Source organism: Amphiprion ocellaris, chromosome 17 (genome assembly GCF_022539595.1).
Source record: "Amphiprion ocellaris isolate individual 3 ecotype Okinawa chromosome 17, ASM2253959v1, whole genome shotgun sequence".
In the NCBI taxonomy this organism is placed as follows: Eukaryota; Metazoa; Chordata; class Actinopteri; family Pomacentridae; genus Amphiprion; species Amphiprion ocellaris.
In genome coordinates, this window is record NC_072782.1 from 14,114,009 (window position 1) to 14,258,187 (window position 144,179).

Here is a 144,179-nt window from a genome sequence, read left to right on the forward strand (position 1 = left end):
ACGGTACACGATATCACCCTCCTCTACGTGGATTCTGAACTTCTTCACCTTCTCAAACAGGGCTTTGGCCTGCTCCCCCTCCTTTTTATCTAAAACCCCGGTTTCAGAGCGATCCACAATTCCTTGTTCAATTCTGGACTTTGTTCGCTGAAGCATGGGCACACTGGCCTCAACGTCCTCGCTTACACTTGAGGTCTTCTTGTCCATCGAACCGTTCATCTTTCCCAGAGGTTTGGGGTCGCTCTCCTCCACCACGGTCTCAGACAAAGCCCTGGTTGTCCACGGTGAGTCAAAGCACTTGAGGAGGATGGAAACAAAGTGCTCCAGTTTTGAGCTTGTGCGGGGGAATTTGAACCAGAAGTTGCTGCAGGCCAAGAAGATGAGAGTGTGGAGTAGCACCAGATAGGGGAAATATTTAGCAAACCAGTGGAGTTTGTTCTCGTAGCAGACAGCATCCACGTAGTTGTACTGGTGTCGGTCGAGGTCGTACTGAATGCCTTTGGGTTCTGGCACAAAGGAGGTGGTCATGTTTGGGAGGGGCATGGTCTTGCACGACATGTTGACGACCCACTTGCAAGGCAGGCAGATCATCTTGTCTTGTGTGACCTGCAGCGTCCCGCCAAACACCGCAATCATCAGCATGACGATTGAGATGTAATCGGTGAAAACATCCCACCATGGCTTCAGGATACGGTACGCTGGCTGGGTGTCAGCAAAGTACCGGAGCTCTGTGATGGGAATCATGATGGTTTATCTAAAAAGGAAGAGACAACAACGAAGAATTAGCTGTAAACTTTGCATAGAAAAATATTATTTGACACTGACCAAACCTACAATATGTTGCCAACTGAGCCAGACCACAGACAATGAGCCAATTATTTGATTTAAACTATTTTGACCACTGAAGAGCTGTTCAAGTAATTTGTAAGCAGAAAAATGTTTCTCTTTGTATGTCTTCTGAATTGTGAATATTCAGTTTTTTTCTTGCCTTTTGTAAAAGTAAATAGAAAATGTTTTTGTTTTGGGTTTTATTTTGAAGATTTTTAAAAGCTATTTTATCCACACAATTTAAAAAACAATTATTTTATTCTTTTCTTGGTTCATTGTTTTTATCTATTAAATGTCAGAAAATAGTCAAAATTGGCCCTCCAGTTTTACTCAACATGCCACCTTCAAATTAGAGCACAATACCATCATCATATTCAGTTTACAAGTACAGAAATTATAGAAAATCAACATTACTACACTTGAGAACCTGGAACCAGCAACAGCCTAAGCCTACGTTTCCCATAGAACCTAAACAACTGATCACTATGTCCATTATTAGAGATTGTATTGTAGTTAAAAAGTTTACTGTGTATAGTTACCTCTAATATCATGACTAGCTTATAAATGGCTACCATACTGATATTACCATATTAATATCACAATTTCATACTAGAGTATAAGTGTTGTTCATTCTGTTCATTTTATCTCTCTTGTTGTAGAAGTACAACAAGACCTGTTGTTGAAGTACAACAAGACCTGTTGTTTCAATCTTACTGAGTAAGGTTGTCCCTGCAAGGAATATTGGCACTCCCCAAAGAGGTATTATGTGCCCCCCAAAGGAAAGTTCCCAGTGAGAAAATGATGATAATTGAGAATTAAAAAAAAAACAAGATTAAACCAATTTTGTACATTTGGGTTTAATTTAGTCAAACATATTTGTTTATCAAATGGTCAGAAATAACAACAAAATGCCCAGATTTCTTTTTCAAACAAAGTATATAAATAAAGGATTTACTGCCTTTACTGTATGCAGACCAGTCATAGTTACTGTCATGCGCAGTCATCCACCAAAGGCTCATTCTGAGCCAGGGAAAACCCTCTATGCACCTCTTTCTAAGCTCAGAAGCAAGGAAAGGAATATAATGCTACACACAAGTAGATACTGGACAACTGAACTCCAAATTAAGTAATCATCTTCACACATGCAGCTAAATCAGCATATACAGTACAGGCCAAGAGTGGAGGTTACTGGATTGGAAACACACCAATCGTGGTGGTCATTATATTTGCTGTGCATCAGAGATATCCTGGTCAGCCTGTATGTGCCATCAGCACACTGCTGTTAGGAGACTGCAGAGCAAGCCAGAAGCAAAAAAGGACTACAGACCTTAACACAGCATGTCCTGTTCGCTTGTGCCCTTGTGTTTTCACCTGTCCTGATGTGCAGCAGTTTCTCAGAATGAATATGTTTTAACAGTGTCTCAGAAGTTACGTAAAATCCCACACAAGCACCTAAGCACAAGACATAAAGTCTAATTTCCTGACGACCTCTGTTAACTAGATTGTCGTCAGTGAAAAAGTAAATGATCAGAATGAGCAGGAATAATTAAACCAGATCAAGATAAACAACTTTAATGACGACTTGACAACTCATAAAGAAAATGGAAGCGAAACCAATCAGTGCCATAAGGCTGGGAATAAACACTTTTAAAAAATAAGCCCCAAAACCAGACAAGTCCAGAATACACCAATTTATGCTTGACTGACCACAACTAGGCTACTTCCTCACACAGCAAACACATGAGTAATGCAGGAAATGCAGCAGTGTAAGCAGTTTACTTTATTCCAGTTGTTTTAAAGGTTAATGTTAACACTTAGGTAAGCTGTGGCTTGGAATAAAATTTGTCTGGACAAACTGAATCTTGAAGTGTAAGACAAAATAAAAATATCATGATCTTATTGCTTCAGGTCCAGAAAGATGACCAGAAATGAACTGCAAAGACTGGATCTCCCTGTTTGCTTCACCTAACTCTCTAAAGGAAAAGGATGAAAAAGGATAGCCGGTGAAGTGGTCACAAAAAAGCATTGTTTTATCCAGTTCAAACCAGAATGGCAGTGCAGTCGCTGTGGGCCTCCTCTGTTAGGCCTCTGCTTTACTTCTACCCACAAATGACAGCACACAGAGATACCAACAGCTGCCAAAACACTCCTAATAATAATAATTCACATGGAATTAAAAACAATAGGCAATCTTTGACACCAGTGTGACATTCCTTCCACTGTACAGCTGTAGATTAATTACACATCACAAACCAGACAGTGCATTAAATAGGTTTAGGCTGAGAACGTGATATACTGAAATTATGGCTTTCAGTATCCTGTTGCAAAACACAGACAGCACAGAGCCTTGAAGTAACTGGTGTGCCCCTTAATTCTAACTATGGATAATGGCCTGTCATGTGAAAGCACTGATGAGATCAAGTGAGCTGTAACAATAAAAATCTAAGTAACACAAAAAACAACAGTGACAAGTTCTTTGAAGAGCTTTGTGCTGGAATACAGAATAACAAAAAATGCAGATCCAGTAACCTCACAACCAGACATAATCACAGTCACTGATATCTTGAGTTTAAAACAACATCCAAGATAAATTTCACATTATCCTGGCACTGGAAAATAAACACCAGTCTGAAAGAAGCTTATCTTGTCTCCGAATCACACTCCCCAGTTTCCCAAACCATCCCTCCACTATTTCAGCCAGGGAACAGAGCCCTCACTCTCTGTCACTTACAGGACCAGAGGAATACAGTGTCCTAAAAGAACTAAAACTGATTCAAAACAGAAAACGTCAAGACTGGATTATATGGTGACTCTGCTCTTGGTTTCTTGTGTGCAGCCTTACCCTGGTAAATGTCTCCTGAATTTGTTTCTCAAACAAAGTCGGCTTTGTGCAGGCGATCTTTGTCGATGAGGCTCTGACACACGGCTGACTGAGGTGCAGGTGAACCTGGCCGCTGCAGGAGCCACTATATTACAGAGCCAAGTGTAACTTCTCTCAAGGACACTGGTGTCTCTTAACTGGAGCCAAATGGAAAAATGAGGGAAAAAATCCTGACTGATAAGCTTCTTTGCAGTGGTAACAGAATCTCCCTCCCCTGAATATAACCGTAAATTAGCCTGGGGTTGACTTGTTTAACTGAATTATTAAAATATGACAGCCAAAATCAACAAACTGAATAAATAATGCAGGAAAAAAATCTTCCACAGGCTGACTTTGCCTCACACAAGAAAAATCCAAGTTTAGATTTTGACAGCTGATGTTTCATTTTAAAAACAACATTGTGTCTTTCGGTATGGATGTGTTTTTCTGAACGTGCTGGACTGGAAACCTGTCCAGATTTACAATGACTCTCATCCAAAACATGCTGAACCCTAAACAGGATAAATGGCCTAGAAAATACACAGATGAAAGATGGATGAATGCCATCACTGCCAGCACTTCTAGTAGGCCTGAACCTTTATTACATTCCATTGAGATTTATATATACACCCCTGTTTTTAGTACATTTGTCAATATTCTCCTTACAACAACTACACTTATTTTCATCTAAGTACCACAAACAGACCCTCACAGTCCTACAAACAGAAATAATTGCAGATCTACTGACTTTTTCTCTTCCTGACAGTGCACACATTATGACAGCAAGGATGGGCATCTGTTAAGGCATCTTTTGGGAATGTCTCAACAGTTCTCAGTTGTTGACACCATCCAGAGCTCAGTGTTGTGTTCGCAGCATGCAGTCTGTGGTTGTTGTTTATCACATACTGGACTGAAATGTAAGAGGTTTCAATCCAGAAATGCTAAGGACTGGATCAGATTCAGACCCTTTAATATTCACAGTCTGTTTGTGGACTACTAGTCGATTAACTCATTGAATGACAATTGCTAAACACGTGTGAACACTGAATATCTTTGGGCTTGGGATGGACATAAAAGACATTTGAAGGTATCACCCCGAGTTGAAATTGTAATCAGCATTTTCCACCATTTTCTGACACTTTGTAGCACAAGTGATTATTGAATTAATCAAGGAGATAATGTGCAAACTAAGCGATAATGAAAATAACTGCTTGCTGCAGTCCTACTTTAGATAAGAAAATGGGAACGTGAGAATCTAACTTTTCCAAAGATACCATGAGCCCATGGTTTGCTGTGGTGCTAAAAACATTTTTAGAATCTCCCAGCAGCCTGTGACAAAATTCCCAATGATATCGTTAATTAATGTGACCCAAAACAAGTTAAGTGACAGAAATGGTTGGATTTATTATTTAGAATGATTATTTCATTAAAATTTGTTTCAGATTAAACACTATTATGAGTTTTCTATCTACTGCTTGCTACAGGTTTCCTGCTTTCCACAATCCACTGTTGCGCAAGTCTTACTTGTAGTTTATAGATGAACATTGGCTGCCAACTACCTACAACTGGATATAAAACCATATCATAACTAAAAACATGGCCAACAGCCAGCAAACAAAAACAATGAAGGATTCTGCAAAAGGATATGTAAGACTTTTTAATACTTTCTCAGGCCTTCTCCGAGGAAACTAAATCAAATGCTTGAAGATTGTTCAAGTCTTGTGTATACCCTGAAAACTCCTAATGGCAAGATTTGAGTCTCTTTTACACACGTTAGCCTTTACACCAATAAATCCTTGTGTGACGTGTTGTAATGTAAGTATAAAGGTATCTGCATTACAATCTTGGCAGCTGATGAGGGGGTCACAAGGACAGAGCTGTTGAAAACACGAGATCCTTCTCGACTGGCCACCGAAATGAAACAGAGTTATCACCGCTTCCAATCTCAGGTCATCTGCCCAACCCTGGCAGTGACCTGAGACATGAAGACATGGAGCAGACCAGGCAGCGCTTCAACCAGGATGAGCTGGTTCTGACTCACAAAAATGTAATTTGCCTTTACATGACAACACTGGTTATGTCATACTCTCCTACAGACACACACATTCACTACAAATATCTCAGATGAAGGGCATTAAAAACTACTTTGCAAAAGCATTATGCTGATTTTATCATTGATCAAAGAGACCAGTGTGAATAATTAGTCGGCCAATATCAGATTTACCCTTTACGAAAGTGAACTACAGTAATGTTGTAAAGATCTTACACAGACATAATCATAATGGCTTTTATTGCCGATTAAGCTGATAACTAACTGCAAATCTCTTGATAATTTTGTTGAGTAATTAATTAGTTATTTAGTCTCTAAAATGTTAGAAAATGGTGAAAAATGTCCAGGATAATGTTCTTAAATGGCTTCTTGTATTCACTTTGCTGTCATAGAAGATAAAAGACACCAAGAATTATTTGAATTTAAGAAACTACAATCAGAGAATTTTGACTTCATCTCTGAAATAATCACTGAAAATGATTAATGGATTATAAAAATAGTTGAATGATATTCATTTAACAGTTGACAACTAATTGATTGTCATAACATTCATTTTTACATTAGAATTTTACCAATGTGACCAATGGTTAGTCATGTCCCTCACTACAGAGAACTACTAAAATATCATAAAAGGTTTGACACTGACATATTCTTTGGAGCTGCAACTAACAATTATTTTCATTGTTGTTTAATCTGTCATTATTTCCATTAAATATCAGAAAACGTGTGTTTCCAAATGCCTACGATGACGTCCTATCATGGCTTTGTTTGTCCACAACGGAAAGAGAAATTCAGCTTGCTGAAGTACAGGATACAAAAAACCACATGCATTCAATTGTAAGCATCAGTAATCAAAGAAATTTGACCTTTTTTCTCCAAAAAATAATTACTAGAATTTATTAATGTACTACATGTCAAACTATCTGGTGATTAATTTAATAGTTGGCAACTAATCATTATTAATGGCTGCAGTTATGAAGCTGATGTTAGAATTTGATCAATGTGACTAATGCTACGCCATTAATTAGTCAGCCAGTATCAATTAAAAATAAAATCCCCCTCACTAGTCTGGGAAACATTAAAAAGATCTTCCACTGACATAACCATACAAACTCTTACACTGCACTGACACAACACCCTCTAATATCACTGCAATGTTCGCGTTACAATAACAACACTATCAGGCGAAATTTATTCACTGTAAACCCGACATTTCCACAGAAACACTAACTCAGGATTAAAATAAAACTGTAAAACAAAGCTCTAGCCATTCCCAGGACCTACAGCATGAGATAAAGACCACGGTTTATATCAAAAGTCTGGATTTGAATCTATTGTTTACAGTCTTAAAATACCACAACACCTTGCTGGCCTTCAGAGCCTCGCTGATATGATCGATAATACTTGATTAGCTAAAATAAATGCTGGATTAAGAGTGTGAGTGCGATGCAGTCAGATGAAATTACATGTAATCGAACCCACACGGCGACCTTTCGTTAGACGGGAAACGATGTCTCATACCGATGCCCAGTTAGCACGCTGCGGCAGTTAGCCGGTTAGCCGCACCGCCAGCGACCGGCGGGACCCACCTGTTTTACCGAAGCTGCTGTCTGTCGCCTCCTCCGCACACGGGTCGCACATTTCTCTGATGGGTCTCAGCGGCGGGAGGCAGGGCAGACACCGGGCCGGAGCCTCCAGCCACAAACGCGGAGCAGAAAACCGGGCGCACCGCGTCGCGAGCACTGACTGACTGTCTGAGCACGAGCCCAGAGAGTGGGGAGGCTCGAGCGAACACAGGCGCTGCGCTCCTGCCTCGGCGCCTTCAAAATAAAAGCACTGAGATAGTATGACTAAGAACTGCAAGATTACATTCCTATTGTAATCCTTCAATTACATTCAACTGATGAGCATTTATCATTTCTAAATTCAGGTTACCAGTTACTCAAAGGAGTATGCAGTAATTTTAGATGCTTTGCCAAGGGATGTGCTGCAGATTCTTATGGGTTCAGTAATGAGCTTTCTGTGATTGATTCATTCAGTAGGAACATGTTCCCTGAAGAACTGGACTGGACCAAAAATGATTTTCGTAAAAAGTACATTAGAAAATACATATGAGATATAGCTAATTTAATTTTCCTATTGTAATCAAGAGTTACTCTACGTGTTGGTTTCAATGTGTACTGCGAGCCTTCGATTGTATATTTTTCATTCTATTTTTTAATACAGAAGTATTTATGCACATATTTTTTGTGGCTGTGTTTTTTTCTACCTACCTCAAGATAAAGTTTGTCTTAAAGAGATTTCCTTTCGTAAGTCCCACATTGGAGAGACTTACAAAGCAAAGCAAACAATCAAATATAGGATAAAAAAAAAAACAAACAAAACTTTATGATCTGTTTAATCAATGCCAAGGACAAAGATTTTATTTTTTGAAATTTTTTTTTTTACATTTGATTCTATTGTTGGAAAAACTCCACATTCACAAGAAGAAAAAAAATAAGTTTTTTTTAATCAAGAACTGCATCAATATGACACCACAACAAAAGACCGAAGAACATAAACAAGGAGGCAATGAAAATAATAATATTTTATCTTATTATGCGTAATTATACAGACAGACAATATACTGAGAAATATGTTTGAAACATTTTCAATGTTTTCTTCCTCTTCTTTTTGATGTTGAAGAGTTTGTTGTACTCTTGAAAAATGTTTAAAGTTGGTACATTATGATTTAATGGTTACAGTGTTACATCCAATGAATGGTCATATTTCACTTCCATATGGTCCCATAGAGTAAATTATACAGTATATAGTACTGTGAGAATGTTGTAGTCACCAAGCAGAAAGTGAGGATGTTCCAAATAGTGTGATATATAGATTTAATTAGAAATTAATTCAATACACAATGCAGCAAACAGACAAAAAAAAATCTGATCATTATTTGGTGTGATCAGGTTTTCCCTTCAACACTCTCAGACACACTTTCATTTTCTTACAAATAGCTTAAAGGCCAATAAAATTATCCAATTCCACAGTGACTGACAATATCAGCTTGCTCCAACTCCATGTCAGTTTTCTGTGACTATCACACTAAGAGAAACTGAGCAAAATTTAAATTCATAAAGACTTACCCACAACATGTAGTTTTTAATTCGTCGGCAGGTTAAGTTGTTGCGAACATTTTAGAAGAACTTGGCACAGTTCTTCTTTGGATTAAAGCCGGTTCAGTTGCACCTGTCTCTTCATGTAATCCCAGATTAAAAAGTTGAGATCAGAGCTCCTTGTGACCAATTTGAGGGAAATGTTTTTACTTCATTTTCATTTTGCAGAAAGGCCTACAATCAAATTTTCAGAAAGAGCTGTTCCTATTGAATGATAAATGTTGGTCTTAAGCACTGTTCCCTCTAAACTGCGCGCGTGCGCAACTGCGCACTGCTGACACGGTCTGCGCACACAGAAAATCTGCGCGAACAAAAAAAATCCAACCTCAATTGTAAATAAAATAAACACGTAACAATTCATTCTGTGCTATTTTAAATGTGAGTCAGTGAGTGACCGGTGACTGGCTGCTGCAGCCAATGATGCGATTCACGTACGTATTTACCATAGACTGTATATAATGGTATTTACGCAGCTAATCAACGTCAGGCGTCCTTATGTGCAGCTACCGTTGTTCTCATAGATATGAATGAGTAGATAGGACACGCCCCTTTGAGTTGCGTGCTACGGAGGCTAAACTAGTGGGGCCAAAGTTTCAGTGCATTCTGTTGATGTAGACAGCATTTAAAACGTAAACAACAAGTATGCCGGCTCACTGTGCTGCATACAATTACACACTGCGTCATACGATTGAGACGATTTCATTATGAAATCTTGTTGAGAGCTTCCAGTCTATGAGAGCTAACTAGTTAGCCACTAGCAAAACACTAAGGCGAGCTAGCAGCTTGACAACCAAATACCAGACAATTAATAGTAGCTGTAGTATAGTCGTACAAGCAGTAGTAGTAATACTAAAAGTATAAGCAGCAATAGTAGTATAAACAGCTGTCAGAGTCGTAGAAGTATTATCAGCATTTGTAATAGTATTACAAGTTGTAGTAGCAGTGCCAGTATCAGCAGCAGTAGTTAGTGTACTACCACTACTACTAGTAGTAGTCACATTGCTATTACTACCACCGATACTACTAATAGTAGTTATAAAGCCTAACTCATGTATATCCAGATTACCATCTATGTTCTTCCTCCAAACCCATTTTATGATTGGGATTACAGGCAGTTCTTTAGGCTCTCAAATAATTGAAATGTTACTAAACAAGGTTATACTTATCAAATTAAATAGCTCTGGTCTCCAGTATATTGGCGAATTCGGTTCTTTGTACTTAATTTATTAGATGATTTCTTTTTAATATGTTGTGTACAGACTTAATTACTTCTGTCTACTTTTCTTACTCCATATAGGTTTCCCAGAGACTATGGGTTGAGGAGGAATTGGAAGTTTGTCGGCTTAGACCTGGTGTCATTCCATCAGTGTTAAACTTCCCGGCTCATCTTGGAAGAGTACGTACCAGAAAGACCACGACCAAGCAGCCTTGAGATCTTAGGCAGCGTCTCCCTGAGGTGGGTGTCAACGGTGTTCACGGTCAGGTCTGTGGTAATCCCGTCAAAAAACAAAACAGAAAAAAATCGAGATTATAAATCAACATGTAACCAAAGCACTCTGGGTATAACGCCACAGTATAGGATGTAGTTCAGAAAATGTCAAAGTATAGTATGCTTTACTCAAGAATAACATAGTATGGCCTGTAGTTCATAGTACAGCATGTTGGCAAGAAAAAAAAACAAAACATAGATTATTATGTGGTTCAAAAAGCGCAAAATGATAGGATGTTGCCTAAAATTGTCATGTATGATATGTGGTTCAAAAAATGTCATAGTGCAGTATATTGTCAAAATAGTATGTAATTCAAGAAAACATCAGAGTATAATATGTCATCTAAAAAATGCCATAGAATAATAATTTCATTGCACAAGTAAAAGTATAGTAACTTTTAAAACTGTTCAAATTCTTATGTTGCTAAAAAAAAAAAAAAAAAAAAAAAAAAGCGTCACAGTAATATGTCAATTAAAAAAGCCTATAGTATAGCGTGTCGTCCAACAAACATCATAGTATAGCATGTCGCTCTAAAACCATCACAGTATAGCCTTTAGTCCACAGCTGTCACTAGGTGAGGAGCAACACAAAAACAGTCCAAACGCTGGTTTCCAGAGGGTTAGATGAGAATTTATTTGAAAGAGTAAGTTTATAACAACACAACATGTGAGGGGGTTAAAAAGAAATGGGTGTTAGTAAAATAAAAATAAATCAACAGAACTAAAAGTGAACTTCATGTTGACATTGATGGGCATTCCAACCAGGAACAAAGTAAAAGATAATCAATACGAAAAAAAACTCTTCCTGTTTACCTCTTAAAACCCAAAATCACACCGCAGTAGCACCCTAAACTAAAACTACCAATGGGTTCCCTGTTTTCCTTTCTGAACAAGTCAAAGGTCCCTCTCTATCTCCCCACACATCCACCAACCACTGGAACACATCTCCAAAGTTCTGCTGGGCCAGCTCAGCTTCCCCTCAGAAGAAGTGCTGCCACCTGCCAGATGAAGGAGCCTTTTGAGAGGCAGCTGGCATCGTGATTGGACTGTACTTTGGTCTGTTCCAATCCAGCTTCAGCTCCAGAGACGGCAGGCGGGATGAGTCAACGGAGGCCGGGTGGACGAAGGCATGCAGCTGAGTACAATCCAGAAAACAACAGAGGAGGAGTGCATCAGCCCAGGGCCAGAACAAGCAGAGTAGCATCGTATGTCTCTTAGAAAACATCATAGTATAGCCTTTGGGATGAAAAAACACCATCATATACATCGTATATTGTACAAATAACAAGTCAAAGGAAAGAGACATACATTGTAGAATTGTAGTAATTGTGGGCTGACTGATTTACTGATTATCAGTATTTTATTTTTTACTGATTTACGGTAATAAATACATTTAAAAATGGTGCTACTTTGGCTCTGAACCTTTATCTACCTGTGGTCGCTCTGTCTTCTGGAGTGATTTGATTGGTTATACGTCACGAATAAAACTCCTTTAACTTAACATCTGTAAACAAAACAAAAACATATCAACAAAGTTTTCTGTGAGAGTTTGTGTTCTTCTAAATTTAACTCAAGATTTTAAATACTTTCATTTACTGCAAATGAATATCTACTCCAAATGTCTCACCAATAATCATTATCAGCCTTAAAAACCCACAAAACACCCCTCTATACTCGACGACACTTAGTACAGTCTGGTTCCCCCTTCTATAAATCTGCTTGGAATCGTCCACTTCCTGTTTGTCAAAGTGGCCTTCTACCTGGACAGGTTTTGTTGGAGCTCATGCAACAAACATTTTGGGTAACTGCACTTTAATATGGATGGATGACACTGAATTAGAGTCTGTTTTAATGACACTGAGTTAAGATGTGTAGCTGTCATTAAATACGGAATTATTTCTCTGAATTCACAGAGGAAAGTCTGAAATGTTTGCTAGGTTAGCGTCCCACATGTTCTTTGGCTCAGCTAAAGCTAACTCTCTCCAACTTCTGGATCTCTTGAGTTGCTTGTTGTTAAAATATCTTGCTAGAGGTGCTGAAGCTCAGAAAATCTGAGATGTTTGTTCAAAATAAGCTCATTCTCAAGTCTGATCTGAACTGTCCTCTTTTCTTTGAACTTTCCCTAATCTTAAGAGTTAATGACAGAGCAGCACATCCAGACTCATTTATGTAGAGATTAAACTTCAGTGTCATTCATTGATGTTAAAGTGCAGTTTTTCAAATGTTTGTTGCACATGCTTCCGACCAAACCAGTCCAGGTGGAAGACGATGTGAAGAGAAAGCTCCAGAGGATGAATATCACACATTTACGTTGGAAATAAATGTCCTTTAATTAGACGTTGTCATACAAAAGTTGGATTTCCCTTTAATGATGTTCAAATCTTTGTTGAGTGTTTTGTTGATGTTGGTTTCTAAATGTTTTTTGACACTCGGCCCCAAAGATTAAAACCTTTTACGGCTCACAAGCTGCAACAATTCACACATTATCAACTATCTTTCTGACTAAATTAAGATATAAAGTGAAAAACTGCCTGATTCCTGCATCATGAATGTAAATCTTTTTGGTTTTTATGACAGTAAACTGAATATATTTGGGTTTGACATTTTATAAACCAGAACAAGAAATGAAATACTGGAGAAAACAATCAACAGATTAATGGTCAAAGAAAATGTGTTTTCCAACATATATGGCTGAATTACTCCAACATTACAAGATACATACAATTTGAATTCAATTTTATTTATATAATGCCAATTACAGGTCAAATTGTCTCAAGACACTTTATTTTTCCATTTTTTGTCATATTTAAAATATGACAAAGTAAGAAATTTTAACCTCTTGACTAATCCAATTTATTATTTGGTTTTTAAGAGACTAATCGGCAACTAAAATAACTTCCTCCACTGAAGCTAATAAACATGAGGTCAAATAGAAGGAGCAGTTTTAAATACTGCAGTCCCACGATGACAAGAATAAAGTTTCTCAGCAAAAACTAAATCTGCTGGTGGATTCCGTTAAAGTCCTAATAAATGATAAAGTGTGATACTAAAGGTTTGTGGTTCTAAAAATGTCAGAGTAAAGATATCAAGTTGAACATGTGGATGGAGCTTGATAAAAGTTGACCTTTCATTTCTCTGGAGCCGACTCCATGGATTTTATGGATGGTGGTTAAAGACCTGCTCTTCTAGTCGTCTTCCTTCTAGTCGCTGTAAAAAGTCACTCCATCCTGGCCGACTTCAACACCTCTTCATGACAGCTTGTTCTGCCTCTGACCTCGTGGAAACTCAAGAAACTCGGGAAAACCTGTCGAGACTCGAAGAACTCGTCGGGCGGGGGAAGGTGTGGTGGGTGGTGGGGGGGAGGTGGGGGAGTAGAGGGGGGAGGCCGCCACCCACCTCCCCGCCTACTCTCCGCCCTGACTCCACCCAGACTCCGCCTTGGCTCCACCCATGTGGTCACTTTATTAACTACGATGCCAAAGGGACGACGAAATTATTTCTTTTCATCTGATCTGTAGCTCAGTGAGTTAAGGGTTTGCCTGTGGAGTTGCAGATTGCTGGTTCAAGACCAGACCCTTTTAAAATTTTTATCAAAATCCTGACAAAGACAAGCAAACCAAGAACATAGAACGAGGAAATGTTTGAAGAAACAACTTGATGTTTTCATTTCAGACTAGAAAACGCTTTAAGGCCTTTATCTGTTTTTGCTCTTTTTGATCGTTTTATTGTCTCTTCTGTTTAATTTGATCTTCTAAAGTCTAACTGGTGTCTTTTCAAATGTTTTGTCTTTAGTTTGATTCTTCTTAAACGTTTAGTTTTGCTCTTTTCTCACCTTTGATTCTTTTCTAATGTCTGATTTGATTTCCAAATGTTTTGTCTTTTTAATGTTTAATTGTTTTTTCAAATGTTTTATTGGCTTGTTTGAGTTTCTTTTTCTTTCCCAATATTTAATTTTTCAATTAAATCTTTAAGGTTTTTCTTTTTAAATGTTTTTCCACCTTTAAATGTTTAATTTTCTTTTTAAATTCTTCATTGTATTTTCTGTTTAATTCCTATTTGAAGTTTTATTGTCTTTAAGATGTAATTTTCTAATTAAACATTTAATTCTTTAATTAAATGTTCTGTCTTTTTTGGCCTTTTTCAGCTTTTTATTGGATAGGCGTAGTGAGAGACAGACAGGAAACGGGGGAAAAGAGTCAGGGGAAGACTTGCAGCAAAGGGCCACAAGCAGGAATCGAACCCGGAACGCTGCGTTGGGGACCAACCCCTGTACTTGGGTCACCCGCTTAACCCATTGAGCTATATGGGCACCCATGTTTTGTCTTTGTAAGGGTTTAATAATGTGATTAAATGTTTTGCATTTTTTAAAATGTTTAACATTCTTCTTGTTTAATGGTATTTTTTTTTAAATGTTTAATCATGGAAAATACTTTATCTGTAATTTCTAATATTTGTATTTTAAAAATTTTGTTGGATTTCATAACGACATGTATTGTACCTTGTTGAATTATCTCATTCAATATTTTGTCTGTTTAATATAATTTAATGTAATTTAATGTTTAACTCTATTAAACAGACAAAATATTGAATGAGATAATTCAACAAGGTACAATACATGTCGTTATGAAATCCAACAAAATTTTTAAAATACAAATATTAGAAATTACAGATAAAGTATTTTCCATGATTAAACATTTAAAAAAAAATACCATTAAACAAGAAGAATGTTAAACATTTTAAAAAATGCAAAACATTTAATCACATTATTAAACCCTTACAAAGACAAAACAATTAAAGAATTAAATGTTTAATTAGAAAATTACATCTTAAAGACAATAAAACTTCAAATGGGAATTAAACAGAAAATACAATAAAGCATTTAAAAAGAAAACTAAACATTAAAAGGTGGTATATGTATATATAATTTAATTGTATTTAATGTTTAACTCTATTAAACAGACAAAATATTGAATTAGATAATTCAACAAGATACAATACGTCATTATGAAATTAAACAAAATTTTTAAAATACAAATATTAAAAATTACAGATTTCCAAAATTAAACATTTAAAAAATAAAATTAAACAAGAAGAATATTAAACATTTTAAACAACGCAAACCATTTAATTAGATTATTAATCCTTTAAAAAGACAAAACATTTAATTAAAAAATTAAATGTTTAATTAGAAAATTACATCTTAAATTTCTTAAATCTTTTAAATAATAAAACTTTTTAAAAGTTTTATTGTATTAATTTTTTTCCTTTGATTTAATTGCTTTTTGTTATGTAGTTTATTTCTTTAATCTTCTTTTTCTGTCAAGATTTTAACCCCAACCTTAAAAATGAAATAAACCTTTAAATCACAATGAAAATACTTCTGTTGTCACAATCATGAGTTAGTCAGTTATTCAGTTTATCAATTCAACTTTATTTGTTTAGCACCTTTTACACAGATGACAAAACTAAACAAGCAAAGAGAAAAAACTATGATTAAAACTCAAAAACATTAAATAAAAAAAAAAAAAAAAAAAAAAAAACATTTAACATGGTAATAAAATATGTTGTGTCCAGGGGATGGAGGGAGTTTATTGAAGTCTTCTTGGGCTCACATGGGAAATCATTTAAAATATAAACTTGATATTCAGTCTAAGGAAACTGCAGAGCGACAGAAGAACCAACAATATCGCCTGTTTTCTCCTTTAATGAGTCGACTCTTCTTGTGCTTTCAGACCAAAGAACTACAGATTCTTCACAACCTGCTCAAACTCTTGGTACAGGACCTCACCACACGGGTCAAGAAGGTTTCCATCTCATTTCTACTCTGAAGCTCACCTTCTCCTGCTCAAACTGCTGACAAATGTTTCTGCTGCTCTAAAGTCTGGTCTCCAGAACTTCCTAAAAACTCTTAAAGTCTCTTCTGCTGCAGGTTGCTTTGTAGAACTGTTCCAGAAAACCTCACTAAACCACATGGACGGGCCTCAAGATAGTCGTCCAAATGAAACCGTACAAAAACCAAACTAGCACAACCCAAACGCTAAAGTCTCCTGCAGCCTACCAGAGAACCTCTGAGAACAGAGAATCAGGACAGGAACTCTTACCTTCTGGACAACCAACGTTGGTTCTCAAACAAGAATACAGAATGTGTCTGACCAAAAACCTCTGAAGACTCACTACAGCCAAGATAAAGACACAACTCAGGTGGACCAAATCCACTAATCACTGCACACATTAGCACCATGTGCTAACTGTGGCTAAAGAACCTCATTTACCAAGACAACTATCCAGTACAAAGCCCTAAAACACACCAAGAAACACATTAAGGATGATTTTACTGCTGGAAGCTGCAAGCCAACACCTAAAGAACAGACTAAAGCAACGGAGCCAAACCCGGTTAAGTGGGGAAGAGAAGCAGAGGAAATGTTTGTCTGCAGCTAAATAAAGCAGGAAGACACTGAGCTGCTCAGGTGTTCCTGATAACACCAAGCTGCTCAGGTGTTCCTGATAACACCAATCAGCCACCTGGACAGCCAATAGGAACACAGCTTACTGGAAGTCCAGAGGGCTGGGTTAGTGAAGGAAATTCAGTTTAAAGTTGAAGCAGAAGGTTAATAAAGAAAGTTGAAAACCACCTTCTGATACCTGAAATCTCTGAGTTTTCACACAAAGAACACCTGAACATGTCAAACTGGCTTCATAGTAGAACCATCATTGTAAAAACGTCATAGTATGGTGTGTTGCTCAAAAAACATTAGGACCCAGCTGTCAGGGGACAAACATGTAAGAAACATGAGAACAGAGAGAACCCAACCAGTAGGTCACAGTTTATCATCCCCCAGTCATCTCCTGAAGTCCATATGGTGAGAGACATCAGTATCTGGTTGTTAATTTACCAGAGGATGCTTATAATCATGCTGATGTGGTCTGTACTCTACAGTATTTTAGTGACTCAATAAATGCCTAAGTTGTTTTTTATTTTTTTTAAAATGCTTTTTACTTTTTAATAAACATTTAAGAGCTTATATGTAATCAATAAATGGCCTTTGCCTATTTTAAGAAAAATTCACTCAGAACTCTGATGTTAACAGTACTAAATAAATCAATAAATACATGCATACACACAAAAATAAGTTAATACATTAACTGTGTTAAGATAAGATTTAGATTTTTAAAAAAGTTGTTTATGTTTTTGCAGAATCCAGTATTGCTCACTGGTTGGTCATTACATTTTATTAGTTTGATTTCACTGTTTAAAATGATGCCACCTCTTTTCAGACAGAACCTGTGATAATAAAACAATACAAAATTTTTAGTTCCGTGTTAATAAAGCACTTAAAGCTTTAAGTATGGCTAAATGCTTTTTTCAAAATTAAATATATCACTCCTTAGGTGGTAGTGGCCCCAAGTTCAGTAAAGTTGGAAAGATATTCACAGATTCGGGCTTCCAGCATCAATAACTCATTAGATATAGGTTGTCAAAACATAAACGGTGCCTCTTTCCCATTGTTGCAAGGCAGATAATGTGCTACAAGCCCAGTTTTATCAAAAGTAGCTGTCTTTCAAGCTACAGGAATAACATTGGTGTCTATGGAGTGAACAGGGTCCGTCTGCAATTTGCAAAACCACTGCAACAGTAAAGAGAGACAAATATTCAATAACTTCACTCTTATACATTGTAGTGTCACTAAAATCACTGCAGCCTTCAACTGGCTCTTGTTGACAAAGTGTTTTAACAGAAATGTAAATGCTGTAATTTGATTCTTTTAATGAACCATGTAACTTGAATGGATGTGATGCTGGTGTGACCACAGTGCACACGTCTGATGTTGCTCACAGTGGTCCAAAGGACGCTCAGGGAGTTTGTGTGTTTGCTCAGACTCATGAAAAATTAGAGGGAACATTGGTCTTAAGTGAGGCTTGATGAATAAGAAATGAATGTTTCCTGTAAAAATTAACTATCAGATAGACTTATTTATTGTGTTAACAAGCAACATGTAGAGATCATGTGTTTTAAGATATGTAACTCTACCTATTATTTCTTCTTTGGTTCTTGCATAAAGGAAATTACACTTGTTTTCTCCAGTTTTTCCCAAGTGATACTCGTAAGCCTTATTCAGCATGTGGTGGTCACGTATCCTTTTTTGTTTGGGTTGTGATCACTGTTTTTCATATGGTAACAGAGGAACACACACTGTGACAGAGGCCTCCCAGTTTCACACTGACTGCAGTTTCCCCAAAATAAACTCCTCCACTTCTTCAAACAGGATTGAGCAGCGCATCCTTCAGTCATCACCAGCTCAAAAAAATGTGTAATTTGTGCTGATCGTCATTCAATTCAGCTATGGCCTTAGTCAGTGCGGACAATGTAAAAACTTCTGTTATACATGTCTAATCTGTTCCAACTTCCCCCTAAAACACTGGCAAAAAATAATGTGATGAAACTGTCTGTGCTCCCCTCTGTTTAATGTGAATATTAATATTATAATGCAGGACTGTGACCTAGATTTGTGTTACCATGTTCATCTCAGAGATGTTTTGAGATCAGAACAAAATCTGAATCTGAGAAGTGATACAAAGGTCTGCATGTCACCCTCTGGTGGTCGTGTTAAAAGAATGTATCCAACTTCTTCACACATCTACTAAATGAAATCAAAATAAATTGAATTAAATTAGATTTAGTCTTTAAACAGCTTATTTCAGAACACTGCAACAACTGGGGTCATTGTTCTGTTAGAGGACTGTCTTCACACATGCTGACAGATGGACAAAAAAGGTTCAAAACACTGTCACTCCTTACAGCACACATCTCATCATAATGCAGAATTCATCCCTATAAATCATGTGTAATGGTAAAATGCCACAAAGATAAATCCTATCAACAAAGGAATTGTCATTTAATCATGCCACCAACAGAAGGTTAGCTGTGGTGTTTCTTATCTCTGCTTTTGATTTCATTCTGGCTACATGTACCTTCTACTGGATACTGGAGAAACGTTATCGCATCTGATATGACGACAACAAAGATTAATTTGATTTGATTTCATGAGCTCATCCTTTTAACAGCATCAGAATAAGTTTGTATTGTGTAACATTTGGCCTAAGGCTTGTGTGAGAAAGTTTTTTCTCCATCTGTGAAAACTTCAAATTAGACACGACAAAGCAAAATATACTTAAATTATTTACAGTAAAAGACTCCCAATGCGGAATGGCACCATTACAAGATTTACGAGATGATTACTGTCGATTAAATAATGTGGAAGTAGTTTCACATCTCTGTAGTGCTATTTCAGCCCTGCAGAATGTGTGAGCAATGATATGTTAGCAGCATTTTAATTTGGTAGATGGCTGAAATGGAGTTAATTTTAACTACACGATATAAAGCTATATCTGGGCAGATGTACGTTTCTATTAAAACTGAATCAGTAAAACATAACACGGTTGTCAGATAACTGCATTAAATACAAAAAAACATATCTTTCTGAAATGTGGTAAAACATAGTACATTAAAAAAAAATCATAAAATGAAATAATACAGTAACTCGAATAAATATTTGCAACAATAATCCGTGTATAAACCGTGTATGGTTCGCTCATTCGTTTTTCCGTTTCAAAATAAAATGAGAAAAAACAAATAATTGCTGTTTTTTTGTTTTTTCGTTTAAAAATTAAATTCGAAAAACAAAAGGTAGAGAAAGAAAAAAACCGCTGGGTTTTTACAAATTTTAAGCTTTCAACAAAAGAAAAAGCTTTTTTCCTATTTGGAAGCTGCCGGCAGAACCGGAAGTCAAAGTCATAATTTTTGGCGACTTGACGTCACTTCTCTGTCTCTAACTCCGTACCACGTACTTTGAAAACAACGAAGACATGTTTGTCTTATTTAGAGGGAGCAGACGCATCACACAGAGCTCATGATCTCAATGTGAACAAAATCGCTTTAATATTCCAATTAAGTATTTTTAAGTATTAAAATGTGAAGAACTCTGGCGATTCCAACTTGTTCCAGTTTAATCAGGTGATCTGTTGATAGTTTCCGTCTCCAGATGTTTCCTCCACAGATTCGTCACGATCAGACCTGACTGTGTGTGAAATAAAGATACTAGTGTAACCAAGTTAGGACTGGTGAGGGTCTTCTGTTTTTTTTTAACACGGAACCGACAACGCCACCTAGGGACTTTCACCCTAAGAATGTTAACAATCCTGCCCCTCAACAGAGGGCTTTCCCTACTAAACACAGGTACGTGCACAAATGAATACAGAGGCGTGTATAGAAAAATATAAATACAATTTTTATTCTGGTACAAAAATACGTTCAGCACACAACACACACTAATGTTACTATAAATGCAGTTATTAAAACTGGAAGTCACACAGGGCCTACGCAGCTATGGAGGGGAGAAACCTGATTACGGAGCCAGAGAACACAGCCACAACAACCTGAGGATAAACACACACGGGGAGAAAACGAAACTAAACTGAACCAAGCAAACTGATACAAAACTAGGCAAAACGACTACAAACTAAAAGAAAGAAACAACAAAATAAACAAGCAAAAAGTCAAGGCAACAGAGGCAAAACTGTAATGAAACAAAGAAATGTTTAACCACAATCAAGCAACAGAACGATAACAATAAGCATAAACAAACATTTTGGTTACCTCAGCTGTCCGACCCTACACACGCATGACGCCGCCAATAAGCAGAGACACAGTCGGCGGACTCTGCACTGCAGCCACAGAACACTGGTCTTAAAAGAAAAAACAATATTAATACAAACTCTAAAGCTTACCAGTATTTCGCGTGCTGCACAGCGCGTACCTGTTCAGGAGTGTTCAGGAGTATACTGGAGCTACGTCCGTCAATCAACTTGAACCCCCTGCTGCAACGGCCAAACCAATCATTAGTTCCCCCACAGCATGATGGCTAATCAGCCGGTCACACTAGATAAAGAAGACCTGCCGAAAAACGTCGGCATCACTACTTAATAAAGTCTATATCCATGTAAATATTACTTGCAGACAGTAAAAAGAAATGTGCTGGTTGCAATAAAAAAAACACGTTTTTTTTTTTTTTTAATAAAAGCTGAGAGGAAACGATGGAATCCAGAGATAAAATTAGAGACCACAGTCTGACGTATCATGCCACCGATCAGTCTGATAAACATCCCGCTTCATCCACATAGATCTTTGTCATCCTGTCAGGTGTTTAACACCTGGTGATTGTTCAGAAAACACGCCCAGGTTAACTGGGGATAGTCACAACTTAACACAAGCTACCTGGTTAATAACGAGACACAAAACTAATTAATGTCTCACCAAGAAAACCCACAACATAGAAGCACATCCACTGCTGTGTGTTAGTCTGAGTTCAGTGGAACAGATCCAGAGCAGAACTTCAGGTTTAACTCGGGTTTGTTCTCAGAAACACTCAGAGCCTCAGCAGCCTCCCATCAGGACAACACGCAGCAGAACATTAGCTGGATCTGATAAAATACATCAGAACATCAGCTGGATCTGATAAAATACATCAGAACATCAGCTGGATCTGATAAAATACATCAGGACATCAGCTGGATCTGATAAAATACATCAGAACAACACACAGCAGAACATCAGCTGGATCTGATAAAATACATCAGAACACGCAGCAGAACATCAGCTGGATCTGATAAAATACATCAGAACAAACTGAGACCACGTTGTTAAAACTAGTCACTCAGAACACAATAAAACACGTTCAGTCCTCCGTCCTAACCGTCATTTCAGAGCACGTTAACCGCTGAAAATATTAAATAAAAATGGAAGTAAAGGGATCCGATCTGGTCAAAACAAACAATATGTGTGTGAGTTGTGTCTTTCCAAAAACTCTGGCTGGTTTAGAAATGGAAAAATCGTTTAAAGTCGTGGCAGAGGAAGACTAGAATACTTCCAGTACTGTACAGTCTGAGTGATTAAACTACGCAGGTAGTTTGTGTTATATTTTTGTAATCCTTTTTATATCCCTGTGAAGATGTTTATCGTACTGATCGGTGGCATGATGAGTTAGACTGTGGTCTCTAATTTTATCTCTGGATTACATCGTTTCCTCTCACCCTTCATAAAAATTTGTTTTGTTTTTTTTTAAATTTCGCCAGCACATTTCTTTTTATTGTCTGTAGGTGATATTTACATGGATATAGACTTTATTAAATAGTGACGCCGACGTTTTTCGGCAGGTCTTCTTTATCTAGTATCTTTATTTGAAGCACAGCCAGGTCTGGTCGGGACGAATCTGAGGACGAAACATCTGGAGACGGAAACTATCACCAGTTAACCTGATCACCAGTTAAACTGGAACAGCGGCACCAGTAGATGACCAGTATCCCGTCATAAACTGTCGTCCACATGTCGGATCTGACTGTAAAACACACAGAAGTGAAACGTAACATTCTACACTTAATAAAGTATGGCACTGAAAATAACATCTGTGGTTAACAGAACAAATTCCAGCTCTCTCCAAATCAGCATCGGACACATGATTGATCTTCTTAAACTGTTCTCCAGCAGAAACTTCTGACTCTCATTATAGAGCAACGTGGAGCTCCATGATTTCTGCGTGGGTTTTCCACTCAAAGAGAATTAAATAGGAAAAGGGCTCGAGGACAGCCATTCTAGATGTGTTCACGGTCCAGACCAACTCGAAACTGTTCTTCCTCGGCGACTTCCGGTGTTACTACAAAATAAAACAACAGCCGTATTTTGTATTTTGGGTTTAAAAAGCTAGAGCAAAAAACCAACGCTGTGTTTTTTTTCATTAGTTAAATAATACATTTCTACATTTAGGTTTTAAAAACGGAAAAACAAAAAAACATCGTGGTTTATTGTTTTTCTTTTAGATTTTATTTTGAAACGGAAAAACGAATGAGCGAACCATACACGGTTTTACACGGATCGAGTATTTATCTGGTAATTGGATTTTCCGTTCTGAAACGGGTATTGAAAAACCAAAAACGAGTGGTTATTTGATTTTCGTTTTAAAATGCAAAAATTAAAATTGAAATACAAGGCATTTTTCCTTTTCATGATCAGAAAGGGATGTACGAAATTTTAATAATGCTTTGATTTTCATTTTATATTTAGAATAACAAAAAAATAAAATCAGTATCAGACAGAAACGAAAAAAGGTCAGTTTTTTTCATTTTCTGAGACCGGAAGTGGTCATCAGCAAGTGTGGAGCCAAACAACAACAAGATTCTCAGAGGGCGGAGCCAGAGAGCAGTGATTGGTCAGACCATAGATAATATAGAAGACAGCGCGCTAGCGTATCTAGTCTATGTGTATCTATGGTCGGCACCCCTGGTAGCATCTCTGGCTGCTGTTGAACTTGTTTTTGGAGTAAAACACGGTAAGAAGATAAATACTTCTAACCAGTAGTGTTGCTTTGTTGTACGTTAAGTCAGCGACTTGTGAAGAGTTGTGTTTTGTCGTGTTTGAGTAGTTGGTCCGGACGCGTTAGCTAGCTAAGCGGCTAAGTTAGCTAGCGGGCTAATCAACACAGGTGGCTAACTTACCGCTGAACACCTGTGTTAGTTGCTGCCGCAGCTGTTTGTCATTATTAGAATGAAATTCTCAACCTGTAATTCTCTGCTGTGTATTTTAGCTTTTAAAGAAGTTATTTTACTTTAAGGTTAACTGAAACCCGGTCAGCTGCACTGAAGTTTAACATTCAGCTGGTTTGAATTAAACCACGCTTAACATTGTAAAACATTACCTCTCTGAATCTTCATAATTTCATTAAATTACTTCTCTCTTTCACTGCTCAAGTTCAATCCAGTATATAAAGTGACATTAATAGTGACTAAACTAACAACCAGCCATTGGATTTATTTATTATTGCATGTATTTGTAGTAAAACATGAGTTGAAACATCCTACTTTTGGATCTAGAACTGCACAAGCTGTTCATTTTCAGTCACCTGACGAGTTAAACTCCCCTTTTTATGTGAGGTTGAAGCAGAAAGTCTGAGTTAACAAAGAAAGTTGTTTATAATTTGCGATACCTGTTATCTCTGACTGAGGCTTTAGTTTTTGTTGAGCTGATTTACACGCAGAAACTTTGTTCAGGAAGATTTCTCAGTAGCTCAGAGGACAGGCTGCTTTTTACACAACCTTGTAAGAGAATGTCTGTCAATGCTTTCAGCAGAATTTAGGAACACAACACTTCCTAAACAGATATTTTGAAGCTGTGAGGTTGAACGTTTGAGAGTATATCAGTGTGTTTCTTTGTGGTCTTTCTGTTTCTAGGTGGAAGCTGAATTAGTGAGGATGACTCCTGCTCCTGTCATCTCTAAGCTCCTCACACATCTTTACCTGCACATGAGGAAAATCACTCCTGTAGAATGCAGGTATGTTTGTCATTATTATAAAAAGATGTTGCCTGGTGACCTGTCAGAAACCCATTATACAGAGTCAGCCAAAATAATGTTTACACACATCAGGAAAAGAAAAACTTGCATAAATATTTCAATACCAAATTTATTCAGACATCATGAGATTAATAAAAGTTATCTTTGGCCTCTACAATTACAAGAGGTGCTCAAAGTGGTGGCCACTGGCTTCCAGACATTTCTGTTGTGTTGTAGACGCCACTTGTTGATGCTCCATTCATGAGGGTAGCGCCATCTGTTGGGAAAACATCCTACAACAGAACAGAGTTATCGTGATTTGATCAAACTTAGAAAGAGGTATCTAGATGTGTAGAAGTACTTATACAAATGAAATATCCATAATAATTTAATAATAATTTTCTTTTCCTGATGTGTGTATACATTATTTTGGCTGATTTTGTGAACTTAATGAGAACAAAACTGTCATGTAATTGTTGCTCTGAAAGCTTCTTTAGTGAAAACCGGCTGGTGTTCTGTTTTGAAACAAACTGCTGTTGAGGTCTGTGTTTTTAGGTTTAACTCCACAGTTTGTGAATGAACTGATTTTTTTTTTTTCCTGGTCAATGTGGACGTTATAATTGATGGTAACGTTTACTGATCATATAATCAGCATGAAAATATAACAGTATAACATTCTGACCACCTGACTAATACTGTGTTGGTCCCTTTATGCTGCTAAAACTCCTCTGACCCAGTGGTTCATCAGAACCTCTCGGGATGTCCTGTGGATTCTGTGGATCCTGTGGGTTGCAGGGTGGGTCCTACCTAGACCAGGCTGATCCTGGACCATCCCACAGATGCTCAATCAGATCTGGATGTGGGGAGTGTGGAACCCAGGTGAACAGCTTAGCTCTGTCGTGTTCCTCGGACCACTCCTGTAGTAGCAGTTTTAGTTTGTCCTGCTGAGGGTGGCAGCTGGCATCAAGGACTGCTGTTGCCATGGAGACTAGGGGGTTGTTTGTCCTGCAGTGTTTAGGTGGTGGTACATGTCAAACATCCACATGAACGTCAAGGTTTCCCAGCAGAATGTTGCATTAGAACAAGATGATGGATGTTGTTCTCTTCAGCTGTCAGTGGTCAGAATGTTGTGGCTGATTGGTGGATCTGTCTGCCTTTACTCTGACATCCAGAGTTATACAAAAGTGTAGTATGTGTGCAGTGCAGAAGAGATTTACTTTATTGTATGCATTTGTTATTTTATTTTTTTTAAGGGAGAGCATTTTTTTATCCACCTGAAGAAGACCTAATCTTTCCCTTCAAAGGATAGTTAATAATTACTACAGCTTCCATAGTGGTCCCATCAGAGAAAATCATATCCATATACAGATTTTTATTAATTCCAGGGCTGGTTCAGAAAAGATTATAATAATAACTACATCAGATAATTCTTGGTCGCAGCTGGAATTTTGCAGACTGAGAGATGGTTGAGAAGGTTTGCTGTTATTGTTTTAGCAAAATATGTTATAACAGAAGATCTTTATCATCATTGTACATGAAATTATCTGCAAACCAGCAAAGTGCATCAGTCTGAGGTATCTAAAAATAAAAGTAAAGAAAAATGCTTCTAAAGCCAATAATAAACAGAATATTTTGAGGGAATATCCTAAAAAGGAAAGAAAAGCTCCATTCTGACTCCTCTCAGGATAAACTGTCATTAAAATTGACTTTAAATTTAGCTTCAACACGAGATAAAAACATTTACTTTCATTACTGATATTGTCAAGTTTTAATAAAGTTCATGCTACTTTTATAAAATGATGAAAGTGAATAAATTGTATTTCTGTGATCTGTGTTTGATTTCTGTCTTTTCTCCTGTCATCCAGATGTTCAGAGGGAGATGATGCCACATCTGGTCCAGCTGATGGAAGGTCTTGAAGTTCTCTGACTGGCCTCGACTGAAGATGGTCGTCTCACTGGATTTAAGGTTCAGATGCTCAGTAACAAACTCCACCAATGAGCCAACAGGGAAGCTTTAGGTTTATTAAATGTTGCTATGAAGGTATCACTGTTTTTCTTTGTGAATGCAATGTGCTCCAACTGAAACTTGAATTAGAACTTAGAAGTAAATCCTTCCATCTGAAAGGATCTAGTTGCATTAATAACCTCGTAACATTCACATTTTTATTCCAGTCTTGGTTGGAAATAGAATCTCTGTATTGATTCAGGTAAAAACTGAACTTCACAGCATGTTGGAGCAAAACAACCAGATGAAAACTGTGATGGTGTTGGATTGTCAGACCGTAATGTTGCAGCTCAAAGCAGCTTTTCTAGCTCAGTTCATTCTGACATTCAGCTATGAATCAACACAGCAGATGGTGATCCATGCTGTGGAAGTCTCACATCTCCTGATTTAATGGAGCTGCTTTACACTTTTTACACTGTTTATTCACCAACACTTTATTTAATAAAAGTCCCATCTAGTTTTTATGAGGAATGTGATGTTTTAATTTCTCTGTGAATAACTGCAGTCTAATGCAACAGCTGGAGTTGTAACATCTGTCCTGATATTGATCATGAAGTATTGATCAGAATACTTATGGTCAGCAGTCATCCCTGAAGTTTTACATTAAAATCTTTACTTGTGTTGTGAACTTTGGTAAGAAGCAGAAACGTTAGCGTTGCCATGGATACATGAGTGTTAAATTCTGTCCATGTTTCCATTTTGGGAAATTCAGTCCAGTTCCAGAATGTGGAGGAATTTAGTCTCATGATCACAGACAACAAATATTATCTGAAAGTCGGGTTATTGTTGTTTATCAGCACAATACAAAAAGATTAATGTTAGAAATATTCCAGTTAAGACTCTAGAATATCATGATTTATGTAAATTTAACTCAATAATATGAATGTTGAGGTTAAGATTGTACAGTGATATTTATTATGTAAGTTTAGCTGATTAAAGTTTTTGACTGCACTAAAATATTATTTATTATTTAAATTTATATCATTATTATAATATTTAGGATCAGACCCTACAGTGTTGAGATTAAGAAATCAAATATTCTATAACATGTAAATACACTAAACGAATTTGGATTTATTTAAGTGAGACTCTACATATTATTTGACACAAATCTATCTAAATCCAAATTTCAATCATTTTTACTTCAAACATTTACTGGACTGATTTAAATATTAAAATCACTCCTTTCTAATCCTCTGCTGTACGTTCAAACCTGAGGCCTTAAATAGAAACACACAAGTATCTGATTGAAGGAACTTCTGCAGAGTCCTGGTTCCAGAACATGATGATAGAATTATAGACAAACTTTAACAAAAGCTGCCTGAGAGTTTACAGGTTTTTATGTTAGATTTCTTCAGTAATTTAATGAGCGTTATCAGCAATAATCAAGTGTTCATTTGATGAACTTCATTTCCTAAAACATCCAGAATTGGCGCTCATATCTTTGGCAGCTGTAAAGTTTCTGCTCCTTCAAAGTTCACAACACAATGAATGAATTCCTAAAACACTCTCAATGCTGGAGAGCGTTTGTGATGCTGAAGCAGTGACCAGTTTTTCTGTTTCTTCTCTGGAGATGCACAATGAGGGACGTCTGCATAGACTGAGAAAGAGTCTCACCACATCCTGACATGAGGAAAAAAGACTTTATTGAAAACTACAATGAGAAAAACTATCAGACAGCAGACGGCTGCATTCAAGGTGAGCTCTGAACATTTGATCTGGAACAGGAATTCAATAACGGCAGCATGAGCTTCATTTCAGTCTGTAGCTGCTGAATTCATGGATGAATCATCTGGCACTAGAGAGGAAGACCATCAAACATCCATGTCAGCTGATGGAGGTCCAAGAGTCTCACCAAACAAACAACCTACAGAGTGAAGACCTGGAATCTGATTGGACAGCCTCCTATTCAGCCACATGTGTGAACAAATGCCTCTAAGCTGATTTGTTTTCTAAAATAAATCCAGTTTGAGTCCTAATCTATGCCTGTGTTTGCTTCTTTACACCGCTGTTAACAGTTTAGGCTGTTAGATTGTTCCAGATAAGACAAGTACAAGATACTTCAGAGCCGTTCTACCACGAACCTGACAGGAAGAACTCCAACAGCTACTGAATGTTCCTGTGGTTCCCCTCAAGGCTACATGAGGAGTCCTACGAGGACGAGCCGGTCCACCTGATGGTGGCCAGTCGCTGCGGTTCAAAGCCAACACCGACTACGTGGACTTCTACTGGACCACACGGAGGCCTTCAAACTGGACCAACAAGTTCAGCGACTCCCCGACTCGTGGGTCTGAGGACGCCTCCGAGCCTCGGCCCAGCTGGCCTCCTGTCTGTGGGTGTTTGAGTGCTGAGAGGTTTGTGGATGCATGTGAACATGTCTGTGTTGAAACAGCAGTTTTTGACTCAGTAACGCAAGTAAAAACCAAGAGCTCCTTTATTTGTGACTTCCACTAAAAAAACTGAAGAAAATAAGTTTGCCAGGGTTCTGACTGATAACAGATTATTAAATAATGAAAATAATTCTTTAAATATTCCTTTAAACAATCCTTTTAGGTCTACATTTCCTTTACACGGACTCCTTGGTATATGTACAAGTATTTTGGGTGGAATGTACCAATAAGCCCAGTGTTCAAGGGTTCTTCTGGGATTAACCATTAAATATGGAATATACCATTAAACCAACCTTTTAGGTAAATGTTCTTCTCAGGTCTACATTTCAGGTGGAATATTCCTCCGTACTAACTTTTTTGGTCTACATTGAAGGATTTTTTCTAAAACACCCTTTCAGGTCTATATTTGAGGTTTTAGGTGGAATATTCCTTTTAACCAGCCCCTCAGGTCTCTTTGAGGATTTTGGATGGAATACTCAGTTAAAGCAACATTTTAGGTGCATGTCCAAGGATTTTTGGTGGAATGTTCCTTTAAGGTGGATGTGTGAGGACCTTGTAGGTGGAATACTTCCTGAAACCAACCTTTTAGGTCAACATTCAAAGATTTAAGGTGGAATATTCCTTTAAATGTTTTGATTATTATCAAGTGAGAAACCTCAATCCAGACTCCTCATAAGGACGTTTGAGATTTATGCTGCTGTTATTTGTTTAGTCCAGACTAAATAACAGAAATCCACAACTGTAATTTTATTTGAGGACTCGGTTATTAAATGTCAAAACAATCCATGTGACTCTAAAAACTCAACAGCTGTACAAACTCTAAGATTAAACTCTCCACAAGGATCCAAATTAAGTTGGACTTCTACATGAGAGCTTTAATTATTCTTCATCTACTTCCTGAAAAGTTTGGTCAATAAAAAAAGACAAAAACTAATATTTTCAGCTGAACTAAAGACAGACTTTGTGATTTTTCTGCTCACATGTGTTGTTGTAAACTTACTCTTTCAAATAAATAGCCTGCCTAACCCCCTGGAAACCAGTGTTTGTCCTGTTTTTGTGTTGCTCTTCGGCGACCCTAGACAGCTGGGTCCTAATGTTTTTTGAGCAACACACCATACTATGACGTTTTTACAATGATGGTTCTACTATGGAACCAGTTTGACATGTTCAGGTGTCCTTTGTGTGAAAACTCAGAGATTTCAGTTATCGGAAGGTGGTTTTCAATTTTCTTTGTTAACTTTCTGCTTCAACTTTAAACTAAATTTCCTTCACTAACCCAGCCCTCTGGACTTCCAGGAAGCTGTGTTCCTATTGGCTGTCCAGGTGGCTGCTAGGTGTTATCAGGAACACCTGAGCAGCTCACTGTCTTCCTGCTTTATTTAGCTACAGTCAAACATTTCCTCTGTTTCTCTTCACCACTAAACTGGGTTTGGCTCCATTGCTTTAGTCTGTTCTTTAGGCGTTGGCTTGCAGCTTCCAGCAGTAAAATCGTCTTTAATGTGTTTCTTGGTGTGTTTTAGGGCTTTGTACTGGATCGTTGTCTTGGTAAATGAGGTTCTTTCGCCACAGTTATCACATACTGCTAATGTGTGCAGTGATTAGTGGATTTGGTGCAGCTGTGTCTTTTTCTTGGCTGTAGTGAGTCTTCAGAGGTTTTTGGTCAGACACATTCTGTATTCTTGTTTGAGAACCAACGATGATTGTCCAGAAGGTAAGAGTTCCTGTCTTGATTCTCTGTTCTCAGAGGTTCTCTGGTAGGCTGCAGGAGACTTTAGCGTTTGGGTTGTGCTAGTTTGGTTTTTGTACGGTTTCATTTGGACGACTATCTTGAGGCCCCTCCATGTGGTTTAGGGAGGTTTTCTGCAACAGTTCTACAAATCAACCTGCAGCAGAAGAGACTTTGAGAGTTTTAGGAAGTTCTGGAGACCAGACTTTAGAGCAGCAGAAACATTTATCAGCAGTTTGAGCAGGAGAAGGTGAGCTTCAGAGTAGAAATGAGACGGAAACCTTCTTGACCCGTGTGGTGAGGTCCTGTACCAAGAGTTTGAGCAGGTTGTGAAGAGTCTGTAGTTCTTTGGTCTGAAAGCACAAGAAGAGTCGACTCATTAAAGGAGAAAACAGGAGATATTGTTGGTTCTTCTGTCACTCTGCAGTTTCCTTAGACTGAATATCAAGTTTATATTTTAAATGATTTCCCATGTGAGCCCAAGAAGACTTCAATAAACTCCCTCCATCCCCTGGACACAACATATTTTATTATGATGTTAAATCTTTTTTTTTTTTTTTTTTTTTTAATATGTTATTGAGTTTTAATCATAGTTTTAGCATAGTTTTTTCTCTTTGCTTGTTTAGTTTTGTCATCTGTGTGAAAGGTGCTAAACAAATAAAAGTTGAATTGATAAACTGAATAATTGACTAACTGATGTTTGTGACAACAAAAGCGTTTTCATTGTGATTTAAGGGTTTGTTTCATTTTTAAGGTTGGGTTAAAATCTTGACAGAAAAAAAGATTAAAGAAATAAACTACATTTTAAAAAAAGCAATTAAATCAAAGGAAACAAACATTTAATACAATAAAACTTTTAAAAAGAAAATTAAACATTAAATACAATTAAATTATATTAAACAGACAGAATATTTAATTAGATAATTAAACAAAAGATACAAAACATGTAATTATGAAATTAAACAAAATTTTTGAAACAAAAATATTAAACATTAAAGATGAAATATTTTAGACAATTAAACATTTAAAAAATACAATGAAAACAAAAATATTAAACATTTAAAAAAATATAAAACATTTAATTAGATTATTAAACCTTTAAAAAGACAAAACATTGAATTAAAAAATTAAATGTTTAATTAGAAAATTATATCTTAAAGACAATTAAACTTTAAATAGGAATTAAACAGAAAATACAATGAAGCATTTAAAAAGAAAAACATTAAAAGGTGGTAAAACATTTAAAAAGAAAAACCTTAAAAGATTTAATCGAAAAATGAAACATTGGGAAAGAAAAGGAAATTTTTCAAACAAGCCGATAAAACATTTGAAAAAAACAACAAACATTAAAAAGACAAAACATTTCGAAATCAAATCAGACATTAGAAAAGATTAAAAGGTGAGAAAAGAGCAAACCTAAGCATTTAAGAAGAATCAAACTAAAGACAAAACATTTGAAAAGACACCAGTTAAACTTCAGAAGATAAAATTAAACAGAAGAGACAATAAAACAATCAAAAAAGAGCATAATCAGATAAAGATCTTAGAGCGTTTTCTAGTCTGAAATGAAAACATCAAGTTGTTTCTTCAAACATTTGCTCGTTCTATGTTCTTGGTTTGATTGTGGACAGATTTACTAAGAACTCATTTAAGAAAATTGCTTTCCAGATAAAGTCTCCTAGTAGTTGAAGGCATTGATCAAACTAATGTTACCTTCTGATCTCCACTCAAAGTTTGTTGAGGATTTCTAAAAAACCCACAGGTGAAGGTCTGAGAAGAACTCAGATGGATGGTCTAAATGTGAAATCAAGACTCATGGTCACAAGTTTTAAGGCCTCTGTTAACCAGAAAGTTCAAACTAACAGAGAAGCTTTTAAAATTTCAGTCCTCAGACTGTCTAAAGGTTCAAACTAACAGAGAACTACTCAAGAACTTCTAGGATTTCAGTCCTCGGACTGTGGAAAGGTTCAAACTAACAGAGAAGTACTCAGGAACTTCGAAGATTTCAGTCCTCAGACTGTCTGAAGGTTCAAACTAACAGAGAACTACTCAGGAACTTAGAAGATATCAGTCCTTGGGCTGTCTGAAAGTTCAATCTAACAGAGAACTACTGTGGGACTTAGAAAATTTCAGCCCTCAGACTGTCTGAAAGCTCAGGTCCTGAGGACTCAGGAGGTCTGGAGGCTTGGAAAGTCTTGGAACTGAGGGTTCAACCCTCCAGCACAAAGGCTGAAGTCCAACCTCCTGAGAAAAACGGTCGAGACGAGACTCGAGTTAAAAAAAAAAACTCGAAAATGGTAAAAAATAGATGATAAATGCGCAAAAAAAACAAAAATTAGTATCTGAGCGAATAGCTCAGGGGATAAGAAGACAGACTACCAAGTGGAAGGTCGCAGGTTCAAGACCCACCACCGGCATTTTTCTGTGTTTGTCTTTGTCAGAATTTTGATAAAATTTAAGAAGGGTCTGGTCTTGAACCAGCGACCTGCAGCTCCACAGGCAAATCCTTAACTCACTGAGCTACAGATCAGATGAAAAGAAATAATTTCGTCGTCCCTTTGGCATCGTAGTTAATAACGTGACCACATGGGTGGAGCCAAGGCGGAGTCTGGGTGGAGTCGGGGCGGAGAGTAGGCGGGGAGGTGGGTGGCGGCCTTCCCCCCTCTACTCCCCCACCTCCCACCACCACCCACCACACCTTCCCCCACCCGACGAGTTCTTCGAGTCTCCACGAGTTCTTCGAGTCTCGACAGGTTTTCCCGAGTTTCTGGAGTTTCCACCAGGTCAGAGGCAGAACAAGCTGTCATGAAGAGGTGTTGAAGTCGGCCAGGATGGAGTGACTTTTTACAGCGACTAGAAGGAAGACGACTAGAAGAGCAGGTCTTTAACCAGCATCTATAAAATCCATGGAGTCGCTCCAGAGAAATGAAGGGAGAGAAACTTTTATCAACCTCCATCCAGATGTTCAACTTGATATCTTTACTTGGACATTTTTAGCACCACAAACCTTTAGTATCACACTTTATTATCATTTGTTAGGACTTTAATGGAATCCACCAGCAGATTTAGTTTTTGCTGAGAAACTTTATTCTTGTCATCGTGGGACTGCAGTATTTAAAACTCTTCCTTCTATTTCACCTCATGTTTATTAGTTTTAGTGGAGAAAGCTATTTATATGTCGATTAGTCTCTTAAAAACCAAATAATAAATTGGATTAGTCAAGAGGTTTAAATTTCTTACTTTGTCATATTTTAAATATGACAAAAAATATAAAAATAAAGTGTCTTGAGACAATTTGACCTGTAATTGGCGTTATATAAATAAAATTGAATTAAAATTGTATGTATCTTGTCATGTTGGAGAAATGTATATATTGGAAAACACATTTTCTTTGACCATTAATCTGTTGATTGTTTTCTCCAGTAATTCATTTCTTGTTTTGGTTGATAAAATGTCAAACCCAAATATATTCAGTATACTGTCATAAAAACCAAAAAGATTTACATTCATGATGCAGGAATCAGACAGTTTTTCACTTTTTATCTTAGTTTAGTCAGAATGATAGTTGATAATGTGTGAATTGTTGCAGCTTGTGAGCCGTAGAAGATTTTAATCTTTGGGGCCGAGTGTCAAAAAACATTTAGAAACCAACATCAACAAAACACTCAACAAAGATTTGAACATCATTTGCATGACAATGTCTAATTAAAGGACATTTATTTACAATGTAAATGTGTGATATTCATCCTCTGGAGCTTTCTCTTCACATCGTCTTCCACCTGGACTGGTTTGGTCAGGAGCATGTGCAACAAACATTTGAAAAACTGCACTTTAACATCAATGAATGACACTGAAGTTTAATCTCTACATAAATGAGACTGAGTCTGGATGTGCTGCTCTTTCATTAACTCCTAAGTTTAGGGAAAGTTCAAACAAAAGAGGACAGTTCAGATAAGACTTGAGAATGAGCTTATTTTGAACAAACATCTCAGACTTTCTGAGCTTCAGCACCTACAGCAAGATATTTTAACAACAAGCAACTCAGGAGATCCAGAAGTTGGAGAGAGTTAGCTTTAGCTGAGCCAAAGAACATGTGGGACGCTAACCTAGCAAACATTTCAGATTTTTCTCTGTGAATTCTGAGAAATAATTTACTATTTAATGACAGAGCTACATATCTTAACTCAGTCTCATTAAAACAACTCTAATTCAGTGTCATCCATCCATATTAAAGTGCAGTTACCCAAAATGTTTGTTGCATGAGCTCCAACAAAACCTGTCCAGGTAGAAGGCCACTTTGACAAACAGGAAGTGGACGATTCCAAGCAGATTTATAGAAGGGGGAACCGGACTGTACTAAGTGTGGTTGAGTATAGATGGGTGTTTTGTGGGTTTTTAAGGCTGATAATGATTATTAGTGAGACATTTGGAGTAGATATTCATTTGCAGTAAATGAAAGTATTTAAAATCTTGAGTTAAACTTAGAAGAACACAAACTCTAACAGAAAACTTTGTTGATATGTTTTTGTTTTGTTGACAGATGTTAAGTTAAAGGAGTTTTATTCGTTATGTATAACCAATCAAATCACTCCAGAAGACAGAGTGACCACAGGTAGATAAAGGTTCAGAGCCAAAGTAGCGCCATTTTTAAATGTATTTATTACCGTAAATCAGTAAAAAATAAAATACTGATAATCAGTAAATCAGTCAGCCCACAATTACTACAGTTCTACAATGGATGTCTCTTTCCTTTGACTTGTTATCTGTACAATATACGATGTGTATTATGGCGTTTTTTCATACCAAAGGCTATACTATGATGTTTTCTAAGAGACATACCATGCAACTCTGCTTGTTCTGGCCCTGGGCCACTGCACTCCTCTGTTGTTTTCTGGATTGTACTCAGCTGCATGTCTTCGTCCACCCGGCCTCCGTTGACTCGTCCCGCCTGCCGTCTCTGGAGCTGAAGCTGGATTGGAACAGACCAAAGTACAGTCCAATCACGATGACAGCTGCCTCTCAAAAGGCTCCTTCATCTGGCAGGTGGTGGCACTTCTTCTGAGGGGAAGCTGAGCTGGCCCGGCAGAACTTTGGAGATGTGTTCCAGTGGTTGGTGGATGTGTGGGGAGATAGAGAGGGACCTTTGAATTGTTCAGAAAGGAAAACAGGGAACCCATTGGTAGTTTTAGGTTAGGCTGCTACTGCGGTGTGTTTTTGGGTTTTAAGAGGTGAACAGGAAGAGTTTTTTTTCTCCGTATTGATTATCTTTTACTTTGTTCCTGGTTGGAATGCCCATCAATGTCAACATGAAGTTCACTTTTAGTTCTGTTGATTTATTTTTATTTTACTAACACCCATTTGCTTTTAACCCCCTCACATGTTGTGTTGTTGTAAACTTGTAAACTCTTTCAAATAAATACTCGTCTAACCCTCTGGAAACCAGCGTTTGGACTGTTTTTGTGTTGCTCCTCACCGACTTCAGACAGCCGGGACAAAACAACGTTTTGTGGACCAAAGGCTATACTATGATGTTTTTAGAGCGACATGCTATACTATGACGTTTTTTGGGTGACATGCTATATTATGACGTTTTTAGAGCGACATGCTATACTATGACGTTTTTTGGGTGACATGCTATATTATGATGTTTTTAGAGCGACATGCTATACTATGACGTTTTTTGGGTGACATGCTATACTATGACGTTTTAAGAGCCACATGCTATACTATGATGTTTTTTGGGCGACATGCTATACTATGACATTTTTAGAGCAGCATGCTATACTATGACGTTTCAAGAGCCACATGCTATACTATGATGTTTTTTGGGCGACATGCTATACTATGACATTTTTTGGGTGACATGCTATATTATGACGTTTTTAGAGCGACATGCTATACTATGACGTTTCAAGAGCAACATGCTATACAATGACGTTTGTTGAGCGACATGCTATACTCTGACGTTTTTTGGGTGACATGCTAAACTATGACGTTTGTTGAACCAAAGGCTATACTATGACATTTTTAGACCGACATGCTACACTATGACGTTTTTTGAGCCTCATGCTATACTATGACGTTTTTTTGAGCCACATGCTATACTATGACGTTTTTTGGGCGACATGCTATATTATGATGTTTTTAGAGCAACATGCTATACTATGACGTTTTTAGAGTGACATGCTATATTATGATGTTTTTAGAGCGACATGCTATACTATGACGTTTTTTGAGCGACATGCTATACTATGACGTTTTTAGAACGACATGCTACACGATGACGTTTTTTGAGCCTCATGCTATACTATGACGTTTTTTAGAGCAACATGCTATACTATGACGTTTTTTGGGCGACATGCTATACTATGACGTTTTTAGAGTGACATGCTATACTATGATGTTTTCAGAGTGACATGCTATACTATGATGTTTTTAGAGGGACATGTTATACTATGGCATTTTCAGAGTGACATGCTATACTATGACGTTTTTTGGGCGACATGCTATACTGTGACGTTTTTAGAGCGACATGCTATACTATAGGCTTTTTAAATTGACATATAACTATGACGGTTTTTTTTTTTTTTTTTGTTTTTTTAGCAACATATTGTAAGAATTTGAACAGTTTTAAAAATTACTATACTTTTACTTGTGCAATGAAATATTACTCTATGGCATTTTTTAGACGACATATTATACTCTGATGTTTTCTTGAATAACATACTATTTTGACAATATATTGCACTATGACATTTCTTGAACCGCATATCATACATGACAATTTTAGGCAACATCCTATCATTTTGCACTTTTTGAACCACATAATAATCAGTTGGGTTTTTTTGCCGACATGCTATTCTATGAACTACAGGCCATACTATGTTATTCTTGAAAAGTATACTATACTTTGACATTTTCTGTACTACATCCTATACCATGGTGTTATACACAGAGTGCTTTGGTTACATGTTGATTTATAATCTAGATTTTTTTCTGTTCTGTTTTTTGACGGGATTACCACAGACCTGACCGTGAACACCGTTGACACCCACCCGAGGGATGCTGCCTAAGATCTCAAGGCTGCTTGGTCGTGGTCTTTCGGGTCCTGCTCCAGAACGCCTTCATCAACTACGTCTTCTTTTGAAGAGGCCCTCAGATGATGCAATCTCTGACCTTTAGGAGGAACTGCTACTTTCACTCTGTAACGAGACGACGGTTATTTTAAAGACCCAGCTCCTGGCGGCTTTGAGTGACAGTTTAACATCCATCAAAACGGAACTACAGACAGTTAAATCTGAGCTGTCGGTCAGTATTTCAAACATCAAGTCCGACTCTGGCGCCCTAAAGCACGCTGTGGGTGAAACGGAAACTTCACTCTCCACATCACCGACGACATCGTCACACTCCAAAGCAGAGCACCTGTCTGCTGAACTTTTAAAAGTGGACTATAAATGTGAAGAATGTGAGCAGCAGCAGACTGTGAGCAGCAGAACAGATGTGATCAGAAAGAAGTCATTTTCTTTTTTTTCTGGTTGACTTGATGCTGTCAGATGCAGATGTTGGAGCTGATTCTGATCTCTCAGGATAAAAAGCTGCTTTTCCTTCACAAACTTTTCAGGAAATTATTCTCTCAGATTTTCTCTGCTATTTATATTTTTATTATCTGTGATTATTTCATTATTTCTTTATTGTAAAATAAAGTTTGAGGCATAAAGATTCATTTAGTTATTTTAATCCTGAAATCTTTGATGTAGCAGAACTAAACTTCCATTTTCCTTTTTGTACTTCTGATACTAGAACTAAACGTATCTTCAGCACAGATCATCTGGTTTTAATGAATCAGCAGCAACATCACAACAACAAATGAGACAATTTTCAACAAATTAATGAAACTGATGTCATTTCAATCTATCAGAGTCTGTTTTAGTGTCAAATTAAAGCTGATTACTGACAAATAGAACACTAACGTTACTGTTTTAATCACATTTAAGTTTCCTGAACATTACATTAATGTCAACCAGCCACAGTTTTATGAACTTAATCAACCACATTGCAGGAACACAACACACTTCAGCTGTTTACATGAAACTCAACACATTAGCTTGATGCTACGTTACCTTTAATCAGGCTACGACTAAGCAGCTAGCTCGGTTAGCATCGCTAACATTAAAGCTAATATTTACGATGCTAACTTTCTTCTCTGGTCAACACACACTGAAACAAACTCCACCAACATCTAGAGTGCATGGCACACATTACATCTGACACTAAAGCTGCATATAAAGTGCATTAAAAGCGGCACCGATACGAAAGTAAACATTTACTTACCGAACTATCAGAGTCCTTTCAGTGTCTGCTGGTAGAATCAGCCGAAGGTAGAAAACTGGTTAAAACAAGCCAACGGGCAGGAAAACTGTCTGTGGAAAATGTTGTGCTGCTGCACCGATAAATAAACCAACAGTTATTATATCAGAATTAATCCAAACGAGGAGAGCAGAGTCTCTGCTGCCTCCTCCATAGGACCTGTCAATCATTCCAGACCAGACTGTCATTCAAGTAACCCCGCCCCCTTGCTCCGCAAAACTTTAACGCTCTAAAAAAATTCAGTATAGATTTATTTTGAGATCGGCCACCTGATCTCTCATTTTGACCATGAAAACTAACGAAAAAAAATAATATACAGTCTATGCACCGTACTCAGTTTGGCTCCACACTTTCTGATGACCACTTCCGGTCTCAGAAAATGAAAAAACTGACTTTTTGTTTCTGTCTCTTACTGATTTTACTTTCTTGTTATTCTAAATATAAAACGAAAATCAAAGCATTTTATAAAATCGTATATCCCTTTTTGATCATGAAAAGGAAAAACGTCTTGTATTTCAATTTTAATTTTTGTATTTTAAAACAAAAATCAAATAACCACTCGTTTTTTGTTTTTCAATGCCCGTTTCAGAACGGAAAATACAATTGCCAGATACATACACGGACGTATAGCAATTCTATTTCAGATTGAGATTTTTTTTCCCTTAAATTGGTCTCTTCAAATAGGTCGTAGTTTATGACTACCAAACAATTGCAAGTACTGAAATGTCAATGAAAATCACTTTGTTGTGAGATTGACCTAACATTCAGTATTTTATTTTGAAGAGGACAGTGTATGTGATGTCATTAACGCGCGACAACTCACGCATTGATGAAATCGTTTGTAACTTCCACAGCCTAGAGCCGCGTGTGTTCCCTAAATAACTCCAACTATCATGTCGGTTTTACAGAAGTCTTTCACTCTGACACATTCATGGAGGAGACACACGTTTAGTCGGTTGTTTCAGTGTTATTACAGTTCAGTTCCGTCCGGACTCAGTTCCGTGTTTCACTGTCCGAACACCAGAACCAGAACCAGGACTGTGCTGATCTCCTCTCAGGACCAGGGCAGTTTTCAGCGTCTGTTACCTGCTGGCAGGTATGAAGCGGGTTTTTACGGTTGCAGAGGATTTTCAACTTCACCGAGTATCAGGAGTGAAGCTGTTGGGCAGATCCAGTCAAAACATTATCAGCTGATTTACACATGCAAGGTAGCAAAACCAACACAGGCACTGTTTCGCCACTGTTTCCTAATCTAGTGTAAAAGCCTCAAACATTTTTGTTTCTGTAAGCTGTCCTGTTTCTCGATCATGTCTGGATCATGTCTGCAGGTTTGCTCCACCAGGTCCATGCAGAAGATCTCCAAACTGGCTTACCACAAAGGCGTTGTCATAGTGACGTGTCCGGGGTGCAAGAACCACCACATCATCGCTGATAACCTCGGCTGGTTCTCTGACCTGGAAGGGAAGAGGTTGGTGGTGCTGTGGACTGAAACCACAATCAATATATCATTGATTTTCACAAACCATTAACAGTAACACTGGTAGGGTTACAAGGATGTTTCTGCTTAAGGTCACGTTTGACAGTGTTCTGGTGTCATGTGATGTGAAGCTGACGAATGCTGCAAAACAAGTCAATAGGTTTGACACCTAAAATCGACTAATGACAATTTTTTACTGACTGTTAAAACAAATATTTGATAAGCATCCCCTGCAGTGCTGTAACATGCCAGAAATTGTTGAAAAAATGTCTATAAATGTGACTAAAAAAGCCAAGATGACGTCTTCAACCCAAAGATATTAAGTTCACTTTCATCGAGGACAAAAGAAATAAGAATAAATGCACATTTAAGAAGCTGTTATCAGAAAATTTAGATTTTTTCCTTAAAAATCCTCAAAATGATTAGTCACTTATCAAAATAGTTCTAATAGTTGACAACGATTTGATTAATCGATTAATTGTTGCCTCTCTAGTGCTCACAAATAGTCATTTTATCTAAATTTACCTCAGACATATCCCTGGTTTCAGTTTCTTGTTATTTATTAACTGACATAGCTGATACTGTAGTAATATAACTGTTATGAAATCAGTCTAGCTCTGCACATGATGCCGGTGCTGTCTGAGGACACTGATAACATTAATTCAATTCAGTATTCAAGTTGAGACATGTAAGAAGTGAACATGAACTTTACTGGAAGGTATGAGTTCAGACAGATCCAAAATTCTGATCCAAACAAACAGCATCACTGCAACCCTTTAAAATGTCTCAGGAGCACAAGCTGCTCAAAAAGAGTGTCATCTTTGATTCACCATTATCTGTAGCTGCTGAAAGACTCATCTTGTGTCACTTTCTGCTTCAGAAACATTGAAGAAATCCTCGCTGCCAAAGGAGAGACCGTGAAGAGGTTTGAAGGAGAAGCTGCTTTGGAGATTGTGGTGGATGAATCCAGCAAGACACAGCAGAGTGACGACAAAGAAAAGTCAGACAGTGACCTAGAAAAGCAATAATGCCGTGTTTATTCTGTACATGTACCTTGTAAGATGTTTATTTTTAATTTAATAATAAATACATACTTTTTAATTACTTTTGGTTTTTGTCATCATGCATTTTGAGCAAGGAGGGAGTGAGGATAGCTTTTAACGGCAGGGACGAGGACTAAAAACTCAACAAACTGATTGAAAACACAACTTTAAAAAGGCCTGTACTCTTTTAATCTATTCTTAGAAATATTCTAGTGCTAGATTGGACCAGCCAAAGGGACCCTGTGCTCTGCTTTGATTTGCCTTCAAGAAACTCGTGATGATCTAAGCATTCAAATGGTTCCTCGGCAGCTAAAATGCCCGACATTTCAGTTCACATACATATATGGAAGACCCACCTATGAGGAATGGCTTGTGAAAGTTTTAAAAATAATCTCAGAGCTCAAAGTGACACCATCATAATCCTTGCCTTGTCCAACAAATAGCCCAAACCTTTAAATGATCAACGTCACTGAAGGGAAAAGCTGCAAATCTCACACTTGAAAAGTTTTAAAATTTTGTATTTTACTTGAAAAATAACCTAAACAATTATCAGCATAGTTAAAAAATTAATTTTTAGTCAGTCAACCACCTGTTTCAGCTCTACTTCTATATACAATTTAATCTATAGCAAATCATTACACAAAATTTCACAAGCTCTTCACACATTTTGTACGTCAGAATCTAGTCAAATAACTAAAGCTGTCAAACGGCCAAAAGTTCTTCAGTTTTGTACTTAGGTGTGATACTTGGTAAAAACACCAAATTATATTCCACCACTGTTTATTTGGTTCTGCATAACTTACCCAACAAGTGATCCTGATACAGATAAGCCTAATAGAAAAACTGTAATGTAAAGAAACATTTGAGCAAATTATACGTTTATAATGTTAATTCCACTCAAGGGCATAATGCTCAAAATACAACAATGACATGAAAAAATGTTCTAACTCAGGAGCACAGGTGGTGTAGAAGCAAGCGGTAAGAATCAGAGGCGCAGCAGAGCAGTTCAAGAACTCAATGTTTACTTTCTCCTTGCAGAGTAAAAAATTCAAGTTGTGACCTGTAAGAAAGGCTTGGTTTTTGTAAAGGTTTGTAAAAGGAGTGATCTGAAATATACACACACGGGACCTACACAAAAACAAGTAAATCCAGTGAATATTAAAGCCACAGTGCAGAGAACTAGAGGAATTTAACTGTATAAAAAGGTCCAGGCACTGTGTGGGCTCCCCACATGCTGTCTGCATGAGCACCCACTCTGTCTGTGTACCTGGATTTTGGGCTCCTCTGTGACAAAGGGGTTGGAATAACTGATGAAATTTTGACTCTCTTTTCTTCCAGATGAAGCGGCATCTCGTCCTCACTGCTGGTCGGAGGTGTGAATTCTTTGAGCAGGATGCTTAATTTTTCTGAAAGTTCCTCAAGAATGTGTTGGTCCTCGGTGACATAAATTTTCTCCATGATTAGTTGGGTGAGGTTGACGCATTTGTTCCTCAGCTCCATTTTCCTCGCACGTTTGTGACGAGGGAAATCACAGTCTGTAGTCTGCGTGTTCTTGTTTGTGAGCCGTTTATTGTGTGACGACTCTTTTATTGCTGCTTCTCCCACTGCATGTCCAGAATGTGCACTTGGCTTCGTGACAGTGTAGCATGTTTTCCATATGATCGGATCTCTCTCTAAGGCCGTTCTCAGCATCTTGGAGGCTGTCTTCCTACTCCTCTCCTTATTTTCATCCACCTAGCATGTATGCAGACATAATCATTGCAATCATGTGAAGAAACCCGCACCAAGACGGTTCAAAAGTAGATGATGTACAGCACTACATGTGGTCGAATCTGGGTAATCTCTTAATCCCACACCCAGTCTTCCTCCTTTTCCCTTTCTGTCTACTCTGGACTGTCCAAGCCTAATTATGGCTAAAAAAAAAAAAAAAAAAAATCTAAAAAACCAAGTTGAAACAAAGTATATCTGCCCAGATTATAATGTAGGGCTTATGAAAAGTTGACAGACTAACCTTGAATTTAGGGAACGTTGCAATTTTGCTGATCGATATGGCTGCTGGGCATCCCACCTTTTTTGTGACTTGCCGAAGAAGCCTCTGACTGCCAAAATTGTGGTCCAACATCTGCATAATGTGAGGGAAATTGAAAAGTAATAGAAGAGCTGTTAGTATGTAATTCATTCACATTCACTTCCTTCTTGTACATACAGTCTTTGCAAAGCTCAGTTACTGGTAGACACTCACTGCAAAACACAGTCAAGGTTGACACTGGAAAATATGTGATTGTATTGGAAGCATAGAAAAGACATATAAATGGATACACAACTAGCACAACTAGTGCTAATGGAATGGAAAAATTCAGGAGGAATAAGTACGTCTAAAACAGAATCAAACTCACCATTTTTTTAGCCTTTTCCTCAGCGTACTTCTGCTTCTGGGCTACGGCAAGATCTTTGCCTCGATGGCAGACCAGCCTTTTAAACCCCATAAACATAAACGGGATCCCGGTGAATTCGATGGCAGGCATCCCAGAACCTCCAGCCCACTGCCAGTACACCCGGTTCCCAGGTAAAGGTTGCCAATCTGCATAATAAATAATGCAAATGACTTAGTAAGCAAATGTATAATTTTTAACAGACTTCTTTACTAATTTAAGCACCAGTGTGTAAGAGTTTAGTGGCATCTACTGGTCAGGTTGCCAACTGCATCCAAGAAAAGACCACTTTCCTCAAACTCCCCTTCTGATCAGTCATGTGAGTTAAAAATTTGTAACATTACTTGTTAGAGGTGTTTCCATGTCCTACAAAGTGCAGTGTTATACAGGATGTAAGGTCTGTTATCGGCAATGGATTATATAAAAGCAGGGAGACATACAATACCAGTGGACCTAGTTCACTACTGATCTCAATACAGGAGAATTGCAGGAACACTGAATGAACCAAAAGTAATAGTAGCCTGTCTTCATTCATTAAACAATAAAGCTGGGTATCAAAAACTGCAGTGTTGTAGCAGCAATTCACACAAATCACAAAAAGATGCATTTAGTGAACAAAATCAGAAATGCAGCGTTTATGAAACTGAATAAATGTTACACAATATTTTTAACACAAGGAGAAAGCATTTTTGTTCCAAAACACAGTGTCTCTATGACAGAATGAACGTCATGAAAAAACCAAGTGCACACTACACTGGAAACAATAAATAAGACATTGCCACATGTTCAACAGCTCAAAAACTTTTTGTGCACAACTGGCTACTTTAAGCCTTTGACTTTTTCTCTAGGTCGCACAAGAAGACCATTTCCATTGTGCATTTATATTTTTGTTCATGCATATTACAGAGGAACACAACAAGCTAGAATGAACACACTAAGTGGTCTACACTGGTGACTGCCTTGGTGGTACATATCTAGTTCTGCCTGTTGTTGAGCTGAACATTCAGGTGTCTGTAGCCCTGCAACAGCCTGCACAAACCTAAACAGATCATCAAAAGGCAGTAACAACTGGTACTCGGTATAAATCTGTAAGAAACTATAGACATTTGGATTAAATTCCGTAAAATAGGGAATGCGTGACTCATACTGAGTAGTGACAGACTTGCTCCCTCTGTAGACTACATCTACAATGATTGTTGTCAAGTATTACATTAATCACTAACTATTTTGTTAGGTAAATTTTAAGAGGAAAAAATCTACATTTTCTGGTTCCAGCCTCTTAAAATGAAGTATTTTTCTGTTACTATACAACAGTAAAATGACTATCGTTGGGTTGTGGGCAAAGCAAAACGCTTGAGGAAGTCATGCTGGGCTTTGGAAAACACTTATCAACATTTTTTACCATTTCCTGACATTTCAGAAACCAAACAACTTGTAGATTAGTCGATAATGAAAATATTCCCTAGTTGCAACCTTGCTATTGATATAAAGGTAGCAAGAAAGCTAATCTTATTTTCAGGCGTGTACATTTGATCGAATATATAATTATGAACAGTAATTATATATTCCATTTCTCCCTTAACCCTACACACTGGACCTTTAACCCACAGCAGTAACGTTACTTTATGTTTATTACTGGCTTGTCTATCCACAGCAGCTAGCAGTCATTGGTTTAGACATGGCATTGCTATCTAGCCAGCACTCGTTTGTTTACTGTTTATTTCCTTACCTTTGTCATTGTAATTGCGGTCCACAGAAAATGTAATAAATTTAGTCTGCGACTCTTCCTCCACCCCTTTAATAAAAGAGTCCAAGTCAGCTGAGTTATCAAACTGTGTCATGTTTGACAACTGATGTGTTTACAGCCACATACAGCTAACTAACGGCTAACAGCCGGACAACCAATCACAGCAGAGCAGCTTCTTCTTCGGCGTTTTGTTTGTTGTCAGCTTGTAATACCAACTTCTAGCCGCATAGGGACACCTACAGTACTGGAGTATGTAGAGCAGGATGTACTTTATATACCGTGATATTGAAATATATTAAGCAAAAACAACAATAACTTTATTCTATGAAACAATCTGGTGTTTGCTATCTGAGTTTTGTACACCTAAGATGGTAACATGCAGATAGACAAAGGGGAGGCGAAAGAGACTTGAAATGTTTTGTGGAAACATCAGATTTAAATTTGAAATTTACATTCATAGAGCCAGACTGTGGTAGACAGTGTAGGTGTACTTGTAAATGTATCAAAATCCAAAAGGGCCATAAATTGTAAACTGAATTGTTAAAAATGGTATAAAAACCTGAAAAAGCTTTTGGTGGCATAAAAGCTAAGTTTTAATTGGAGAGCCGTAGAAAGTGGCATTAATACATGTTCAGAATTTTCACTTTACTTACAGTGTACACATATTTTGGGGGTTTACTATGGTTTTTTACTCTTTACTCTTTTTTCTTTCCAAAAGCAAGAAAATGAATAGCCACGTATCTATCCATCTGTTATTCCAATCATGCATGAAAACCCTTGAAAACATGATATAGTTCACCAAAACGTTGCAGTATTATTTCAATGTTAATAAAGTCTGATCATATTGCTGGAGTCAGAATATTTCATTGTCACATCAAGTGTTATATTTTAGAGACTTTATGTCTCACAGTTTCACAGGAGGATTTCTGCAGCAGTTAAACTATTTTGTATGGATGGATGCTTCCCTATCACTAGATATAGAACATGACCTCTCTAATCATTACAGTAACAAACAAAATATGGGAACAGGTAGCAGAGTGACAATGCAGACATAGTTTATTGTGTTTTTGTAAGTTGCCATAGTTAAGTAAGTTATGATAAGGCTCCACACAGAATCTTTGGCAACACAAAATATTATGCACATAGACAGGAAATTTGTTCTGAATATTACTGTTTGGAGTATTGTTCTGTGGGAATTCATGGGTGAACTTTTTCTCCTTACCAGCAACTGCATCTCTTTTCCTGGGATAATTAAAGTGCTGGTCACCCAAATTATTATTAAATCAAATTCATTTAAACAAGTGCTTCACAGGCACACCTTTTCACATGATAATAGTTCTTAAATCCTAAAAATAGGACTAATTCCAAGGCACACAGCTTGAGAACCATTGACCAAGCTTACCTGTATTCACTATGATATTAATGTGAAACATGAGTTAAACATAGAGAGAAAGTGGGATGACCATACTTTACCTAGAGCACAACGCTTCAAATTTTCAAGTCTGAAATAACTCGGAAATGGTGCCATCAGTGTGTCAAGATCCCAACAGCGCCTCTAATATGAGGCCTCACAGTCCTCCTCACTTTTTTGCTTTACTATTTTTTTTAAACAAGCCATTTACTCTAGAAACCAAATGCTCATCATATGCTTTATATTTAGAGATATTTTCACTGTCTTATCCACACATTAACTACTTTTTAATGCCACATGTGCAACTATATTATATATCTATCAGTTCACAAATTCACAAATCAGTATTCTAAAATCACAAATCAGTATTCTAAAAGAACATTGTAAAAAAACAAACAATAGATCTTCCTGATTGACCTCAGTGTGTAAACCTATATCATCTGAAGACCATGAACTGTGGCCGTCATCTCAGCTGTAAACTGATAATTCACCTGTAATTCTATGCCCTTAACAAACTCTTACAATGTTAATTTAAACTGTCAGTAACATCTGGAAGTAATTTTACTTTTGCACAGAGAGAGATCTAGATAAGTAAACGCAGCAAAGTGTCCCTCTGGCAGATCCAAGCTAGCACCAAACAGCAGTGCGTCCCTCCAGCTGACCCAGTGTAGCGGTTCACGGAGTTGACAGCGTCAGTTCTCGCGAGAACCGCGCACTGTTGCGGCTACAAGTAGCAAAGCTAGCATTCCGTTAAGCTACCTACATTTCTGCGTTTTTTTCTGCTCCTTTTGGCTGCTATGGAGGGTGTCGAAGCTTTAGACGAGGCGGAGAGGCCACGACATCGTCCTTTCTTAATCGGGGTTAGCGGAGGAACAGCCAGCGGGAAAGTAAATCATTTTTAAGCGTTGTAACCGGAGTTAGAATCTCGGATAGCTTAGCATAGTTTGTTGCTACATTAGCATGCATCAAACTGTCAACCCCGTTGGCACGCCCACACGCCTACAGAATGTTTACATTATTTCACCATCATCACAGTAGTCATTACTACTCTTTACTGCCTGTGCCACCCCCCGATTTGTGAACATTAGCGGCAAAGAGCTTCTTACAGCTAATTAGCCGCTGTAACGAACTGGTCAGCTGATAAACACTAAACTCGGAAGGTCACTGATGCTACATTTCAGTTTCCACGAGGCTTTTGTTCTCTTCTGTTTTTCTGAATTCTGTTATAAGCCTAATTTCATTTCGTGGTTTAACCCAACAAAACGCTGTTGTATGTCATTAATAATTATAGCAGTTTAGTGAACGAAGTTTTCTGCTACAGTCAACAGTTTGCGCCAAGATCATGGAGCTGCTGGGCCAGAACAAGGTGGACCACCGCCAGAGGAAGGTGGCTATTATCAGCCAGGACAGCTTCTACAGAGTCCTGACTCCAGATCAGAAGGCCAAAGCACTGAAAGGCCAGTACAACTTTGATCACCCAGGTAGGGACCATGCTGCATACTGCACTATTTACAGCCATTACAACAACACATGCCTTTCTCCATTTATTCAAAAGTCACACTAATAAGGGTGGACACTGAAACTTAGACCAATATCAGTGACTTCCTACCTGTGTTCTGTAGTATTGATTTATTTGTCTTTTTGTGGTGTAGCAAGCTTGTTCTTACTCTACACATGATACAGCACTGCTGTTAGCCAATACAGATTAGAGCTGATTACAGCCTCTTAAATGACAATACTTTCTAGTGTCTTTCCCTCTTTATGACAGTAAACTGGATATATTTTACATTTTAGGACACCATCCCAGGCTTTGAGAACACTGATAGACATTTTTTGACATTTTATGTACCACATAGCCAATTAACTAATCAAAAAATCAACTGTGAAAATAATTGTTAGTTGCGCCCCTAGTTGCTGTTACTTAGTGTAGCATGGGTCTGAGATCTATTCTGCACTAATCTACTTTTGGACATTTTTAAGCAAGCATTTTGCAGTTTTTCTTAGCAGTTGGCAAAGAACACGCTGAGTAACTAATGTAGTAGTGTATGTAACATAAAGACTTCACGCCACATCTACTCACATGCAACACCAACTTACGGACTGCAAACAGTACTTTAATGAAGACTGCATGGGTTTGCCGTTTTTGATGTTGATATTGGCTCCCTTTTTCAGTAAATTCACCAAATGATTCATGCAGTGCATTAATTAAGTTGTACTGTTTCTGTTTAATGTGTTACAGAGGCATTCGACAACGAGTTAATGTACAAAACCTTGAAGGACATTGTGGAGGGCAGGGTAGTTGAAGTGCCAACGTACGACTTTGTCACCCATTCCAGGTAGGAAGGAAGCAATGATTAAAAATCCTCTGTTGTCCTTTTCCAGTGTCTTTGTGTAAGACTGCTGTGTGTTGATAGGTTGGAAGACAGGATCACATTTTACCCAGCAGATGTGGTCCTCTTTGAGGGGATCCTTGTTTTCTACCCCCAGAAAGTGCGCGACATGTTTCACATGAAGCTCTTTGTGGACACAGATTCAGACGTCAGACTGTCTCGCAGAGGTACCGATGTCTCTCTTGCACACATTATTCTAGATGTCGTCACAGTGTGCCAACAGTTTGAACTGATTTTCCTGTAGTTCTGCGAGACATGACCAGAGGGAGAGACCTGGAGCAGATTCTCAGTCAGTATACAACGTTTGTCAAGCCTGCTTTTGAGGAGTTTTGTTTGCCTGTAAGTACGATGGTCAGTCCTAGTTATGTGGTTATTAGTAAATCATTAAGCGTTATCTAGCTAATCTCACTTTATTTCTGTGATATATTTTGTCTTCTCCAGACTAAGAAGTACGCTGATGTCATCATTCCAAGGGGAGTTGACAATATGGGTAAGAGTGTTTTTGTAAAACAGATGATTTTCCAAGATCTCATGTTCAGGGGTGTTTGAAAAATTTCTTATTTCTCTCTATTCAGTGGCCATCAACCTCATCGTGCAGCACATCCAAGATATTTTGAACGGTGACATCTGCAAATGGCAGCGTGGATCCATTAACGGTCACGGACGTGCTTTCAAGCGGGCCATTTCTGAGCAGAGTGACCTGCAGAACGGAGCCGTTAACCCTCCAGGAAAAAGGGTCCTGCTGGAGCCCAGTAGTCGGCCTCACTGAGGCCACGTGGATGCATGAGGAGAGTTTGTCCAGACTGTGATTATGAGCTTTGAATTGGATTTGCTGCTACAGATTTGTGCAGAGTGAGTCAGAAAGTGTCTCAACTTCCGCAGCCTTTTTAAATGTTGTCCACAATCTCAACCACTCAAGAGTTGCAACCTCTCCATCTTTTTACTGTGATTATTGGTACATAACCAATATGGTGATTATTTCTTTATCACGGCTAACAGTCTTCCATGATACCTTTGGTTTTTTAGTGTTAACTGTGGTCACATGACCTGTTACTGAAATGATCTTCACAATAATGGTAAGAAATGTTATTTAAATTGCTTAATTTCAGTCATGCTTTTGCACCTTATGAAACCGACTCCTGCTTTGTCGCTTTGAGATTAATATATTTAAATTACGTTAATATGAAACTGTTGTTTTGCTTTCCCTGTTCCTGTTTAATAGCTTCTTAAGGTTAAATCAGAGCCAGATATGTTCCTGTGGTGTTACACCTCGTGATGCCAAGTGCTTCGTTTTCATTATTTAACACTGACTCTTTGCCTTACTGTAATTTTTTAAGTTTACTTTCCACTCTCTGTTTCTATACAACAATAAACGGAAAAATATTTCTGAAGTTTTTAAGGGTCATGTGACTTTTGCTAAAGGGAATCAAACTTCTGACCAACACAGCATGTATAGAAACTGAGCTGTTTTATTGGAGTCTGAGAGCACAGTGTGATGTGTTGGTTCTGACAATTATCCCAAAAGAAACTGAATGATTTACTACAGCACATTTTGGAATGACAAACACACAAGTCGCTGAGGACTTCAGTCGCACACAAACACTTTCACACACCGACATGACTGGGACATGATTGTGATTGCCTGATGGTTCTCTACACTTGGACACGGCACTCGATTCAGTATGACTTACATAGATCACAGCATCTTTAGTATTTTATCTTTTTGTGTTTTTGCTTTGCTTTTTTTAGTGCACATATGTATGGCACTTGGGAGAAGCGAAGCTCTTCTCATAAGCATAAACATCCTTTTTAAGAACAAAAGGAGCACTGTATATAATACATTTCATAACCATACATTATTCTTACACAAAACGTTTCAAAACAAACTCATAGGTTCCAGTCTATAATGGCCATCTTCTCTTCAAGTTCAGATCCCCTCACGTCCACAGCAGATTCTCGGGTCTGCAGCCTGCGTGTTGACGTCACAGTTCTCGGCAGGTTGCTCTCGAGGTTCTGCTGTTTGAGGGGAACTCGGGGAGAGGGCTGCAGAAGATGACCAACAAATGGCACATACATAAGGAAGAGGAAGGAGCAACTTGGAGAGTTATGGACCATTCAGCTCAATCTCACACACACGCAACAGCTCCACTCTAAAACAGAGAGCCCAGGGAGCAGACTTTAGTCATTTCCGTAGTGTCTCCCTGTCCGCTCTGTGATTCCTCACCCCTCCTTGGCACCAGGCTTCTTCTCGTTTCACCACAGTCAATGAATCTCTCCGTCTTAATGCCAGAGCCACAGTCGTGCCAAATGTAATCTCCCAGAGCAGCACAGCTCTTTGTAAACCTCGGCGACGCTTCAGTTGTCTGTAGTTTGTTCTGAATTCCCCACAATGAGTCTCCCATTAGCTTCAGCGGATAGCTTCCATTTGTCTTTCTCTCAGTCTGTAGTAAAGTGGAGTTAGTGTCATGAAGCACAGTTGGAGGTCAGTGTCGGAGGCCCACGGGCCCTAGGTCTTCTCCTCGCGGTCCGTCTTACGCCTGCCAATGTTTCTGGGCTTTATCTTCAGCGACAGTTCCCACAGGGCCTCCTCTGCCAGGTGGTCGCTGAAGTCGTTGAAGAAAGAGACGATGTCTTCGTTGCGCTTCAGCTCATAATGCCTGACATCAGAAGAGGTTTGATAAATGCTGTAATTCATTACTGAGAAAACAAACAACCCATGCGGAGATGACAGCAATGTTTTATGATATTAAAATTTAATGAAAAACAAAGTAGGCACACACTATAGTTGCTGCCAGTGGCAAATAAATGATGACATTTACTGCTGTGATTGATGTTTCAAAAGCTTTCTATTAATATGTCCCTTTTCAGAAATGTATCCCAGTGGACTTACACTTGCTGGAAGCGGCGCATGCTGTCCAGAATGTTGAACTGCTGCCAGCGTTTGGAGAAATTGACCTTCCCATCGATGAGGTCGGGGTTCCCCAGGTGGACGAAGGTCAGGTCCTGGAGGATGAGACCCCTGTGGAGAGAAGTAGCGGGAAGACAGCCAGAATAAATGAACGAGTCAAGATGTGACTGAGCGCCAGACCCAAATGAGTCTAAACATCACTCACAAGTACGGGATGCATGGAGGCTCCACTTCAGCCAGAGCAGCTCTGTATGCTCTGAAGGAGGAGGAGCTGTCGATCAGCGTGCAATATTCCTCCAATCCCTGAGAACGAAGGAGAAATGAGAGAAAATGTATGATACTTATCGATAACCAATGAGAGAAGATGTGTAGATTCAAGAGGCATGACCACTGCACCGTCTTTGCACGTGACACCTGACTTAAAAAAGTTAAAACTCTCACCTCTGAGGTCTGTTTCTGCCACTCCAATCTCCTGATGGGGGCTGAGTCCAGGGCGGACAGTATTGCCAAGTAGGAGTTGAAATTATTCAACTTTCTTAAGTGCTGTAATAAAAAAATACACTAAAGCTAAATGCTATAATAAAACTACATGGGTTTATTTTGTTTAATGTATGGTAACCAACCTTCATTATCTTAATGAACTTGAGGAGCAGCTTCTCTCGGTCTTGGGCCTTCTCCTGCTGAATTATCAAAGAGCGGACCCTGTAGGAGGAACAGAAGTAAACCGTACGGTGTCAGTGTTTGAGCATCAGTGATAGGAGCAGTGATGTTGATGTGAGCGTTACAGTTTCTGGTCAAGATTGCAATTTGTGTCTCACCAATAGCTCATGTTGTTAAAGTGCTCTGTGAACTGAGTCAGGTTCGGACTCTTCTCCTCATTCTGCTCCTTAGCCCAAAGCAAAACTTCAGGAATCTGTAGTTGGAGTTGAAGTTTTTGTGAAGTTCACTTACAAAACACACAATCACAGTCAACAGGTTTTGAAAGGATTAACACAAAGAAGCCACTGTACCTCAATTTTGTAGAAAAGTTCAGCATCGAGAAGAGTTAGCTGATCAGCAATCTCATGACTGCGGAAGTCATGCAGAGTTCCAGGCCTGTTTAAAACACAAGTTATTCGTTAATATCTTCAGCTTTTACAGTGCAGATTTTCTGCAGCCACAGAACTGGAACAGATTCCTCATGGTACAACTGAACTGCTGGAAAAATGTCATGTTGTTAAATAAAGTCCAAAAACATGCCGAGGTTAACTGATGATTCAAAATCATCCATAGGTCTGAATGTCAGTGTGTTTGTTTGTCTCTATCTGTAGCCCTGTGATTGACTGGGGATCTGTCCAGGGTGTCCCCTGCCTTTGCCCCAAGTCAGCTGGGATAGACTCCTGCCCCTGTGCAACCCTTAATGAGGATTAAGCGGTATATACATAATTGATGGATTTACTGTCCTTGCTCTATGTCACTCTTCTCAGGCACATTCCCACTTTCCTGAAACCCTGCATTCCCGTGAAGCCTTCCAGTTTGTTGCTATTCTTAATATGTCCACCAGGTGTCCTCTGACTTTCCTCTGTTGTCTCCCACTCAATCCTCCCCACCCACCTCAACACTTGTACTCTTCTCCCCTTAGGCCCTGTATGTACCATATACTCTGGGTGCTTTAAATTATGCCACTTTATGCTTCTTTGCATCCTTTTTCCTCCACCTTCATGAAGAATCTTCTAATTAAATGCATCTTTAAGAGACAAGGAAAGACAAGACTCATAGAAGACCTTAGAGTGAGGAAACACAGGTGTATCCTCGCCGAGAGATCTAAGATGTGAGGAACCACCGCGAGTAGGGGAAGCAAGGAGACAAGTTAGCAGAATGAAAAGCACCTTGTATATTGGCTCATCTCCACCTGCTCTCAGAATATACTGCCAGAATATTGATGCTACTGTAGGTCATTTATTTCCAGCCACCTGTTCTTGTTCTTTTGAGCTGCAGCCTGTTGACCTGCCCACCAGCACTGTCCATTTTAAACTGACTGTCCTGACTGTCTGTGATCCTGATCACCTTTGGTTTCATACAACGGTCATATTTCCAACAAGACAAACACTATTCACACTAGCGATCACATCTTTCATTATATATCATTATCTGAAAGATGTGATGCATTTAAATCATTTATATTTCATTGCCTTTTGGGTGAAAAGACGACGGGCTTTATATTATATTATATTATATTATATTATACTTCAAAGTAGCTTGCAGCTATAATCTGGTCCAGTGCATTAAATGAGGATATTGATGTTTGAGCTGTACTCTATCCACTGTAGAATAGCAGAGAAAAAAGATGTACATGACTGATCAATTGATTGGACATAAGGGAAGAGGAAACAATCTCAGATCCCACCCTGAGGAAGGCAAAATAGTTTTTTGATTAAGTGGTTTCCATGGAATCCAACATTAAAACAGTACACCGAGTTTTATTCCCTAAACATTTTTCAGGGCAGCCATTTGCATCATCTGGAAATAATTATATCATTTTAAATTCTATGAGTGCAATCCTTTGGTTTCTGATTGCAACTCTGCCAGGAAATAAACGAATCACTGTCTGTTATGCTGAAGGGTTCAGAGCCATAAAAACAGCTTAACAGTTTAGTATCTAACTTCATCTCATAGCAGTCTGAGAAATAGCAGACTGTTGACCCCACAGTACCTTGCAGAGACCCCTCGGGCGGCGAGGGGCTTGAGGGAGTTAGTGTAGCGCAGCAGCTTCTTTTGCTCCACCTTATCCAGGATGTTCTTGCGGAGCACGCGGGCGAGGCTCAGCTCGCCGTTACACACTAGCGTGAACACCAGGTCCATGAGCTGTTTCAAGATGTCCTCCGTCAACTCAACCAGACTGGTGGACAAAAGTAGGGGAAGAGGAGAAGAAATGATTGTATGTTAAAATATGAAGTACCGCAAACAGAAGAGGAAGGAAGAAAGTATTTCAGATGGGCTCCTGATAAAGGGGAGATTTTCAAGGCTGATTCATGTCCAAGAAAGACTTGCAATAACCAGGAACAATTAAAAATCCTAAACCCTGATCAGAAAGGGACATATATATTCAATATAAACTTTTAGGTTGATTACCTTCAAATGAGTATTTTACTACGCCATAAATACCAATAAAGTTTCAGCTGGGTAGCTTATCAGGTCTTATTTTGGTTGACATTAAAGCTTCGTCCATCTGGCACTTGTGTAAATGTGGCCATACCCACAAACAAAACCATCTCAGACACTAAAACGGTGCTAAGAAACTGTGTGATCGTTCTTCCACAGAGCTGGCATGTGTAAGAAATTCACAGCAAAGTTATCGAGTCCTACTCACCACAGCTCATCAACCACACGAACCAGCACGAAGAACGTGTTCTTGCTCACTCTCTTCTTGACTGTGTCTGGACTGTGGCAGAACGTGGTATATGTGCTTTGTGGTTAAGGACAATGAAAACTAGTCTATATGTGGAACTGCACAGCACAGGAACAACACGGAGTACAGTGGTGGTTACAGACTCACCAGACTTGTGTTTTGACTGTAATGCATTTGCCACAAAATAGAACACATTTTACTGATACATGTTACTGGATTACCACATGGGTCTGAAACACGGTGCTTTAAAAAAATTAAAAAAACAAACATTGCCAAAATTACATCATTTATCAGAGCCAGAAAGCATCATCAGATTTTCAACTTTCCGAACCACTTATTTGTGATATTTCATCAACACTACTTAGTTTTAAATGTCTAATTATTTTTTATTTTTTGTCTGGGATGTCTTGGTTTCTCTAAACAAATTCTGTAAAAAACAAACAAACAAACAAACAAACAAAAAAACAACCAACAACTAAAATTCAAGCTCCTTGGCACAGCTGTAAAGTCATTAATGACTCAGCAACAACGAGCATCACTTGACAAAAACTCAGACCTTTCAGTTGAACTGCAGGCTACGTTTGCACAGAAGAAATAGGAGACAAGTATAGAATAAAATAAAAATGTAAGTGGTTTATATCTACAGCATGTAGATTATTTCCCACGCAGTATTCACTTGAGTTGATTTATTCCAGGTTTTTCTAGCTTTTGTAAAATAAATAACAGAAATTCTACTTTCACTTTTTTATGATTTACAGCATTATAACTTTGTTATATTGCACAGAAGATAGCTTTGAGTTGTCTCTACTTCTAATCATAGCTGTGCTGTTTCCATAGAGATGCTGGACTTCATATTGTGGTAAACAAACAGGCTCACAGTGAGTAAAGCTGTGACAGGTGCACAAAATGCCCAGAAACTGCTTGGTGTTCAGAGAGTTAAAAGATGAGACAATATGAATGACATTTCTCTCCTCTAATGACATTCTGTAGTACTACAAATTTTCTAATTTTCAATAAAATGTCATGGCATGTATGCATGAAACAACACTGTGGTTTCTTCTCTTAGCCTCATTACCTTGTATAAACATTATCCGTCACTGCATAGTTATCATTGTCACTACAGTGCGGCTCATTAATTCAGACAGTATAAACAGAAGGGCTGAAACTTACCATCACCTCATGACCTGTTCATCTACTCATGATATTCTCAGCCTATTAACTGTTTGCTCTTTAAAATGTCAGAAAACAGTAAAGACTGCCTATCACAATTTCCTAAAGCTCAGTGTAGCATCTTTAAATGTCTTGCTAAGTCTAAACAAAACTCAGATTATAATCGAATCATTGAATAATTTTCTGTGAAAAGCAGAAGACTGTTGACATTTAGTTGGATAGTTAGCATGTGCCGGGTCCACTGTCTTTCCTGCTCACACTTCCTTTCTGATTTCAATCCTCCAGGTCAAACTTCACGACACATGCTCTACTGAAGTGAAACACAATCACCAAAAACCCCGTGATTTTCACCGGTAGTTTAGACGTCAGTATCTGTCGATAGAGGATTACAGTTCAAAGGGAGGTCTCCATCTATGAATGTTTTTAACTTACAGACTCGAATAAGAGCAAACAAGATAAACAAGCTTTTCTTTGGTAAATAAGGACTAAAGCAGGAAAAACAGCCTGCTGCCAACAAAAAAGTGATTAAGCGCAGAGTGACATGTTTAGTGATTTGAAAAGGATATCTGTAGTGTAGCTTCTTAATGAGGTCCTCTGGGGTTATAAAAGTCCTATATGTAGTCAGAAAGGCTTCACAGTACAAAACAAGATCTGTCAAGCAAAAACAGAGGAAAAAGCAGCATATTTCAGTTGACACGCAGCCAATGTTCCAAGCTAACTAATTAAGGCTGACAACACATCATCAAATGTGAAGGCTACATAGCTAGACTGACACATTGCAAATAATTGAAGCACAGAGAGACTGAGGCTGTTTAAAATGCTACTCAGGGGAGAATTAACATATCAGTCAAACTAAGGAATCATAGCTAGCAAATAAACGTAAATCTGTCTTTAAATATAAAATGCATACAAATATGTCAAGATATCCAAACAAAGATGTGCCAGTGACCCAGAAGCACAGTAACATAGTGCACATAACAGATATGAGTACTAATGTGTGCTGTACTGTACCTTTGCGGTCTGTTTCTGTAGCGTGGACTAATAGAATATCTCCTGATCCAGCACGAACATCAGGACCATCGTCATTCTGGGAAAAATAAGAGGAGAGAACGAGGTGCGGAGAATTAGAGAGAATGAAAAACAGACACAAATATGTAGAGGTGGTTGATGTAGAGTGATGCAGTCTAGCCCAAAAGGTAGCCTGCACATTTCCTCCTCCTTCTTCCCTCTCTCAGCCCTCCCTGTCCTGCACCAGCTCCTCTGATGACGAAGAAAAAGTCAGACTTGTGAATGATAAAATCACCACCACTGCAATATTTCTTCTACGGCCCCTCTAAATGTCAGGACGGGATATAAATCTCGCCTCCTCGCATTTCTGATCTCCTTCCCATCTCCTTTTGTAAATCATTGCTGTCACATTGCCCCTAACCTTGCAGAGTGGCGAGCAGCAATTTCACACATCTGTATATCAGACTGCACCACACAGGACAAAGGCAGAGGAGGCGGTGGAGCAGGAGGAGGGCGGTTTGTCAGTTTAAGGTGTGCAGTTTCAGAGACTTAACTCCAGAGGGCAGCAATGGCTATCAGTGGTGTATCTCTGGATCTGATTTCACATCTGAATGACTCACAGTGACCTTTAGCCTGAGCAGGACTAACAGGATAAAATGTGCTTTGTATGCTGGTGCTGCTGCACATTCTGTCATAGCAGATTTCTAAAAACAGTACACTGCATCAGCAGGCTTACTTCTTGTTTTAGTGTTATCCTGCTCATTATCTCCTTGTGGTCTATGAGGGAAAGCTCGTCCACATCTTCCTCATCGCTCCCAGCCGATTCTGTTGACTTCTGCCTCCTAAAACACACACAGCCAAACGTCATCAACACAGAAACACTCACATTTGTCTTCAAATGCACCAATGCCTCTGCCTGCTAGAGCTGTAACCACTAAGTGATTATTTGATCGACGGAAAATTGACTGGCATCTGTTCTAGTAATTAAATCAGTGTTTGAGTCTTTATACAAGCAAAAAAGGAAAACATTTGTTAATTTTATCTTCTAAAATACAGGGATTTTATGTTTTGTGAGTGAAGCTGCTCCATGAGCATTTCAGAAAGCAAAACTAGCAAGAAAAATGGCAGATGGACTGTACACTAACTATAAAAGCAGTATAATTCTAGTCTAGAAGTCTATTACATGTACTGTACATACAGTTGATATCAAATGTGTATCACTTGTGGCATGTGAACATTACAACCCTTACCTCTCCTTGTCCAAACCCTCTTTACTATTGGTGGATGGCATCTGAGGGGTGGGGTCTTGGAGTACATCATCAGCTGCAATCGTTTCCTAATCAATGGAGGAAAAAACAATAATCAACCCCTGCACTGCCACATGGAACATCACTGACGAATGGTTCCATGCAGTGACAGGAAGCCAGATATTGATGAGATATGAACCACCAGGATCTCATGCAACATATTTGAAGGGGAAGATGAATGCTCTGTGCAGATGTTTATCACCAGGTTTACAGTGGATGGTATCCCTATTAGTGTCGACGCAGAATAGGTACAAAGGGCTGATGGGTAAAATGCAGCTTTTCCTCAGTCAGAGCCAGGAAAAACCCAACAGATGACACCCAAAACAGAATGACACAAGAAGGTAAAGCTCACTTGTACTGAAACTGCACCAACTGTACAACTATAAAATACACACATTCACACATCGTCTCTGTTGCTTTCTCTCTCACATTTGCACAAACCTCAACCCAACATGCCTAAAATACAACCCAAATGCACAAACTGGCTCAAGGGAATATAAACAGCCACACACATAGACAGAAGCTGTCACACATGCACAGGTGCACAGAAATTGTTATGGGGAAGGTTATTGGAAAATTGAAAACCGGTGAACCATTGAGAATCCCTTTTTGGAGCAGCGACATTTCAGGTGTTAGATCGGAACAAGGTTAAATGCTTGTTGCAGTTGAAGCACAGCCAGAGAGACAGCAATCACCAGCCAGGCAGTCAAAACAACATACAGACGGACATCATTTCCACAGACACCAACCAGAGCACACGAGTCCCTTGCAGGCAAACCTGTGAACCTGAAGTCATGCTCGGTCAGGTTTGGCTACATTCGCATTCCATTTCAGCGCCATCCATCCAGGAGATGAATCAATAAGAGCCGCTCAGTGCAACAGATGTGAGAGTGACATCTGCCACCGAAACAGCAATCCTCACTCCAAATCCCTCGCCACATCTGAATTGATTCATACCCTGAAGAGACGCGACGTAGAAATGGAATTGACCTTTCACCCGTGACAATCAGCTACTTACTCTGAGGGAGAGAGGCAGCTCCCCATTGGCCTGGCTGGAAGAGTACAAGTTGACATACTCCCCCTCCCCACCCTCGTCATTCGCGCTCTCGCTCTATGGGAAAAGAGGAGGGACACAAACCGAGGCGTAAGGCAGCAGAGAGGGGCACAGGGTGTTTGCTCAGGGTGTAGCAGATGTGAAGTGAGAATATGTAGCTAAGGGAGAGAGATAGCAGCTAGCCGAGGTCTGGTGTTCTACAGTGAGCCATGTGTTTTCCAGCTCTGCATCCTCATGGCCACCAGGTGGCACTGGAGCGCATCATATATAAAGGTAATAGTATTTACTGGCAAGAAGGACATGCAGTGCAACATGCTCCACTAGGATTCTTTTAAGACCAATAATCAGACAGCAGACAGTTTGTGGGCAGTGATAATGACAACAGGATGCCACTATGTGAATGACTCAATATATTATCATATGAGCAACAATACTGAACACCAAACAGCTGTAATCTAACACCAATCTGCCAAGGGAAGGGGTGCAGTATCACATTTTAATATCAGTCTTAGAGAGCTGGTTCGTGTAAGTATCCTGCTTGTGCTTCCAGTGTCTATCCTTTGTAAGCTCACCGCTGAGGTGTGGAGAGAGTCAGTGAGAGAAGACTCAGAAGGAAGACAGACAGCCACAGAACCCATTGAGCCAGTCAGGGAACCGTTGGGCCCGCCCCCGCTGCCATCCAGAATGGTGGCATTGGTCAAGGCAACCTGGTCCAAGCTCTGTGATTGGTGGGGAAAAAAAGCGAAAGCAGGAAAGAGAAAAAATAATAATAAAAGACAGGACTAAGAGATTAGAAAGGAGTAAGGCAGAGCAGATAGAAAAAAGAAGCTGAACAATAGGAAGCAGAGGAGGGGAAAAAAAGTGTTCACCTCATTCTCCAACACCTCCATTAATTTAAGCCTGACTATGTCAGTGATGTGTCTGAACATGAAATGCACTGTACACACATACACCCAAAAAAGTGGAAGCAGTGACAACAGCAACATCTCCAATGAGATAACATGGAAGATAATAAGACAGAAATGTTTAACAAGGACACGGATATGCCAGCATCAACTCTGAGGATGTATATATGTTTACATAAGGGATGTCTTAATGTGTGTGGCCAGCTGAGGAGATGCCTGCCAGCAGGGAGGTAGTGGTAACCTGTTGTAACACATTTCACATACCAGTCCTGTTTCAGCATACCAGCCAAGAGCGGTGCAAACACAGATCACTGATAATCACTGCACTCATGCACACACACCAATGAATGCATATGTTCATGCACAGAAGAGGGATCACAAATCAAAGCCTCTCATTCTTTTTTCTTTTTGTCTCTGAAATTCTGATGAAATCAGGAAATCTGTGTACTACTGAATGTCTTTGTTTCCTCTCAACATATGCAAAGAAGCTTTTGTGGTATGGTTTTCCTGCCCTATGACATCCACCCCCAAAAAATATCATGCCCCAAGGAGTTGAGGAATGCAAACATTCCACAGAAACAGACAAACGGGAGGTGTGGAAGTGTGTGTGCACGTAGGAGGGAAAGAGGTTACAGCATGGTGGTGCGAGGGACAGACTGGAGAGCGTGGACAGCGACCGACGCTGGAGGATAAAGAAAATGAGGAGAGAAGAGCGGAAGAAACAGTAGTCAAAAAAAAGAGGGAATGTGTTTTCCATCAGGTCCATCTGGTGCTGCATTCCACCGCAGATATCCTGAGGGAGATCCGCACCATGTCTTAGTGTGCCTCACACAACATAGGACCATCATGGGTCAACCCTCCCAAAATACTGACCAGAACAGTATAACACATAGCCAGGCCAGCTATGAAGTAGGGTCAGGCCCCAACTAAGTGAAATACAGCACTGATTAACCAGAAGCTAATTCATTAACAAGAACCTGTTGGTGGTTGAAGTGTTCTAGTCTGACTAACAATGGGTTAATTTTGTTATTTATAAACCACAAACAAACGCATGACGGTCTCTTGTGATATTTGGATGAGCTGCTCCAGACACACAACTCAATGAGGCCAACTGAAAACAGGGATGGGGTCAAATAATTACCTGTCATGTGGAGGAATGCTTCCGTGCCGCACACAAACACACAAAGTTGGCTAACCAGAGGCTGCATAGAAGCACAACAAATAACTGCACACGCTTATGACCACGCAAGGCAAACATTAATCACACAATATCTAGTGCCTCAGCTAAAAAAATACACACACACACACAAAACAAAACAAACGCACACATGGGCAAGTGGATGAACAAAATTAAGGATCACACAGCATCTAAACCACCCGCCCTCGAGGTATGGTCCTGTCAGAGACCTCAGAGGTGCAGGGGGCAGATGGACAGACTGCATCACATATGGAGCACAGACAAGGTCAAGCCACCCCTGGACCAGTCCAGGACCACACAGCACCCACGCCACAGTGGAGAATGGGAGAGGATGGGGAGGTTTGGAAGTCGGGGGGGCGACTCACCGTGGGCGTGGTCAAGGACGCCTGGCCAATCAGGTAGGAGTTAGAGACGGACATGCTGAGGCCCAGCCCAGAGCCCGCCTCCTCCATGGCCGCTACAGACGGCTGGAGGTGGCAGGAGAGGGAAGAGGAGGAGGAGGAGGAAGGGGAAGAAGAGTGAGAGGCCTGAGAGGGAAACAAATGAAGGAAGAGAAGATAGAAAGAGAACATAAAAAGAGAGGGAATGAGTAATGGGGGTTAAGGATAGGTGAGGAGGGAAAACAGGGTTTTAAGGGAGGAAAAGAAGAAAACAGTTGATTACACTAGTAAGCAAGACAGAATTAGAGCAGATTTAATCAAAGTTTAGCAGCGAAGTGAAGTCAAAGTGGTGAAAGCTAAGGAGGATTTTTGTAGTTCAGTTGAGAAGCATAAACTCAACAGCTGCAGATCTAAATACAGCAGAGAATTGAATGAGGAGACAACTGCTGTTCAGGTGGTACTGAATGTGAATTTACGGTTAGTTATTATATTCAAGTCTTTCTAAAAAACCTAAATACTAGAGGGTCACATGGCGTATACAGGTTACACACATTTCTATCTGCTGTGGCAGTCCAATAAACCTTTTAATGTCCTTAGCTTTAAGAGCTTTACGGAAACCAGGCCAACTACAACACACTCTAAACAGAGCCAATATGATCCGCTCTACTTTTTTTTTCACCCATTTCCTTATCCACATAGCAGCTGACTTTTTTCAAATTTTTTATTTTTTTTTGCAAAGCCGTGTAAAGTCGCCAAAGCGTGTAAGCCTGGAACATGGGTTTATGGAGGAGGCAAACAGGCTTATTCCACTGGGCCACGAGCTCATCAAGTCCAAAACATGGGGCCAGATTAGGCCTTGCGGCTGGAGCAGAGATGAGCGCAGTCCGACTGTATGCTCAGACAAAAGAATGATAAAAATAAAAGCTGGGCATGCAGCTCAAAATACACAGTTGTGGTGGCAGAAAGAGGACAACGGACAAAGAGAGGGAAGGTGGTCTGAGCAGACTGCTATTCAGCCACAAAGTCTATTTTCTTTCCCGGGCTATGAAACTGTACATCCAGCTACACCCTGGGGACAAGTGTCATCTGTACTGTCCACAAATGTGCAGTCTTCAATATTGCTACAAAGCTTTAAGACAACCACCATTTGTCACCTTCAAGTAGGTTTGGCAGGTTTTAGTGAGGGAAAATAGGCAAGAAAATACTCTCATATGTAAAAAACTGGCAAACCGCGAGACATCTACTGAACATGTGGAGGTAGAATAATCATCATTATTATTATTATTATTATTATTATTATTATTATTATACTAATAACACAAATTATTATTATTAGGCATCATTTAACACTCAAAATTTAAGCCATTTATATTCATCAAGACTGTGTGGGTTCAATTTGAACAGATATGACTGACAGTGACCAGACAACTCACTATATATCATTCAATTGCAATTCAAATGAAGCTAAACGGTGACTGGTGTACAGAAGTATGCGTATTTATTTTGTACATGAGTCCATCTTTCTTTAGTGCAATAAATCCCTGTGCAACAGCTCCTAATCCTGTACATCTAGCATGGATGGTGCAGTTTTGGGTGGGTTTGTGCAATATTTATTTATTTATGTTATTTTATCTAATTATTTTCTTATATAAATATGTTTTTGCATAGTCTATTTTATATACATTTTATCTTACCTGTTGTTATCATTTTATCCCACGAAGGAGAGGCATTCAAAATTTCACTGTACATATGTCCAATGATAATAAAGGCATTTGATTTGATTTGATTTGATTTGATTTGATTTGATTTGATTTGAGAGGAGCACAGTTTCAAAAACATGAAATTCCAAAAACTCTAACAGGAAAGTAGTATACTACTCGAAGACTCCATCAGTCATAGCAAGAGGGTTCTTGTGAAAGTGAGTTTTCATGGCCTTTAAAGGTTTTATTTCAAACTCACAATGTGCCCTCTTCTGCAATGACCTAGACTATTGTGTCTGTACTGCTCTCTCCCCACTGACTCACTGTCAGACAGTTGTCTCAATTAACCCAGACCCAGATTAAGATAAGTGGACTGGAGTTGATGTGGGGCTGATAAAGGCTAGTCTTATCTTCGACTAACGACCAAACACCTCCGTGTTCGCACAGATGTCTGCTGCGGTTACAAAAACGGTAAGGACGAGAGATAGAGAGAGCAGAGAAGAGGAGCTGAATAGGTGAGGAAGATAACAAGATAGGAGGAGGCTTGCGAGAAAATTGATGAGGAATACCAGTGGAATGTACTTTAGACACAGAATGCGATATGCATTCTTTCCAACTCTTTCATTCCAGCCAGTGGAAGATACTCAGACCAGCACAGAGCTCCACCAGGATTGTTTTTGTTCACATGTGCTCACAATGTTTTATACCACATGATTTTCAGTACAATCTCATAAATCAGTAGTTTCATCAATGAAGGCTTCACAGTGTCAAAGCTTTAGTCTACACTCAACGGAACAATTTCAGGAATTCAAATCATAGCTTTGCTCGCACACCCAAATTAGTGAACCCAGCTATTTATCTACTGCAACTGTAGCAGTTTACGAGCCATGGCTTGTGCTTCTTGAAAGGGTGGCTGCCAGCAAATACATGGACAAGTTTCTTACCAGTTGTCTTTGTTTTGGTGGCAACGCTGGGGGCTGCAGTGGCTCATGGACTGAGTCAGTGCTGCTGAAGGAGTCATTGAATCCATAGACCTCCTGGAAGCGCTTGTTGCGCTGTTCGTAGATGCTTTCACTCTGTGGCATCTGGTAGAAAACAGAGGGCTGTGGCTCCGAGTAGTCTTCCACAAACTGCATGTACTGAAGGACTGAAGGAGGAAGACGGATTATATTATAAAACACTTATTGCTTATCTTGCTTAGTGTTGCACCATTAAATTCAACCAAGTCAAGAATGGAGTTTTGGACTATTTTAGAAGTATATTTTGTCTTCTTAATATTTATATATCCCATTTAGAATTAAACATGCACCAGGGATTTAGCGTTGCACAAATTGTGGGACTTAACAGACCTATCTTTAAATGAACTATAAAATTGAAGCAGCAAAGGTCGAGATATCCAGACTTTCTCTACCTTTTATGGGCCCAGCCCCAGAAATCGTGGTTACTACATTTCCCAACATGCAGGTCACTTGCATCTTTCATTAAACCCTGTCTGTGTGGTTAACACTCACGTGATTAAAAAACCACACCTTGAGTTTTTAAAAAAATAGGCATTCTGCTAAAAATGACAAGCCCCAAGATGTGACGACCACAATAACATCACTGTGACACCATCAGTTATTTTCTTAGAATTGACAAAGCTCCTTTGGTGACACAAAAGTTATTATACAAATGTTTTCACTGGGTGAGTGGTACAGTGAACAGCATTTGAACTGATTTCAAGACTGCTGGCTACTTGAAATGATATGTTCATGTAGAAACACGATGTGAAAAATGTCTAAATAAGCAGGAAGGGCTGACTGTACATAATGACATAATACAGTAGCTATAGAGGAAGTGATGTAGCAGGTGGGTGAGGAAATGACCAAATTTTGCCCTCTGTGTCGCTGGAGCTGGACCCATTGTAGCACATCCTGGTATTCACTTCCTGCCTCTAATCACAGAGGAATATTTCCTTGACATAAGCTACTCTGCAATGAGCTGATGACGAATTGCAGACAGTGTCCTGCTGTCCTTTCCTAAATCAACCTCATCCCTTCCTTTATTCTTTCCGTCATTAGACTCTTTGTCCCTTTCTTTGCCTCCCACTGCCTCTGTGCCCTCCATTCAGTCATCTCATTTAAAGGTCGTCCTTCTTTCTTGTCTTCATTGCTCCCTCATTACATTCCCAGCCCGTTCTTTCCCCTCACTTACTGTTTCTGCTTTTCTTTTCTGGCAGTGGCGGTGGGCTGGCGGGGACATCTGCATTCTCACTGGCAACGTACTGGGCAACAAACACGCCCCCGTTTGTCTGAGGCATGGGCGAGATGGGCGTGAAAAGGGGGAATGGTGGCGTAGGGTGAAGCTCCTCTTCTGACAGGTTGTCATATTGGGAAGGGTAGCGTTCATACAACACCCTGGACCCTGCATCAGGGAAGGATGATGTTTGGGTGCTGCGTCGCTTCTTCAGTGGTAAGGCAGGGGGTGCGCTGATGCGGGAGGACTGTAAGGGATTAGTTTGATTAGGCTGGGGGGTCCAGTATTCTGGCTGCTGGGCTGGGGGAGCACTGAAGCGGGGATGTGTGGGATGCTGTCCAGGAACAGGGGAAGAGGACTCGCTGTGAGACTCAGGCAGAGGGCTCAGGCAGCCTCCCACCGGTATTGGAGGCAGGTTATCCCCAGCTGACAAGTCCTGGTGGAGGAAGTCATAGTCTGGGTCGTAATTCTCTGTGTTGTCTGAAAGGTAAAGAAATGACAACACTTATTTAAATTTCATGACCATACATTCATACTCAACATTTAGCTGAGGCAGAAATTTCTAACATCAGCACATACATAATAAATGAAATGAAAAAAATATTCATGGCCCAATGCACATTAGCAAAGGTCTGTTAGAGTCTTAGATCCAATAGCTTTACAATTTTTTTGTGTGGTTTCTGGTTATAATACCTGGATTCTATTTGCTCTGAAACAGACAAATCTCTCATCTAAGTTCCTGCTTTCTCTTTGTTCATTTTTCATGATCAAATTGTGTAGGAAATGTCTATATCATCTTCTACATCATAAACTGTAATTCGTCAGCAGACATAGATTTTATAAGGTGGAAGTATGAGTGATAAATCCTTTACAGCGTCACATCAGCTTCTCACAATTTATCTATTCAGTGAGCTTTTTGTAAATCAGTATCTCACAAATGGTCCATTTTTGAAGTTTAACTAAAGCAACTCAATACTTCTTTTTAAAAAAAAATTATTAGCTTACCACGGCATGTCAAAAGTCTCACAGTCCTAGTTATATGCATATCCTATCAATATCTTATACACCAAGATGTTCTGTATTTGGAGCTAGTGGACTGTCCAAAATAAGACACAAAAAAGGGAAGCTATCAGTGTTTCAGATGCATTTAATCAACATTTCATAATGTGTGCTACTCATCTCACTTTTTTTTCAGTTGTAGCTACAGGTTGTGAACAATAATTAGCCTCCACCCCCTCAAAAAACACCACGACACCCAATTACAGATCTAAATCAAAAATGGTTCAGTGTATTATTTATAATGTAATTTACCTGCATATAATGAACGTTATAGCTAATGAAATTTAAAAGAGTTTGGACTGTTAAGTGTTTACAATATAGGATTCTTGTCTTTGCATCCTTACCCAGCGTCTCACAGCTGGTGTTACGAGAACACTGACCACTGTCCTGCTCCATGGAAGAAAGCTGCTCATCAGACTTGCTGAGTTTTCCCATGCTGCTGCATGGAGAAAGGCGTGGAGAGTCGCCACCATAGGAGTGGCTCCCCCCTGAGAAACGTCTCTGCAGGAACTCCTGCTCGTACTCCTGTGGCAGCACACACACACACACACACACAGAAAGATCTAAATTGCACTCCTTTTTCTTAATAGCTGGTTTATTTCCTGTGAATTATGTTGATATAGTCTTAAAGTAGAACTGAAGGTACGCCATAATGGATCATTAAGTTAATCCCTCACCTGTCTGTGGTCGCTGCACGGCAGACTGGAGCCACGGCTCATTGGGGCAACCACTGCCACCGGAGTAGGCGAAGGGGCTGACTGGCGTTTCTTAGGGGGAAGAGCTGGAGGAGGACTATTGACAGATAAAAAACAGAAACAGCAGAATTACAACGAAAAACAAAACAGGAATGTTGGGTATTTTTTGTCTCAGACGCCAAGCCAAAAAGAACAACCAGGCAAGCACGCAAAACACACTTTCTGACATGTATGCACACAAAAATCCATGTATAGATACATGAACACACAGAGTATCATCCCTCCTGTGGAATAGTGAGATGAGAGTGAGGGTGTTTCATGTTAGCCTCTCTCAGCTATGACATGAAGGCATCCTGCTTGTCAAACCTAAAGTCTCTCAGTGAGTTAATATCGGGTCAAAATGGGGCGACGAGCGAACGCAAGCGACCATGAAATGGGGGCCAGCGAAAAGACACTTCATAGTTCAGTCAAACACTCTCATGCATAGGACGGTCTTCTGATTGGATGATGAGGTTCTTCAAGGGATACCCAGGATGACACAAACGTTTGGATAATGCAGCCATGCAAATCAAAAACACTTCATACAATCCAGAAGCTTTATGGGGGGTCTAGGGTGGGATGTTATTATGGAGACGGATGATCCTATGGGCCAACATACTTCTCCTTTTGAGAGGGTCTCCTTTGGCCAGCGTCAGCACTCAACTGTGCTCTGTTTCCAGAATCCAAAGTGAAACCAAAGATGGAAAAAAATTGAGAGAAACAGCAGAAAGAGTAAGGAAGGAAGAGGCAGAGCAACAAACACACAAAAGTGATCCAGATTTAAAGCCTTAAGTATGAAAGTTGAGTGAGAGCCAAGGAGCTACATCAGAAAATACACAGTATATCAAAATATGTGAAACTGCAGTGAAAATGAAAGAGAACTGTAGAAATACCCCTCCCACGCCCATATCCTAAAAGCCTGCTTTATTCCTCATTTGTTATGTGTGAAACATGTCAGAATAAATTTTTAAGATAAGCACAATTTTAAGTGAAACAGGTGTGATGAATAAATGCAGAACAGGAACTTCTGTTTATGGCTATAGTGCAAAAGGTCATAAAACAACCTCTGTGACCACAGCATCACCAAGTCACCACAGAAATGTAAAACATCGCTACTTCTCAGGAACTTTTAGGCCAAAGTGGAAGCCTCAGGGCTGAGAAGACAACTAATATCTCAGCACTGTATTAAATGTCACTTTGAAAAGCACCACCATAGAAAGAAAACGCAGAGCATTACAACTGCATCTTGTGCTGTCCTCACCTGAGCTCTGCCATTTTGGCTTCAGGAAGAGGGGGTTTGGGAGGGGCCACTTCCTCATCTGGTATTTCAGGAGCAGCCTCTGCAGGAGTAGCTGCTGGAGCTGTCTTATTCAAGACCTCCTGTTCCCGATCTATCAAGGGCATCTCCGATGACACCGTGCTACACACAGAAAAGCTGTCTTAGAAATGAATTACATTAAGCGCGTGAATGTTTGTATTCCTGAGAGCATGCTTTGTGCTCACCTCTCTGCTGTGGTAGCAGGTGGTGCTGGTTTGTTGGGGGTTGTGGGTGACGGCTGCTCCTGCTTCTCTATGGTCAGCTTCACCAGTTCCTATTCACAAAAAGACAACACAGCCAGTTTCAGCCTTTATAAAATATACCACAGGAGGGGACAGCCAACAACACAACATTTCCTCTGTCAGCATACCTTTACTCCATCCAGCACTGCTTTGATGACAGCGGTGACAGACGCCACATTTTCCTTGTCCTCCAAGTCGATGCCATCCAGCATCACCTGGTCAGCCCAACGGATGAGGTTGGCCAGACTCTGATAGACACGGCTATGGCAAGAGGACAGCGCCGAGCTGTTGAAAAGGTGTGAGATTGAGGTTGGGCGAGGATAAAAGTAGAGGTAAAGTCAGGGGAATAAGGCAAGAAGGATTCAGGAAGGAAAGACACAAATATGATGTATAGTATAGACACAAAAGACATGATATACAGGAGGTGAGAGAAGGTGTGGAAACCAGAGGTGCAGAAAGGAGAAAGATTCAAGACAACACAGTAGTGGGGTGTGAAGAAGAAAAAAAAGACAAGCACATGTTAGACAGAAAGTGAGAAAAATCACAGAAACATGAACATGTCACTCATTTCAATCTATCTACCAGGCCATCTATTAAACTACCTTTTTTTGGGGCATTTGTTGAGGGATTGCAGAAATACACAACTACAAGATGGGGGGCTAGAATAAGGCAGCTAGTGCTGACAGGAGAATGTACAACCACAGATGGAAGCAGGGTGTTGTTTCTCCCTGTAGCAAATTGTGCATTCAGACCTAACACTAAGGTGTGGCTAAGGCCTGTGCCAACACGCTGCAGCTGATTCACAGAGCTGGAATATCCGTCCACTGTCTCTGCACAGCTTAGCCCTAAAGTAAGTAGGAGACAACAGAAGCTATAAGGGGTTACCACAAGGATTTCAGGGATGCACAGCTAAACCCTATAGGTTGCACTGGAGCTGGGTAAAAACAGTGTGATTATAATAACATTGGCAGCTTTGTGTGCCAAGTCAGCATGACTATAGCGTGTATAGACTGATAACTAACCTTTTGGCAAATAAGCACTTTAATCAAACCCCACTGCAGTGTGCAAGAGTTACAAGCACTGCTGACCTAGATATTTAATCAATATTGATTTAAATCACTGCAAAATTGACTGAAGTTGTACAATGCATTTGTTTAGCCAGTGGAAAGAGCTCTTTATCTCTAAAAAGTTATTCACACAATAGTCATTTGATGTACCTTAGCTTAGTTGCCAAAAACATCTGGGTTGAAGTTGTGAAATAACTGGCTTGTGGCCATCATTTTCAACTTGCTGCATGTAGCCTAAGGTTACAGCAAAACACTAAACTTCTATTGTGATCTATTGGGATTTGACTCCATGAGATTGAGATCAAATCCTCAGAGATGGTTGTTTCTTAGTAATGCAGCAACAATCCATCAACTGCTTCTAAACACAGCACTGTGAGATACAAAATGCGTCACCTCTGACCTCCATTCCTTCATCAGTACTGACGGATGGGGAAAGGCACAAAGACAAAGACAGAGAAGTTCCAACATGTCCCGGCAGTCGAAACAAAACTACAGCTAAGGTTACTTTCCCAGAAAGAGTTTACTGAAACCACAGATGAAGTAAAACAAACTGACTTATTAGTTGATATATCTGACAAATAACAGAAATTTTTGTTCCTCAAAGGTAAAATTGGGGCAATTAATAAGACACATCAACAGCAAGAAACACATGAACCTAACATGTAAAGCTTCAGGTATGGAGTCCAGGAAGCCTTGAGGTGAGAGATGACATCTTTCGCAGCGTATTATCAATCTTCACAAGCTACTCAGAGAGCGGTAGTCAGCACCGTGCTAGTCCTAACATGTCACCAAATACGTAATAAATTGCGTCAAGAGGAAAGATTGAGAACGAATCGGCAAATGGTACATTGTGAATTATGACATACATCTAACATGGGAAAAAGACTGCAATCAAAGACAAAGTTTGATATCCACAACATGGCCATTTTAAAGAATCTGAAGGAGGCAGTCTTGGTTAAAAAAAACAAACGTGCTGTAAGACATCAGTTCTAGGAGTTAAACCTTTCAAGTACTGACCTACATTTTCCATTGTTTTATAAAAGCATGTGACTCACCTGTGCTGTATCCGTGCCTCTACCTGAACCAGAGGCAGGATTGCTTCAAGCACTTTGCTGGCTGAGCCTGGAAGCATCTCCAGCACTTTCTTCTCTACGACCATTTTGTCCACGATTGTCTTGAAGTAGCGCAGGGCACTGACCACCTCCTTTTCATGCTCCTCTAGCCGACTAACCTTCTAAAAATACAAACAAGAACACAAAACAGCATCTTAGAATTGGACTACAGAGCTACTAATAGTTCCTACGATGCTAATGAAAAATCTAGATGAAAACATATTATAAGACCACACATTTAGCTTTTAGACCATCCCAATGGTCTGGGCTCCCTGCTACAGTTCTACCAGTCCCATGGTTTGCTCACATTTCAAAGCGTACTCTATCAAGTGATGTGGCTTGGAGCAGTCTTGGTACTACTGCAAAGAGCTCTTTCAGCTTCTCTAGTCTTTCACAGCAGGGATGCAGGGGAATATACTCATTACGCCGAAAGCCTTGAGAGGGAGCAGAGGAGTTCATTCAGGAAGCTGCCCGGTTCCATTCATGTCTTTATAGGTTTAGACACCTGCTGTAGCGCAGCCAGCCACCACAGCCACTGGGAGGCTGTGGGAACCAGCAGGGAGACTCGCGCACACAGACACAATGGCATACGGGAGCACAGGAAAACAATAGTCTCACAAATAGGCAAACAAACACACGGAGTAGGTGGGAAAGAGATGGATTTCCCACAACACACACATATTTCCTGGCACATGACTCCATACACACCTTGTTAGCAGGTTTCTCTGTGCTCTTGGCTGCTGGCTCGGGCTGAAGCTGCTTGCCCTTCTTGGATGGAGTCCTCTTGATCTTGGGGGAATGGAACTTGTCCTTCAATATCATGGTGAAAGTGGACAGATGGGACCGTTGCGAGTCTATGGGCAGAAAGAAAACAGTGAAGTTGAGTGGTCAGTCAAGGAGGGGCGATTTCTCGGGGGTGAGAACAGAAATTAGATAAAAACAGATGGCACTAGCTCACTGAAGTGCTGATATCACTATCACACAATACTGCTCTTCTAAAATTAACCTAAAGTGAAGAGCTGAACACCAGGAAGACATCAGAATAAAACTGAAATCTTTGAGATTTTACAAAGTATTTACAACGTCTGCATTTCCTATGCCCTTTTTATTTTTAACATAAAAGTGCTGCACAGGCTGTTCCGGTAGCCTATTATGTCCACAGATGTGTAGATGTGAGAGACAAGGACAGAGCAGACAAGTGTGGTTATAATAAAATACTCTAGTCAGTGCTGGGATGAAAATTGCTTTATGGTACATTATTGAGAGTGGCTTCAAAATGGTGAGTAATTTAGCAAAATTCAGCTTGTTCACTGTAGAGAGTGCTCATTGTATTTGGGGAGAGAAGAGTTCCCCACTCCGTTAATCCCAGGATAATGGACTGCTCGCTCACGATGTCCCTTCACCTCTTTGTCCCTCCCTCGATCTGCACACCAAACTGAATCAGGAGATAAATACTAATAACAGCATCGGGAGCCGACAGGAAGCGTGGGTTTTATCAGTGACAAAATTACACCTCTATCTGCTGTAATCTCTCCTCAGCTCAATGACAGCGGGATCTGGCATTCCACGGCCATCAGCGTAAAAACATTGAATGCTGAATAGCAATCAACAGCAGGAAAACACCACAAGCCAGGCTTCCAGTCGGGCACTGCTTTCATCTGCACTATTGATCAACATGCCACGCACATATCCACCCTAGTGTTCTTTCTCCCCACCCCTAATCCCCATCATCCCTGACTCCCAGCAAAAGCCAAAGTTCGCTGAGGCAGCCAAGGACCACTATGTGTCTCATTAAAAATGTTGATGAGAACGCTTCTATTGGAGTTTCCTCCCGATACGAATGCGTGAGAAGAGGCATGCATGCCCTCAGGCTCTTGTTTTACACTGCATTTTTAAAAAATCTTATCTCAGTGTTGTGCAAAAATAAACCAGAACTGGCTGTTCTGTAAGCATTCGCAAGTTACTCATGTTGCATAACTGATTCAATAAACTGCAGAGTTACTGGAAATGTATCTCATGACCGTTCATCACCTTTAATCTGCATTTGACCCAGTTCTTAACACCCAAATAGGTCATATCAATCACTTACATGACAGGCAAAAATAATGCTCTTACAAAAATATGCTTGACTTGTTAGTAGAAACCATAACAGATGTGACAGGACTAAAAACTTTGTTGTCAGTTTCATTAGCCGCCCTGCTATGTCAATGCACAGGCAAAGCCGTTATGTGACAGAGATAGCGGCCTCTTCATTTCACACTGTCGATGGCATGCAGAGATAGAACACCATCTAGTCAGCCAGGCAGGATTGAGGGAGACAGAAGGAAGACAAGGAGCCCGAGTTTATCAGAGACAGACGAGTGACTTGAGCAGTGAAGACCCTATGGAGAGGGACAACTTTCTCATCTCAACAGCTGTCTGGATCAATACTCTGTAGCTTAGCCACAGGGGATGCTGTGCTTCTTCAGTGCATCCGAACAGTCTGAATAGCACAGCAAGGACTAACAGTGCGAGGAGGTATTTTTGTACCCTGAGGCTATACATACCTGTGTTACTCAGTTTTGCCGCAAGCCAGGATGCTATACTGAAAAGATTTCACTTTATAGAGAGCAGTCCATATGCTTGTGCTTGCACAGCAGCCTCCATATGAATTTAGCCTCACGTAATCTCAGATCTTTTTGACCTTGTTGCCCTCTTATTTTTGGCACAAGCGCAGGGCCTGTGGCTGACATCATAATATGCTGGACCCTCTCACTCTCCGCAGCTTGAACAGGCCCAGAAGGACTATGAGCGAGTTTACAGCTGCAAGCCTGCGTCCCAGCCCAGAGTTGAAAAGCAGAGACATGAGCAGAATGAGTCACCGCCATGATCGATACAGCTGGTCCCCCAGACACCGTCGCAATCCCCGAGGCTCAGCTGTTTATCATGCACATAGGGCTGGTTCCCCCGAATCCACTTTTCTACCATGTCTCTCCCTCTTCAGTTCTGAGAACACAAACACCACCCCTTTCCAGAAGGCCAGGCTTCCAGCAAGCTAGAGGTCTGGCTCGGCATGAAAATGACATCATCAACAGAAAGAAATGAACAGTGTGAAAGAAAGGAAGTCAGCGAGAAACAGACTAAGAGAGAGAGAGACGGAGAGTACAGTGAGGTGCTCTGTTATAGTCATGTAGGCCTCTCTCAATGTCCAGCCTCCACTCCTCCACCAGAGAACAACCATCCCTCCTGCTCTCAGGCTTCCTGCCTGCTGCTGGTCTGAGTTATGAGCTGGTGATGTCATTGGTTGTAATGTCTCTCACACTGAATTTGACTAGTCATGGACTGAGCAAAAGAGTCAAAGAAACCTCACACTGAAAACATGTTTTTTTTTATGTCTAGGCCACAGCGCACAGTTATACTTCTCCTAGACTTTTCCCTCTAATACAGGGGTGTCAAACATGTAGCCAGAGGGCCAAAAACAGCCCTCCAGAGGGTCCAATCCAGCCCACGGGACGACTTTGTGAAGTTACAGAGAAGACATTATGTGCAAATTTTAAATTTGTAAAACTATAAATTTAAAATAAATTGTAGACCCTGACAAGTTGCTTTGATCATAAAGTAAAATACTGGATTGTTCATTGTTCTTTTGTCATTTTGTCTCATTTTTGTAATAGTTTGTCTTGTTTTTGTTGTCTTTTTTGTCTGACTTGTCTCACATTTTTGTGGATTTGTTTCTTGGTTTTGTCGTTTTGTTTCTCGTTTTTGTCATTTTGTGTTTTTTGTCCTATTTCTGTCATTTAGTGTTTAGCTTTCATTGTTTTGTGTATCGTTTTTGTCATTTTGGGTTTTTTTTGTCTCGCTTGAGTTGTCTATTTTTTGGTTATTTTGTTTCTAGCTTTTCTAATTTTTTGTCTCGTTTGTGTACTTTGTCTAAGTTTTTGTCTCGTTTTTGTCTTTTGTCCATTTTGTTTGTCACTATGTAATTTTTTTGTCTAATTTTTGTTCTCGTTTTTGTTTTGTTTTAACTTGTTGCATTTTTTGTCATTTTGTTTCTCGTTTTTGTCATTTTGTGCTTCGCTTATTAAACATTTTTGTCTTGTTTTTGTTGTTTTGTTGTCTTTTTTTGTCTGACTTGTCATTTTGATCATAAAGTATAATACCATATAGATACCTGTGAGTAAATGTTTTGTGATCTATAGGTTGTAATGTGTAAATGACAAACTGAGGCATAATGTTGTTGAAATTGAATTTATTTTTCTTAACAAATTTCAGATTGTTCATGATGTTTTGTAAAAAGATAATTCCTGAATGTGAACATTTTCAGAACATACTTTTTTGCACTAACACAAATTCAAAATTTGGAGGTGTCGCTATTTATCAGTTATTATGCTCTGATTTTACTGGTCTGGCCCACTTGAGATCAAATTGGGCTGAATGTGGGCCCTGAACTAAAATGAGTTTGACACTCCTGCTCTAATACACTTGTGGCAACATTTATCATTTTCATTCACCATTTTATATATGACTTGATAGCCAACATTTGGGCTTTTACAAAAAAAACTGACACCTTGTTCATGACACTTGTTCCTTGTTGATCCCCAATGCACTCACTTTAGTTTACAGGAAAATACAGCAGCTGAATGCGGTTGACAAACAGTGAAGCATGGTTACACTTCCATAAACGGTTAGGTTTACCTCCAATGTTGTAAAATTCTCCAGTCTCCTGGAGAACTGAACCCACACAATTTCCCTGACTGTCACATTACTGAAAACCGCCAATCACTTCTGAAGTACAGTGAGAAGAGTTTACAGTTCTGCAATCAAACTTCCTGTGAATACCATAATTGTGAGGCATTACATGATAAATGATTCATGGTTGTTATTCTTTCTAAATTAGTGTTAGTAGCAAAAAACTAAGTTTTTTGCAGGTTATGTGAAAAAAATAAGTCAGGGAATCACTAAAAGAGTAAATAGTGAAGGATTTAGCAAGTAAACATCTTTTGAAACCATTTAAATTGCTTAGACTCTTTGCTGCTCTGAAAGGCCTTGGGGACATTTAAAATAAACACTCCAGTCTGAATGACTCTTGAACAAAGCCTGGGAGAGTTCTCACACAACTCTGTGGTATCGTGGAGTCCCCAGGAGCTTCCCAGCTGCTGAACTGTCTGAAGGCTTTGTTACACAAAAAGCAAACAGAAACAGGCACACATATACATAGAGGGTGTAAATTTATGGGTGCTTCTGGCAAAAACAAAGTGTTAAGTATATGCCATACACCTTAAATTGATTTTCTGTATATTTCTTGTCTCATTTGCCAAGTCAAATGAGGGTCCGTATAGACCTCCACATTTAATTCTGTTGCCTTGAGACAATGCAAAGATCTCGGCTGCCCAGGTACATCTATGATCCTCAGTGGATATACAACCAGGCTGAGGTTTCCCCAAACATAGTACCCCCACCGGCCCAAATGCAATCCCTCTAGGCTAATGAGATTCCAAATCATGATGTTTAACATCTAAACTGTGTACCGTGTTATTGTCTAAAACATGAACAGAAATTTTTCTCAACAGCTCATTTAGTTGGCATGTCAAAGTCTTTTTTCTACTACTGACAATATGAAAACAGCCAAAATTACAACATAAAATTTTAAGCAGAAAATGCACCGCAAATCATAAAGTAAATAGCATCGTGTTCACACACACACGTCTTTAGAATAAATAAAGCTTTTGCACTTCAGAGAGGCTGTCAAACAAAAAGACATACCTGAAGGTCTTTGAAACACTGCCTCAATAAAGTAAACTGTATTAAACAGAGTATGTATTTTTCTATTTATAGGACAGTTTCTGTGAGCAGGACAAGGTTTATTTGTCTGCTGATTTAAATGGCAACAAATTGGTTATGCTGCAGTTTAAGTGATGGCTGACTGCATACATCAATTTCACATGAACTCTTGCAAGTTATGCAACAACTGGTTGGTCCTTCTTTTATATGTGTGATTTGCTTGAAATGATTTTGTTTTGGAATGCACTTGAACAGTTGAGTGAGCAAACAGGAACCTGGCTGTTGGAGGAAAACACAGCTGATGACCGGTGACATATTTTTGTCCAGGTCTGTGTGAAGAACCGACAGGCTGGCAGATTGATGTGATTCTTGTTCAGTACAGGTGTGATCTATACTGGACAGCTGGTTGGCCCCTCCACCCTCAAAAGAGGATGAAAACGGAGAAGAAGGATATATAGGAGGTTGTGCTTAAGGTTACACACACAGCTGCCACCTCCTGCTGAACTTCTTCAGTAGAGGCTTCTCAGTGAAAGTGTGTGCAAGCCCTGCATTTATGGACTTGTTCAGCCTGCTACAAGACTGCAACAAGAGTCATAAAGGTCATCGTGCCAGGTGTTGAGGAGGGAAGAAGACAAAGAGAAGACCTATCTGAAAGTGCGCGTACAAGATATAAAATAGAAGTCTGTGTATCCATGTCTCAAAGCAGGAACGGACAGAAAATGTTTCTCCAAATAATGTGTAGAGGATGAATTAATTATGTAAATAAAATCTCTTCCTGCTTTCTATAGATTGTCTGGGAGATAAAATCGGCATGCATATGCATAGACATTCCGCACACAGGATTCATCAAAACTGCATTCTAGCTCATTTATTTCAATGTGCATTTCTTCATAGCATCTCAGGAAAGGACGCTTTGCTCTCACTGGCTATGAAAGTAAAGTAAATGAAACTAAGGTATAGGACAAATAGACACAGTTTAAAACACAGGTTTCTTCATTTCTTTTCAGAAAAAGTCTTTGTCCACATGGAAAGGCAAGAATACAACTGAAACAACAATATAACCGTAAACTAAAGCCATGTAGACCAATCAGAAGCTAGAAAAAGAACAACGTATGGCCAGTTCCAGTAGGCTACTAACAATGGTGCATCAAGTAAGCATGAAATGTGTGGACTGACTCTGATATCTGTTCTCCAGTGTGATGGACGAGTAACTGTAAATGAAGCAAGCGTAGCACCAGCACGTTGTTGATCATTTATGTATGCATGAGTCTACATGCTTGCAAATCGTACTTAGTAACATCTGTGCTTCGGCGTAATTGCTAACACAACAATGACGCTAGCATGCTATTGAAAGTATATTTGTCCACTGACCTAAATCAGTATTAGCATGCTAACAGTTGCTAATTAATTTAAATATACAAACCATTGGATAATATAAAAATTTACCTCCATATGGCGGTAGAAGAAAAGCAAAGGTAACAGTAAAGGAGTTAATTTAATATATCCTGAAGGAGACATAAATGCCCCTACTATGTTTTGTTAGATACCAAGGTATTTCACTGAGTAAGGGAAAACTTTAACCTGAAGTTGGTGCTACAGATAAAGTCAGTCAAGAGATATGTCCTCTTGAGCACCATGGATACCTGTACATCTCAGCATCTCTAGTGCCATGCTGTTGACTAAAAAATAAATTTATCCTCTTTACTTGGTTACAGTAGATGGGGCTGTAGACCTAATATAAGTCTGTCCCTCGATGTCTCACAGTCACATAAATTGAAAAATACCAATGTACCCATGAACACAAAAAAAAAACATTAGATGTGGTGAAAAGACTTGTATTAAGGTACTTTTCAAACAGAGATGCATTCATTCTTAGCATACTTAAGCAGAACTTCGAAAAGAGAAAAACCCTGCCATGGGACACATGTAAATAACCAGCGCATTGTTGATAAGCGACTCTACTTGCAATGAGGCCTTATTTGCCTATAAAAATGACAACACTGCCAGTAAATTACTGTCTGCTACACTGTAGAACAAAGGAGGCAGGGGAGCTGCGCCAAGTATCGTATCTCCACAGGCAAGACCTGCTCAGGAGCAGGAGTGGAGAATGCAAGCCTGAGGCACGTGAAATGAACAGAACAGCATGGAGAAAAATGGAGGAAAGAGAAGAATTCTACAGGAAATAGTTAAGTGCTTGCTGAATTATTTATTCTCTCCATTGTAGTGGTTTCTTCCTGCTGGTTGTATTCAGTTTATAATAGCTATCCTCTTTATGTCCTTGGTTATCAACATGCAGCACTATAGGATACATCAGGCTGTGTGTGTTGTAGGCCAAACTACAGTCCAAGGGTGGCAGGGATGGGAGGAAGCCCTGGTATGGAATATGGCTTTGGGTAACACCTGATTTGAGAAGCAATGGAGGAAGAAGCCTAATGGTGGGTTCTCCAGTTTTGCATCTGTGCTGTTTGATCATGCCGTTCAACAACAAGCCACAGAGAGACTGAGACCATCACGTTCACTTACTGGGTAAGTAAATGAGATACAGTGGATTCTAAGTGCTCAGTCCACTTAACATGTATTGTATTTCGCTTAACAAATGAGTAAATGAGTCACTGGAGATGGTTTCCACATGGACAATACAATTATTAATGCAAACTGCCACATCCAAACAAGCTACTCACTTTTCAATGACTTCTGAAGTCTAACATCAACATAATAAGAAAACAATATTGCCTTACAAAAAGGATTACCACCAACTATAACCAATTTCTAACTGAAAAACGGATGAGGCACATTTTGTGGTAATTTATATTTAAATGAATACTTCACTGAAGTGATACACTTCTGCTTATTCTCAACTCATTTGTATCATGCAATTACTCCTTGAAATTGGAGATACAAAACCCAAATGAGTTTGTAAAATACAAGTTTAAAAAGTAATGTTTTTATCGCACTATTTGTTTTAAAGCAAAGCATTTTACTGTCTTTTCAGTTCTTGTCTGAGCATATATTCTCTTTAGTTTTGTCTTAACCTCTGCTTAAATAAAATGCACCTCAGGCAATGTTTTATACAATCAACAACTTACACAAACATGCCCTTCAGTATGTCAATGTCTAGTAATGCAGCCTCACCAGCCATGGGTCACTGGTCAGGAGCAAATATCTGTGTGGTGATGGAGGTGCTCTGCGTGCTGGGTTGCATGGAAACAGACAGCCTGGTCTACCGTGGCCATCAGAGTGCGGCCACACAACGCAGGCGATCTATAATGTAGATCCATATTCCAAAACATTAAATCAGACCCATAACTGCTTAGTGAGACTGTGTTTGGAACTGTGTGTGCAACAGGAAGATGAAGAAGTGAACAAAAGACAAAAGAGCAGTAAAAATATGCTTCTCTCCTTCAGAGTGTGTGTGCATCTGCTCTTAGATCTAATCTGACATGACACACTAGACTGATGATTGAGAGTAGATCTGTCAAGGGAAACTCCTGCCCAGTGAAAGAGACATTATTACCCTTATGAGTCATGAGATTGCACGCTAAGATAAAAAGAATACCAAAAGTACCCTCAACCACTTTCTCACTATTTTGTCACTTTGGAGTTTTGAGTTTGAAATGGAAAGCTTAGAAAAAGGGCAGAATAACCTTTAACATGCTGATGTGATCTGATTCTTAATTTAATTAACACCTGCAATAAAACACCATCTCTCAGTACTGTGAGAACAATCTGCAAAGTTGACTGAAAGAACAATTATCAGCAGGGATGAAAATAGGTTGCATTAAGCCATAATAAGCAGCATACAGAGACACATAAAGGCAAAATCGAATCTAATCACTGATTGACACACCTTGAATTCTTGAGTCTGTTTATCTGTATGATGTTATGATATTATAACTGACACTTTTTTTTGCTTGTGTTTAAAGGCCACTAAAAAGAATTTTGTATTTTAATGGTTCTTTAAAACACATACAGCAATCTGACATTGGATGATCTATGTACAACAACAGAACAACAGAACAGTGGCTTGAAGCAATGCTTTGCAACAGTATCTTACACACAAAAACCCCAGTGTTACACTGCTATAGCTCCATGACAGAAGAAGAATAGGACTGGAGGCAGAATAGTGAAGGAAAAGAAACACAAAGTGTTATAGTCATAACACAGCTTAAAATAAACTACTCTGCAGAATTCAAGGCTACTGAGGTTTGAACAGACTACACACTGTCATAATTACACAGCTTGTAGGTGAGATGCAGTAGATGATGCAGATATGGAGGGTAGTGTGTCAGTATGGAATTCTGAAAAACGCCAGTATCCTGCTAGTCATTGGGTTAGTAAGCAAAATGGTTTCAAACCCCAAAGGTGGTTTGATGATCATCAAATGACGGATGATAAGAAGGAATTTCATTGAGCCATTAAATACTTTTAGCATTTTTATGACACTAATAAAACTATATATTGTGTCAATATTAGGCCAGGGCTTTTCTTGCATAGGAGTGGTGCCCACCAAAGAGGGTGTGACCAATACCACAGGAAAATCACAGGAACCAAAATGGTAAGAAATTGAAAAATACATATTTTAAAAATAGAGCCAGTTTTATTAATTGAGATTTTCATCATTGCCTCGACTGTGTGTGGACCAATAGTTGCTACTGTTGTGTGTAGTCACCGCCATGGTAAATTTTGGGCAAGTGAAACCACTGCTAGGCCTATAAAATATCATTTAGAACTGTTCAGACTCCAACTTGAAATCCTTTCAGTTGTCAATACTGTGAAGATTTTTTTACTTGTCTTTGAGTTTCATGATCCAGATAGGTAGATCGAAGGTGAACGTGCATGAATTTGCAAAAGCGGAGCATGAATTTGTAAAACCATTGACACATCAGTTTAAACTCTGGGTGAGCTATGCTGCAAAATGTGTGGCGCCTGTATAGCTCAACGCGTTGAGCGGGTGACCCATGTACAGGGGTTGGTCCCTGACGCAGCTGGCCCGAGTTCGATTCCCGCTCGTGGCCCTTTGCTGCATGTCTTCCCACGACTCTTCTCCCCTGTTTCCTGTCTCTCTCTCACTGCGCCTATCTAATAAAGCCGACAAAAAGGCCAAAAAAATAACTTCAAAAAAATAAAAAATAAAATAAAACTGCAATTGTGAAACCAACTAATTGTTCATACCCATTGCACCATAAGGGTGTGTATTCTAGCACACTGTGAAGCAGTGGACAGGTTTACAACTGATGCATGTGTTGTAGAAATAAACTCTAAATAAATTCTAGCAGGGATTGCCTTCAATAACTCAGCACAAAAGCAAAGTTGCCTTTGCCTGGTGTGGTTTTAGTCAAAGTGCAAAAAGAAGTGTCTCTTTTCAGAAGGTGACTTTACAGTATGAAGAGTCAAGAAGAATGAGCCATTTCATTAACTGTTCTGGTTCAGAAATGTTACCTGGAATGTAAACCCATATGATTAGATGCTGGGTAAAGTTTCCAATCATATGCCGTATGACTGACACAGGGCTCCAGTAGGCCAGTAGCCCTGAAGGTGGTGCTTTTGAAGAGGGTGGGACCATTAGGCCTGTGTATTGTGTGGTGGCATAAACATTTACAAGCCTCTGGCCTCAATGCTTCCTCTGTTTAACTATGAAGCCAACAAAACTCCATCTTCCAAAGCTCTCTGTGTCCAGAGTTAACACCATCTTTTCTCCCATCTGTGTTTCTCTATGGCCCTCTGTGCTTTTCCACCAATGCTGTGGCTATGACTGGTGGTTCGTTCTTACTGGTACCAATGCTGTTGCTAACCCACACATTTCCTCTCTTCTAGTTAGCGTGCGGTGAAGGTGAAGACCACGTTGTTTGTGCAAATTTGCACATCACTGCACAGATTTAAATAGTATAAAAAATAGTTTATTCAAATTACTCTCAGTTACCACAATGTCCACCTCAAAGCTAACTTCAGTGGTAATTTTACAAATAAATTACTACACTCTGCTGCTTTTGATGGTCACTCTTTCACATGACATGTCTATATCTACTTGCAACTAATTCCTAAGCAATTTGTTGTGTTATATGTTAGGGTTGGGCGGTATGTTAAAATTTTTTAACCATCCACCGTCAGTCAAACAACTGCCAAGGATGGCATTTTTGTGAAGGTGTGCATGCATCACACACAGAAGGCAGGACACGCCATTTTCAGTAAATGTCATAATGAAAGAGCTTGTTGCTTTAAGAATACAAGATCACTTGTTTGGGATTGTTTGGGTTTTAAACCAGACAAGTCAGATGGGGTCAGATGAAGGATGCCGCCGCTTGCAGCCTCTAAATGAACTAACAGGTGAGGATAACGTATGCTATTAAATGATCAAGCTGCACAACAATACATACAGTTTTTGGTCTTGTTCTCAAATACTATTTATGAATTGATGTTGCTTTTCAGCAGCAATCAACTGGACAGCAGACACTAAAAACTGCTTTGTATTTGTAATGAGGTTATATAATTAATTTAGTCACTGCTCTGTTTTGTGAAGGACAGAAATCAGTGCATAATATGGCCCAATTCCAACTGCCAGTTCCTACTAGTGCACTTTGAATTTCACTTTACAGGTTAATTATATACCGGGTTGAACTCTCATAGAGGCCGACCATTAACTTATGAACATAAAATGAAAATTCACTTTCAAAATAATCAGCCCATTGGATTCACTGACAGCCTGTAAATTCATCCAAGCACTCAACCCTTTCACATATATGCTACTGGATTATTCCTCACTGCGCTGGCTGTGTGCCGTGACTGATCTCAGAGTTCTTATGAGTATTCAAATAATCCTGACTCTGTCTGGCAATAGTAGTTGGACGGTTTCAATATGGGTCAGCATGTCATGGTGGGCACTGGGCAAACTAATGGAACTAGTTAATGGGGGGCATTTGACACAGTAGTTCATTGGGGTCATATTGAAAGCTATGGCGCGAGCCTTGAGGTCTAGTTCATTCAATTGTCCTATGTACAACAGATGCACACATACACATAGTGCAAAAGCGTTCACACAACGAGCCACAACCATACAGAGAAACAAATGAGCATGAGCATACAAAGAGTCTCTCTAAACTGTTCAACCACAAGCAAAAGGTTACAGAGGGGATGCCTCAGGGGATGGTTTTCAACAGCATCACTGAAAAATAGAGCATAGTCTGTTTCACATGAGCTGGAAGCTTTTGGTGCCCCAATTGCAAAATAAAAAAAAAAGACCAAGAAAGCCACACAGTGACACAGCGACAAAGGGGTTGAATAAACAACAAAGTGAAGTAATAAAGATTTGAATGTGAACTTGTATCACAATAGTTATAAGCTAAAAAAATATTGCAGCCTCCAGGAAGATAAATCATTTGTGGCTGACAGGCCCTCTGTATCACTGTAACTGAAAACTGAGGAGTCGTCTGATATTATCAAATAATTCTCACATCTCCTACATGTCCAACATCGAATGATGTACTGTTTTCAGACTCTAAATTAAATCTATGTAAAGAAATAGTATCCTTGACACTGAGTGCAGATCAGAACATCCCATATCTCAACGATGAGTTGTGGTAGGTAAAAGTTAACATTTGTTTTAGTAAAATGCTATTGAGAGACACATAACCCATATCATCATAGACAAATAACTTAAGCGAGGGCAATAAAACATTAACAATTTATACCGGCGATAGAAACTTCAACAGTAATAAGAAAATTGTCAAATAGAATGTTTAATCATTTCAATGAAATACATTAGATGCAGACCACTATGAAGGCACATAATGAAAACGCAGCATTTATTTGCATTATCAAACTATGTATGTCAAGGTGAGGTGATTCAATTATCAATATTTGTTTTCATCTATGTGTTTAAATGAGTTTTTTATGAGGGTATTATGTGTACCTCATTAAAAAGGCTAACGTGGTTAAATTCAAATTAAATCTTTTTTTTCCCCTCTGGTATAAATAAATATAAAAAGTAATTTAAATTATCAATAATTATTTAAATTGACCGAAATATTTTTTTTTCTTGTGATAAATTTTTCAGCTCTATAACCCAGTCCAAAAAAAACCTTTCACAGTTTTGAACACTTTCTTTTAAAATCTATTTCAAGAATAAATTAATAGCTTGAGTCATTTTTTCCAAATAAAAATGCCAAACATTTGTTAGCTCCAGCTTCTCTGAACTAATGATTTGATGTTTTTTTGTGTTATGTAAAAAGTTTTAGAATGACCATTGACCTAAGAGTTTAATATGGTGACATCAGCCAAGAATCAATAATTCCATGGTGTGAATATTTTTTACCATTCCCAGCCACTTGGAAGAAAAAATTAACTGAGAGAGTAAGGAAAATAATCATTAGTTGCATCCCTGATCGTTATACAGATTTTATGTCACTTTGTGCAGTCATATCTAAAGCAGTGAGAGCTCACAATTCCACTGATGTGACCAGAGGAATGAATGAGGCTTCAGTGAGTGGCACACATTTACAAAGCTTCATTTCACTGAAGTGCTGGGCAAACACATATGATGTAAAGTGTGGAAAGCGGGAAATCACACAACACACACGTACACACCATCCTGGGTACCCCTCCTGTTCCTTCCCCACTGACGCCGAGGCCACTGGTACAATTTCCTGTCCCTTGTCTCCCTTTTTGAGAGCCACTCCCTCTAAACAGTCCAGAAATGATCCACTGTATAACAACTTACCACACTTAACCAGGCTGAACCTAATAGCACAGCACAGATCCACACACACAAGAGAGAAGCTCTAACAAGACAAAGAAGATCACTGCACCACACAACCACCCAACACAAACACGCTCACTGCAGTCTGATCCTTCAAGTGACCTTCTGGCTACATTGGTTTCCTGCATTTTTTAGCATTCCATTTAAAGCTCACTTTCTGAACCCAATCTTTCAGCAGAGAAAGAGCACACCGGCTGGCAAGCAGCAGGTTCACCTTGGGTGAAAACAATAGACTAAAGAATCACAAAGTGCTATAAATACCCAGCTTGTCAGTATCTCTAACATCAAGCAGCACCAACAGAGACACTGCGACAGCTAAAAAAACCCTGTGATCTGCTGAGATGAATTCAGAGTTCTCAGTGAACGGCAGCTGTTTGGCAAGAGAGCATGAGGCAAACAGGCACTATAAAGCACTTGAGATAGGAGACTGATCCTACACACAGACAAACAGCCACAAGAGAACCAATCACTTCACTGCTGAGTACAAGACAGAGACAGATACAGAGACGCAGAGAAGCATAGGCAACAGTAAATGGCCTCAAGCAGCGAGGAGTGGTACCACTCGCCCCGTGTTAGAGTGCTGTACAAAGCTGATCTTGTCTCTACAGCGGGCTACTTGTCGTCCTCTTGACACTCTGTGCACAAACGCTACTCTTGGACAAGACTGACGGACAGATGCCACATAATGCATCCCATCTTGCAGTTAAAATACACTGTGGGAAACCAGACTACTTGTATTTGGACATTTTCACAACTTTTTAAAAACAGGCTTTGTTGGCAGATGTGTCCATCACAAAGAAAAGACTCGCCCCCACACAGCCACTTCTAATTAGGCAGCGGTTGTTTGAACTGTGGCAGACATGAATAAGTAATCACGCACGAAAATAACATCCACTTGACTAGAACTTCAGAAGTATATCTTTTTTTATAATTGGTAATTATTGTGCACAGACAAAAAAAAAACAGCATACAAACAGCAAAACAATGACCCTTTTTGATGTTTGCTTCTCAATTTGTTCTTCTGTAAATACCCCAAATGCATTTCATTTCTGTGTTTTGGGTTTTACACTTCTTGTTGTAACTTTCTTTCAGCAAAGGCGCGTCTTTAGGCAGAAATCTATAAAAAGGCAAAAGATAAAGTCAGCCCTCCTACAGCTCTCCCTTTTCCATCCTTAAGTCCTCCTATCAGATGAGTATGGGCATATTATGTACACAATACAAACCTGCAAAAACAGTAAAACCAAAAGTCAACATATATTTTGGGCTTCCTATAAGACCCGGACACCGCCCTCCTGAGTCAAAGTCTCCATTAAACCTTTGTCCACCTTTGTCCATTTGTCCACCACATCCTACTGTAAATGTGGACTTTGTTGCTCTTTATACTGTCTCACCCAATCAGGTCTGAAATCCCCTGTGACTGGCCAGAGTCCCCTGACATTTTTGAAGCTTAAAAACAGAGACAAGAGGAGCTGCAGATGTCTAGTTTCCTCTCAGATCACTAGAATCACAAAATGTTAAAAAACCTATTGTAGATTTTTTTTTTTTTTTTTTAGCCCAATACCACTAAAGAAATACTGCCTTCCCTAGCTTTAAGATCTCAATATTTACAGTAGTTGTGCAAAACAGTGATCCATCAGAGCTGAATATGTTGTTGTGTCCTTTGTTTTTGTAAAGAAAGATCACATAAAACAGCTGTTAGATACCAATTTTGTGGTGGGACATCTCTCCACATGAAAGAGCGTTTCGAGGCAGGACAAGAAGTTGGGAGGAACTTGATTTGAGGGTTTAAATAAAAGCAGGACAAAGACTGCATCAGCTTTATTGTTGAGGATCACACAGTATAGAGACTTAAAAAAGCATAATAAAAACTAGATTGAACTCCATTAAAATACTTCAGTAAGAGAGAGTTATGTTTGATGCAATAACAATGTTGAATTTGATGCTGTTTTTAAAATGGCTGCACAAATTACATGATCAAATGAATGAAGCGAATGTTTTATCAACATAACTGCATATCATCTTCCAGAGATTTATTGATCAACTGATGTTTTGTCCCCTGGTCTTCCTCTGAATGCAGACAGACTACAGCAGACATGTCGAACAAAGGACATAAACCCTGCAAAAATCTTCCTTTAATCATGGCTGAATAAGGTTTATGTTAAAACATGTCAAAACGATCCTGAAAATAATTTGGTTGTCTCATCTGGTCATCCAATCCATTCATTGTATTCAAGTTGTCTTACTAGCTGTTTTGATGTAGAAAATTGGTCAGATTGCATTATATGACATTTCTAATGACTCATTTCTCTGTCAGTTAAACAGAGGTATAAATTTAGACTTGCTAATTAGTCTAAAAGTAATGCAACACCAGATGCACGCTGGGCTGGATGTTTTCATGTTTCACAGTGAAACCAGGTATTCAGGCTCCATATATGCCAATAACTTTCAGCAGCGTTTACCTTTAACCTTGCTAACTGGAAGCGTATCTTGCCCAGTTATTGTTGTAAAGAGTTGCTCTGTCTTTTAAAACCAAGTGGTATCACAGTCTCTGCTAGTAAACAATATTGGTTTGCTGAGTGTGACAAACATTAGCAGTGCTGGCAGCAGGAGTTGTTTTTCCTTGCAGCTTAACATCCACATGCCTATTACAACATCTGTAGGAAGAGTGAGCTGCAGTCTGCATGGCTAGAAATGAATCATTAGTTTACCTGACTAGACATCCCCAGAAAACAAAGAATCAGTATCTCTATAAAAAAAAATAAACAAATTGGATGATAATGTTAGCGCAATATTTCACAACCTATTACTCTGCTTTCAAAAGTATGTGAACATCATAAGTTACAGCTGGTGAAGTCCTGAAACACCTGACGTACACAGGAATCTGTCTGAGCTAAAGGAATGAACAATGAAAGGTTTGTGTTTTTGTTCAAAACTATGTCAATCTTCAGAGTAAAAAGCCAGAGCATGTGCTCATTCAACCAGACTTTAGCTACATTTGATACTCTTAAACTGAAATCTTTATTTCATTCATTTCATCAGGCATATATGCTACATGAAAAAAGGCCAAAATTTTGTATTAAATGAAGTCCCCTCTGACCAAAGTTCACTGATTACAGAGCTAATTTATTTCACTCAAGCAAAGTATTTTACAATATCCTTAGGACCTCATAAAGCCACAGTGTTGCATGTTTTATTGCCATTTTAAAAGCATATCCACTCATTCAGGTTGTAAGAGGAGTAACATCCAAGAGGAAGTGGGTCACTGAATGCTGTTACAATCAAACAGAAAGCCTGCACTCTGCCCACAGGGCTGGAGGCTCAGCCACTCACTGACGAAGTAAACATTGTGCGTCTGCATGCAAGTGTGTCATTTACCATTTAGGTATGATAAAAAGATACCAAACCAAGAATTCCCCATCATTTATGTACCCAAGCGAGCACACACACACTCCCACATCTGCCTTGACAACAAGGGTGACTTGTTTGCAAGCAATGTCAACTTCTCTCTCTCCATTCCTGATTTAGACTGGCGGTGGAAACTGGTGGCAACTGTGGGACATCCCCTTCATTGTATGCCAGCTCCGTGACCTAACCATGCCACGCTGGGGTCTCAATGATTTGACACACTCAACACAAGCCCACACACGCACAAACTTGACATGAAGTACTTTTTACTGGATCGCCACAATTTCTGCCATTGGCATTGTTGCTTTCAGTAGCACCAATGCCACAGTCTGTTTCTGCTGCTCACGTTACTGTGGCTGTTTAGAAATCTGCAGAGAAGTACTTCTTTTCTCTATCCTTCACCCTGATCAATACTGTCTCTGTACTGCATCCATTACACTCAGCAAGTATTTAAAAAAAAAAAAAAAAACTAATTTTCACAGTTTTAAAAGTTAGTTTGTAACAATAACAATGTTTACTTTTGGACAAATTATTTTCTAATTGACCTTTTAAATATGACTGCAATCAAAACTCGCTGAAAAGCAAGAACTGAAAGAATACATCGTAGGGCATGTTTGGAGTTTCAGTAGTGGTTCTCAGTCCTACTGCTTTCACTTCTACCATCTAGTCATAAACTACTTTAACTATACCACCAGGTGCTTTTTATATAGACATTTAGCCTGCAGAAATATAAAAGTTTTAGTATCAGAATGACCACAATTAATCAGGACAGGTCATAAAGGGATATAAAGTAGCAAATTGGAATTTTAGTCAGCATGCATGAAGATGAATATAACATGAAAGAAGCGTAGTTAGTTCACACAACTGCATCCTAGATAAGATGTAGCTTTAAGTGAATCGGCATTATTGTAGATATTGGCATTATTGGCTTACTTGAGACTTAAAAACAGAATCTCAGACAATATTTTATGTATGTTTAATGTATTTTGAGAGGAACTGGTAAAGACTCTGCAGTCAAACCAACTGTATTAATAGACTAATTACTCTAAAGTATCAATAACGTTGCTGCAGCTTATATGTGGCTGATCTGAGACCTACTCATCTGTATCACCATTGAGCACATCTGTTTGAAACTCACTTTACCCATCCCTACAGGGGGTCATCTTGGCTACAGAGACTAGGCAGGTCAAGGTAGACAGATAAGACCCACACACTCATACAAACACCGACTTACTGCCTGCTGGGCTGAAATGCACAGATTTATTAGGCCGAACACACCATAGACTGTGTGTTTTCAAAACAAAGTCTTATGGCACTCGGCACTGTGCAATTACACAATGATGGACTCAACTACCTTAATTATGTAGCCGCTATGTGCTAGCAGCTCACCAGGGTGGATCTATTCACACAGCTTAACAGAAGAAGCACAAGCTCACAACAAACATTAATGAATCAAGCAGTATTAACCCCAACATGTGGGTCAACAAGCATACTCAGAGTGGTGAAGCAAGGCAGGTGGCCTGGGCTCAAGATGTTAAGATTGTAGCCCCCACAGTGTGACCAAAACCATTTCTGTATTGTGCAATGTGATTAGGACCACAGCAGGTAAGCACACTGGCAGATCCTCACCTGATGAGACAGGATTAAAGTAGCTATGGCTTCTGTCTGCAAGTTTTGGAGGCAACAAGGCAAAGAGGCAGCTTCCTCGGGCTGGGTCCACCCAAGGCTTCAGCAGAGCAAATGAGCACCTTCCATAAAGCCACACGACACAAAAAGCACAGCGAAGAATGTCCCCTGCATTTTATTCTGCCAGTGAGTCTATTTTACATGAAAGCTCCAAAACTGGCAACAGCAGCCTTTAGCAAAGACATACACATCCCCAAAAAACAATGCAAGCATGCATTTATTTATCAAAAAACTGTTGAATAAATGCATGTGATGAAACTTCTGTACCCAGTGACTCCAGCAAGTGAAACAGAGGAATGTGTTTGAGAATAATTTTGTGGCTGAGAGCCTGTGTTCTGGCCTGTTCATTTAAATTTCAATTCATGCTTGTTTATTTGAGCGAATGCAAATTGTCAAATATATATACATTTTTCTTCAATGTTATGATCATTTCAAATACCCAAATGAAATTCAAATTATACAACCACTTCTACATGCCTGTTTCGCAAGTACCCAGACCCTGTTTACGCAACAGCAATGGACTGATGTCAGCATTAATATGAAAGCAGCAGCAGAAGTACTGTGTATATATTTAGGTGTCTTTACCTGTGTCCTCATCTAGATCCCCTTGCAGAGAGGAGTCTGTGTCCTCTGAGGAGGCCTGGCTCCTCCAGCTTATATTGCCCATCCAAGAGGCCTGAGTCCACACAGCCACTAGTCCAGGTGATACTGATGGTCACACTTTTTGTATACTGAGAGTTGTTGGTCAGGCTGGCATTTTTACAGCGATCACTGAATCGCACTGCTGAGAGTTAGTCATAAACTAACCGGTCCTCATGACCGCTCACTTGACTCAGCCACGTTAGACAGCACTTTAGAGGAAAGATCCACAAATAGCGCTGGCAGAAGTCAAGAGCAGCTGAAAAGCATTGTGCCTTTTCCAAATCAGTTGTTTATTAAATTAATGCAAAACCGCAAGAATCACATAATCCTGGACAGTGTATCTGTGTGAAGCAGTCGAAGATGTCATCAGTGGTCCTGGAGAGGAGCCAACCCACAGATATCTGGAGTGGGAATGTACTCAACGGTCATAAGGAAATGAGCAGGCCACCTGTGGGAATGAATGACCTGCTCTCTGGCATGTAGGTCAACACACAGCAGTGAACTCAAGTGAAGCATCATCTTAGAATCCCTCTGAGAAAAAAGCCTCAGGAGCACAGATGGAAGTAGAGAGATGAATATGACCTGCAAATAGAAGTTGTACTGAATTACATAAAATCTCCAAAAACAATCTTAACTGCACTCTTTAGCTCCTTGGATGACGTTGTGGAAGATACCGAATGGTGGAACGGCCTTGAAAATATTCATATTATAAAGACCCGGTTGCCTTCACAGGCACAGACTTTCACTTTTCATCGATTGCCTCGGTCCAGTCATCGCCCAACGTATAATCCATCCATCGCTCCACCTGATTCTCTCTCTGTGCAAAGATTCAATTCCTCTCAGTGCTCCACCTTTCTCCACCCTATTTCTTTCTCTCCCTAAGCTCTATTCCTCCCTCTTTTTGCTTTCCCATACTCAGCGCACACACAAAAAAAATCTAATTACAACACAGCTAAACCTATATGGGAACAGCAAGCCTCTCATTCTGTGGTAGAGGGAGGGTGAAATGCTTGCTGCCATCAAACCTCAAAATTGCAGCATGTCAAACCAAGACCCATAGCTTGCCCTGTGCAACAGTAGGATCACTCATCAGTAATGTGGGTAGACCTAATTGTCCGGGGAACCCTTTTGTAATCAGGACTACTTTAGCTCTTGCTCAGAGATTTGGTGACTAAGGCATGCAGGGCTTGCTATTTCTGTACATCAGACAAGAAGATATTTCAGTCTGAAGCAATGCAGTAACCACTTAGCAAACACAAAGCCATCAAAATGACTTACACTGCAGTGTTAACTCTAGGAATGCTTCAGAGTAAACTCTTTGCATTACAGCTAAACCCTTTGAAAGTCAAACACACAGAAACACACTCCCAAATTATTCAGGGGGGCAGGGAGTCTAAAATAAGGAACTGATGGATCAGTTCCGCTGTGGCTGGCTACTACCATTGAGTGTCCAGTAAGAGACGAGTCCACAAGCTAATTATAAAACACTGCTACTCCCACGACTTTGTTACAAACACTGACATGCCAAAACTTGGTGTGTCACAAGCCCAGCGGTCTCCATGGTGAAAATAAGGACATACAAGTTTTGCAACTGCAAAAAAAAACAAAAAAAAAAAAACTAGAAATTTAAATGATGCACTCACAAAGTCTTAATTAAGGCGTGTTTCTTTTCGTAAGATCTTTTGTGTAAGACTAATGCTAGCAGACTGAAACACTGCACTTCAGGACTAACAAACAAGCCCAGCTGACCTACACACATTGCAGCAGGGACGAAAACGCCAACAAATGCTGGTCAAGTGACAAAAATATCTTCCTAAAGCCTGTACAATGTTTAAAATTTACAGTGAAGAGGCCATTCTCCGCTACTGGAGACATGAAGTTGACAACAATTTCAGGCAGTCAACTGAACTCACACAAATAACTTTAACAGGTAAATAAAAGCTGCACATAGCTCTCTCTGAGTTTGTCTGTAATGCTAGTAAGACAGTGACCCTTAGCAAAACCAGTTAGCTTAATAGTCAGTTATGTTTGATGTGCAGCTCAGTGGGCAAAGGTCAGGTTTGGTACACAGTGCACCGGAGTGAGAGCCAAAATATAGTTCTTCTTTTTCTTTTTATTGAATCAAGAGTTTTTTTGAAGAAAGAATCCATTCTGAATTGAATCGGAATACAAAGAACCAGAGTTGCACTGCGAATGAACCTCTAATTCATAAGCACAAACACATGGTTTTAGAAATATGTCATTATTAGCATTACAACACAGTATTTTTTTCAACACTGCTTGTAAAAGGGCACCAGATCTTCACAATTTTAGTATTCTGAAAGAAGACTTTATACTCAGGATGGCACATGTCTCAGCAAAAAACCACATTACCCAAGATAGTACATGCCTGTCTTTATACAGGAATGTTGTCCTGAAAAGTAGATTCAGGTTTATCACGAGCTTATTCTGGAAAATGAATTTGCTTTAAACTATCACTTTTCCCAAAAATATCAACAATAAAAATCCTGTTTAAGCTTACATTAAATGCATAACTGCAACAGTAGAATCACTCTAAGGCATCTAAATAGATCATTAAAGCATTACAACCAATAAACGAAAAAGAAGTACAGCATATTTGATGAGCAATTTTACTAATTACAGTAAACATGCATTAAACGGTGCCTCTGAGCAAAGTTGGAAAGCCACATTGCAGCACTGTAAAGTTGCCTAAATAAGTTTCTATTACAAATATGGCATATGAGAAATAAGCGGAAAAGCATTTATATAAAACATGAGCATACCCAAGCCATTTTCTATTACTCATCATTAGCTTATTTTGCTCCGCTGAGTAAAATGAAATTTCTGAAAAAAGGTTTGACAAACAGGAAAAGAGATGCCCAAGAGCTGCTATTATTTGCTGACACAGACATAGCAAGCTAGCTATTCACTTCACATTATGTACATGTATAAAAGGGAGCTCCACTTAAAAGGGTGTCCATGTGTGACTTGACAAATAAAAAACACACTCCCAAATTTTCAGTCCTCTCCACCCAGTTTGTTTTCTCGGAGGAAAGCACTGCGATGCAAGTTTGTCCGACTGCTGCTGTTAGTTTTTGGGCAACACCACCAGACACTGCATGTGTTTATGGATTACAGTTCAGGCTGCCTGAGTGATGAAGTCACGCAGGTACGTATACAGAGTGGGGTTCAGTGTTGAAACAGACAAAAGAAACACCCACTTGATTCCTGTGGATGTGACATCCTAACTAAGCTCCACAATACAGGTTGCAGAGGCAACTCTCAACAGGTAATAATGTCGGTGTTTACCTCTCAAGACAGGGCAAGTCAACAACAGCAAGACACTGTGTCCATGGCGATTAGGGAGTATGCTGATGCAGCTATTGAATCTGGTAGGAACACTGGCCATAAGTCTCCTGCTGGAGTTCAGTGTCCAATGTGTGCATTGACCTACTTAGACTGTGTGCTATGGTAACCATTTGCATGGTACATCTTTGCAGCATCATATCACTTTTTAACCCTTAACCCATGACTATATCCATGCGCAGAAATCTCTACTCACAGGTGGGAGTTTCATTTCACATTCTCCATTGGTTTTCTCCTCAGGGCACAACTGTATCTGCCTTTGTCTTTCAAAACTGGTTCCCTTTCTTTAGGGTCTCCAGAGCACAAGACCACTTAAACAAGTTCATTTTAACACCATCCATTTTTGTCAGTCCTTGTACACTTTCTCTCCCCCCTGATAAAAGGATCACTACACTCAAGCCGTGCCTGCTGGAGAAAGTTTTTTAAGTACTGCCATGAGCCTTGTCCTCTGTATTTCCATTCCACTGGCAGCCAGCATAGCGGTGTCCTTGGGGACATATTTTGGATCGATGGGTACATGACAACAGACCAACAACTGACCCAATAAACACCACTAGGAAGCCTGGGGAAGCAGGTCCCCATGAGTGAATGGATGCGAGCGAGCGATAAAGTGATAGATTGGTCTAAGATCCTTTATCTGCTTTTAACTTATCAGTGAAACTGAGACTACAAAAACTGCACTGCCTCTTGAGTTTTCATTTAGCTGTGACCATATGTAGTCATCTGTCTGCAAGACACGAAAGGAATCGGAAACTTTTACGCCTATGAAGAATGACTGAGCTAGTGGTGGATGACACTCCCTCCCCGCCTGTTACTGGGAGCTCTGAGTGTGAGTGTGTGTTTGTGTGTCCATTTACTGCAGGCAACACCGGACAGGACAGTATGTGGAGCGAAGCAGGGAGACAGCTGGTGGAATGGGATGCAAGTGTAGCTGGCGGGTATAAAGTTTCCTTCCAAAGGCATACCCAAGACCACCCTGTTTCCTCTCATACTGGCGGTGTGCACTCTGCAGGGCTTTACAAAATGAGCAACACAACAACACACAACAAGAGTGAAAACAACACACACAAAAAAAATGCCACGTGCACAACGCAGAAATCAACACAACACAAATACACACACCCGTCTTGGGCGTGAACGCGTTACAACTCCAGTGTACTAGGCAACACCGCAGCTAGCGCTAGCCGATGGAAAGCTAACGTTTAGCTGCTGCTAGCTACATCTCACAAATCCATCTTAAATGTTAGCTAACGGCCAACTATGAAGCAGAAAAAAACGGTTTTCAAAACCACACGCTCATGTATTTATTCGCTCAAAAAATTAGTCTTCTCGGGTGAAAAGCTGAGATTTGTTGCTAAACGTTAGCAATGCCGTGAAACAATCAAAGCCTGGTGTATTTACGACCGTGGGGCAGAGTGAATGGTTAAATGCCGGTGGAGTAGTACGGTGCGAGCTAGAGAATGATAGCACGTTTAAATGGCATTTTCCAGACTAGCTGGCCCACCGTACCCATCTGGCTAAATTGTTTGAGTAGCAGCAACATTTAGCTGAAATGCTCAGTGAAGCAGCTCTGTCTAGTCAACGCGAGGCTCAGAAAAGCCATTTGCTGGTGCGAATAACACGGGCTAATGCCAGCTAGCTGAAACTGTGACGCTTTATTTTAACTGGAGAAAAGAACAATCCATGAGGCCCAATTAAACCACCATTTACACTGAACACATTCATCCAGCGCTACCCGGAGCCCCGTTTAGCCTCATGTAGAGGTCCACGGACACCACATTTGATCCATCCTCTTCCCGTGGTGAGGAATACCGTTAACCAGTATCCCGAGGTGGAGCAGTGAGCTCCAGTCTAGCCGGGCAGGACTTACCTTGCTTGCTCTCTATTTTTCTCGACATTTTCGTAGCCAGCAGCTGTGATCCCACTCGCAGTTCAACAAAACCGTAGCTACAGACGAGCCTCGCCGAGCGTCTCCCTCCGATTATTCCCTCATTTTTGATATACTGTTGTGTCCATGAGATGATTCCGCCGGCGTTAATGTCGTATATTCACAGGCCACACACATTGGTACGGTCAAAAACTGTCTCAGTCCGTGTCTGTCCGGGTAATTTTCACTGGATACACACACACACACACCACTCTCACGTTAATGCCTTGAACCTAGACTCGGGCAGAGCGCCCTCATCCAGTGTCACAGCGCCGCCTTGCGTCAGGAATTAGTCACGTCAATCTGTCAACAAGAGGATGGGCGTGTTTCAATTTCAATTCAAAGAGTTGTCACTAACCAGGCTGCTGGCGTGTACTCCTGTTTATTTGCAAGTGCGGCGCATATTGCGGGCACCAGGAATGATTCACACAGATTTTGCAAGTGCTGCACATGGAGCCAGTAAATTAAATCCTCCCTGTCTGGCATGCACACAATGACACCATGGAAATTCATCAGTCATCAAAGCTCACAGAGGAATGTGTAGTTTACACAATCACCTGCTAAAAATATTTAAATCTGTCTCTATAAGATACACATTCAGATAAAAACAACAACAGCAACAACTATAGGACAGTCTAAATTAGTGTTACATGACATAAATAGTGGAAGTATTTAGATCTTTTATTTAGGTAAAATACTACATACACATAGTAGGTTATTTTTTTAGTATGCATAATATTGGAGGGTCTTATCTTTAATATTAATATTAGTTGAGTAAATTTTCTACAACATATATTATTGTAGGGTCCTAACCTTAATATCTAAATTAGTCAAGTAAATTTGTATTTTAAATGGCACTGTAAATTTACTCAAATATAATTATAATTGTATTGGCTTACCTTTAATATTTAATTTATTTAATTAATTTTATACAACATTGTGAGGTCTTAACTATAATATTTAATGTAGTGGGTTAAATTTAGTTTTATGCAATATTGCTGTGGTTTTAACTAATACTTAATTTAATCAGATAAAGTTCCATTATATACAGTATTAGTCAACCATAATATTTAAATATGTCTAGTAAATGTACATACTAAATAATGCTGTCAGGTTCTGATGTCATTAGAGCTTCTTTGATAAATTTGTGGCACCAATCTTATTTCTCTGTTGGAAAGGTTGTCATTTTAAATGTGTTGCATAAATGTGTTTTGTAAAAAAATACTCTGTTACAAGTAAAAGTCCCGCATTCAAAATCTTCTTAAGTAAAAGTAGGAAGCTTAACCATTTAGGTAAAGTACCTAAAATAAAAATACTAAATTGTCCAGCATGGACCATTTGAGAGACAAACTGATGTATAAAGTACATTATTTGCATCCAGGGTTTAGTAGTAGCAAAAGTAGCATAACATAGAAATATTTGAGTAAAGTATTAGTCCATCAAAACTGTACTTCAACACAGTTCTTAGTAATTGTACTTAGCTGCATTCAACCACTGCATGGCCTAGTTAAAGGCTGTCAGTGATCATTTTCAACCTCATCAACAATCTCAGCAGCACAAGGCTAAAGCCGACTTCAAAAAGCAAAATCAGCAGTTCAGAAACTTACTGTACCACCATCACTGGTCAAAGAGACGAAAAACTTTAATACAAGTAAAATATCCTGTTAAATGTGACAGAAACAGTTCAAAGAAGTGTTCGATTATTTTGCAGCAGTTACAAAACCGAATTTGTGATCAATATAATCAATTGCACTCTCTATTTACATAAGGAGGCTAAACCATGCCAGTTATAGTACATACATTAATCCAATGAAACACCTCCTCATCCAGATTTCTCCACTGTTGTAGAAATCTCACTGACTCAGTTTTACCTGAGTTTAAAGCTTTAGTCACTAACATTTGCTTTGGTTGATGTGCTTGTTGATATTTGTGTTGTTCATGTGTTTTTGGACTATGACACTGAAATTAACCTGTCATTTCCAATGTTGAAAGGCACATCTTGATCTAAATGAGAATACACAACCACATAAAGGTGTAATTCAAACACACTGGAGCACAACATTAGGTCAAAACTCACTGCATGAACAATAGCCAGACTCATTAATTATAGTTATTTGCTTGGTGAAATGGGGCTGTTTTATCCCAGCGCTTTCATTTTTCTAATTTTAGCAGAGTTGTTCTGTATTCCAGGCCAGGTGATCTACCTCTACTATGTGTGTCTGTGTGTGTGTGTGTGTGTGTGTGTGTTTTATATCATCACATATGAAGTCATCCAGTCTAACCGTTGCATTTAAAAGCAGAACCACACGCATATTCTTGCATTTGTTTCTTCAGTACATCTCCAATCTAATGACAAGAAAACATTTTATTTATGACAGTGACACAAAAAATGTGATTTAAAAAGTTATTTTTAAAATTTTTAAAATGAAAATATAACCATATCTGAAAATACAGTGCTTCATTTTTAAGTTTAGTAACAGCAAAGTTGTTCAACCCACTTACACCTTAAATGGAAGCACAGAGCCCCCTGTTGGGCAAACTGAGACCCTGGTTGGATTAATATAATGCATCTTTTTTTTTCAGTTTTCAGCTTCTCCTATATAGCATATACCACCACTTGCTTGCATGACAGGGAAATTAAAGTACTGAAGAAGAAGAAAGAGGAGGGATGACTTCCGATTTAACCCTGATTTCAGTAAACTGCTGACTATGGCTTTTGGCTACTTAGTAGTGCACATTATCCCGGCCATTAAAGAGCAACCATCTAGATTATGTGTCTGGCATATCAAGACCAAGCAAGCAAGCCCTGTCATCTTTTCATGAATAATTGATCTGACTGACAGAATGATCTACATTCTCTGAGTGATCTGGGTCAGCTTGTATGCTTGCAATGCACTCATGAAAGCAGAGGCATGTATTAAAACACCGAGATAAGGAGTTCATTATACATCGTTGGATGCTTCTTTCAAGCTCCATGCAGCTTACCTCATCATCAACTATATTTAATCAGTTACCAAACTGAGGCCTTGAGTGTCAAGGATTCATATTTACTCTGGCTGTCATTATGCTTGCTCCCTTGTGCTCTTGCTTGCACAGCAGAAACCACACCCATATAACAAGTGCAAAGTGCTTTCTGTGTGTGTGTGTGTGTGTGTGTGTGCTAGCAAGAGGTGTGTGGGCGTGTGTGGCGAGGCGAAGGAGTGGAATACCTTCCCCGAGGCTATGATAAAGTCACAGGAGGAAGACAATGAACTGCCAAGCGAAGGCAGACTTGTCAGGGCAGGATAGGCCTCACAGCACAACCGGAGTAGGTCTGTTTCAGAGTGTCTCGGCGTTTCTTGACAGGCTACATTCAGTCTGTCAGTGGCGTAATTTGAATCAGACAAGCAGTCGTCTAATCTAACAGCCATTTATTCAGTTTGGCTTCCAAATCTTGGCTTCACAAGGCAGCGTGAACCTTTCTGTCACGAGCGACAACTGATTGCTGGCTCTACTAATGAGGTGGGATGGGAAATGTACACAGTAGTGATTAGAAGATTTGTACTAGTGGATGTCTGCCACACGTGACTGCTTCCAGTTAGGCATTCGTTATTTTTTTCATGTCACTTTTAATTTTGTCATTACAAGCCACATAAATATCCTGGCCATGCAGTGTAGCCCTTTGCTGCTATCTATTGGCTACATAGCACAGTGCAAAACCAACTCTGTCGTTCTGCTTTGTGCCACAGAGTGGTGCTCATGAACTGTTGATCATTTTTGCATCACGGAGCTCAGCCTTATGCACTCTGTAGTGGTTTATTTGTAGCAATGTATGGACAGGAAACAGGATGAAATGTCATCTGAGAGGGATAATCCTAATGTAACATAATCTGGCACTGCAATGACAAAATTAATGTTTTCTTGATGCGACTCACTCTTAAAGTTGAGCAGGAATTTAGATGAGATTATGACAAGGCCTGTAAGAACAGTCAATTCAAGCACATGAACTAGGCCCTGTATGGGTAATAAGTTGTCATCCACTTTGTAAAAACTTCACACTGCTGCTCAAGTGATAAGTAATCTCCTTAATGCAAACAGATTATTGAAATAGCCAGAATTCATCAATCACCTTGCTCATATATTCAGGATCGAAATGTATAATGAATGTGGGAAGGTTCATACTGGTTCACACTGGGAAGTTTCACACTGGGCTTAGAGTCTAATCAGGTCTGCTGTGGGCTGGATATGGTTCATGGTAGACAGGGCAAAGAAAGGAGAAGCAAGACAGTTTTGTTTGCTGAGAGTTGTCAGTGGGAGCTGGGAGAAGAACGGTGTTTGATCTCTGCGGTGGTGGGCGTGTGATGCAGAGCTCAAACACAGTTTAAGGCTCTGTTAACCTTGGCCAGCGGTCAGGCCCCTCCGTCTGTCTCACATCTGAGAGTTGGAGAAAAGAGGGAGGGGATCAGCAAGGCTTAAACGACTGAATACATTTAACTGAGAAGGACAAAAAAAAAAAAACCTTTACAACAATCGGGGGCCTCTGCCTTTGGCCCCTTTGTTAACATACAGTAGAGTGATTTTTCAAGAGAGCTTTTCATGGTGGAATTAAGATGGACGGCGAGAGGTATCGGTGTAGGGGTTAGACACAAGTAGGTGGAGACTGAAGATGGAGAGGCGTTGGACGAAGAGGACAAGATGTCTAGGTCATAACCTACTCAATACTGCATGAGAATAGAGCACTCAGTCACTGCCACAGACAAACACTGAAACACATGTTGGCAAGGTTGGAAAAATCAGATCGGAGGGGTCATTGACAGGTACAGTGGAAAAACAAACAGTCCTGCACGCACTTGACAGTAAATAGTTAAAAGTACACATGAAGACAAAGCATTTCCCATAAGGTCAATGGTATATATACAGCAGGCTTATATATAAAAAAGGGTACACACATCTTAGAACTGTGAGTACACATTTGTGGATTCATACACACTCTAACACATAGGAATTATTTATGTGCTGAGACAGCCATTGTTGCGCTGCTCTTTAGAGCACTACAGGGCGGCGGCTGTGGCTTTTGGAGAGCACAGCTGCTTGCCTTTCAAGATCGCTTCGTCCTATCAACATGACAGTGAAGGTCTCACTCTCTAAACTCGCTCTCCTCCTCTCTGTTTTCCGTGGCACTTTTAAATGGCGATGCTCGACCTGTCTTCGAGGTGGGGCCCTCCGTCCCCCCTGCGCCAATCCTTCCAGTGCTGCCGAATGACATTTAACTCCAAGGCTAGGGTAAAGAGGGCGAAAGAGCATGAAATGAGACTGGCCGCAGGGGTGCACAGTGAGACTTGACCACTCCCTATCTCGCGCCTCCACTAGCCGCTGGAGTCCCTGGTGACTGCAGGCGTCCTCAGCTTGAGAGTTGAGCTCACAGCATTGGATATAAAAGCACAAAGAGCGCGGCAGTGTGTAGACCAACCCTGTGATGTAGTGACAAAGAGAACAATTGCGGTTCTTTAGATGATCATCTTAACAGTAAGCCTCGGCTTCCTTTGCACCTCCCTCTTTTCACTTTAGAGGGATAAATGTCAGTGTTCATCCTTCCTTTATTTTGCTCATCAGGTCAGAGGCATTTCATGGGCGTTTGAGGATATTGCTTCATTGACACTAAACTTTTTTTTTTTTTGCTAGCCTACGCATGTCTTGTCTAATATCACTCTTGTGTTTACCCTTCTTGAGATACTACCCTCTGCACACCTCATGTTTAGAGTTTTTATGAGTTTAATCACACTCCCAGTTTTTGTGTTTCATATCCCACTCAGAAAAATCTGCCCTCTGTGTGACTGCCTCTTCGCACAAGTCATCACACTACTTCACTGTGTAATACTGGTCAACTGGCAGGTGTTATCAGTGGATATTGCAGTTGACAAGGATGCGTCACCGTCTATTCACACTGGTTCAGCCCAGTTTTGACAGGAGCAGTGATTATGAACTAGGTGGGGAGTGAGACAGTCTGGTCTGTGGGTGTCACACTTCATTTAATGCCAGCTCCTGGGTGAGGGGAGGTTACTGTACGTCTGGCCTGAAAAGTCCGGCAACATGGCTCAGCTGCATAGCCATCCAAGTTACAATCCACACAAGGGCCATTTAACAGGATCAGTGATCAAGGCTGTGAGTAATTGAATTAAGATTGCGTGGCCTGAAGCTAAAGCTGCCTAACAGATACTTGGATGGCATAAGATCAGGAAGTTCGTGGGCAGGGTAAAATATTATTTCTCATGACTAATGATTACATATTTAAATAATTAATTAAAGTTTCTCTCTGGTCACCGATTTAACCTCTGAAAAGTCAAGTTTGTGTTTCAACATTTTATATGAAGTTTTTTTTCATTAAAATAATCCCTGCAATGCCTTTAAAGTGCTCTCATGTAACTCCATACTGTTGCTTCCTTTAGAACTTGCAGATCTACAAAGTCCCTTGCTCTATCTCACCCAGCCCTTCCTACAGGCTGCACCTGGAGCACACCAGCTCACCTTCTCAAACACCGTAAAACTGCTCGACTCCACAGTGCACAATGGCAAGTTGCAACATTGGAGTATTTCGATCATAGATGTTGGAACCAGAGACTGATTCTAAAGAATAACGAAACAGAAAGCCATGTGCTGCAAGATGACAGGACTGAGTCCTTAAATTTGTCACATATGAAACTCCAGAAATCTGAATCCATGTTTTTGACTGTGTCATTGGTACACTGCAGTTTTAAGGTGAAAATGTGTAGACTGCTTATTTCCCTCATTATTGCTTATCCAGCATATAAAAATCACCATATGGACATGTTAACACTGTTAAAAATTATCAAGCAAAGAACAGACAAAAAGAAATGTAAAAAATTGTAAGCTTGTGGGATTTGTATAATATAGTATGAAATTGTGCATTTTTTTGCTTTTTAATGTTTAATGAAGGATATTTACAAGAGTAAAAACAATGCAATTACATATATCACATTGTATTATATTATATTATATTATATTATATTATATTATATTATATTATATTATATTATATTATATTATATTATATCACATTGTATTATATTATATTATATTATATTATATTATATTATATTATATTATATTATATTATATTATATTATATTATATTATAAAGACAGACAGGCATAGATAGATAGATAGATAGATAGATAGATAGATAGATAGATAGATAGATAGATAGATAGATAGATAGATAGATAGATAGATAGATAGATAGATAGATAGATAGATAGATAGATAGATAGATAGATAGATAGATAGATAGATCGATCGATCACAGGTCAAAGCTAAAAAAAAATCAATTCTAGATGGTAGTGAGACAGCTCCATGTGTATTAAATAAGAATTGCATGTTGTAATGTTGGAAGAACAGTTTGCTTTCTGTTTGTTAAATGTCCAAAACTTAAACTGGCAGTAGTATTTGACTGATGTTGCTGGTGTCCTTCTTGTATTAGTGTTAGAGAAAAACAATAAAGTTAGTATGAAGTGTAAAATGGGACACAGTTTAAGTCAGGCCTAATTGCTGGCTCTGCCTCAAAAAATACATTGTGACAGGTCATTATTAATGTAGAAGTGTCCTACTTATAAACATGCAAACACACACACGGATGCATGCATCTTTTACTTGCAGCAAAAAGTCAAAAGGAATCTTAACATTTTACTCAGTTATTTAGAAGCACACTTTTCTCATGGGAAAAAGGACTTCAGTCCTTCCTCACATAATAATTTCTAGGCTAATATTGGGGAAAGGGTGGATCCCACTCCAGCAAATACTCTGCAGAAGGCAGGGAAAGCCCTGGACATGTTGCCAGTCTATCATTGAGCTAACACAGATTGACAGATAAACACACACACTCCCATTCATTCCTGTGGGAAATTTAGAATCTCTAATCCACCTGATTGTATGTCTGTGGGCTGTGAGAAGAAGCCAGGGTATCTAGAAGAAGCCCATATGAACAGAGGGAGAACAAACACAGAATGCACCAGTGGCTGAAGATCAAACCTGAGACCTTGTAGCTGTGAGGTCAGAGTGTCACCTCAGCCACTGATTTCGAGTAGTTAAATCACCAGTTCAACCTTGTCAATGTCAGTTTTAATATATCATTTATCTGCCCATGTCTGTTCATGTCACCCATTAATGATGGTAACATAAGGTGTATTCTTCATTAGAAACAACACTGTACAAAAGGAAAAACCTAATTACTCTCACATAAAAGTGTTTATTCTGTTTATTGTAATTTTTCACTTCCACTCGATACCAGAACATTATGTTAGTCTGCTCTGCACTTTATGGCCTCAAACATGGCCTCAAATACTCAGTACATGGGATATTCAGGGTCTTCCCTCATGAAAGAATCAGTGCAGCTCTGAAGGCTAATGAGCGGACCTTTACTGAAGTGGGGTCTCCCTTCTATATTTCCCTGGGGAACTGATTCAGTCAGTGCTGAGGGGCCAGTAGTCTGTTCAATGGACAAACCCCTTCACAGTAAAATTGCAAGTGTCTCTCTTTCACCCTGTTGCTGAAATATTACTATGCTTTAGTGATTTAACACTACCTAATTTTGTCTACTACTATGAAATGTTTAAGATGATGTGACAATTATATACATAATATAGAGGAAAGGTTTTGTGTTTTTTGATTTGGGGTAAATTCTATTAGTGTGTTATTATTATGGTGGTGAAATGCATAGCTCTTGGTATTTGTTGAAAACCAATGAAATTTTATGTAAAAGAAAAAAGAAATATTTAATGTATTAGAGGCCTGGACACTATATATTCTGTGGAAATAAACACATACTTTAGTGAGCTTTTAATAGTCTTTCAACTGTATTCAACACTTTATTGTTTGGGTTCCCTCTCACAACTTTCATCAGTTTCATTTCCAACTATAACAGGAAGCTGCTGTCAGAGAAAAAAATCCCTGACAAGCCTGTTGTACATGACCTGCCCAGCACCAAAGAGCAGATGGATAAAAATCAATTGCTAGTAAATGAACATAGTGGAGCATTTAGCAGCAAAAAAGCTGGATGTTTTACACAAGAGTTAATGGAGGCCAGTGCTATAATGGGAGTAAACATGTTGGGTGGACAGAGACATGACTCCCTGTGAATGCTAATGTTGCTCTGTGTCTGCTGGTTTAGTAACATGCTAGCTATGCCAGCTTCAAAAAGTGATGTGACTGTATCAGATTAGCGCATAGAGTGTATAGAAGAGATGACAAAAGGACCATATTTCTCACTTGATTTTTTTTATCTCAGTAAACATCTTCATAATGAGTTAATGGTCTCAAGCACTAGTTTCACATCTCTTTTAATATATCATGATGTTCATTTAGTAAATTATGGTCTCATTGAGAGATAAAGAGATGACAAAGCAGGGTATGCCACCTTATGATTGGAAGGTTGCTATCATATTGGCATGTGTAGTGTCCTCAAATTTTGAGTCAGATCCATCCTTTGCTCATTATGTCTACTTTCAAAACAACAATTTGGCAACAGCAAAATGCCAAACTCGAGGCCTCCACAAATCAATGGATGATGTCACGGTAGCTATGTCCATCTATTATCTACAGTCCATGGCTTTGCGTTTACAGCTTTCTCAGCAGCCACCAAGCAGTCAAAGAAAATCTGTTAATACTGTTTAAAAATGTGTTCAAGTTTCGCACAGTGTTAAGACAGTTGTATTTTGTTCATTCAAATTTCATGGATAAACCCCTGAAGATAAAAACGTCTTTTAATGGGATCCTTAGAAGAATGCGATTTACACACCGCTTCCCCAAACACCCATCCAGACACATTCCTGTACACACACACACACAAACATACGGTACAGTAATCCTGTGAAATAAGAATGTGTGTTGCATTGCAAAAGGAGGACATGGACACAGGGACAAAAAGAAAGAACACCCTCCTCATTATCTCTCCCACAGTCAGTCAGCAAACACTAAACACCGAGGCAAAGAGGAAAAAGGCAACTATAACAGACAAGAAAGAGAGAAGCAGCAGTTCTGGCAGAGCTGTGTTGACAACTTTCCAAGAGCTGATTTAGCGAAGGAAGGTACATCTGTTGAGCTCCAGCGACAGCCATTGGTAGCTGTGTCGCGCTGCAATCAACTTTTTGTGTAGACGGAGTAACCTAGTTTGCTCTGCACACCGCAAAGATAGCAACCTGGAACCCTGGAGCCAATCACCTCCTCAGCTCAGGCACTGTGATTCATATTAGTGTCTGTTTAATTGGCAAAAAAAAAAAAAAACTGCAATGAAATTTTTCACTCTCCTGCAGCCTGATGCACACACAAAATCTGAGACACACAGTCACTGCTTTTTTCGCCTCCCCTCTCTCACCCACTCAGTCTCCATCTCTGTGAAGTACACAGTAAACAGTTAGAGTGTTGCTTTTACAAAAAGCCAGGTACAACATGAAGGTAGAAAAGACTGAGACAGGCCTTCAAAGGGAGAAATGTTTGGACAGCTTGTGAGAGCAAAAACGCTTGCTCCTGTACTGTTCTGGTATTTTTTATGCCACAAATGAGGGGACATGTGCAAGTCAAAAGGCTGCATATATATATGTTGAGTGTAGGTGTGTCATGTATAATGCACAACATGTGTAGAGAGGCCACTACAGTGTGATGCTGCCTGTCACACACCTTCCCTCATGGCTCATCCATCATGCACTACCTCCCTTTAGACTCCCGCTGTGTGCATTTTTTCACACTTCTGCTCTTGTCCCATGTGCTACGGACACTAAGCCTAAGGAATAAAAAGAGGATTAAAGAATATAAATACTGCATGTTGCTCTGTTCCTGAGTCTGTGCATTGAGGAAGAAGAGAGTGGCATGAATTGAATGGCACAGCTCACTTGTCTTCACAGTGTTATTTGACTTGGATGTCATAGTTAAACAACTATAAAAGCAGTCGGACAGATGGTCGTCCTGCTCATCACCTGCTCTGGGCGGCCTGAGGTCATTCATTGACGTGGGTGAATGAATGTGTGTTTAAGCCCTTGTGTGTTTGCAGGTGTGTTTGTCTGTGGATGAAAAAGCAGGAAAAAGGTTGAGACAGGAAGCGTCTTGTTAGTTTGGCCCCCGTCATCCTCAGCTGATTATGTTACCCACTTGGCATTTGGTCTCACAAAGCTGCTGTGGGTGAAAAGCAAATGGCAAACACAGCCACAGAGCACGAATTAAAGGGAAATGCAACTTCTTTTACACATTAAATTGAGTTTACTGGTTATTAGCCTGTGAAAACAGTTGTGTTATGCCTTTTGCAGCTCTGCAGGAGTTTTTGTCAGGTCAGAGAAAATAACCGTGAAAGCTTTATGTTATTAGGGAGAGTTTTGGAAAGACCTGTGTTGCAAACTGGGGGCGCTGAGTTTCAAAGACATTTGTGGGCAGGGAAGGTGTAATGAAAGGACCATTAAGATGTATTATGGTAAGTGTATGTGGGTCCAGTGTTTTTGAAGCTTGACTCTTAGTGGAGGCTAAAAATCAGGATATCTTGGCCCCTGCTGTTTCAGTTTTGCTCATTAAATCTGTCTGCAAGTTTATCAACTTTGTAAAAGCACAAAATTGTTGTCTAAATATGAAGCATTCTTTGAATACAGTCTGGTGATGTACAACAACACTGCACCTTGATTTTCATAATCTCTATATATAGTGATATTTTACTAGACATGCTGACCTTCTCTGGCTTTGATATTTCCTTTAGGATGAATAAAATTCCATTTTAACATAATATTTCTGGTATTCCATGCATATCCCACGTGTAGCACTGTACTTTATTTTGGGGACAGGCTGGATACACTGCAAGAATGCATTTATATACCAAAATAAACGTTTTTGTGACACATAAAGGCAAAAACACATAATAGACACTAGAGTGTTCTTGCACTGGTCAATTGCACTGGAGAATTTGGGCTATTTTGCCTTTATAACATGTCTTTTGTCATGTGAGAGGAAAGAAAATGTCAATGATACACATGCAGTTTTATTTTACTATACTTTGTCTATTGAACATGTATGCAAATTAGGACATATATAACGACACCTAATATGTATCCGTAAACATAAATTTTGAGAAAACATGTTATAATAACTGTCATCTTGTAAGTAATGAATTGAGGAAGTCACAGTGGCAAAATATGTTTTTTATCCCATAAGTTTTAGTTTTCAATAAAAATGTATGAAACTTTAATATGGATATCTTAAAAGGCGTTGTTCCAGAATGAGCTTTTTCTCATTTTCTGAGCCTGAAATTTCCCCTTCAGTGGCACTTACAAACACAAAACTTTCCAGTTTTATTCCCATCTATATTCTGAAGGTTTCTACAGAGGGTCTTTGTTCAAATATCATTCATAGCCTTATTTATATAATATTTTATTACAAAAAGCTTGGCGAAAGTCTATGTTTGTTGCTGGCTCTTGACAAGTATTTTGATTTATAGAGTGATAAAAACAGATCCAAAATCCCCTATATTAAAACCTCTAATGTTTCAGCAAAATGAAACAAGAATTTTAAAGCCAACTTTATCCAATGCTCATATTTCTATCTTGTAAGTTAATGCAAATTAGTGCACACTGAGTATTCATTAATAATATCCCATTTGCATCTTTAAACACAATAATTCAGAAAACTTGTAATACAAAAAAAGATTGTCTTGATGGAAGACAATAACGTAAGTAAATTTCGTGGTCATATATATTAGTTAGAGCATGTTACTCTACCTTTAAGTGTCTCATTGCAGTTTCTTTTTAAAGGTAATTTTTGTTGACTCAGTAGAGATACAGGCAAAAACAAGAGAGGGAGCGAATGAGATACAAATCAAAGGTCACCAAACTGATTTAAACTGGGTACATTAATAACACAGTATACAGAGGGCATCCAAACCACTAGCTTTCTGTCAATCTGTCTTTCTCTTTTAAAAAATATAAATCATGTAGTTTTAATGTCACAAATGTTGCATACTATACTTCTACAATGTAATGGGATGGATATTAATTGAATGAACCACTGACCATGGAGAAATTCATACATACAGCTTAGCAAAATCAACAAAATAAATAAGGGACAAACAAACCAAATACAAATATTCAACAGCTCATAAATTCAGGAATGAGATTCATTCTGTTCTCTCATAACAAACAATCCCTTAGATTGTTTGTGGAAGTAACTTATTAAGACCCAGTTACAAAACGCCCTGTTATGGCTACAAAAATTATGACAGAAGCAAAGAAGAAAGTGAAGTGACTTAGTTGTAAAGCTATAAAGCCCATATGTGGAGGAGGCTGGGGTGGATGGAGGTACAGAGGACAGATATTTCTGTGTAAATCAACAGTTACCATTACTATAACCTTAGTGGTGTTTTGTTTCTTGAAACAGTTGGGGCTGAACATTTAATAGATTTTGAATCAAAATCCCACTTTGAAACAATGCAATTAACACACGGTAAAGGCTGCAATTTTGGATATATGTTAGTTGTTGCAGCAACCATTTGAACCAGGGTTTAAACATGCCAAAAATATACTGCAATTCAAACTGCATTTAGATAATAAGTGGAATAAAATTATAATATTTTCCTAAAATCACTCACTCCTAGTAACAATGACAGGAAAGACCTTCTATTTTACCCTAAACCCTGATCTCTTTGTAAACCTTAGCAAGTTGTTTGTGTGCCTAAGCCTAACCAAACAGATGTGAAAAATATTGTTGCTAATCCAAGACATGCTCCAAAGGGTTGTATTCAAAAGGGGAAGGACAAACAACATTTGTGGACATTCATATGGGAGGACTTATAGGTCATTTCAGCATCTTCTATATCTTAACTCTGACATGTTTCTTTGTATATCACACGAAACAGTGTGGGTGCCTTTTCAACTATACAGTATTTTTCCATTTAGCACAGCCTCTACATTCCATTCTAATGTGGACAAGGTTAAAGCTGTTTGTTCCTTGAACTTGTGAATAAGAGTTTCATGTACAGGCCAGATTTTTGTTGGATGCAAGCATTCAGCTTGGAGAACTGCTAGTGCAAGGCTGCTGATAGATGTCACCAAAATGGCATGATTACAGAGGAAAGTTGTGGTGCGATTTGGATGCAGATCACCTCCAGTGAGAGCCAAAATAGCCATATGAGTGATAAATAGATGGAAATAGCCCACAGTGTCCAGTTCACAGGCCGGCTGCCCTACTCTTTGATCTCTGGTCCTAATGAGTTTTCAGAACAGAGCCAGAGATGAGAAGACAAGCTTTTTCAAAAAGACCCTTGATTCCAGGGGAGACCTGGGGTAAGAACTGCTATAAGCAGGCCTAAGATGTTGCTTCTACTAACATTAGTATTCCCTAAAGTATTCAAGGCTACATTAGTAAAACCTGCCCACCCAACTCTCCAGAGCAAGGTCACTTTCATCATTATGAGCTAAGTTACAGCCTACAAAAAGCTTATAGGGGTTGAAACCATACATTTGTTTATGATACAAAATGCCTTTTCTACTGTAAACAGATAGCTTAATAATGTCAATAATTCCCTTTGTAGAGATGGCAGCTTCCCGCCCACCCTTGGGTAGATCTAGTAGTTGGATTTGTTGGGAAGGATTAAGTACTAAACCACCGGTGGGCTGAGACATTGCCAGGGGAAAAATATTTGTTAAACTGCAAAGTGCTTGTGTACAGCATATTCAGTTAAAAGCAGAATCCCTCTGTGAGAATATGCAGCTGGATATGCAATCAAAAAGAATATTTAATGTCTTCCCCCTCGTTCAAATTCAGCATGCGGTGCACTCTGGAAAGCTCGTGCTCTCCTTTACTGGTGACAGGCATATATTAGCTCTCCACACATTAGCCTCATATCACTCACATACCATGTATACCTGCATCTCATTAGAAAGCACATACCAGAGCCTGCTGTGATGAAGCAGGTCTGGAATAAGCAGTAGATCTTATTACAATGCTTAAAGAATATCATTTGTCTAATCACAGGTAGGTTATTTATGGACGAATAAATGAATTAAAGTTGATTGAAGATCCCAGTTAAAGGAGAGGCAGGCTCCTTTTCATTGATGATGAAGATCTTTAGGGATTCAGCCATCTTTTTACGTGGGACTCATTGGAAGTGCTTAATGATACCCGAGCCCTCTGAAAGCCTACAGAAGCAGCAGGACATCAAAGAGTGGTTGACAGACAGACAGATTCTGAGTTGCATGTTAAGAGCCCATTCCTCTTTAAAATGAAAATAAAAGTGAAACACAGGTACACACACACACACACACACACACACACTTCAGCACACACATTACAGCGCCCTGCGAAAAGATCCCATCACTCTCCCTCATCTCTCCATGGTGAAATACTGTCTCCACCTGAAGACATACACGTTCCTACATCCATCTTTCTTCAAATCTTTTTATTTCATTTTTTATTTTTTTCCATACTCTTCAAACGGCTCGTGCTCAGGCATAGCCAGGCATGTTTTTGCATCATTAGAGCTAGTGGGTGTATTTGGAGACAGACTAATGACAGCTCGGCTTTCCGGCTCAAACGAGAGCCATCGCTCATTTACCCGAATAGATACGTAGATACATTGGGAAGGGGAAGGGGGGGTTGTAATGATGTAGCCTTATCAAATATTTCCTAGCATAAGCCAAATGACACGCCATCAGACTTGAGCCATTTAAATTACAGTCACGGATTTAGTATGTGACAACTGTTAGGCATGTTAATGTGTATTTTTCAGAACAGTAAATCAAATGGACATCACCATGTACATGCTGCTGTCTCACAGGATGAATGGTATGAATGATCAAGCGGAGCAATGAAATAAAATGAGGAGCATTGTAGGCTGTGATGTGATAAATTCACTGGCACTGGTGATTCACAATAGATGGCCTCAAAGAGACGCTGTCCTCCCTAGACTTGAGATTCTTGCATGGTCCTTTGCAATTTGTCTTTCTCTGCATTCATCTCCTCCTGAATCTGCCTCCCTATCTGCTTCTGTTCTTCATCCAAAGTATGATACAGTTTGCACGCCAACGCAAAGACACAAACACACTCCGTGAGAGCATCACCGTGGACCACTGCCAGGAATCCGAAATTCGTCCACTCCATTTGCCAACTAGTTCCGCGCAAAATTTGTTTTAACATCACAAATGCCATACATTGGAATGATGGAACAAGACTTTCGTAATACATTTATGGGAGATGGCAACGTAACCACGAAACGCAGTAGGTCAAGGACGTTGTTAAACCGAAGAGCTGCTGTATAAAACGAAAAAGAGAACAAACAAGAAAAATGAGACACAAAACAACAAAAAGAAGACACAAAATGAAAAAAGACAACAAACAAGACAAACGAAACATAAAACAAAAAAATGACATAAATGAGATATAGGGTAACAAACTCTTCGAAACTGTCACAAAGAAACGCAAAAATAAGACGCAGAAGAAAAATGAGCTAAGACAACACAAACAAAACACAAGATGTTGCAAACAAGACAAATGGCACACACGACAACAAAAAATATGATACAACACGACAAAAGAGACATAAAACAACACAAATGAGACACAAGATGATGCAAACAAATGAGACAGAAAACTACAGTTACAGTTGATGCTGGTTACAGTGGCAACATAGTATAAATATGGTAAATTGGTGAAATGTCTAGTCACAGTATTAAACTGTAAAGTATTATACAGTAATTAACCGTTTAGGTAAATTACAATAGTAACACTGTAAAAATACAGTAAAACACCAGCGACCACAGCTGCCAGTGTCTTACAGGAAAATTTGTGACAGTGGATTCTATCTTCCCCCTACAGTCGTTTGTTGCCCTACAGGTGATGTTCTACTTTGAAGGCCAGTCAAAGTGTCCAAATCATGTGTCCTTTGGTTAACTGTTTGGAAGGGGACACCTCAACCCAGCATTGACATTGTGCATAGTGCATTGACCTGGCCTGTTATTCAGTATTAACAACCAAACGCAGTGGCCCTGGTTTCCTGGGCTGGCTCCACTTGGAATCACAACATGTTGACAACACTTCATAAAGTCCCCCCAAAGCCTGCGTCTGCGGAAGCCCAGGGTGATACAGATTAGACCATAATATGGATTGATCCCTTCTCCCTCCCCCTCCCACCCCTCATCTTCACACATCCCCTCTGTGACTGAGTGTGTGTGTGAACGTCTGCACTGTGTGCTGCAGAATTTGTGTACAATTTGCGAGCGTAGCCCAGCTGCCCCGACATTCACCAAACACACGGCTTGTTTCTGTACCCTCCCCAACCTTCTTTTTAGCTCCCCCGCCCTCCCTATTTTTTTTTATTCTGGGTCTTTCTGTGAGATTAATTCCTCTCTTCCCATCTTTGGGCTGTCAACTCGGGGTATGAAGTCATTTTTTAAAGGCTGCTGTTCCCGAGGACGGGAGACTGATTGAGTTGTGGCCTTTTTCTGAGTGGGTAAAGAACAGGATTAATGCGTAACTCTTGAAACCAACATGTTGGGGAAAAAAAAAAAGAAAAACAGAAGCTGAGAAAATGTCCTATGGGAGCAGCTTAAATAATGAAGGCTTATAGACAAAAGAACTATATTAGTAATTCCTTATGATAGACACGTATTCATGGAAAAAGCAGTACAGGAAGAGAACTTTACAACCTTTGAAAATGAAGAAATGATCTTTAGCACACCGTGGCTTTATGAATATGTGCACAAAAACAACACCAAGCTTTCTGTGCTTTTGGCTACTTGCTAGAGCCAACTCCTCAACAGTGACTGTCCAGTCTTACAGCAGCCTGTCAAGCTTTGGTTTTAACTACATGCCAAAGTGACGTAGCTGTTTGGGGCTGTAGTAAGACAGATGCTCTCTAATTTAAAAGTTTGGAGCAAGGTGTGTTTTTTAACCTTTCCCAAATCGAAAAAGCAAACTGCTATGTTTGTCTGCTGTACAGGAACTTCAATCCTGAAGATGTCTATCTATTTAGCTTGCTCCTTAATAAATGTATGTTATGTTTGCCAAACACATTACTGAGTTCATCCTAAAACCTCCTTCTTTTGCTATATTGAGGAGAAAAATGCTGAAATGTCAAGCATTTTCAACCAATTAGGGCGGCTGTGGCCCAGGTGATACAACGGGTCGTCCAGTAATCGAAGGGTCGGCAGTTCGATTCCCGCTCTGTCCTAGTCATGTGCTGATGTGTTCTTGGGCAAGACACTTGACCCACCTGGCCTCCAGTGCTGCTACTCACACTGGTGTATGAATGCGTGTGAATGTTGGTGGTGGTCGGAGGGGCTGTAGGCTTCCATCAGTCTGCCCCAGGGCAGCTGTGGCCACAAATGTAGTTTACCACCATCAGAGTGAGAATGTGTGAGTGAATGAATAATGGATCCATTGTACACGCTTTGAGTGTCTAGAAAAGCACTATATAAATCTAATCCATTATTATTATTTATTGGAGCTAATGTTAGTTTCAATAGTTAGCTACAGTAAATAAGCAGTGTTTTGACTGTATTACAAACTTTGATGTGTAAAATAAAAGCTATGAGAATAAGCCAACGCTTACTGAGGAACCAACCGTGATGTGGCTGGCATTAGCATTGATCAATATTTCCATGGAAAATGACTGCTCAGAGAGAAAGAAGCCACAGAAAGTCCTTCCTGGTCAACCAGCGTGGTCAACCGGTTTGCTTCACATTGTCAATCATAGAGAGTCTTCTTCCTGAGTGGGGTTATACAGTCATGGTAGAATGAACCATCTTTGCAGTTTCATAAACCGAAAACTTGAAAGACACATTCTAAGGGGCATGTGAGACTTTCATTAATTTGCTTAAAAGGGGCAGGATATGTGACCTTTAAAACTCAACTGGTAAAAGTGAGAAGTCTTTTGTCTTTGGCTTGAAGTCAAGAACCCACAGTTTGAAGAATTTAAAGTAGTAAAACTTCCACCATTATCACAGTCAATGTGCTTCTGTACTTAATAAATGTACTTAATGTACTATGTGCAGTGTGAAAACAGAAAGCATTACAGGTGAACCGTAAGTAACCGGGGCCAGCTAAGTGCGAAATATAGTATGTTGTAGCTTGGCTGAAAGAAGAAATTATTTCATTACAAAGGGATCAGTTTTGTATCTAACTAAGAATGAAGCTCTACAGATTGAGCATTTCTGCATAGTTCTATGAAATCCGAATAAACTATTAAACACTATCTGGTGAATGCAAACTATGTCTTAGAGCTCCCTGCAAAGCAAAATATGATTTAGGACAAAACACAAACACTTTAAGAAGTATTTCTTTCTAATTTAAAGAAATACTTGTCACCTTCCTGCTAAAATATTCATCGTTGTTGACATCAACATCTTTTAGACTGTGTATCATCATTATTTTTTCTTATTTAACCAAAGAAGTAAAGCAGCAGCTCTGCTGATTCAGAAACATAACAACACTCTGGCTGCCCCACTGTCTGAAGGAAAGTAAATCTGCATTCACCAAGGACTTCCTGAGAACCAATGTTCTCAACAAAGGGAGTGAATCAGAGGTTGGGCCTGCACTTTCTCATGAACTCCTCCCCACAGTCTCTCGCCGCTCCCCTTCTCCATCGTTCCCGTGGCCACTCAGAGCTGAATAGCTGATTAAGCACACATTGATTAGCGCAGGCTCATTAGCATCCTGTTTGCGTTGACCCACCACCCTCCCACCCCCTACGCTACCATTTCCAAGCAACATACACACACACACACACACACACACACACACACACACACACACACACACACACACACACACACACACACACACACAGAGGCAGGCAGACTCTACCTCTTTCACTCCCCCTCGCTGCTCTGACTCAAATGGATTAACAAGCACAATATTTCTGCCAGGGACAGGAAATCACTGAACACTTGTCAGGAAGGCTGCGATCAATGGAATTCGCATCACTGACCCCCTTCTGACCGCATGCGCCCCCTAACCCAACCCCACCACCCGTGTCCCCGACCTTTCCGCTCTACCCACGGCACCTCTTCCCCACGAGTGAGCCGGTGCCAGCATCCCATCGCTGATTTTGCATTTGCATTTCTTTAACATATCCAATCAGGCAGATGTCGAACTCCACCATAACCTCCTCACACTGACGCAGATGCACGCACCGCCACTCGCACATGCTGTTGCACACGTACATCATGCCAAAAAAATGTTCTCTCTCTCTTTCTGCGAGGTTAAACTCTAGTCATTAGTGCATCTTTTCTCCTCCCATCTTCTCATCTTCTCATTCCCTGCAGAGTTTAAGGCATCAATGCCAGTCTAAGCTAAAGCACCATGGGGTGTCTCCAAGGTTAACTTAACATATAACAAGCAGTGTGTGTCCTTTTTAGTGTGTATGTGTGTATGAAGGATGATTATGGGTAGCAGTTTTTCGCATAATTGTATATTTTTGTAAACTCAATCTTAAAAAAAAAAAACAACAAAAAAACCCAGTTAGTGAAAAATGACTTATTCCCACAGGTATGCATTCACTGAATGATGTAAGATGAAAATATCTTGACTGGAACAGAATCAGTATATACCAAAATATGTGTGTTCGGGTAGCCGTCCAATTATGACACATTTGTTAAAATAAAGAACAGAGAAAATAAATGTGTTGCTGATTTCTCCATTGGCCATCTGTTGCTGGAAGATTCACACAGAGAGAGAAAAAGGGAGAGGAGGAGAGGGGGGCTGTTTTGACTATTGAGCTTAATGCAGTTTGTACCTGGTTTTGATTTGCAAATCTCAGCTGACTTCTGTCTGAATACACATTTCATTAGGGGTTTTGTTTGAATTAAGCCCTTACAAAATTCAACTATAAAGTATAATCTAAAATGGTGCTAGTCCTGAAGCATTTTGCAAACGAAAGAGAACATTAGAGACGTATCTTGTGATGTACAAATTATACAAATCAGCAATAAAGCAACACAAGATTTCTAACATCCTCGTTACAAAAGATGTCATATTTTTCCTATCAGCTGAAGAGGCTACGCTCTGCGCTGTGTAAGCTCTCGTCCTTTCATGGAGGTTTCTTTTCTGGCCGCTGTGAGCTTTCTGGAGTGTGACAAACAACCCAGCAGGCCTGGAGCCCACAGCTCAATAAGCATTCCAACAATGCCATATTACTGCATTAATATTTAAGGTCTAATGTTTCCCTAACTGGCATTCAGACAGCTGGCTAAGGGCCTCTCTCTGAAAGCATGTCAGGCCCAGCGCTCAGCGGAATGTCATACATGTTGTTATTGTGTTAAATGTTTTGTAAAAAAACTAAGGAAAAATGCTTGATTGCGAGGAATTTTTAATGACGTCCCAAGTATTTCCTTTGGTTTATCATGAATAAGGCATGCTGCTACGCAGTGTGACCTGCTTAAAGAAAAGCCATGTAACTTTCAAAAGTGGAAAGCTGAGCTCATACAGAACATAAGGTGGCATTTTTTTGCTCTGTGTGGTTTGTGCTGCTGCAGCTTTGCTTGGTCTGCTGTGATCAACAGCTTATGGAAGCTACTATGAGCAAATGATAGCAAAGTTTGGATGCAAAGAAAATATTCAGCTCCAAGACTTTGTGACTCTTTTGCTGTCACACTGTGTCTTAGCCTGTCATCCGGTGCTTTTTCCATCCACCTGCTTTTATGTGCCTTTTCAGACTCCTGGATGGAAGCAGACTTGGTGAATAAATTTTGATTTACATGGTACATGTGACTTAAAAGTCTTAGTAGCTTCACTGAGGAGATGAAAAGTAGTGGGAGGAAAAGACTGCAATTTTGCTAGCTTCTCAAATTATGACATGAAACAAACACAAACACCAGATTTCCATGGAATTTTTGGCATTCTTTATCACTATTTGAAGTGTATCTGGCTTTCTTTTAATTTCGATGGTTCAAAGGCACTGGACTGGAGAACTGGCACCATTAGTTGCTCATTTCAATGAATCAAATTGTAATATTTGCAATTGTGGTGGACTGAAAGGCACATTAATTAGCATTTTCTTTCATCAAATTTCTGGAATGTGGGTTAAAATTTGCGCTACCACTGGATGAAAATGAAGGCACAGATGAATGTTTTAATTATCTAAAGGAAAACAAGAAGTCAAGACACGCTTTCAAGGCCACTGTGATAGTTTAAGATAAAACTGAATGTACCATCATAAAGTAATTGCCACTAGTGGGTATGGTGGCTACTACTTAGCTGTCTAACTTTAACATCTCAGCTTCTTTATGTTGTCAAACAGAAAAGCGACAAGGAGAAGACAGGTGGAATAGATTTAAGCAAGAATAGAGGCAATAATACTCATCACTGTGAGCTGTATGCTGAGACTGGGTGGCCGTCCTTCTCTGGAAGGCCTGATAGACACTGGTGATCATTTATTTATGAGGCCCTTACTGGTTTTTTTTACCCCCTTACATTACTTCATTGCTATCTTTTCATACACACTCAAATGATACTCTGCAGGTGTCGGCTGTTTTTACTAAGCTTGGGAAGTCCAGTTCTACTCAATGAATTCCTGCAAGCTGGATCTTAAACTTGGCCCATTTCCATCCTCAGGGTAATTCAGGTCTCTCATTTCATTTTATTTTACTACTCGCTGTTATGGTTTTAACTGATTCAACACTGTTTAAGCTTTAAATGCAGTAAGTAAACTTTTCTTTTTCATATTTTCATTGTTATTGTCATTCAACTTTCTTATTTGTGTGCCTACATATTCTGATATTCTTACTTGGCTATATCGTAAATGATTAAAGGTTAAACGAATTAATAAATAATTATAGTCTCATCAGCAGTGCTAAATAGCTAAGTGGTTACAGCAGCGTCAACTCGCAGCAAATTTACAGTATCATTCTTTGTCCTTTCTATTTGGAGTTTGCATTTTCCTCACATTTCTGTGTGAATTTTCCATCAGCTGCACCGGTTTCCTCTCATTCAAAGACTCCAAACTGCCTGCACCATATGAATGAACACGATCAAGTGACTGTGTGCTTTTGTTGAACCGATAATAGTGTGACAACCTGTTCATGGGTGTCTCCCTGCTGTCGACACTGTGCAATCTGGAATCGGAAGAACCAGAGGAAGACAATTAACAAATGACTCACCACTTACAATATCACTACGCATTTTTCATCACAGGGTGCAGATAAAAAAAAACAGTGTAACATCTGATGATCACAAGCATTCCAGGTTGTAGAAAGATAAAAACATCTTGTACGCCGCCTCCGTCTGACCTTGACTCACCAACCGCCTTTGACCGTGATGTCAACTCCCCACTGGAGTCATTATGAGTGCCGCACATGTGTTAGCATGTTTATTACCAGATTGATGATGAAAACATTTATGATTTGTGAAAAATTCTCTGAAGACATGCATCAGTCGCAGACACATCATCCTGTGCAGACCTTATGGCAACATGTTTTTCTGCTGTTTACAACCACGCTCTTTCTTTTTTCTTTTTTCGCTCATCCAGCTTCTGTCTCCCAGTCTGTGGATGTACTTGCTCTCCCCTGGCCCTGTACCCCACACAGGTGATAGCAGAGCATTCCCTGGTGCCAAGATTACTTCACAGCAAAGGCTGTTGTCATCAACAAGTATGTGTGGGAGTAGTTTAATATTATGTAGGATTACACAAACGGCAAAGCAGGAGAGATTTCAGTAGCAGATACAGTCGGCGTGACATGAAATTGGAGCGGAAGCTGGTGGGATGTAGTCAAACCTGGAGGCTAATTTTAAAAGATGGGGAGGAGGAATATTGGGGGGAAGAGCTGCTGGTGTACTGTAACTGAACCCAAAGCTGCAGATTAGCAGGGGGCAGTCTCTGACGTATGTGTGTATATGCGTGTGTATGTTCGCCTGCGTATATTTTTGTGTATGTGTGTACAGGAACGTTTGCCATAGCTGCGATGGAAGGAACAGATGGGCGGGGGAAGTGGACTCCTGTGCCTGAGGAATACTGTGGCGCTGAGGATCAGAGTGCCGCCTACGTTCCACCCTGGGCCCCAGTTACCCACTACAGCACATGGAGCCCGTCCAGCACCAGCCCATCATGGACCAGCCCCCCGCGCCATCTGTCTCCTAGGACAGACAACCCCCCTCCTTCCTCCTCCTCTCCTTCTCGAGCGCTGTGTCCTCGCCAGCCCCGCTCCTCTGCCACGCCACCCCCATCCTGAAACCAAAAAAAAAAAAAAAAGAGAAACTAAATAGACTCAACAGTTACATGGACGTTACGTGTTGCTTTTTTGGAGCTCTGGGAAGACAGAAGGAATTTGGAGAGATGACTCAAGGAGGACATGAAGAGCCAAGTCCATTTAATGCCACACATCTAGAAGATAGAGCGATGCTTTATTTATGTTTCTGTGCTATTTTCTTTAGATAATTTGGTCTTGTAGCACCTTTGGAAGAGTTTGCAGGTGGCACAGAGCAGATGATAGACAGAAATTTATCATTATTTAAGTTATTACTAAAGTAATTACCAAACTTCATTACATAATATGGATGATTTCATTTCACATTTTTTGTCCAGCACACCTCACTGTTACATTGCATCTTGCTGAACCTCAGCACCATCTGTTAATATGAAATGGACCTGATAAATGTATTCAGCGCCATGTGTGTCATTTGCTTCTGGCAAAAGCCAAAATGGTGTAAGTTTTATAATAAATCTGCTCCTTACATCAGTCTGTTTAAAACCCACTTTTTTTTTTTTTTTTAACAGCACAGAACTGATTGAAATCAGGCCAGCGTTACCTTGTGTAAACTTGGAACTTTTTCCCTTTTGTTTGATAGTTCTCTTTGTCAAAGCAGCAGATAAAGTAGTGCAAAATCATGCAGGGGGTAAAGTGCAAGTCCAGCTCAGGCTTACAACATGACTTGGGGAAAAAGCTGTTTTTAAGTCTATCGGTCCAAGATCTCATGACCCTGAACCTGCCAGAGGGGAGGATGTCAACAAGTCATTGTTCGGGGTGTGTGATCTTTTCAGCTCTGTTCTTCAGCTGGGCAGAGTATATTTCTTCCAGGGGTAGGAGTGGGGCACTGATGATCTTTGATATGGTCTCAGTGATCCGCTGCAGGTTTTTCCTCTCTTCTGAGGTGCAGCTGGAGAACCACACCATGCATCCATAGCTCAGGACACTTCCTATGGTGCACTGGTAGAAGTTAGTGAGAAGTTCTTGGGGGTGGGAAGCCAGATTTTCTGAGGGTCCGCAGGAAGAAGAATCTTTGCTGGGCCTTCTTCACTACTTCCCTGGTGTTCCCTCCCCATGTAGTTCGTTAGTTGGTCATTATTGGAAGTTATTTCACTAGTGTGAATATATTGTTTCATTTAGAATTCATTTTCATAGGTGAGCATACAGTTTTTGAAGCATTAACCTTTAAACCCCAAGTAGGTTTTAGGTGTTTTTTGCTACTGTCACATCTTTACTCTCTGTGGGCTATTTTTTTTTTTTACAGCAGTATAAAGTCCTTCAATTCTATGGAATCGTGGCTAGAAGGAGAGACAACCCAAAAATTTATTCTGTGCAATATGACACAGTTATAATGTCAGTAATTATATCATCAAAGCAAAAATCAAAGTTAAATGTCTTTCATTATGACACAAAAATTGGAATAAGAACTGGCATCAGCACATGCACGTGTCCGCAGGTGGAAAAAACAGTGACCACATGCTTATTTAACTATTACTCCATACCTGTCTCCTGTCTGCTCTGTGTAAACACACCCTGCAGTTCAACCCAAAATGTCCTTACCTTTTGTCATTTTACTCTTAGTCACCTGTTGGAGTGCAGAATTTTCTTTTTTTTAACATAATGTGGCTCGTGCCCACAATATATATTTGGGAATCACGGTTTTCAGCTTTACTGACTTACTTGCTGTTTCAGTAAACAGTTAAAGTACAGAATGTAGAAAAAACTGAAAAGACAAAGAAACACGAAGAGCAATTCTGGCTGGCTGCTGCCAACGCAGTGCTGGAAGCAGATTTATATAAAATTATATAATAAAATCCAACTAATAATAGTACTTTTCTGAAATTTTAGGCCAGATTTTTTTTGGGATATTAGCAGTATTTAACCATATTTTTAGGTGATGTCATTGTCTTTACACATGTAAATATCCTTCTAAATTAATTTATAAAGGATAAAATACAAAGGATATAATCTAAGTAAAAAGCTGTAAACTGTATTTTAATTATGAAAAATAACTGTATTTTTATGAAATGGTTATTTTCCATTATTTTACAGTATTCAGTATTTTTTTTGCCACCCCAGAAGTGAGATTATTAGCGTTTTTAACATTTTTTTTTAACATTGCAGAGATGTGTAGATGATGGAGCTTTGAAACAAAGCAAAATGACAACAGAAAAATAAAAGCAAAGCAAATACAGTAGTTTTTGTAACGCACAGCAACTACTCCTCATGGGGGTTATGAAAAAATTCCAATCAAGCACCACGTCTATTTCAAAATGTTCTTTTTTTCTTATTCTTGTTTGTGTCTTTTGTGAGGGAATTTCAGGCAATGTGACCCAATTTGATTTGACTTTAGCAAATGCAAAGATACAAAAAAGATAAAAAACACAAAAAATATTCATATTTTCTTCTACATTCTGTACGTTTCTGTATTAATTTTGTCTTGAAGCATGAACAGCTGTTCCCTATTTATATTTATTCAGGCTGCGAGCTCATTTTAGACTGTTAATAAGTTGCAGATGAAGGTTGATCATGACAGGCAACGACGCTGGGGGAGCTTCTAGTTTAGCTGTATTGATACGGGCACATAAAACCTTTGGCCTTCCTTAATCACCCGTCAGTCCCGGCCCTCTAACCGAGGGGGAGTGTCTGAAGTCCCATATTGCTCTGTTTCTCTGGTGTCTGCGGAGATAATGAGACAATACTGTACTGAAGCTATGACACCATGCTGGGTGGGAAGGTTGGTCGGGGTGCAGTAAGGACCGATAATGAGAGACAAACTCTTGCAGGCATGGGGGTAGGTGTGGTGGGTGGATGGTGTTTGGAGGCAACCGCAGCGGGAGGTTCAACATGAGCCGCGAGGAAGGTGGAGGAAAAAGGAGTCGGAGGGAAAGACGGGAACAAAGACCAGAAACAAAATGCGGCTGACAACTAGAAGAAAAAACAGCGCCTGCCACAGATTAATGAAGACACTGAACCGCTGGACATCTGGTTCATTGTGTAAATATGTGTGTTTGGACTGTGTATCTCAAACTTAAACCAAAGGAAGAACAGAAACCTCAAACTCTGTACCTCTGCTAACAACTGTATAGACTCATCTCCTAATTTATTTGCAGGAAGTAAACCCGGCTCATTAAGTGGGAGGAAAAACCTTGACATAAACACTCTTCAGGCTCTTCACCCTCCTCCTATAATGACATGACTATTACGATGGTAAGGGGGTGTTAATTTAGCCCAAGACAAACAAAGCTTCTCTAACTACCCCCTCTGTGTTATATTAATATAGCTGTGAACACTCTCCCTTAGGAGTCACTGACTGAGCTCTGTGCTTCCCCCCTGCCTCTACCGAATCTCCCACACACTGCTTTCAATTGTGCCTCGACAACTTTCACTAATTTCTCAAGCTTTTGTCCTCATTTCCAATCTTTTCTTTACTTTTTTGGCTGTTTTTCCTTCTTCCTTTAAGATTTCTAGCGAGAAGATTTTTTTAAAAATTCAAATCACACAGCCAGAAGATTATTATTTTGCTATTTTATCACGTCGAGATGTTCTGTATGCTGTATGCTCTGCAATAAACGCACACAAACACACACACAAATACACACAGAGGTGTACAGGCCAGCAGAGTTACATTAATTCCTCAGCCCTCAGGAGAGGAGTGTATTGATTGGGTCTTGGTGCGGTTTGTCACAGGTGATCACTGTGATTGGGACACTGCTCAAGCGTGTTATCCCGCTCTGCCCTGGAGGAGAACACCGTAAAGACTTAAACAGCACCAACTGACTGGCACTAACGGAGAGGACCACTCTTATTATATGAGTCACTCGTGTCCATTGACAAGCCGAGCGAGAAAATGACTGACACACAGAGGAGGAGCATATCAAATGAAAGCATTTGGGCTCGTGGACGGTAGGTAGTTGTGTCAGTTGTGTGCAGGTGAAATCTGTTCCTTTCACTGCACGACCTTGGCCTGAAGTCAAAGTGAAAGTCTGCACTCAAAGCCTTTCATCTACACAATAGTGGAGTGGTGTTCTCTCTCTCTCAGTGCTCACCCACATCCCGCAACCCTGTTCACATCTCTTCGACATTCTTATCCCACAGTCCCAAGACCTGCAGGTGTGAATCCTGCTGGACTAATACACATGATAATCCCTGTGTCTCTACCTCTGTTTCTCTCACTCACAAAATAAATCCATTCCATGTCCATTCTCACCTCTGCAAACCCTTGTCTTTTTTTTTTCACGTCATCCTCTTCACTCCCTCAGCACGACCATTCTGGTTCATGCATGGAAAACACACAGAACCACATTAGTTCAAATCCTTCGTGCTCTCCATAGGTTTCAAACTATGTTGTACATTCAGAATAATTTCCTTTCTTGAAGGCAGACTCTGCTTACTTTCACTACCCTATGGAAAAAGTAACTTACAGACTCTTGAATTCAAATGTGGGATGTACAACAACAAACATTTAATTAAATCATGTTACCATCAAGTGGCAATGCAGTCATGGATGTACAATAAGAACTAGCAATCAGACTCAAAAATGGTGCTTGCACCAAAGCAAAAGAGCTTTGTAATTTCCAGGTGTGGTAGCAGCTCCCATTTGATCCCATAAGTTTTTACTATATGCATTACATTGGATTTTTTCCAATATACAGTATACTCCAACTCATTTTACATGATTGCTAATGCCAATATATGAACGTTTCTTCCATCTAATTGCATAGAACATCCAGTTTCACTGGCAATAGATTTAACACTTTACTGTGCCTATACTGTGATACATGTGTTTCAAATGCACACATGCACAGTGCAAAAACAGAAACTACTTCAAGCTACATGTAACTGAAGCCATATTTATTTGTATGTACAAACAAAACTGTGAAAATAATTTAAACTGACAGAGCATTTCAAATAGGTACGTAAAAAAATAAAATGGCTTTATAGCTACATACTCGATACATATTTGTAATAAATGGTCAACTGTACTGTGAAAATGTTTGGTATATTTATTGCCTTTGCTGTTGTTCGCACTGTTTTGCTGAGTTGGGCAAATAAATGAATACAATCCTTCAAAAACAAACAGATCTAGAAACAGAACAGTAATTGTCAAAGCAAAATAGCGAAAAGTGCTGAATAAACAGTTGGCAGATAAATCACTGGCACATCAAGCTTCTACCATCCCTAGCACTGAAGATACAAACCTGACCAAACCACCAAGAAACTCACAACTCATCTGAAAAGAAGTAACACCAAATTTCAAATTGGTTCCATGGAGCACACTTGAAACATGACAGGGGATGCAAGTGTGAGGCTACAAAAAGAGTGGGAAATACTGGTCTTAAAAAGGCTTTTGTCATCTGAAAAATGTTGACAGCAAGGAAAATCTAATGGCTAATGTATGAGAGGGGTTGTTAAGCATATTTACATGCCTTACTTTGAGAAGGAGAGCAGTCTTTCCTCTGGATTAACACCTAAAAATAACTCAAGATGCTTATCAGTTGCTAGAACAGGATGAGACTGCAGATTCTTTGCCCAGTGGTCACAATTAACGCTGAACCCTCAATATTGCCAGGAGGCCTCCGGAGATCTATTAGAATTACCATAAGCAAATTGGTCAACAACTGGACATGTCCCACATGTAGGGGGGGTAGCAGAGTGTGACCCCACCCAGCCTCCCTGCTGACTGACACTGTTCCCCCTCGACCTTTGGCATAGTCAGCTGATCGAACACGCCACCTTCGTGCCGGAGTAAGCAGCATCGTATAGGAGTGGAGCACAAACAGAAAAAGAGAAAAGAAAAAAAAAAAACACTGCCGTCTGCATTCCATCAAACATTCATAACCTGACCTTGCATAAGAGCGGAAACTCTTAAAAACCCTTGAAACTGTACTGGAGGGTACACATTAACGTGAGGAGGGTGGAGAGGCGTAACAGCTTTAAAATATTAACCTCTTTATAACAGTTTGATGGCTTAATCGCCAATCAATAGCATTGTGCAGCGGCAGTGGCTGGGTGGGAGCAGGATGGTGGTGATGAAAAATGCATGAGGCTGGGGCTGAGGCGGGGGGCCAGAAAATTAAACCCTGCCCGCCACATTTGCTGAGTTGCAATGGTGGAGCCGGGATAAGTTTGAGTAGAGGATTGTGTGCATGTGTGTGTATATGTGTGTGTGTGTAGGGGTGTGGTATCCCTGTGGTACGTTTTGCACCTGAGTGAAACAAATAAAAACACTCTGGAGAGGGAAAACGTGATAAACGCACACGCACTCCACTGTACTGCAAAGCTCTATTGCTTTCCCCCTGCAGTTTTTAAAAGAAGCCATTTTTCGACTTAACTCCGGCTACATTTCAGTCACTCATCTTCTAAAAACATAAAAAATACCCCAGAGAAAATTACTGAACCCTCGCTAGGGAAAGAGAACAAGGATATGCTGTGAAACTAGGATGGGAGAAGCTGTGACTTCTGCTCTGCGCTGTTGAGCTGAAACTTGGTCACTGTACTGTAGGGCTCCTGCTGGCAAACAAATGTTAGCTATGACCCTAAAAATCCCGTCTATTTATAGTGTACCCTTAATTCCTATCTTGTTAAGACCAGAAGGCCTCAGCTTCCCCTGGGTCATGAAAGATTAAAGACCCCTTCTGTACAGATTAAACCGACAAAATCATATTTACACTCAAAAACAGCTTGTACCTCATGTGTGATGTCTTTTTTTCCCTTTTTTAAAAAAATTTACAACACACACAGGAGCATCAGTTAAAACCAAAGTGTAAATCTGTCTATAAAACAGGCAGGATCATTTCATAATTTTAGTATCTATTATACTCTAAATGACATATTGTCCCGCGTCCCCAGGATGGGTCAAACTCATTAAGTGACTCCCACATCTTTTATGATACGGCTCACGCTCATGTTATGAGAGCATGCCTTTAATGAAAGTCATTATCTTTTATTGAAACAATGTGGATTCCCTTTTGCAAAAGCGACTCCAGCGACTATCTGGCCAATAATTTGCCGCCCTGCCCAGCTGAAAGCAGTGGTCAAAATTTATTATTATTATCACTCTGCAGAAAGACTAATGCCAACCAGGTCTTCTAACCCATGAGATGTTTCACTGTTAACTATCTTGTTCCTCTGAGATGTATAGCAGAAGTCGGTCCGGCAAGGCTGAGCTCTGACACCCACTTGCTTCTTGCCTCTCCGTTGGGTGCAGCGCCCCACCACGAGGCTGTGATCTCACCTGTCAAAATGAATTTAGCGGCAGGTGAGCTCAGCCGGTGGCTACCTGCAGACTACAGTCTTGTTTTATGCTCCAGTTGGCTGTCTCCTGCTGAACATGATGCTGGACAAAAATGGACAATGACCTCCCCCTCCCCTAAGTCAGTGCAAGGGAAAAAACAACCTCTGCTGAAGAAGTGTCTGGGTGGAGAGCAGTAGAAGAAAGAGTGGAGAAGGAGAAAGAGAAAGAGAGAGACGTGGGGGATGGAGGCATGTAACATTCTAGCCTGGGTTTCCTAGAAGTGTTTTTATAAACTAGCAGAACAGTAGGCGGTATGTTGTAATCTGACAGTGATGTAATTGTCCCTGCTGGTAATGCGTGTGACACAGAGCACGCAAAATCTCTCAAAATTAATTCACTATCAACACTTTCAGAATAGGAGACTATTCAGGGGAGAGAAGGGAGGAGCTCTGCCGAAGCTTTCGCGGCCTTGAACGGTCCATCAGCCAAGCATTTCTCTCTCATCCTGCCTGAAGTAGACGGGGCCCTGCCCTCGACACAAAAATAGCTTTGTCATTGATCAGAATGCATCCTGGCAAACAGACACAACTAAAATAGCGTCGCCATTGATCTTGAACGGAAGACTAATCAATCTTTATTAGTTCTGAGCAAAGGGCTTGAAACAGCAACAACAGAAACACAGCAGCAGCAACAACAGCATTGAAGAGGCAACCAGGAAGTCTGTTATCCGCGATCAAACACTGTCACCGCGTTCATACTGTGCACACTCACGGCTCAGACAGAAGGCCTGAGTAACCTCTTCACGCGCACATTCAGCCTGTGTGAGCGTAGTCAGACAAGCAGACAAGCAGACAGAAGCGTGCAGGGAAGTGTTTCAGTCAGCAGGAACTGCCTGTGTTGAACAGCAGCACCTGGCTTAAAGGATAACACTTTCCCTGATCCCCCCGTATCTACAGGCAGGGCCAGGCCAGCTGAATACACCATCTCATAACCATGGAGAGGGTTACCTACAGCACGAGCAGCCAGCATCATTTCTCTGAAAGTGGATGACACCGGAAAAACATCAATACTTTCCATGATATAAACTGCAGTCACCGAGGGACTGGGGACCCATCTGCATCTGATTACAAGCTGTAAATCTGGCTCACCCTTTTTTACTGTCTGCACATATAGCTCAGCATGTTTATTGATCTTTGTGGACATTGTGATACCTTGTGCAAACACCCATAAAAATGCCAGCACTACTTTTAGCAGCTAATGTGAGAAGTTTCTGTGAGCACTCACAACAACTTGTTTCTCCTGTGAATGTTTGCACCTAAAACCCAAGGCTACCAGGAGTGGATAATTATGGAGGAAAAAGAAGCCTGATATATTTGTCAAATGACTGCTTAGATGCAAAGCACAGAGATATTTCAAAAATCATGTCTCCCTCATTATATATACAGGGAAACAATTATCTAAAAAAGCTGAAAACAGAAAAACAAAGCAGTCTGGGAGAATGCATGACACCCTTAGGGTGAAGAGAAGAGCTGCAAAGTGACAAAGAGGCGGAGAGAGACATGAAGAGGGAGGAGGGTGCCGCATTTAGTCTGCTTCCTATCTAATGTATGGGAAGTTTTAGCAGCAGAAATAAGAGTATGAGAGGTAGAGAAGGAGGGAAGGAGACACAGAGAGAGAAAGTGAGTTAAGGGGGAGTTAAGGGGGTAAACAGAAATGTTTTTGATCCTGGCAGACAGATGTTGAAGAGACGCTGTCTTTTCTGAGCAAAGGCCCACCTGAGCTGGCAGGTAGCCATGCCCAGATGGCTCTTTGTTCCAAACCCAGCACTAATGAGCAGATAGAGAGACGGAAAAGGAGGGGAGGGACTCTGGCAGGGGCAACGAGGAGGGACGAGATATTTGAAGGTGGCATGATGGGGTGTTTTTCAGCTGGCACAGATACAGGAGTGTTAGTACTGATGTACTGATTACATCTCATTTACAAGCCTCTAGTGTCCTGTCTGGACAGCAGGAATCAAACAACATGACTTGGAGATGATGTCATCGATAGCCAATCATTCGGCTGTACAGCAGAACACTGCACTTCTGCATATTCATTACACAATCCCATGCATCGATAGATCAGCGGCGATGCACGCTTTCATATGCATACAAATCACAGTGCAATACATCAATCACCCTGCAGAATAATCGACCGGCATCGTGGTCCCCTGGGTCAGTAAAGACTGTGGAAGTGGGGCAAGATGATGACACCGCAGGTGTTTTCTGCTTACTTCCACTTTGACGCATGGCTGTGGGATAGTGTGTAAGTGTATGTGTGTACGTTGGGGGTGAAGATATATCAAATATAGAAGGTACATGTGCAGTGTAAACACAAATATGAATTCTCACACAGAAAGTTTATTAATTCCAGATGCCATAGCCGTACTTCATTAAATTCCTGTCTTGTAATTCTGCTACAAGATTCCTCAATGACCTTCAGTGGTCATAAGATGCTTAATAGCCAATGACGATAACTAACCAGTTAAATACAAAGATATGAGACAAACTTTACCTTGATGGTCCTCACTGACACACGGCAGGCATCAGTATTGATCTGTAAGACAATCTAAGCTGTGGAGGTGCAACAGTAGCATGGATGTATGCTGATACACTACATATATATTTCTATAAAAATGTGCGACTTCAAGTGTAAAGTGTAATTACAAATGGAACTGTGAAGACTGCCAATCTCCGAATTTCAGTTTTGCTGTAATTTTTAAAGACTTAAGTCTTCATATAATTGCCAATTTATAAAAAAAATTATATTATGGAATCTGTTTTACAATAAGAATAAAGTGGTACATCGAAAATTAATGGATAGATATTACTATTACTGTCTACAGAAGATGAATTATATTGGCATGAAAAGTTCCATGTTTCATTATTCAACCCTTTAAATCGCAAACACTTTCTGGGCGTTTTTTGGGGGGTTTTTTTGCTCAAGTTATATTTTTACTCACTGCGGGCTCATTTTTCACAAAGCATAAAGTCCTGCATCTCTACAGGAACGGCAGAACCATGAGTAAAGAGAATTTGAAAATGTTTTCTTTGATATAGGACACAGTTGTAATGTCATAAATTATATGACAGGAGAAAATTAAAGTTTAACTTAATATAATTAAGTTAAAGTGCACATGGGTGTTACCAACAGTGGTAAGAAAAAAAAAGAACAAAGATTAACCCCCTGCTACATCAAACATACATTTGGCACCCACTGAAAAAAGCAAAAAAAATCCTGACCAATAGCGTGTTGACATCAAAATCCTTTTGTTTTCAGGTGAGATCTGTACAAAATCGTTACATAATTATGTTACACAAACCAACACAGAGCCAACATTTACAGTTGTAGAAAAAGTGAGGAGAAGAGGGGGAAAGGGCATTTAACACACCAATTACACATCAATTTCTTAATGAAGAAGTGAAAAGTATTTTAAAAAACATTCATACTTTCCCATCTGACTCCTTAAAATGTTAGTGACTTTGTGGTTAAAAAATTAACATTTTTTTTTGTAGTTCAGTCCAAGCAGATGGAGCTGCCCACATAAAAAGCCCTTTTACTTAACTCTGCATGTACCCTTGGTAAAGATAAGAGCAGAGAGCTCTGAGAGCGCCGGCTGTAGCTTGACATTGGTGGTGTAAGTAAATGCGAGGACAGATGTAATGGAAGCTGTTTAAATATGACCTTAGAAACGTGAGAGTACCAGGAGATTTACATTCATGGGTCTGAGATGTAACCAGTCAAAAAAATATACCAGATCTAAACAAACCACAAAGGGAAGTGAACTGTAAAACAAGCCTCAAACGGTCTGTTTAAGAGCTGCCATGCTGTGCTGATGTCGCCTTCCCAATGTATTAGAAATACTTCTGTTGGAGATTTTGCCTGGATCATATGCTGTGTGTGCCATCTATTTAGTCTGGTGTAATAATGTATCTGAAACCTTGTTTTTCTTCATATTCTGAGTTTGTCACACATAGAAGGAGACATATGACAGTGTCCATTGTGCAGAGCGACCATCACCAGTTGGGCTTTGGAAAAAAACACGAGAGGTTGATTATGATCAAATATGTTTCATACGCTCTTCTAAATGTGTGTATACTGTTCCAATGTGAAAATAAAAATAATGGGAGACTTCAAAAAAAGTGAACTTGCAACTTTTGTTGAGTGACAACAAGAAAAAAAGATTAGCAAATTTAAGAAAAAAATGTCCAAACGTCAGAATGGGTCAAGCTTAAACCTGGGGTAGGCATAAATCTGTTGGGAAAAGAAAAAAAAAAAGAGATTTTCTAAAGCCTGGAACCTGAGCCAAGAAGAGTTGCACAAGTCTAGTTTTGTCTCACACCACTGGAATTACAGTATGCTGTATTATTAACCCTTTAGGCGCCACAGTTTTTTCAATAAAATATTCAGTTTTGATATTTTTTCAAAAGGTTGTAACTTGAAAATGATTAGAGATAAAGGCATACTGTAAATGAGTAAATGGTCTAAAAAATAGTGCCTACTCCAACTTTAATGCCTTTGAATGCTGTAAATGATGGATTCTCACATTTCCTGTGCAATTAGCAAAGTCAAAAACCCAGAAGACAAACAATAAGCTATGAAAAGTATTAAAATTTTGTGGCTTCTTGCACTGAAAAGCCCAAACTAAAGAAAAATACACACAATTGTCCAAAATCCTTAAACTAACAATTTTGTGGCACTCATATTTCTATCTTTGTTCATGACGGACAGTCATAATTCACATAATACAGAGAAGTCTCTGTCACTGGATCCTAAACATACAGTATGTATGGTAGTTTTTGGCCTCTGAGCAAATAACTAATTCTGCTTCAGTCGCTGTTTTCTGATTAGCGATGACTCACGTTGTGTGATGTATGGTGTGTCATGCATATTAAAGACAGCAGTATAGGCCAGCATGCTTCTTTAGAACTGCTGGTTTGAATGATTTCAGAAACTCCCTCCCCGCACACCTTTCCAAAAACTACAACTTCCCAAAACCAACAATCTGAAATTCACAGTCACTGTCCACATCAATGTGTGAATGGACCAGTATGAGAAACCTTTATACACCAGGGGTTTGAACTTCTCTCTAAGCATCTTCTTGTTCATTTATTGTGCAAGTATTGTGATGACGATAAAAATTATTATCACGTTTCTACTCTCTCGTGTGACAACAAGGTTTTTATATCTCCATTCAGCACGATACCTTTGAACAACAATAAGCCATTTTCCACAGCAGGAACTTGAAGGCAGTTCTTAGGTGGCCCCAACCTTTGGGCATGTTCTGACTGCAACAACCATCCCTGTAGAGCCTCTTTCATACTGTTTTCAAGGAAGCGGGGGGTGAAAGCAACTACTCTGAGCAGGTATTTTTGAGTGGCCCTGAAAAAACTGCTATGAAGGGCTTGACACGGATTGGTTAAACTCTGAAGCAACGACGTTGATTGGTGAAATTCTGAGAACAACAAGCACCACTCTTCCTGCTCTCTCAATGACCTCGTTGAGTGGCAGGCAGTCTCCTCACAAATATCACCATCAAAAAGTTGCCATATAGACTAACATAACAAACCAACATTGTTCTGTTTCCTATGTGCTCGTAGTACCTGAGTTTTGTCCAGTAACTACAATTTCTTGTCATTTTGGCCCACATGGAGGTGGCGTTATGGCTGAAGCTGCTAGACTCTACAAGTAAATGGTGACACAAACGCTGAAAGGGACAGTTAAAGGCTGTTCCTGTAAGTGTTTGCACCACCTTACACCTGCCTTAAGTTCCTACAGTGGAAAACTATCTATTAAACACCTTTGCCTTTCAGTGTGGTCTTACTAATCCAGTTATTTCCATGCAAACTGAACCTCTCCTGCTTAATGTTTTAACAAAAATGTTGAATTATTGACAGTAAGTCTACACTGCACCAAAACTGTAGGTGTACTATAGGCCCACTTCAGAAAAAATCCTTAAGTGTAAAAGTGAGGCAATGTGAAAAAAAACAGCAGCTGTGAACTATCCTGTTTGAAGAAGAACTTTTCTAACTGCCCCTGAGAGTTTTCTCTTTTTGCACTTCACCTGCAGTCAGTGGTAGGTATGAAAATATTCCACCCTGCTGCTCAGTTATAACTCTGCATGATCAGAAAAATCTCCTGAGGACACCGAATATTTCTAATTTGAAGTTTTTCAAATTATGTTACCAGGGCCTTTCAGTCTTTTAAGTTTCGCTTTAAATGTAAGTGCATCCCGTGTGTCTTAAACACATATTTCCTTTGTTAAATCTTATCCAAACCTTTAGATTTTTAAATTGTAACATTTGACTGTGACCGGTTTGGGATGACTGTGCGAATGTATGCATGTTTTAAAACCTGTTGAAAATCTAAACAACAAAACATATGAGTGCATTGATGCAGTAAAATACTGTATGACTTTCAAGCGGTGACCCTATATATGATAGAAGTGAGTCAGAACTGTTGAGTCACGATGTATTGAACAACACTCCTTCAGCCCAAGTCTGACTTATCGGCAGCTGAGAATGTTTTTTTGGTGTATCGAGTTGTTGATAGTGTATTAAGGTGTGTACAGAATGAGTCCCGACAGAGAGACCGACAAAGAGTCAGAGAGACGCCTAATCAATGGCCCTTTAATGGTCATCTTTATGGCTGGAAAATTGTCCTAGCAGCCTGGCGCTCCTGTCTTGCACTCGGGGTTCAGCAGCATCCAGCCTGCCTCTCTGAAGGACGTCCGAAGAGTTTCAAAGGCGATAACAAATCAAACTGTTCCCTGAATCTAATATCAAACAGGCCTGGTGTCAGCATTTATTAGAGAAATCAGATTCTCCCCCTCCTCCATCCCCTCGCCTCCCCCCTTCACTCTCCCACTTGCAGTATTCCAACACACAGCGGCCCTTTGAAGTCGAAAGAATGCAGGATCACAAATTACCCAGGAGACGTAGCTGATAGTCTTTGAAGCCCTCCTTTGATAGTGTTGTTTTCTCTGCTCCCCCAGCATCTCTCTCTCCCTCTATCTCTCACTTGTCTTTTTCCTTCTTTCCACATTGTAGCTTACAAACATACATCTAATCTGGCCGACGATGAGATTACACACGCGTACTGTACCACTTACTAATTAAGCATGGCCTTCTGGAAATGGACAGAAACCTTTGATGCAACACTCGAAAGTAAAACTGGTCGCAAAAACTTCAATGTGCATAATTATTAATTTCATTTCAAAATAAAATTTGTCGACAACTTATATTTCAAAAAGGAAAGAAGCCTTTGAACTAGTTGCCAGCATTAGTATCTGAGCTTTGCTGTAACTAAAACTCTGGGCCTCTGGCATAGTCAGCTCCCTATCCCCCCCCCAAACAAAATGACAGATGGAAAGTCCGTGGGCATGATGTAATTCTCCCTCAGCTATAGTCTTTTCACAACTTCCCCCAGCAATGTCTGCGCAGACGTAGCTGTCACGGAGCATTTCTGTTTACTCTGGTCTCTACTCAGTACATCTTAGGGGAGTAAATGTAAAGGCATTCAGAAGGTATTTTTCTATATCAGACAGTCTGACAGCTAATGCATGGACGCATCTGCTTAGAAAAACTGACAACAAACTCCCACTTGTTAAATGGCTGTTTCTTTTTTTGTTTTGTTTTTAAGGCTAGAGCTGACAGAAAGAAAGCAAAATTGGATTTGGACTAGAGACAGGAGGAAAAAAATATGTACAAGCTGAAAAACTGAAAGGGAAAATGTGTTCAGCATATAAGCAGTGAAATCAACTATGTGATTTCTGACTGAAAGTAAGATGTTACAGAGGTGAGACCAGTTGTATGAGGTGTCATTGTTGTCCAAAAATGTACTGACCACTTAATATATTAATTCAGCAACTCAAGTCATCTTTTAAGTATTGTGTCTTAGTGGCAGTTGTTTTTTTTTTTTTTTTTAAATGATCTTGTAAAATGTCAATACGGTGCTCCTAACTAGCTGAGCCATTCCTATTCACCTGTACAATAGACAGTATTCCAATGCACATGTACAGTAATTTTTTTGCACCATGTACAGCATTCTCTGCTTTTTGCACTGCATCATGCAAGTATCAATTTTACACTACTGTATTTATAGCAATTATAATTTTTGCACTACTGTCTTTATATATTCCTTTCCAGCTGTAAATTTCTGTATATACTGAGTAATATTTAATTTTATTACTACTATTTTTTTCCTCCCTGTTCCTCTTTCTATAGTTTCTTTATTTTTTATTATTCTCTTCCATATTCCTAGGGTGACACAAACCAAAAACCGATTCCGTTTATGTTGTGTATGTACTTGGCCATTAAAGCTGATTCTGAGTCTGACTCTAATATGCTGAGGACATATCAGTAAAATAAGAGGTCAACGGCCGTGACTCAGCCTTTCTACCTTAAAAACACAATATACAGACTTTCACAGTTTCCTACATCAGGTGGAAAAGACATTACGTCGTGCTTAAAACACCAGAAAATCAGATACCTACTTTAACATTCAAATAGTAAATTCCAAAAAATATAGGGCATTTTTTTGGATATTCCACACAACTTCGGTAAAACAAGAAGTGTTTCATGTTATGCATTTTTCTTCAGTTCTACAAAATCTGCAAAAATAGTTAATAATAATAGGAGTTTAATGACAGGTACTTCACTATTCATTAACATTGTATACACAAAATTAGAAACGTGCGCACAGAAAGGCAACTTTGGACGAGCCGGACATTTTCTTCTTCCAAGTCACAAGTCCAGTATTGATTGTCTCATCTAAATGCTGGCAAAACAAGTGAATAAGCACATTTTTCAAAATGTCATACTATTCCTTTAAGGTAAGCAGATTTTTATGAGTTTATTTATGAATGAGGACTTAAAACTTCAAAAATGCTGGGGATCGTTTGAGCAGTAAAGCAGATGTCATTGTTTAGGGTGAACACAACCACAAGAGAAATGACAAAGCAAATACACATCAACAGCTGTTTCAGCCTCAAATGAAGGCACCAACAGTAGGCGTAAGCAAAAGTATTTCACAAAGCCAGTCGTCATATTTATAGTACAAACGAAACCGCCCACAGGTTGTCGGTTTCATGTGCAAAGCAGGCCATTAATTCTTCTCATTTTATCGGCAAATTCCCTCCCATGAGAAACAGCGGGATTAGATGGGCTGTCTATCAGCGCGATGTTGTAATCCAGTCGATACTTCCAAGGACAGTTTGACCATCTATGTTCTAATCTCTGGCTTTTCAGCGGGAATACACCGACTGGTCTGCCATGACTCACTAACACGCAACATTGACTCATTATGTAAATGATAGACTGAGGACTCTTTTAAAGTTGGCGTGTAGAACTTTTTTTTTTTGGGGTCAACTTTCTTTTCAGTTTCTTTCCTTTTCATGTCATAAGATCTAAAAATGTAGTAATAGGTCTGAGCACGTTTAAAACTGATACCACTCTCCTCCTGTTCTTTACTTTTAATCACCGGGGAATTCAGTGCATCAGCTTCATAATCCAAGTGCAGATCATTTCCTAAGAGATGATGCAACTATTTTGAATTCAAGTGTAATGACAGTCCATTGTAGTTGGGTTTTAAAACTCTTTCATAAATCTTAAATGGCCTCTGCTTCATTAAAGACAAGAGCTCCTTAGTGTGCTTTTGTGTTTGACAGCTTTAACAAACTGCTTTGCTTTTGAGTGATGTTGAAGAATATGATTGGCTTCCTGTGAGCATGATGTACATTTGAAGGGCAATATGTAACACAGTGATGATGGTGGCGGCAACTCACACAAAAACACAAGTACACCCACACAAAGTGTCTCGCGCTGGTTTGAAAGCACATGTGCAGACCCTCCCTGATGTGGAGCGCGAGCTGCATCGTTCTGGTGGTTTGGGAGCTTCACGTCCACTTAGATAATTAACAGTGATCAAGGGTCGTCCTGCTTGTCATAGTTGCCTCATGTTACTGCCTGTTCAAAAGGACTCAAACTCACTGGCCTGAGCTGAAAGGAAAGCTGCACACGGGCTTATATTCACATCCAATAAGCCCCAGTGTAAATGTGAGAATAGGTTTTTGAGGTGGGGGCTGGAATCTGACTTATTTAATATGAACAAGGGAAGATCAAGCACCTTCCACCCACATCCAGTGAAGGCTTTGAAAGGGACCCAAAATATAAAACACACCAGAACCATTCAGGTCTGGATTCCTTAAAACAGGTCGGAGATTAGGAGTTTTCTAGATTATAATTTTTTTCGTAGTTAACTTGTCATTCTGGAATTGATGATTTGGTAAAAAATAAAAGTGCAAATGTACAATGCTGTATTCAATACATGCATGGTTGCAGAGTCTTGCTGTTAATGAATAAACAAGCCCCATATAAACACACACACATTGTGAAAACAAACTAATTTAAACTCAGAGATTATCATTTATTTATATGTTAATCAACTATTCATAACCTGATATATTCGCTTATTTTCAGACTCAAAGTGATAATATCTTTTCAGCTGTCTGCCACTAACAACTACGTTTCTATTGATTAATCTATTGACTGTTTTATCAATTAGTTGTTCAACTGGTTGCTTTTCCTCAAGAGAACCAAAATGACCATTTTCCCCTTTACAGTTGCAAATCTGTAGGATTAAACTGGCAACTCCAACAGAATAGAAATAAATTTTTTAAAAAAGGGCTTCTTATTTAAGTCAGTACTGTAACTCCAAAAGTGTTTTAAAATTATATTAAAGCCCTTAACAAAGTGGAAATGTTCAGTCTGTATATTAAACAAACTGCAACATGAACACAGTGGATATTTTATAAACATGGACCAAGTAAAGCAGTTCCTTTAATCGTTCTCTGACTTTGGTCTGAGTCTATGAAAATACAACCAAATTCACAGTACAGCAGTTGAGTTTAACTCCTATGCACGGTGAATTTGTCAGACAACATCATGGTTATAAAATCAGGATTTTACCCGTACAGCGCAGCAGCTCTGTGAGTTGACTGCAGATTGACATGTACAGTCCTAATGAGTTGCTTTTATGCTAATTCCATGTCTGACAGCACAAACAAAAAACATGGAAATGAGAACAATTTTATTGGGAGTTCAGCTGTATTAAAATGCAGTACATGTGAGCATAGAGAGCAGGAGAGAAGCAAACAGATGTAAAATCCCCCTTAGGAGAAAAGGTGCTGCTGTGGTATCCCATCAAACTCTGCACAATATACAAACCATCTCTTTGAAATACTCGTTTTGCTTGTTGGTCTTTGGAGACTACTACATTAACCTATAGCAACCTTTGCTGTCGACACTATTGTATTATTGAAGAAAAACACTTGTTGTAAGAAACTGGAGTGAAAAAAATCACAAATGTCAGTTAAAAGTTACACATTTCAGCATTGACATCTTCAGTTATGCTGACTAATCACAGCAGCTCACCTTTTTTTTTTTTTAAAATTCAGGATGATTTCAGTATTGTGACGTGTGTGTGTTACACCAGTAGGGTCAAAATAGAGACCTCAGGCCATTATGACGAATGGGGTTTCAGTCTGAAGAAATTTCCTTTGTCAATACATCAAATGCAGACTTAAATTTTCCAGATTAAGTTTGTTGATTGCCATTCAAAATTAGCCAACGGAGTAACAGTTTTGTGTTCACGGTCATACTATAAATAAGCTAGGACTCTTGTTCTTTGAGAGAGATGCTGAATAGAGTCTGCCTTCCTCCCTATTTCAAAAAATTCAACAATCATTGAAGTGTTTTGAGGATTTTTAAGGTCATAGGACCCACTTTTCCATGCCCACACACGTAAAGATAGAAGAACATATTCAAATAGACATAATGAACAGAATCCTATCCCCCTGTAGAAAAGCTACACACCAGGACCCTCACCAGCTGGTTATTATGGAAGGTTACTTTCAGTGCAACCCATCAACACCGCAGTGGCTTTTAGCACCTCTCCAATAATTCTCAAAGGAAAAAGAAAATGAATTGGAGGAGGACAGTGAGGAAAGAAAACAACGTTCAAGAGGATGTACCACACAGTATGTCACTGCATCTTCCAGCCCTGCTGCATTCATGACCGGTTTGTGAGAAAATGACTTACAGAAAAGATCTTTGGTGGGAGGGGCTGCTGATTCTGCATTTTGTCTTTGAACGATATCCTCAATTCTATTTAACACACAAATATGGGACAATGCTGGTTCATGTAACAATCCTACACGGCCACCATTTTTAAGAATTACAGTGTCACCGCTAAGAAATCCTGCTTTGCTTTAGCACAGCAGACAGGTAAAATTACCACAGTATTCATGAACTTTGACACCAGTCACGGACACAAACCAGAGCGAGAGTGAATTCAAAACTTTTTGGTTGAATATGTCTACAAAATATGGTGCCACAGTCGCTGAATTATTCCAAAATTGACCTAGAATCCGAAAGTGAGTTGATCATTTGCTACTTGCTGAATGTACACAAGCTTGTATCTCTTCAAAGAAGTAGATATTTTGCAATGCCATTGTTTATATTCTGTTAACCAGGAGAATTTTACACCGATCCAGGTTGTGAAAGTGCTCCAGCTGCACGTCATGTTACATTGTCTATGGGAACAATAAATGGGACTTTTACTTCACCTGAAAAAACTTTTCCAACAGTGCAACATTACATGAGAAAATACCAGAAATAGTATAAACACAGTCTGATTTACATTTGTTTAAATGCTGCTGCCAGCTGATCCCAGTCAAATCATATTAGATGCATTGAAAAACGAATTTTAAAATAAACGGAGTAATATGTTCTATGAAGGACATTTAAAGGCTTTTTAAAGGCTTTCATAAATTCTCTAAATGCTGATAGTAATGAATGGCCAAAGTCTATAAAATTTTGTAAGTGGTGAAACTAATTTAAGTTGAACTTTTATAATGTTTTTACCTCCATGCCAAAGTGAAAACAGTAACATCTGAGCCCATTATAGTTACCATGGGCCAGTTATAAATGCATATAGAGACCTGCTCGAATATGTCATAACAGATAATTAAGCAATAAACAAGTGTTTGACACAATTATGAAGACATATGAGCAGCACTTGTTGGCTGCAAGTAAAGTGTAAGACAAAAAAAAAATCAGAATGATTTTTGAAGCTGTGTCAAGTCCTTATTTTACCAAACACACAACTTCACATTTTAATTAAAACAGAAAATGACACCTTTTCACCAAACACAGCAGCCAATGGTAAAAGACTGTTCGCGTTGGGCAGCCTTACAGGACGGGTGTGAATGTGCAACAGAGAGTGAAACAGAGTGTTTCTGTAACTGAGCATGTGAGACGAGCCAACCAGAAAAAAAGTTAAAACATAATATCAGCCTCTTTCAGGTACAAAATCAGTGCAATCTCACTTTAAGGATTCCAGGATTCTTCATTCAAACACTGTTTGGAATGAATAAATGCATCATATCCAAAGCATATAATACTTGTAAACCATGTTGTAAGTTGTCGTGCATGACTGTGAACATTTATAGAGTCTATAAAGCCTCATAAACACATTACAGACACGACCTTCATAGACTGTGTTGCTGTTAAATGTTATTTTGTCTGCTTTGGTGTGCTGTCACTGTGCTAAAAATGCTTCCTTTCATCATAACACCAAAAATGAGGAGGGAAGCGTTTAGAATACAGCATCATTCATGAAGTTCTGCAATCAGCCAAAGTCTGAGGTTCCTTCAGAGCTGGTATGAGCAGTGTCCTGACTGGAGTATTTTGTCATTAGCTTTTGCAGTGTTTTGTAGGCATTATCTAAAGTGGTGAAATGTGAGCTGCTCTTTGTTATTCAGCCAATTATTTTTCACTAAGTTCACTCAGTTTTCCATAGCAGGATTTCTTAGTCTGCCTGCCCGCTCTTTTCGCTTACTAATTTTTTCAAATTCGTATTAGTGTGTAGTACTTGTGTCATGAGAAGCGTTTGTAGTGGGAGTAACATCACACATCTGTGTCTAGTATTTATTTACTACAAGCTCCACATGAATGGCACACTAACCTCTGCTCACTATGTGCTTGAAAGGAGTGGGATTCCCAGTCCATTTGTTTTAATTCAGTTCTGTGTGTTTGCGCGTGTGCGTGTTGTGTAGAATCGGTGTATTTTGTATGGAGAGGTCGCACTGCCACATGTGTGCAGGGACACTCAGCAGACTCTCCTCTGCCTCTCCAGAGGATTGTTTCATTGAAGTCACACATGTGCCTGGAGGCATGTTGAGTGCTACTTGCCCTTTACACAGAAAGAGAAGAGTCATTGAGACTGTGATGGTGCTTTTCCTCTTAAAAAGAAATCTAATAACAATGTTATGTCAGACACAATGAGATACTTCACTGCTACTTCCGGACACTAATGATTTTTTTGTTCAGAATTTTATGATATTTTGTAGACCAAATAAGGGTTCTCCCCTCCTCAAAACCAGCCAGGAAGTTTGAAAAGCACGTTATCCTTACTAAAATTTCCAAAATGACACTATTTTTCAGAACCAAAAACTTCAAGAACAGAAAGAATCAGTGAATTTCCAATTTTCTAACAGTCCTTAAACCAATCATCTGTAACTCACTCAAAATTAAAATCATATTTTATTAAAGTGACTTTATTTTCCATG

General features: G+C 39.5%; 5 protein-coding genes and 3 long non-coding RNA genes across 17 annotated transcripts in view; 4 read left to right on the top strand and 4 right to left on the bottom strand.

Moving 5' to 3' along the window:
- Nucleotides 1-7,517, bottom strand: part of lrrc8aa (leucine rich repeat containing 8 VRAC subunit Aa) — a 14,820-nt gene extending 7,303 nt beyond the window's left edge. Inside the window, exons 1-2 of the mRNA XM_023263430.3 lie at nt 7,328-7,517; nt 1-754 (exon numbers count right to left, since the gene is read on the bottom strand). The exon at nt 1-754 is cut by the window's left edge and continues 1,371 nt beyond it. Of these exons, the coding sequence (XP_023119198.1) occupies nt 1-744 (744 nt within the window). The 5' untranslated portion in view covers nt 745-754; nt 7,328-7,517. The remainder of the gene's footprint in view (nt 755-7,327) is intronic.
- Nucleotides 7,518-10,198: 2,681 nt separating this feature from the next.
- Nucleotides 10,199-11,792, top strand: LOC129350915 (uncharacterized). The gene is made up of 2 exons (XR_008604504.1): nt 10,199-10,355; nt 11,289-11,792. It is a non-coding gene; the product is annotated as an uncharacterized LOC129350915 (long non-coding RNA).
- Nucleotides 11,793-20,653: 8,861 nt separating this feature from the next.
- On the bottom strand, nt 20,654-21,915 carry LOC118469828 (uncharacterized). The gene is made up of 2 exons (XR_004846793.2): nt 21,203-21,915; nt 20,654-21,131 (listed from the first exon to the last, which is right to left on the bottom strand). It is a non-coding gene; the product is annotated as an uncharacterized LOC118469828 (long non-coding RNA).
- A 2,712-nt stretch (nt 21,916-24,627) lies between these two features.
- Nucleotides 24,628-27,235, top strand: LOC129350918 (uncharacterized). Its single transcript, XR_008604506.1, has 2 exons — nt 24,628-24,766; nt 26,632-27,235. It is a non-coding gene; the product is annotated as an uncharacterized LOC129350918 (long non-coding RNA).
- Nucleotides 27,236-40,068: 12,833 nt separating this feature from the next.
- On the top strand, nt 40,069-41,835 carry dnlz (DNL-type zinc finger). The gene is made up of 3 exons (XM_035945034.2): nt 40,069-40,462; nt 40,583-40,722; nt 41,612-41,835. The coding sequence occupies exons 1-3, from the start codon at nt 40,148-40,150 to the stop codon at nt 41,757-41,759; spliced, it is 603 nt and encodes a 200-aa protein (XP_035800927.1). The 5' UTR covers nt 40,069-40,147; the 3' UTR covers nt 41,760-41,835.
- si:dkey-31c13.1 (uncharacterized protein LOC100002197 homolog) lies at nt 41,740-46,114 on the bottom strand. Of its 2 annotated transcripts, none has more exons than XM_023263449.3 (4): nt 45,936-46,110; nt 44,171-44,355; nt 43,786-43,896; nt 41,740-43,508 (listed from the first exon to the last, which is right to left on the bottom strand). In XM_023263449.3, exons 1-4 carry the CDS (start codon nt 46,045-46,047, stop codon nt 42,954-42,956), a joined length of 963 nt encoding a protein of 320 aa, XP_023119217.1. In that variant the 5' UTR covers nt 46,048-46,110; the 3' UTR covers nt 41,740-42,953. The 2 variants fall into 2 exon arrangements, with proteins under 2 accessions (XP_023119217.1, XP_054874989.1); XM_055019014.1 differs by lacking the exon at nt 41,740-43,508 and adding an exon at nt 43,522-43,687 and having other exon boundaries at nt 45,936-46,114.
- Nucleotides 46,115-48,064: 1,950 nt separating this feature from the next.
- Nucleotides 48,065-51,145, top strand: uck1 (uridine-cytidine kinase 1). Its single transcript, XM_023263428.3, has 7 exons — nt 48,065-48,251; nt 48,686-48,845; nt 49,604-49,700; nt 49,779-49,921; nt 49,999-50,093; nt 50,196-50,244; nt 50,330-51,145. Exons 1-7 carry the CDS (start codon nt 48,162-48,164, stop codon nt 50,521-50,523), a joined length of 828 nt encoding a protein of 275 aa, XP_023119196.2. The 5' UTR covers nt 48,065-48,161; the 3' UTR covers nt 50,524-51,145.
- A 60-nt stretch (nt 51,146-51,205) lies between these two features.
- Nucleotides 51,206-98,326, bottom strand: rapgef1b (Rap guanine nucleotide exchange factor (GEF) 1b). 9 transcript variants are annotated; one of them, XM_055019316.1, is made up of 27 exons: nt 98,021-98,326; nt 73,248-73,393; nt 72,483-72,661; nt 70,489-70,645; nt 70,304-70,392; nt 70,062-70,220; nt 69,420-69,470; nt 68,744-68,858; nt 68,411-68,591; nt 66,966-67,487; nt 65,717-65,919; nt 63,058-63,219; nt 61,162-61,308; nt 60,554-60,646; nt 59,479-59,564; nt 58,965-59,070; nt 58,232-58,307; nt 57,783-57,871; nt 56,012-56,100; nt 55,355-55,540; nt 53,673-53,757; nt 53,481-53,575; nt 53,286-53,364; nt 53,104-53,205; nt 52,868-52,965; nt 52,645-52,773; nt 51,206-52,411 (listed from the first exon to the last, which is right to left on the bottom strand). In XM_055019316.1, exons 1-27 carry the CDS (start codon nt 98,046-98,048, stop codon nt 52,261-52,263), a joined length of 3,603 nt encoding a protein of 1,200 aa, XP_054875291.1. In that variant the 5' UTR covers nt 98,049-98,326; the 3' UTR covers nt 51,206-52,260. The 9 variants fall into 9 exon arrangements, with proteins under 9 accessions (XP_054875291.1, XP_054875289.1, XP_054875290.1 ...); XM_055019314.1 differs by lacking the exon at nt 98,021-98,326 and adding an exon at nt 92,728-93,566; XM_055019315.1 differs by lacking the exons at nt 69,420-69,470; nt 98,021-98,326 and adding an exon at nt 92,728-93,565.
- Between the last annotated feature and the right edge of the window lie 45,853 nt (nt 98,327-144,179).

What these genes read in the sequence shown, in the direction of transcription:
- dnlz (XM_035945034.2), top strand. Translation starts at nt 40,148, where the DNA reads ATGTCGGTTTTACAGAAGTCTTTCACTCTGACACATTCATGGAGGAGA. An exon ending in AGCTGATTTACACATGCAAG is followed by an intron (nt 40,463 to 40,582) that starts GTAGCAAAACCA and finishes TCATGTCTGCAG; the next exon opens with GTTTGCTCCACCAGGTCCAT. An exon ending in TCTGACCTGGAAGGGAAGAG is followed by an intron (nt 40,723 to 41,611) that starts GTTGGTGGTGCT and finishes TTTCTGCTTCAG; the next exon opens with AAACATTGAAGAAATCCTCG.
- uck1 (XM_023263428.3), top strand. Translation starts at nt 48,162, where the DNA reads ATGGAGGGTGTCGAAGCTTTAGACGAGGCGGAGAGGCCACGACATCGT. An exon ending in GAGGAACAGCCAGCGGGAAA is followed by an intron (nt 48,252 to 48,685) that starts GTAAATCATTTT and finishes TTTCTGCTACAG; the next exon opens with TCAACAGTTTGCGCCAAGAT. An exon ending in AAGGGGAGTTGACAATATGG is followed by an intron (nt 50,245 to 50,329) that starts GTAAGAGTGTTT and finishes CTCTCTATTCAG; the next exon opens with TGGCCATCAACCTCATCGTG.
- rapgef1b (XM_055019314.1), bottom strand. Translation starts at nt 92,809, where the DNA reads ATGGGCAATATAAGCTGGAGGAGCCAGGCCTCCTCAGAGGACACAGAC. An exon ending in CAGAGAAACCTGCTAACAAG is followed by an intron (nt 72,662 to 73,247) that starts GTGTGTATGGAG and finishes TTGTATTTTTAG; the next exon opens with AAGGTTAGTCGGCTAGAGGA. An exon ending in GAGGCACGGATACAGCACAG is followed by an intron (nt 70,646 to 72,482) that starts GTGAGTCACATG and finishes CCTTTTCAACAG; the next exon opens with CTCGGCGCTGTCCTCTTGCC.
- si:dkey-31c13.1 (XM_023263449.3), bottom strand. Translation starts at nt 46,047, where the DNA reads ATGACACAGTTTGATAACTCAGCTGACTTGGACTCTTTTATTAAAGGG. An exon ending in CCGCAATTACAATGACAAAG is followed by an intron (nt 44,356 to 45,935) that starts GTAAGGAAATAA and finishes TTTATTATGCAG; the next exon opens with ATTGGCAACCTTTACCTGGG. An exon ending in AGGAAAAGGCTAAAAAAATG is followed by an intron (nt 43,897 to 44,170) that starts GTGAGTTTGATT and finishes CACATTATGCAG; the next exon opens with ATGTTGGACCACAATTTTGG.